We start from the raw sequence: 144,179 nt of genomic DNA on the forward strand, positions 1-144,179 counted from the left end.
TTGTAAAGGGCTGGACGGCGTCCAGATTTCTGGACGGCGTCCAGATTTCTCTACGGCGTCCAGATGTGCTGAAGTTCACTGTCCTGTTTTTTCTTAATCTCCCTTCATTTGGACGGAGTCCCAATCATTTTGAATGACGTCCAACATATCTGAAGCTTTGTTTTACCATTTTAGAGCACTAATTTGACCATAACTTGTATCGGGATCAACTATGATGATATCACAACTTATCTAGTGGTCATAATTCATCAAAACTCTTCACAAATCACTTTCCGATACAAATTTACATATCTTTGTCTATTACTTGTAGAAACGCCTTCATTATCCTTGATTTTAGAGTATTTTTCACAATATTGCGAGAGAGATATATATAATGTAATTGAGCAATATCAAAACACCCCACACTTAAACCTTGCTTGTCCTCAAGCAATTCTTTCTTACAGAGTAGAACAATATCAAACATACTTACACAATTTAGAAAACATTACACAAATCACTTGAAGCACACGAAACACAAACATTTATATGAAACGCAACTCACGCTATATGAAACACACGCTTTAAGTAAATCACACCTTTATTGTTATCACACTCACGCTATGTACACAATGAGAACACAGGCACACATTTTTGAGAGATTAGAGCCAAGTATCCGAAAAATTTGGTCCTAGGGAAATCAGGACCTCAATGAAAACGTTTTATGGTTTTGAAAATATCATGCTAGTTTTAACACTAGGCACGTTTTCCGATTTAGTCGGATTTTCTAAATTTTGAAAAATGAGTGCGGGTTTCCCACTATTGGTCAAGCCAATCCCTCCCACAGTACCTAACATTGCTAGATGTTGGTAAGAAAATAATGCATTTAGGAGGATCCACATTACGTCCGGATATCATTGATAATTATGAGGTAATCATCTAATCCATTAAATCAATCATATAGATTGAGAGTCATCAGGCTTAAAAGCTGATTAATCTTTACGGAGATTATCCATTCCGGGGATCTGATAAATCACTAACATTTTGTGTATACATGGTGCCCCCCCCCCCCCCCCCGATTTTACTAGCAAATCTCCCTCATTGAGACAAACCTTGACTACCAGTTTCCCTGCTTGACGTTGAGGCCCGGTAGATTTTCAGTCGATGTTAGTAATGACTTTTCAAGATTTTTCGTCACCCTACAACTGGTCTGGACTACATCTTCTGAATTAAATCAGCAAGTGTGTCATTCGGAAGACTTTACTTCCTTGAGGATGGAATGGATACATCCTATGGGTAATAATAAAGTGGTCGGACACAACATTGTTCTTGTTAAGAGAAACAATGAGGATCGTCCTGTTTTAGTTTTCGATCTGGTGCGAGGTCCGGTTTCCGACCACGCTATGCAATCACCGCTCTCTTACGGTTTACACTCGTTTTAGTACAAGTGACCTACAAGTTAGCTTTACTAAACTAGTAGGATTTTCATCCAAATAATTGAATGATAGTACAACTTCAAAGACTATTAATAATTTAAAACATAACTCAACATTTCTTTTCTAGTTTTTAGAACACAATGTATGTAATATGGTTTTTGGACAATTTTTGTTTCTAAGGCTACCTGAAAATATTAAAATTTAAATCATAAACGCCTTAATTTTTTTGTAAAACGAATTCCCGATAAATTTCTATCTCCCACCCCACACTTGAGATCATGCAAGGGCCTCATTGCATGAAATCAGAAAAAAGATTAAAGTTAGAGGGCAAAGTGATAGGGTGATTGTAGAAATTTTCAAATTTTTAACCTGTCAATCGTGGAACATGTAGACGGATGCCGCTGAACTTACTGCCAGCATAAGAGCATCATCCATTCCGCGATTATCATCATACACACATCATAATATCAAATGTTGCTGAAATTAATGCCAGTCTTTGAAGTTCAACCACGCTGCACAAAATAACAAACCACACAAATAATAATAAAAATAATGGTGTTTTTACAACCAAAACCATTATCAAACCACACAATTAGTTTAAAAATACAAACCAATATTGTTTTAATACACACCATAACAAATAAATTGTTTAAAATGTTTCCACAAAATGATCATAGGCTCGCAGGCCTTTAGTTATCGTAAGGCCAAAAGTAATTTCCTGAGCCATCTCTGCTTGGGCGTCCCTGTGGGTATTCCTATTCAAATCGGTTCCTGGCATCCTGCATCGCAGCGTTAGTATCATAAATTAGGTAATGAGGTGGTGGGTTTTGAGGATCAGTGTAGTATGTGGGTGTCAGACGTGTTGTCCCATAGTACTGATCGGGGTTGGAATAAAATAACTCCGTGTTATGGTTATTCCAGTCAATACCATAACTGTTCCATCCCTGATCGTGTACTTGAGCAATCTGGCGTTGCTCCATTCTTTGCTGACTATCCCACATACGGTCGTTATGTGTCCTCTGCTCATTCGGACTCAACCTCATATTATTGACACTATTAACCAAATTATCCCAACTAGATTGGGATGGATTCCAAGGACCTTGATCATGAACATTTGTCTGGGCTTCCATTTCCGTTTCTTCTTCCTCTTGTTGTTCTTGTTGAACGATTTCTCCACTACCACTCGCGCCACCTGCCACAAAAGGTACCAAACGCCTATTTCCGTCGTACATCAAAATCTCAGCGTTAACATAAGAAACCTTTTTCAAGGCTTTCATTGCATGGTTACATTCAATCAAGCGATTAAGATCAATATTAAAGTGACGAGCAATCCGCGTAATGTAGTGGCCCCCTAGAAGCGGTTTGTCTCCTCGCGCATCCGTGGCGATGTTAAGCAAAAAGTTCCCAATTAACCCCGGTATATCCGTTTGACAACCCCATTTTATTTGATCCATTATCCATAGATCCAGAGATTTTACCTTTTCATGTCCTTCGACTCTCGCATTAAAAGTACATGCGATAAGTCGATGGAGAAGCTTATCTTCCGGGGTTGCTATTTCGGTATACCTGTGCCTGCTAGATTTAAACGGGCTGGATGCATTCGGACCTCTAATCCTTCTCCAAAAAGATTGTTCATTGAAACCCACTCTTCCATGATACTCTGAGCTTACCAAATATGTCCTTAATTGTGCGTCAGTAAGCTCGTTAAAAATACCCAAAACTCTACATAACCCAAAACTACTCAAACTTATTTCCTCACCCCCTATTCGGAATCTAAAGAAAGCATCCGATAGTGGATCGCGAACATTATTGAATCAGAAAGTTGAGTAGAATTCTTTACATAGCACGGGAAACACTTGATCGTGTAGACTGAAAATGTGTTCCCATGCATAGGTTACTATGTTATTATATGGTAGAGCTAACAAACGAGTGACATGGGTATGCATACCCACCTCAATCAAAGGAGCCCAGTCGAAATACCATGTAGCATTAATTGGTCTACGGGTAATTCGAGCAAATGTTTCCCCGTAATCATCATTGTCTCGAAGATGTTCTAACCATACTATTGGATTATTTTGATCCTCTTCTTCTTCGCCAGATGATGATGATGAATGTCGTTGTTGAACCGGTGGTGGTGGTGGAACATTTCTTGAGGTCCTGCCTCTCTTTGGTTGTCCTCCTCGGCTAGATTGTCCCTGTAAAACATAATAACACCAAACCAAAAGAACATAGAAATTGTTGTGTTAATGTTAGTTAAAAACATAACCGAGTTGCAAGGGGAATTAGTCATTCCATTTAAAGTTCATAAGTATTGTGATTCATATAAGCAAAAGCGTATGTTCAGAATAATTGATCACAGTCAACCAAAGTCAACATAAACTAGCAAATACACTCTCACAAAAATGTGGATCACAAAATTCATAATTAGGCATCAACTTAGGACTCAAGCATGTTGCGTTCATAGGTCATGAAATTTAAACTTGCATTCTAATGATATTCATTACAATCATAGCACAAGTATCACAATTTAGTTTAAAATGACCATAATCTTCACATAACGCAACTACATTATAGCATTCCATACCATCAATCCACTTCAATAGGCTTAAACAGGTGAGAAACTAGCATACATCTTTCAAAAGAACATTACAATTCAAAGCATGCTAGAAATTCACTAAAATTCAATTTATGACCCGGCCAAATTAACATCTATATCATCAACAACAATTAAACACTTCACAAGCTTCATAAACAACACAAACAAACTCAATATCTTAAATTAATTACCCTAATTTCGGATTTAATCACTACAAACCCTAGAATCATGAACATACCCATTAAACATATAATTATTGCAAAATCAAGACATAATGGGTAATTAAACAACTAAGGCATGTTAATCTAAACAAGAATCATGCAAATCAAACACCCCACACTTATCTTTCACCAAATTATACATATAAACATACAAATTAAGTAATTAAGAAAGAAAAGTATGAAAAGGGAGTAGCAATACCCTAGAAAACATGATTCAAGCTTGGATTTGAAGGAAGAATTCACGAATTTGAAGGAAGAAATTAGGGTTTTTAGGGTGTTGGTACGTTTGTGGGATAAGGAATAAAAGAGAAGTGTGTTTTGTGGTTGAAAATTGGGTTAGAATAGGTATAAAACGTGTTTTTTTCTGGGTCAGGCGTCTGGACGGCGTCCAAAATTCTGGATGGCGTCCAAAATTCTGGACGGCGTCTAGTAAAGAAAATCTGGACGGCGTCCAGAAATCTGGACGGCGTCCAGTAAAGAAGCGTGGGACGGCGTCCAGTGATTTTGGACGGCGTCCAATTACACTAAAATGTACTGACCTCTTTTTGAGAAAACCCTTTGAAATTGGACGGCGTCCAAGGAATTTTGGACGGCGTCCCACTGGTCTGGTGGCTCAAAAACTCATAAAAATTCCCATTTTCAACACACATCATTTTGTACATTAAAAATAATCAAATCAATCATAAAACACTCAATTCACACTATTTACACGCGTGAACTTTCTTTAACGAGTCGTTCACCCAACTCGTCCCCGTTTTGATTTAGGCTTTGTTCTCGAAGTTGAGGCTAACCTCGTCTTAGATTTCCAGGGGACCATCGACATAGTGTTTGACCCGGTGGCCATTCACTTTAAAAATATCGTCCTTCTAGTTCACCACTTCAATTGTAAAATAAGGGTACACCCTTCTAACAACAAATGGTCCCGACCATCGGGACTTAAGCTTTCCTGGTAATAACTTGAAACGGGCATTGTAAACAAGGATACGATCTCCTTCCATGAATTCCTTTGGATTTTTCAATCTCTTGTCGTGCCATTGTTTGGTTTTTTCTTTATAAATTAGAGAGTTGTCATAGGCTTCAAGCCTCAACTAGTCTAATTCATTTAACTGGGTCAAACGTAACCGACCCGCCTCTTGGTAATCCAAATTACATGCCCTTAGCGCCCAATGCGCTTTGTGTTCAATCTCCAAAGGGAGATGGCATGCTTTTCCGTATACCATACGGAAAAGAGTGGTTCCAATAGGTGTTTTGTAGGCCGTGCGAAAGGCCCACAATGCATCGTTTAACATAACTGCCCACTCTTTTGGATTCGCACCAACGGTCTTTTCAAGTATGCGTTTTAACGACCGATTGGTATTCTCCACTTGCCCACTTGTTTGGGGATGATAGGATGTTGAAATTTTATGGATCACTCCATATCTTTTTAACACCTTTTCTAATTGCTTATTGCAAAAGTGGGTGCTCTGGTCACTGATAAGGGCTTTTGGTGTGCCAAACCTTGAGAAAAGTTCCATCAAAAAGGTTACTACAACTCGGCCATCATTTGTTGGTAGAGGTTTTGCCTCCGCCCATTTGGAAACATAGTCTATGGCAACAAGTATGTAGAGGTAAGAATGAGACTTTGGAAAGGGCCCCATAAAGTCAATTCCTCAAACATCGAACACCTCGCATACTTGGATGCTTTGTTGAGGCATTTCATCCCGTTTAGTGATTTACCGGCCCGTTGGCACTCGTCACAAGCCTTACAAACAGTGTAGGCATCTTTGAATATTGTAGGCCAATAGAAACCGGCCTCGTAAACTTTCCTCCCGTGATTTGGGGACCAAAGTGCCCACCTGTTAGACCAAGGTGACAATCAAGCAGAATTTCAGTGCATTCCTTCCCTGAAATACACCTGCGAATAACTCCATCCGCACATCACCTACATAGATAAGGGTCTTCCCAAAAATAGTATTTTAAGTCACTAAAGAATTTCTTTCTTTTCTGATGTGACCAACCGGTTTCTAGGTACCCCCCAACAATGTAATTGGCAAAGTCAACATACCACGGGTCTTCCACCTTCTCTACTCGCATGAGGTATTCACCGGGAAAATCATCTTTAATACTCGATTCATGGAGTACTTCAAGATTGGGATTTTCAAGCCTAGAAAGATGGTCAGCCGCGAGATTTTCGGCACCTTTCTTGTCCTTAATCTCGATATCAAGTTCTTGCAAAAGCAAGACCCATCTTAGCAATCGAGGTTTTGCATCCGGCTTAGAGAAAAGGTATTTCAATGCCGAATGATCAGTGAAGACAATTGTCTTCGATAGGACAAGATATGATCGGAATTTGTCAAAAGAAAAGACGATAGCAAGGAGCTCTTTTTCCGTGGTTGTGTAGTTCAATGGAGCTCCTTGTAAAGTTTTACTTTCATAATAAATGGGTTGAAAATGTTTCTCAACCCGTTGTCCCAAAACTGAACCAACTGCAAAATCCGATGCATCGCACATTAGCTCGAATGGTAGTGACCAATTTGGAGCTATGATTATTGGTGCGTTGATAAGTTTTTGTTTTAAAACATTGAATGCCTTAGTGCATTCACTTGTGAAAACAAAGGGTGCATCTTTTTCGAGAAGTTTATTCAATGGCGTTGCAATTTTTGAAAAATCTTTAATAAATCGCCGGTAAAACCCGGCATGCCCAAGAAAACTTCTCAAACCCTTCACATTTGAAGGAGGTGGAAGGTTGGCAATGATGTCGACCTTTGCTGGATCCACCCGAATACCAACACTTGAAATTTTGTGCCCCAAGACAATGCCTTCTTTAACCATAAAGTGGCATTTCTCCCAATTTAGCACTAAGTTTGATTTCTCACACCTAATTAGCATTTTCTCCAAATTTAGAAGGCTTGAATCGAACGTGTCACCGAAGACTGAAAAGTCATCCATGAACACTTCCATGCATTCTTCAATCATATCGTGGAAAATGGCCATCATGCACCTTTGGAATGTTGCGGGAGCATTACATAGACCAAAGGGCATTCGGCGGTATGAAAAGGTGCCATAGGGACACGTGAAGGTAGTCTTTTCTTGATCCTTGGGGGAGATGGGAATTTGAAAGTACCCCGAAAAACCATCTAGCAAACAATAAAAGCTATTTCCTGCTAGTCTCTCTAACATTTGATCAATGAATGGTAGCGGAAAATGGTCTTTTCTCGTGGCATCGTTTAGCTTACGATAATCTATACAAACTCGCCACCCCGTGACAGTTCGTGTTATGATAAGCTCGTCTTTATCATTGGTGATAACAGTTATACCACCCTTTTTAGGAACACAATGGACCGGGCTTATCCACGGACTGTCTGAGATTGGGTAGATTAGACCTGCATCTAGAAATTTAATGATTTCCTTCTTGACAACATCTTGCATATGAGGATTTAGTCTCCTTTGACGTTGCACCACTGGTTTGGAATTTTCTTCCATCAAGATCTTGTGCGTGCAATAAGAAGGACTAATTCCTTTTATATCATGGATTTTCCATGCAATGAGGAAATAATTACCGAAAGCTTCGAATCTTCCTGAAGGAAAGCGTACTCAAGATGATCAGGGAGTGGCTTAAGCTCCAAAATTGGAGGTTCCTCAATTGAGGGTTTACTCCAGTACTCGCTATCTTTGTTCAGTTGTTCTATCTCCTCCTCAGTTTGTTCATACCCATTTGCCATCAAAGTGGACATCACATCCATTTCTTCAACGGAAAATTCTTCATCTCCACTCGCCAAATCGTATACACCTGTTTCATCCGATTCAGGAAATTCCTGCAAGAACTCATAATGCGAATCTATGCTTTGCATAAAATAACAAGTATCATCTGAAGATTCAGGATATTTTAATGACTTGTCAATTGCAAAAGTCGCACTAGCTTCACCAATTCTAAGGGTCAACTGCAGGTCATAAACATCAATGATACATCTAGCAGTATTCAAAAATGGTCGACCCAAAATAATTGGTATTCTTTCATCAACTTCCATGTCAAAAACCACAAAGTCTGCCGGAAAAATCAGATTTCCAGTCTTAACTAACAAATTCTCTATTATTCCTCGAGGGAATTTTATAGAGCGATCAGCTAGTTGAATAGCCATTCGTGTGGTCTTGAGTTCCCCAGGGGCTAATTTAAGGTAAATCGAATAGGGCATTAAATTGATACTAGCCCCCAAATCGGCCAATGCCCTCATACAGTCGAGGTCACCCATTAGACATGGAATAGTAAAACAACCTAGATCCCGAAGCTTTTCAGAAAGTGTGTTGGACACCAGCGCTGAACATCTAGCATTTAAAGTGACTGATGAAACGCTTTCCATCTTCTTGCGGTTAGTAAGTAAGTCTTTTAAGAACTTAGCATACTTGGGCATACCTGAAATCACATCAATAAAAGGCATATTTATGTTAATTTGTTTAAACATATCTAGAAATTTTAACCTTTCGGATTCGAGCCTTTCTTGTTGTTGCTTTCTTGGGTATGGGAGCGGTGGTTGATATGGCTTCACTACGGGTTTCTCCCGTTCTTACTTCTCAACCACTTGTTCTGGATCCTTAACCGGTTCGTCATTTTTGTTCAACGGAACACTGAAATCAGAATCTTCGGGCATTTTTGGAGCTTCGTATGCTAGACCACTCCGTGTGGTGATAACATTGGCGTGTTCATTTCGGGGGTTCTTATTAGTATCGCCTGGTAAACTCCTTGGTTTTCTTTCACTAAGTAAACTAGCTAAACCACTCATTTGCTTCTCCAGATTCTGAATTGCAGCTTGTTAGTTTTTAAATTGGTGTTCGTTCTTCTCGTTTGTTTGGCTTATATTGGTGACAAGCTGGGTCTGAGATGCAATTAACTTCTCCAACAAACTCTCCATATTTGACTTTTTCTCTTCTTGTTGGGGTTTCTGATAAAAACCCGGATTTTGTTGTTGGAACCCACTACTTGACCTTTGTTGGTAATTGGAATTTTGACCTTGAGGGTTGTAGGGGTTGTTGAAGTTTCGATTAAATTGGGCTCTTCCTTGAAATTGATTATTATTTCTTTGGCTTATGAAAGCCACTTCTTCTTTTTGAGCCATTGTTAAACCGGCATCACAATCTTTTCCTAAATGGAGACCACCACAGTATTCACAACCTACCTTCATACTATGAATTTCCTTGGTGATTTTGTCCATGTTTCGAGCAACACGGTCTATTTTCACACTTAGGGAACTAAGGTTATCATAAGCACCGGCGCTTTGGACTTGAGCATTACGAGTAATTGGTCATTCTTGATGCCACTCATGAGAATAATCGTCTTGCTTCTCAATTATCTCATAAGCCTCTTGCTCGGTTTTGTCCATGAGTGAACCTCCGGCCGCTTGATCAATGGAAATTCGGGTTGCAACATCACAACCCTTGTAAAAAAATTGAACTTGTTGGAAGGTATCCAGACCATGGTTTGGATAACCTCTTAGCATTTTGGAAAACTGATTCCATGCTACATATAAGGTTTCCATCGGTTCTACATAATTAAACGCATCGATTCTACATAATTAAAATCAAAGACTATTAATAATTTAAAATAATTAAGAAACTACTTAATCACAAATTAATTAACAATTCTATTTTGACACAAAACTGTCCCTGGCAGCGGCGCAAAAAACTTGATGTGCGAAATGTGGTATATGAATTGTTGTATGAAATAGTATAGAAAAATACCGATTAAAGATTGTTACACACTAACGGGCAGTCTACCCGATCGTGTAGTAGTATAAATAATGGTTTAGTTTCGTGTATCGTTCCAAGGACAGTTGTATTAGTCAAACTAGAATTAGAAACTATATTATGATTAACTAAGTAAATGAAACTTAAAGGTACAAGATATTATGTTTTTGTGGCTATTTAACGATTTAGCCAAATCAAAGAAGATCAAAAGTAAAAACAATATTTTTGGTCTTTTAAGTTTATATAATGAAAACAAGTGCAAAGAAAACAAATAAGATAGTTTGATTTAGATCAAAGAGACGAAATGTTCATCTAGATATTTTACCCTCGGTATTGGATGTAAGTTATATTGTTAAGACCCGATTGAATGATTATGTGTGTAAGTTACCTAATAGATTTACCAAGAGTTCTCTTTAGTAAACAAGCAAACTCGATTACAAGATCAAGGATTCCCTTTTCTCTATAGTTCTCGTGTTTGTAACCAAATAACTATGATATATATGCTAATCACCCAAATCGACTTGCCACGAGTTCTCTTTAGCAAGTACTCAAACTAGAATTACTAAGTGGAGGGTTCCCTATCACCTAGACCTTTTCGTTTGTGACTAATTGATTAGCTAGATCAAAGACTTGAATACCAATTGTCTTTTGCGTTCGTTCTACACAATTCATCCCTATATCGTCTAATCGTTTTGATCTAATTTTCCCCCTTGGTCCGGTTTAGTAAACAATCAATCTAAGACAAGTTGATTGTAAATCAATATGATACATCAACAAGAGTTCTCTTTATCAACAACATATCAATTAACTAGATACAAATGATTTAACATCAATAAGCATGGTTCTTTAATTCAAGCTTTAATCTATCACACATAATACATTCAATCAATAAGTTTACATCCAATACTTTGGTTATTAATCTAGACAAACATTATAGAGTTTATCCAACAATCATGATAACACGCAAAATAACAATCAAATGATAAGTAGAATTCATTGTTTGAGAACAAGAAAATAACCTATTAGGAGAATGAATCTTGGATGGAGAAGGATTGGTTTCTTGATTCTTGGATGTTAGACCACTTGAAAGAGCTTGGAGTTCTCCAAAAATGCTCATAAAATCGTCTTCTAACACCTCTGGTTCATATCTGATCGTATCTCTCTATACTGCTCTCTCAATCATTTGGTTTTAAAGTGGTTAAAGTGGCCCAAAAGTCAAAAGTAGGCTGAAACCTACTTTTGGACGGCGTCCAAGGAACTGGACGGCGTCCAGTAAAGAAGGACTGGACGGCGTCCAGAATTCTGGACGGCGTTCAGTTGTAAAGGGCTGGACGATGTCCAGATGTGCTGAAGTTCACTGTCCTGTTTTTTCGTAATCTCCCTTCATTTGGAAGGAGTCCCAATCATTTTGGACGACCTCCAACATATCTGAAGCCTTGTTTTACCATTTTAGAGCGCTAATTTGACCATAACTTGTATCGGGATCAACTATGATGATATCACAACTTATCGAATGATCATAATTCATCAAAATTCTTCACAAATCACTTTCCGATACAAATTTGCATATCTTTGTCTATTACTTGTAGAAACGCCTTCATTATCCTTGATTCTAGAGTATTTCACACGATATTGCGAGAGATATATATAATGTAAATGAGCAATATCAGTCATGGATGACATATTACACAAATAATTGCAGATTTCTATTGGTATATAATAATAGTAAATACTTCTAGAAGCTGTGTATAATACGGGTAAAAATACCGTATAAATGCGAGTAGAATTCTTGAGAAAATTGAACGAAAATACGAGTATAGCTATCCTTTATATTTATTGGTATATTATAAAGTGTATTTAATACTTGTAAGGATGTATTTACACTCGTTATACTTTATATGTAAATACATTTTAACATAAGTTAATTACGTCGTTTAAATAGTAACATATATATTGTTCAAAAACTCTTTAAATTAGTAGTATGAAAATATATATATAATACTTTGTTAATATACTTAATGAGATATTTAATTATCATATTTTCAAGTTATATATATATATATATATATATATATATATATATATATATATATATATATATATATATATATATATATATATATATATATATATAATTAATACAAGTTATGACGTTCGTGAATCGTAAGAATAAAAGGGTGATCAACTGCTTATGTAAAATTCTTTCCGGAGGTTCAAGACTTATTAAAATTCATTGCTTATTAAGTCGAAATTATTAAATCATGTAAATAGTATAATCAAGTAGTCGGAAAAATCCGGGTCATCACAACTACTATCTAATATTTTGCAGAGTAGAATAGGTGATGGTAAATCAATCCTTTTTGGAAGGATAATTGGTTGTGTAATGGTTGTCTTAAGTCCCGTTTCAATCAGCTTTTTCATCTTGAATTTGACGAGAATTGTACTTTGCCGATTGCTTTTCTAATAGTTCTTGGCGATGGGAATGGAAGCGAGATATTAATGGCTCCATGAACTTGGGTATTTTAAACTCTATGATATCCGTAATTGGTAATATCCAATTTGAAGAGCGTGTGGATTCTTGGTATTGGAAGACATCGGTTGATGGTTGTTTTAAGGTTAGTTCTACTCGTCGTCATACTGATAACACTTGGTTACCCCGTTTCGATCCCCACACAATGTGGTTGAAGTGGATCCCTTGAAAAGTGAATATTTTTATTTGGTTAGTGGCTCATAAATGTCTCTTTACAAGGCTTATTTTCTTATCTCTCGGGATAGAAAATTAACATATTAATTGTTTATGTTGCAATTGTCGATTGGAGTCTCTAGATCACTTGTTGTATGCGTGTACCGTGGCTAGAGATCTGTGGCGTAAAGTGCGTGTGTGGATTGATTTGCAGCTCCCGGAGGTCGGTTCCTGGCTCGAATGGTCCATATGGTTTGATTCATAGCAAGCGCGGTCGAAGACGAAGGATACTTTGTATGTTATCACGACTACAATGTTATGGTTTATTTGGAGACATCGAAATGCGATTCTACATAATTTGAAGACGTTAAGGATGAACATTTTATTTTGTTCTATTTGTAATACATCGTTTAATTAGGTTCGTAATTGAGGTAAGTTAGATTTGAGTTAGAATGAGTGGCTCGCAAATCCTTTTTAATTTTTTGCATTTCGGTTAGTCTTGTAGGCTTTGTATCTTTTTAGGTTTTAGCCTTCCCAGTTACTTACTAGGGCGTTTTTATGAATAAATTCGATGTTTAAAAAAAATTACAATAATATATAATAATAACTAAAAAGAAAAAACTTATGTGTTGAATTGTATATTTTGAAAATTTATGTGTAGATTTGTAAATGTTGAAAACTTTAAAACTTTAAGAATATTTAAATTATGTTAATTTATAAATGTTGAAAACTTATGTGTTATTTTTAAAATGTTGAAAACTTCACTATATCAATTTTATCTTTTAGAATGAAGTTTAATAATTTAATTTAATAAATAACATCATTTTTGAGAGCTTAAATTTTTTTTTTTTTTGAAAGGCCAAAAAAAATTTATTAATTAAAAAGAGAACAGAGGGTAGCATGTGAGAACCATGCTAAGAACAGAAACTTACAAGCAGACCTACAGCAGGAAACTAAACAAAACAGGAACTAAATACAAATATTCTTCCTACGAAAACGTATTTAGCCGTGATCATCGAATACACTCGGATTTAAGACCTACAGAGGGTAGCATGTGAGAGCTTAAATTTATTTATTAAGTATACTTCGTCAATATTTTTTGGTTGAAATTATCAAAAGGGAATAAGTGAATACCATGACTCGTTAGTTAGGGCATGATATAGTACGAAATTTCTATTAAAACTTTCAACAAATTCACCAACTTTGTACACTGTAACTTGTATTTTATAAACAATTAATATACAATTATATTAGATTTATCAAAAAGTTTGAAGAGTTTATTATCGACTATAATTAGATAATACTTCCTCTATTCCATATTAATAGTCCAGTATTTATTTTGAGATGTTTGAAATTTATAGTTCACTTTTATAAATAGAAAAGGATAAGAAACTTGGGTTCGATTATATCCTTAATATATGTGGATAAGATTAATGCGAAAGAAAAAGTAAGGGTAAAACTGGAAAACAAACTAAAAATACAATACTTTTTTGATACTTCTTTAAATTGTGTGTTTTTATATGTGTACTATTAATATGAGACGGAGAGAGTAATATTCACTATTGTTCAGTATTCTTTTATATTGTACAAAATTAATATTTTATTTAATAAATCGATAAAAATAATTATGTAAGAACTGTAATTAAATTATAAATATAATATATATCTTTAACTAGTTTTATGAGCCCGTGCGTTGCACGACACTTGTATAAATTAGTATACGATTACGTTAGTATTGATACTCATAAAATGTATAATACAATTATAATAAAAAAACCATTTATCACCGATAACATTTGTATCGAAAGTATTAGTATCAAAAGCATTGTATACAATAACGTTAGTATTGCAAACACTTTATATATGTATGATAACATGAGTATGAAGTATTGAAAACATTAGTATTGAATATAATTACAATACAACAATCAATTGTTCTCATTTAATGTCGCAAAGTTTCTTGAACATATATTGATACGTTTATGAGTCTGTCCGTTAAAATACGTATCACAAATGTCAAAAAGTTGATATACTTTATATTTATATTATTAACCTTATAATATTAACTTTTATAAATATAAAAGTTAATATTGTTTCAAGAAATATTATTTTATTGAAACAATATTAATTTTATATTTATATTATTTTATTTATTTATTTAATTTAAATTATTACTTTATTTTATATTTTTGTTACCGTCGAACGTTTTATATTTATATTATTTTATTTATTTAATTTGATATTTAAAGTGATTGTATTTTATTTAGAATATGAATATTTTTCTTATTTGAGAAAATCAATTAAATAGATGAAAAAAACGATAGAATGACATGTGGCAAGAATAAATGAGGAGTTGATACGTCAGCATAATGGCACGCTTTTATATAATGTATAGATAGATAGATATAGATAGATATAGTATTAACATATAATATATAATATAATATAATTATAATATATAATATAATATAATTATAATAGTGTATTTAAAATGATTTATATGGTGGGACATAGTCCATGGCAATGGGTATGTTCAGGTCAATTGTGTACTCTTCAATCATCTCCAATAGGCAACAAGACAAAACTCACCAACTCCCATATTTATCCCATTCCTCAACAGTCCATACTCGTATTTATTTAAATATGAGACTGTTTAATGTTTAATACTGTACTTCATTGTATATGTTTGCAATTTTTTGTGTTTACATTCTTTTTATATTATAAGTAGTTAAATGAATTTTTACCTTTTTTCAAAATTATGCTCTAGCATATTTTCACACACAGGGAAAAAAACATTTTCGTGCAATAATAATTGGGTTTTAAAAAAAAAAAAGTTTAGTCACTTTAACTCTCTAGTATGACACCGTAAATAACGCAGTTTCAAGAGCAGTGACATGGGAATAGTGGTTAAAGGCTAATCGCCAGCCGATTAAGACAGAGTCGATCGAGGCAAATGCGAAAAACCCTACACGCAGTATAAGTAAAAATCCTATATGACCATGGGACGTCGTAGTAGAAAATTGTAGCAATCGATGTGAGCCGTATCAGGCATTAACAAAGGTGCATTTTGTGGACAAAGAGATTAAGTAAAGGAAATTTGAGGGTTTAGAGCTCTTGACTCAAGCCAAGTGTAATCTCAATAATTTGTAGTTTAATAAGTTCTTCCATATGACATCATTTGTTCAAGCATAATTTCACACTTAGGGCAAAAATACGCTTAAGTGCAATAATAAAGAGTTTTTTTAGAGGTTAGGGGCTTTAACTCTACCGTGTGATAACGTGAATAATCAAGATCCAAGAAAAGCGACATCGGAAGGGTGGTTTTAGGGTAATCGCCGGTCGAATGAGACGAGTTGATCAGAGCGTTGGCGAAAAACCCTACACGGAGTGTAGGTAAACACCCTTGATGACAATGAGAGGTCGTAGTAGAAAATTAAAGCAATTGATGTGAGCCGTATGAGGCATTAACAAAGGTGTCTTTTCTGTAGGGATAAATCCCTATATTTATAGGGGAAAACTAGAGTTAAAGAAAATTTAGGGTTAATAGTTCACGGGTCAAGCCAAGTAAAAGCCTAATCAAGTGTATCAGAATACATATTATTAGAAGTTGAATATTACCTCAAAATTTACAGCAAACTTACATTGCATGGTCAAAACACAGCCTATTGACCTAAGCAGAAAGCTAATGTGTTGTATGCTAAACAGAAATAACAAATATAGCCAAACATGAGTTATAAGCGACAATCAAGGGAGTTTATTCGAGAAATCTAGCAGACCTGATGCTGAGAGGCATCACAATCTGTACTGACGATATTATGATATTGCTGGACCCGGGTTTGTAAGCCACACTTAACAATCAGTATTCTTCCTCTTAGACATTCTCGAATTCTACTCGAAACTTTTTATTTGAATGTCCTTTAAAGCAATTGGTCCATACCAATCTTGAATATTTTTTTATTGCGGTTCCTCCAAATCATGTAACTACATATTGGTGATTTTAGTGTCATCGGTCATTTTGTGATAATGTGATTTACTTGAGACAAATGATTTCATGAAATTGTGCCAATCTTCATGAAAATATGTAACCTTGTCATGAAACAGTGTAACCATTCATGGCTACCTTTTAGCAAAAGGTGTGACAATTCATGGACACCTTTTCACCAAAAGATGTAACCTTTCAATCTCTATATGTTCTTGACTAAATTTTAATTGCCTATAGTGGAGTTGTACATTTGTCTTATCTCAATAAATATTTCGTGCAACCATAAGACAATATGTTTATACAGGGTCGAAATATTTTATTAGAAAAGTGTTTACACGATTTAAGGGTTTATCCGGTTTCCCCATACCCTATATCTAACACTACATGTCCATAACAGCCCTTTACAGATTGTAATACCTTGATATGAGAAAGGTGCGTTAGTAATCTTCCCAATTTGATTATCTAAACTTTGAGATGGAGAAAAACTCAGCCTCCACCAATTGTGTACTCGTGACTACACATCCAAACTACACCTGAACGGCTGGACGATATAATAGTATGTTTGGTCGATTTCAAATCATCATCATAAAAGGTATCTAACCGAGTGCAAATTAATGCTCCTTTTATCAAGTTCAATAAGAATAAATAACCTTATTTTTCATTGAACTCAAATGGATATCATTACTTTATTCAATGGTACTAAACGAATTTTCACTTTAAAAATGTGAACTAACATGTTTGCCATTTTAACTTTGCCTATATAATTTTTTTCGAAAGGCAATAATAGTTATATTAATAAAACTAGCAAGATGCTAGGAGATACAAATTAAGGATACATATCACACGACACACGACGACACACGACTTCAAACTCGAATCGACTAACACAAAATAATCTAAACACGAGTAGAACAATAAATCTAAACACGATCTAAGCACGAGTAGGCCAATAACCTAGGAAACCACCTTGATAACCGCAACATATTACACAACCACTTAAGGGCAAGCACCCGAATGAAAACATGAAAACCGACTACAACCCACGAAAATCTAATCCACACATCGAACCCACGAAAATCTAATTCATACAACCCACGACTACAACCCGAAAGCCACACCCGAAACTTTGCCTATATAATAAAAACATTTTTAAAGTAAGAGTTAACTGGACAATTGATCATAGAAAAAGTAATTGTATTTCTCCTAAAATTATGTGTCACTTCCATCGTAAACACTTAAATTATAACGAATGGAGCATTTCACAACTTTCAATATAGGAAATTTACATGACATTCTATATTATCGTTATCACCAATAAATTGTCGTAAAATAAGATATAATATGCACCTAACGGAACCTATTAATCAAGGGAAAATATCTAAAACCTTTCAATAAGATGATCATGTTTGAGACCATTACCATGAAGCCATGAATAAACCAATGACTAAATTATCCGGGCAAGTTATGTTCAATGAGGATTTTAGGATAGAAAAAAGTTATTAAAATGATTCCAGACACAGCTTTATGATTCGGAAACTGTCTTGTTACAATTGATCTTCAGATAGTGATGGAATAGACATTACAATGTATAATACGATCGGGATACTAACTTTGTTATACTCCGTCCGTTGTCAATTTAAAACTCATAGATTTTCTTTTTATAATTTCCCAAATTAATAGTCCACCTATACAAATAAATAAAAATAATAAAGTAAAAATTTATTTATGCCCTTACTTTATGCATATGTATGTAAAAACTTGTAAAATAAATAAAAATATAATGTGATTATAACATTTTTTATTCAGTATGTTTTTTATTTGTGAATTATTATTATTATTATTTTTTTAGAACAGCGGAAATTTTATTAGATAACCCCTAGCTTGCTAGGGGAATACAAAAGATTACGTGCAAGAAGCGGAAATTTTTATTTGTGAATTATTAATTTGAGACTAATGAAATACAAAAGATTACGTGCTAGAGGCGAGTTCCACATATTGAATTCAGAATCGGTATGATATATAAAATTACAAGAAAAATGATCATTTGTGACGATCATTTACTGACGACTTTTTTTTAGTCACTAATAGCTATTTAGTCACTATTAGAAAAGTCATCACTAACTTTTGGTTATTATACAATATTAGCTACCAAACAAATGGTCACTATAATGACCAATTTTAGTAATTTGGTCTCTAATAATATTTGATGATGCATCTATAGTGATGAGAATTAATCAACCTATTTTTTTTTAAAGACAAGTTGTTAGCATCGAATACTCTCATTTGTCACGCACGCACACGCTTTCGGGCGGAAACCCGAACCGCATTACATGAATCAAACCTTAAACCATCCCGAGGGGCAGGCGGGTCAGACATGAGTTCTGAATACGGTTCGATAAAACCTTTCCGGGGACTTTTTGAAAATATATCTCACGAATATTTTTTAATCACTAACTCAATTTGGTGATCAATTTAGTGTTATTTGTGATTGTGAGTAATAGCCCACATCACTAAAGTTCATTTTTCTTCTAGTGTAATGTCAATCTTTTTTCGTGACAAACTCCATCACAAATAATAAACGTGTCAATTGAGAAGTTCCCACGGAACAAGTGACAGGGAGTTTGATTACATTGCTTGCAAAATATTTTTAGTATTTGACAACACATGTTAAACAATGATTATCTATGTTTTGTTTAAGACATTTTGCGAACATAAAAAGGTGTTTTAATTGTACAATTTCAAACATTATAAATCATCCGTGTAATTTGTAAATTTTTTTTTTTTTTTCTATAATGAAAAAAAACTTTAAAACCAAACAGAGCATTTGGAGGTAACTAAGAGTTGGCCCCTAATGAGTTTATTAAAAAAATGTTGGGTATATGACTATATGAGTAAGTATATATATGACATAAAACACAAACAGTGTCTGCGTTAATTAATCTTCAAAATTCGAGTAACAACACAAGAAATGATGTCATTTTCGATAGATCCCTTTTATCTTAATGGAAAACTTTTCTTACACGTACTTGACTTTAGCACGAGTAACCGAAAGATGCCAACTTCCAACCCCAACGGCCCAAACTGAGCTATCCTTACTTACCACAACATTTATTTTTATTTTTATTTTTTGCAAATTGGAAATTAAGGTCAATCAACGAGTGAAGGGGTTGGAGAGGCTAAGAATTAATGAGGTGGTGTCGTACCCGATCAAGACACACGAAATAACTCAATTTGTTGATTCATGACAACCTTTAGAAAAATAACAATTCAATCTTTATGCTCCTGACTCTAAGAAAAAAATTGTTTCAAGACGGACCAATTCTTTATTCACGAAGTCTAGGCCAGACAAAAGTTGTAATAGCCAAAACGAGCCCCGTGTTGATAATAGAATCCTCAACTTCACGTATAGATGACTAGCATAACGTAATCAACGAGTGAAGGGGTTGGAGAGGCTAAGAATTAATGAGGTGGTGTCGTACCCGATCAAGACACACGAAATAACTCAATTTGTTGATTCATGACAACCTTTAGAAAAATAACAATTCAATCTTTATGCTCCTGACTCTAAGAAAAAAATTGTTTCAAGACGGACCAATTCTTTATTCACGAAGTCTAGGCCAGACAAAAGTTGTAATAGCCAAAACGAGCCCCGTGTTGATAATAGAATCCTCAACTTCACGTATAGATGACTAGTATGAACATTGTAACAAACGTTAGTTAAAAGGACTGTTGTTGTGTATTTGATATAAAGTGAGAGATGATCCGTGTAACATCAACAAAAGAACTACAGGTATAATTTCGCGTAAACCACATGGACCAACAGTTATACTCTTGAAAGTATTATTGATTTACCACTTTATCACTTAACAACAAATCACACTTTACCACATCGTACAAACTTTTCCACAATACTCAGTCACAACATTACGATAACAACACCATTTTTCACAACATTATCCATGTCAACATAATTTTCCCTACAGATCGATCATCACAACATTACTCAAATCATAAGAAATAGTCTAAGGTTGATAAAACTTAATAATTTAGCACTGAATGATTCATAATCAAATGTTCTGAATGAAAGAGACTCTGAATGACAATAACTTATTTGGTAATCATTTTGAATGAACAGTATAAAATAGATCATTTCATAAATTACGTTATGCTTTTGTAAAAACAAAAAAAATAATATAGTTATTTAATAAGGGTTCTTGATATAATTAAAAGATGAATAAATAATAATAATTTTTTTTAACAGTGATATTGGAGTCACTGATGGGGACCACCAAAAGAGTTCCCATCACCCGATCATATTGGTTCCACGTGTTAAGGATGCTCGACTGAAAAACTGTCATATGACAGACTCTGCGTGTAGTCACCCCTTGGGAAGCACCCCCTGAAAAACTGCCATAGGAATAGACTCAGACAACGATACATCAAAAGGACTCTATAACCAACTGCAAAATAAATTGTTAAAAAATCCCCGTGTGAGACTCGAACTGATACCTCACGGACACCCAGAAGGGCGTTAACTACTCAATTAAATAGATAAAGTTAAAAAAAAAAATAGTTGTTTAATAAGTGTTATAAATATATTATAAAGAGGTTATTTCATAAAATTTAGATGTTTAATGGTTATAAAGTATTTCATTTTTGAATGGTTCAAAACTGAATTCCAAATCATTCAACATTATTTATCATTCAGATTTCAGAAACAAATGCAATGAATATTAAATGGTTCAACATAACATTATGTGGTAAATAATACTCCCTATTCAACTAAGAGGTTAGCTTTTTAGTTGGGTACTTGGGTTGATAATTTTTGTTTTTTTTTTTTTTTTTTTTACGGAGAAATATATATATATATATATATATATATATATATATATATATATATATATATATATATATATATATATATATATATATATATCGTAAAGATCCGGTGGTACCTACGAATAATAATAATTGAAAGGTCACGATGTAATCGTCCTACAAATTGGAAGATAACATTGAAAGAGAACGAGCACAATGAAAGTGTAAAAGACATTACAATTGATTATCCTCCAAACCTAAATCTAAAATATATAAAACCGGGCACGTATCTAACGCTGCAAATGCCTTAAACTCGAAAGCCGCTCAACTACCAAGAACACCGGTGTAACATCCCGCGTTTTTCCGTTAAATTTAATTTTAACACCGTCTTTTTTTTTTTAAAACATAATCTTTCGTATTTAAATTAATAGTTTCCGTGAGTAACGTTCATTATATCCCCGCTATTTAATTTTGACATCACCCGTTTACTCGAGCGTTTTAAAATATTCGTTTGGTTAATTACCGCACCCGCTTTGAAACTTGAGGGACCAATCTCGTCACTTGGCCAAATTGGGGCAACTAGTCACCACCTCCCCACCTCCCTCACCATTCAATCACCTCCATCTCTCTCTCTTTCTCTCTAGCAAGAACACACACACAAACACCCAATTCAAACATTCATCATCTAAATTCGGATCGGGAAGCAAACTTCAAAACAAATTACATATTCGTGATCCTCTCTTCATCCTCTACAATTTGATACCAACTTCATCTCGTTTGGGTAACATTTCTAAAACTCTTGATTTCTCTAAATTCGTGTTTTTGATTTGAAATGGTGTTAGTTAGTGTCTATGGCTCGTGTCTAGCATGAATATATGATTTACTTGCTCGATTTGTTGTTTTGAGTAACTAGTTTGAGTTTTTGAAATGGGTTTGCTTAATCCTTGATTTTGAATGAGTTAATGTTGTTAGATTGTTAAAGTTCATGTTTTAATTGTGTTACTAGTATCACTAGCTTCGTTTTGATGTGTAGGTTGATTAAGAAAACTTCAAAAACCCGATTAATGATTTTGTGATGTTTGACTAGGGTTTGATAGTTCTTAACATGAACTTTTGATGCTTGAATGCCATGAAATGTTAATTGTTAGTGTTTAGTTGTAATGTATGTTTCATTACCTTCAAAACGGCATATCGTATGTGTAAATTGGATTCCCGGATCATAAAATACGTTTTACGAACTTGAAACTTTGAAAATAAACCTTTCTTGATCAATTAACGAGTTTTCGATTATTGTAATTGATGTTTTTGCTTGTGAAAGGTAGTTAGTTGTATTCCTCGTCAAAATACCTTTTCGACGATATATGATAGGCATTATAAGTGTTTGCGGGTCAAGAGTTGGGTTGGAAAATGTTTTGGTTCGTGACTTGGACCATTTTTCTGCAAACAGCATTTTTCCCAGGTATGCGCGCCGCGCATACCACCGCGCGCCGCGCGAATCCAAAATCCCAGATGAATGGCCCTTTAAGTCAAGTTCTGACCTGGTTTTACACTTGGGTGCGCGCCGCGCAACCCATTGCGCGCCGCGCAAAACCCCCAGGCCAGGCTATTGTGTTTTTAAATGTTCTCAAAATGTTTCTCGCTTAACCGTAACCCCGATTAACATGAAAATCGGCTATTGTGTTCATATATGATTTCTCATCAGGGGAAAATTGTCGGATACCCGACCCGACCCCGTTGACTTTGACTTTGACCAAGTTTGACTTTTAGTCAAACTTAACCAAACTTTTATGCAAATGTTCTAACATGCTTTTATACGTGATTCTTGCATGAAACTTGACAACATGATTCACATGCTATACAAATCGAGTCGTAACGAGCCATAGGACTAATTGAACACATTTCACCCGACCTTGTGTCGTAACCGGTTAATTGATACAACTTACTTGTTTAGGTCAAGGCTAAGCAACTTTCATGCATACGTTACTTTGTGAAGTACTTTTATACTCGTGCACTCGAGGTGAGATCATAGTCCCACCTTTTCAACAACTTTTATACTTTTAAATCGTGGGCTGAGAAATATATACTTTGTTACATCTTATACTGCTTACTTTTATGTTTTGAACACAAGTTCGATGAAACAAACATTCTACAGCGAGTTTAGAACAAAAATCCTCAATTCAATTATCATTAGTTACACTTGCCGGGTGTAAGCGAGAACTTATGTTGTATGGATCCATATGGGTTTGACAAACCCTCATTCAAACGGTTCGCTACCGTTTACGAATGGAATATATTTTCGTGAAACAGTGTATGTTCTAACACTAAGTGATGGGGTTCTATGGAAGGAAATGTTAAGCATTGATAATTGGGTGCTCGCGAAACAACTTTTGGAATGCAACTTTTGGATGATCAATTTACGGGAATACTAAATCTTGTGGTTCAAAATATAACTTTTATTAATACACCTATGATTTCACCAACGTTTTTCGTTGACAGTTTTCTATATGTTTCTCAGGTTCATACTTGGCTATTTGATACATGCTACAGCGTACTTTCATACTTGCTTGGGGTCGAGCATACATACACTCTGATTTCTTGCTTGGAGTCAAGCATACATACATACTTACGCTATTTATAGCAAACTGTGATTTTCAATTAATTATGTCGCAAGTTATTTCATTTATACATTACTATTTTTGTAAATCTTAAACTTGTTGTCGATCCTTTTGGTAAACTGAACTTTGCAAGTCTTGTACTTTTCAAATGAATGCGACGTAATTTTGGTCAAACGAGTCTCATATAGGGACTACGACCACGTAACGGGACCTAAGTTAGCGGCGCCGTCAATGACGGTTTTGTCGGGTCGCTACAGATGGTATCAGAGCGTTGGTTGTAGGGAACTAGGATGCATTAGTGTGTCTAACAGAGTCGTTAGGACGCATTAGTGAGTCTAGACTACAACCGGATAGTTAGCCATTGCATTCTGACATACATTTGCTATAGATAGCACTTACTTGACTACTTGTGCATTATACTTGAATCATTCTTAGGCAAACTTCTTAATGGTACCACGTTTTCATCATACGAACTCGTATTCTGCAACTTCCTGGTAACACGCGTAAATTCAAGATTCATACACGTATGGATGATGATGACTTCATTAGTCACACTTGTTCGGGAACTCTGTCTCCCGGATTGTTATTTGCCACCGTTTCAACTTACTATCGGTTTCCCACTGGTGTTTCTTACTATCTACTTTTTGGTGTTACTACCACCACCGCTCTAGATGAGTATCGTCATCACTATTTATCACTACGGTTGCGTACTACTCGTTATCATGACTCGTTACTCTTTTCATACCTAAATACATTTTTTTATGACTCGAACCGCATTGACGTGAACAATCATTTATACACTTCCCTCGGGGAACGCTTCCTTAGAGTTGCAGAAATTCTTTCGATTTAATACGAGTCACGTTTGAGACGTCGTTACATTTTGTTCATTTTAGGTCTTCACGATGACACGAACTTGAATCTATGGAGTGATGTGGGAATGGAGGTATGAGTTAGCGTAATATAACGACACTCGATCAACGTGGTTATATTACGGTAAGACATACCAAAGTTCTAGTGATACGTGATGGTGGTTAGACTCGATCAACCTAAACACCACCATGTGCCATGTACATGACTTCATCCTTTCATGTTTGGACATCTGAAAACTCCGAAAGTACTGACAACAACCATACCGGGGACACACCTTCGAATATTGTCGAACCATATTTATGCTTCCGAATGAATGACGAATTCTTTCAACTTCAAACATACGTTATACATGAATACTATCTCGTCCTCGCACAGTCTTATTGATTAACTACAATTTACTCGTTATGCTTACATCGGGGCGAAAACTTCTCTTGCATCACCCTCAAAATTCCGGTTCGGGAAATCTTTTATTTTAAATTCTCAATGGAGAGAGACTCTTCACGTTATACTAGTTTTCGCCTCGAGGGTGAATAGTCCTGACGAACGTTTTTGGAAACCGATAAATCTTCCGCGACGCGAATTTCTTGAGAAACTTGTTCTAACTAACGTTTTCGAGTCCTAACGGACTTGTTCAAATATACCTTACGGAATGTACTCCATTTCGGACCGAGATCCTCGTTTCATTTCTAGACTTCGGAGTGCCTTACAAAAAGCCTCGGGACCACGTTTAGACATGAGTACCGCGTACCATCCACAACCGACGGACCGAACAAACATACGATTTAAACCTTGGAAACCATAATACAAGTTTGTATTACCAACTTCAAATTTACTTGAGAGAAGTGTTTTCCTTTAGCCAAATCCTCGTACTACAATGATTTTCATTCGAGTTTTAACGTCACACCTTTTGAAACCACATGTGACCGGAAACGTCATTCTCCTTTTTGTCGAACCAAGTAAACGATGATCAATTCACCGGGGCCGAGTTTATTCATGAACAACCGAGAAAATTTATACATATTCAAGCAAGACCCAACGCGACTCGTAATCACCAAGAGCTACGCCGATGTTAGACGTAAACCTTTCTAATTCCATGGGGAACCGCGTAATATTAAAAGTCGCACCTTGAGGAGGTGTAGTCCGTTTCGGGAAACATAGAAAACAAAATCCGTGATATTTTAATCCTTTTGAAATCTTGGGGCGTTTTGGACCCGTTGCTAGCCGTTTAGATTTTCCGACCCATTTTGAGTCTCCGTTTATCCTACATTCGATGTATCAACTTAAAGACGTGTTTTGAGAAACAAGAACTTGTTATTCCTTTTCGATGGGCTCACTATCGACGATAACACTCCACTTCCTAGGAGAACCGGTTGAAATTATGAATCGTGAAACCAAACTTCAATCCAACGTAAAAATCCCGACCGTCGAAGTTCGTTGAAATGCCCAAGGACGTACCTTCACTTATCCGTAGAATTTACAACGCAAGATCTCGAGGAAGATTCAACGACTACTACTTCCAACTAAATTTCGGGACGAAATTTCTTTTGAGGCGTGGATAATGTAACATCCCGCGTTTTTCCGTTAAATTTAATTTTAACACCGTCTTTTTTTTTAAAACATAATCTTTCGTATTTAAATTAATAGTTTCCGTGAGTAACGTTCATTATATCCCCGCTATTTAATTTTGACATCACCCGTTTACTCGAGCATTTTAAAATATTCGTTTGGTTAATTACCGCACCCGCTTTGAAACTTGAGGGACCAATCTCGTCACTTGGCCAAATTGGGGCAACTAGTCACCACCTCCCCACCTCCCTCACCATTCAATCACCTCCATCTCTCTCTCTTTCTCTCTAGCAAGAACACACACACAAACACCCAATTCAAACATTCATCATCTAAATTCGGATCGGGAAGCAAACTTCAAAACAAATTACATATTCGTGATCCTCTCTTCATCCTCTACAATTTGATACCAACTTCATCTCGTTTGGGTAACATTTCTAAAACTCTTGATTTCTCTAAATTCGTGTTTTTGATTTGAAATGGTGTTAGTTAGTGTCTATGGCTCGTGTCTAGCATGAATATATGATTTACTTGCTCGATTTGTTGTTTTGAGTAACTAGTTTGAGTTTTTGAAATGGGTTTGCTTAATCCTTGATTTTGGATGAGTTAATGTTGTTAGATTGTTAAAGTTCATGTTTTAATTGTGTTACTAGTATCACTAGCTTCGTTTTGATGTGTAGGTTGATTAAGAAAACTTCAAAAACCCGATTAATGATTTTGTGATGTTTGACTAGGGTTTGATAGTTCTTGACATGAACTTTTGATGCTTGAATGCCATGAAATGTTAATTGTTAGTGTTTAGTTGTAATGTATGTTTCATTACCTTCAAAACGGCATATCGTATGTGTAAATTGGATTCCCGGATCATAAAATACGTTTTACGAACTTGAAACTTTGAAAATAAACCTTTCTTGATCAATTGACGAGTTTTCGATTATTGTAATTGATGTTTTTGCTTGTGAAAGGTAGTTAGTTGTATTCCTCGTCAAAATACCTTTTCGACGATATATGATAGGCATTATAAGTGTTTGCGGGTCAAGAGTTGGGTTGGAAAATGTTTTGGTTCGTGACTTGGACCATTTTTCTGCAAACAGCATTTTTCCCAGGTATGCGCGCCGCGCATACCACCGCGCGCCGCGCGAATCCAAAATCCCAGATGAATGGCCCTTTAAGTCAAGTTCTGACCTGGTTTTACACTTGGGTGCGCGCCGCGCAACCCATTGCGCGCCGCGCAAAACCCCCAGGCCAGGCTATTGTGTTTTTAAATGTTCTCAAAATGTTTCTCGCTTAACCGTAACCCCGATTAACATGAAAATCGGCTATTGTGTTCATATATGATTTCTCATCAGGGGAAAATTGTCGGATACCCGACCCGACCCCGTTGACTTTGACTTTGACCAAGTTTGACTTTTAGTCAAACTTAACCAAACTTTTATGCAAATGTTCTAACATGCTTTTATACGTGATTCTTGCATGAAACTTGACAACATGATTCACATGCTATACAAATCGAGTCGTAACGAGCCATAGGACTAATTGAACACATTTCACCCGACCTTGTGTCGTAACCGGTTAATTGATACAACTTACTTGTTTAGGTCAAGGCTAAGCAACTTTCATGCATACGTTACTTTGTGAAGTACTTTTATACTCGTGCACTCGAGGTGAGATCATAGTCCCACCTTTTCAACAACTTTTATACTTTTAAATCGTGGGCTGAGAAACATATACTTTGTTACATCTTATACTGCTTACTTTTATGTTTTGAACACAAGTTCGATGAAACAAACATTCTACAGCGAGTTTAGAACAAAAATCCTCAATTCAATTATCATTAGTTACACTTGCCGGGTGTAAGCGAGAACTTATGTTGTATGGATCCATATGGGTTTGACAAACCCTCATTCAAACGGTTCGCTACCGTTTACGAATGGAATATATTTTCGTGAAACAGTGTATGTTCTAACACTAAGTGATGGGGTTCTATGGAAGGAAATGTTAAGCATTGATAATTGGGTGCTCGCGAAACAACTTTTGGAATGCAACTTTTGGATGATCAATTTACGGGAATACTAAATCTTGTGGTTCAAAATATAACTTTTATTAATACACCTATGATTTCACCAACGTTTTTCGTTGACAGTTTTCTATATGTTTCTCAGGTTCATACTTGGCTATTTGATACATGCTTCCGCGTACTTTCATACTTGCTTGGGGTCGAGCATACATACATACACTCTGATTTCTTGCTTGGAGTCAAGCATACATACATACTTACGCTATTTATAGCAAACTGTGATTTTCAATTAATTATGTCGCAAGTTATTTCATTTATACATTACTATTTTTGTAAATCTTAAACTTGTTGTCGATCCTTTTGGTAAACTGAACTTTGCAAGTCTTGTACTTTTCAAAAGAATGCGACGTAATTTTGGTCAAACGAGTCTCATATAGGGACTACGACCACGTAACGGGACCTAAGTTAGCGGCGCCGTCAATGACGGTTTTGTCGGGTCGCTACAACCGGGCACTCCAGTAGTACCTAACCCGAGGCCTGCAAATCAAAGTAACCTCTCGTACCCGAAAACCACGTGACAACTTCTAAACTAGAGAACCACAAGACCGTCGAGTAAGATCAAATCCCCGTTCGAGCGGAAAAAACGAACCCCGAGAGAAACACCTCAACAAACATCAATTTTCCGAGGTCAACTAAGTCAACACACGCCGGCAACGATCAAATACCTTTTTAGTTGGGGTGGGCTGAATGACTTTAAATGGATATAATTCTTATATATCGAGACATGATTTGAGTAGGAGGGCCAAGGCCCACTATGTATAACCCCTCTGCCACTGCCTGGAGCCCTAGACAACCTATATGACGGATCATATAGAATGATGCAATTTACGAGTTATCAAAAAGTGTAATAAGATCAAAAACGGGATTTGAAGAATTCTGCATCTGCAATTGAAAAAAATTATAAACGAATCATTGTCTGCTTTTTTTAATATGAAAACTACATACAAAGTAACAAAAATTAAATTTCGTTCAATAATTTGTTTAGTCAACAATTTGATAAAGAAAAAAAAAAAAAAAACATCAAACTCTCCATTTCCATTAATTCTTGCCGACCTCTGCTCTCCCTTTCCTCTCCTACCAACGTGGCAGGAAATATATAACTCACAAATACGTGTCGTTTCCCGGTTTATTGTCCCATCTACTTATTTTTTTATATGTAATATGTAAAACACCTAAAAATTTAGTGATTTGATGGATTTATATTGTCAAACTTTTACTGTAGAAATTGTTTAATCTCTGGTCCGACCCATTATCCATTCCTGATTCCATCTAAAATTGTTAGACCGGACCCATAAAAAATAGTACTCTCTCCTCATATTTATTTGCCACTATTTTTTTAAATTATTTCAAATTAATTGTTTAATTCTATAATTAAATAAAATTAATTATGGAAAGTATTTATAGTTATTATTTTATGCATGTAAAACAAAAAAAATTAATAAAAAAATACTCGATAAATGATAAAACAGATTAACAAAAAATATACTCGGTAAAAAGAAAACGTACTTAAGGAATAGAAAAAAGGCGAGAACAGTAAAAGCCTATACTTAGTTGATACTATTTTATACGAGTATTCTATATAAAATGTATAATGTGTATTTTTGTAAGTGGAAAATAAGTATGGGATGGTGGAAGTCACTATGAAATATAGATTATTGAATTACACGTGGTTATCTATCTATTTCCACGTATTCACTTAATTTCAGACTCCCTCGTAGGTTTCCATTCGCGCGCGCACACTATTTCCCTGGTTGTCATCTTCCTGCAACTTTCAATCTATCTAAAAAATCCAAAATATAAAATATAAATGACCAAATCATCATCGAACTCAGTTTTTTTCCTCATCATCATTTTGCAGCTGTTATGGAGCTATGCAAATGGACGTTTCACATCCATAATCAGTTTTGGTGACTCACTATCAGATACCGGTAACCTTAAACAATTGGCCTCTTTCTACAACCAGTCCCTCCCCTTTTTCATGCCACCTTATGGACAAACCTTTTTTCATCGTCCAACTGGTCGTTGCTCCAATGGTCGCCTCGTCATCGATTTCGTTGGTAATTCGTACCTTTTTTTCGTCCGTTCAATATATATGTACGCATAGACAGAGCTTGAACATGTTTATTTGGAGCCGAGAACACGTGCTCTACTACTCTCTCCGTCCCATATCTATTGTCCTCTATCTTATTTTGAAATATTTCAAATTAATTGTCCACTTTTATAAATTGATAAGAATAATGTGATAAATTCTTTATGCCCATATTTTATATATATAACAAAAAGATAGATAAAAAGTAAGAGATAAAACTGAAAGTTAACGGAAAAGTACATGTATCATGTAATTTTTCTTAAACTGTGTTGTTTTTTCTTAGGACAATAAATTTGTAATAGAGAGAGTGTTGGCCGGTGGTAAATACCACATGTTTTGTGTGGCTTCATATTGAAAACAAAGAAGTCAAAGTTACTATTTTTATTGAGGCCACCTACCATTTAGTTTGACCACATTTTTGTTATGGTTAATTCCATACGTATGGTGCAGAATAAATGGGTATGTTGCATGCATGTGATATTTCAACTATAAAAGGATTGCAAGGAACTTCATTCAAATCATCCAAACTTCACAAATATACTTGAAAGAGTTATAGGAGCTCTTGTAAGAGTATTAAAAAGAAAGAGTTTATTACTCTTGTTCTTGTGAGAAACATTATAGAGTGAGGGAAGTGTTATAATCTAGTGAGTGGTCCAAATACTTTGTTAGTATTTTTCAGAGCCTAGATTGAGTGATACATTGTAACCTCGGATTGCCATATTTGCTAGTAAAATCCTTCTCCGCTTCCGCCCGTGGACTAGGCCTCACGCCGAACCACGTAAATCCTTGTGTCTTTATTTATTGCTTAATTATTCTATTAATTTCTTGGTTCTTGAAAGTGCGCAAATCACAACAAACTGGTATCAGAGCTTAGCCGTGATTAAATATTCAAGATGACGATAATCAGGTCCGATGTAGAGAAATTTAATGGCCAGAACGATTTTGGTCTTTGGCGAATGAAGATGCGGGCTCTACTGAGCCAACAAGGTTATTTGTTAGCTTTGAAAGGGAGAGAACATCTACCCGAAAAGTTGACAGATGAAGAGAAGGATGAACTACTGGAGAAGGCACACGGCATGATTATTCTAAATCTTGCCGATTGTGTGCTTAGAGAAGTTGCGGCAGAAATCACATCGGCTGGACTTTGGAAACAGCTAGAATCTCTATATATAACTAAGAGTCTCACAAACCGGTTGTACATGAAACAACGGTTGTATACTCTTCGGATGAAAGAAGGTTCACTAAATGATCACATCGATGAGTTCAATAAAATAATTTTGGACTTGAATAATATTGGTGTGAAAATTGATGATGAAGATCAATCGTTAATTTTCTTATGTTCCTTGCCAAAATCTTATGAGCATTTGGTTACAACTCTATTATATAGTAGAAAAACTATTTCCATGGAGGATGTCAAATCTACCTTGAACTCTAGCGAGTTAAGGAAGAAATCCTCGGCGGATTATCTGGAAGAAAGTGCAGAAGGTTTGGTGGCGAGAGGAAGACATAACGATAGAGCATCAAGTAGTAACAACAAAGGTCGTTCTAGATCAAAAACTAGATCTAGAAAGATCAAGTGTTACAATTGTCACAAGGAAGGTCACATGCGTAGAGACTGTCCAGACTTGAAAGGAAAAAGAGAGACTTGGAATGCAACAGGAGCCGATAAAGTTGCCGCGGTTGCAGAAAATGATTCTGATGGTGCAAATGTTCTTAGTGTTACCGATGGCCGCTCAAGTAATGAGTGGATTCTTGACTCAGGTTGTTCTTATCATATGTGTCCTATTAGGGACTGGTTAACTACCTATCAACAAATAGATGGTGGTAAAGTCCTTATGGGAAATGATGTAGCTTGTAAGGTTGTTGGCATAGGAACGATCCAAATCAAGATGTATGATGGCACATTGAGGACGTTGACAGATGTCAGGCATGTTCCAGAATTGAAGAAGAATCTTATTTCCTTAGGTACGCTGGACTCCATCGGTTGCGAGTATCGAGCTCGAGGTGGAGTATTAAAAGTTTCAAGAGGTGCACTTGTTGTGATGAAAGGTGAAAGGTTTAATGGCCTTTACCTGTTAAAGGGTAGTACTGTTACTGGTGCGGCTGAAGTTTCTTCATCAGCTAAAGATGTAGATACCACCAAGTTATGGCACATGCGCCTTGGGCACATGAGCGAGAGAGGAATGATGGAGCTTAGTAAACGAGGTTTGTTGTGCGGGCAGAATATCGGAAGATTGGAATTCTGCGAACACTGTGTATTCGGAAAACAAAGCTGAATAAAGTTTGGCACAGCCGTTCATAGGACGAAAGGTACTTTGGATTATATCCATTCAGACCTTTGGGGTCCATCTCCGGTTCCTTCAAAAGGTGGTGCTAGATACATGTTAACCTTTATTGATGACTATTCAAGAAGAGTGTGGGTTTATATCCTTAAACGTAAGGATGAAGTCTTTGTCAATTTCAAGCAATGGAAGATGATGATAGAGAAGCAGACTGGAAAGTTCATCAAGCGCTTGAGAACTGACAATGGACTGGAATTCTACAAAGGCGAATTCAATGAGTTTTACAAGAACGAAGGCATTGTGAGACACCACACAGTGCGGTTTACACCACAACAGAATGGCGTTGCAGAATGGATGAATAGAACGCTCCTTGAGCGAGCGAGGTGTATGCTCTCAAATGCAAAATTACCGAATGTATTTTGGGCTGAAGCTGTCAATACAGCTTGTTATTTGGTAAATCGGTCTCCATCAACGGCAATTGATTGTCAAACTCCTTTGGAGAAATGGTCAGGTTTCCCTGCAAGTTACAGTGATTTGAAGATATTTGGTTGTCCTGCTTATGCTCATGTGAAAGATGGTAAACTTGAGCCGAGGGCCAAAAGATGCATATTTCTAGGGTATGCAGATGGGGTGAAGGGTTATAGATTGTGGTGCCCTGATGGTAAATCATCCCGATTTCTTATCAGCAGGGATGTGACATTTGATGAGTCTGCTATGTTGAAAAAGACAGAGGAGGAACAAGTAGTTGCTGGAAAAGATCGTGAAGTTGAAGAGCAGGTGGAGCAAGAAATAGAAGTTCCACAAGGAGTAGTACAAGATACTCCTGTCGAGCCCGTTGTAGAAGACGTACATGAATCTGGTGTTGATCAAATGACACCAGAAGATCAGTCAGATGAGCAACATGATCTACAGAATTATAATCTAGCAAGAGATAGAGAACGACGAGCAATAAAACCACCACAACGGTTCGGGCATGCAGATTTGGTAGCTTATGCCCTGAGTATGGTGTAACATCCTCAAGTGGGCCTAGATGTAAGATTACTAGATTGCCCTTAAGTTGGTGTTGCGTTATTATATGCTTTTATTTTTATTTAATGTTTATTATTAATTAATGATGAGGTTAGGACCAGTTTGTGACAAGGGTCACAGAACAGGTGTGTTTATTTAATTTGGACTTCGTTTGGTTTGCCAAATGATGTACGAAAGATATCAGATAACTGATAAATACCCGTGTGTCACTCAGTGTGGGAATTAAACCCAATTAAGTGACTAAGTGCTGGCTTCCCTTCTCATTTTCTAGAAAACTCCCAAACCCTCCCGTACCTTCATCTCTTTCACATACCAAACCCTAATTTCTAATCTTTGTTCTTGAGCTCAAATCATTTACATTTTCGTGTTCCTTATGATCTACTGATTCTATCAAGGTAAGAATCACAAGTTTTCATGATTTAATCTTCAAGAAAATTGGGTTTTTGTGATAGTTTTTACAAAGTGGGTAATTTGGGTCAAAAGAGTTGAATTTGATGTTGTTTGAGTCCAAATCTTGTGGGTTTATGTTTCTTGATGTATAGTGTCTTAGATTTGGTCAGTTTTGAGGTAAAAATCGAGCTCTAGAGCAAGAATTGGATGAATTTGGGTGAAACCCGTCACTTTGGCTTCAGCTTCTGCAGATGAACATGGTCGGCCGAGTGTCTCGAGACACTCGACCGACTGACTCGACCATCGACCGAGTGAGTGAGACCCACGGCCGAGTGTGTCTGTGAAAGACCATCGACCGAGTGACTTGTCAATCGGCCGAGTGTGTGTAGACAATCGGCCGACTGTCTCTGACAGTCGACCGAGTGTCTTGGGCAGTGGAAATTTTACCAAGTGTTGATTTCTAGCCGTTATGCTGCCCGTTTGTATTTTGAGATTTTGATGAAAATTTCAAAAGTGCATAAAGTGTTAAACAGAAAAAATTTAGCGGACAGATTTTCTGACAAAATTTCTATATTTGTGTTATTTGGTGTTTATGGACATAAACTAACTCGTGTATATGTATTTCTCAGGAGAAAAGGAGAAAGAGAAGGTTCAGTGATTAGATAGCTGAACACCTTCTCGTTTGCTGGTAATCGGTGAGTGGGACTAACTGTGGAATTTAGTATAGAGTAGCATGTTATATTATGACTGCCATGCTAGTTAGTTGTACTTATTGATACAGTTAGTTAGTTTATTGTGATGACTGCATGTTAGTTGATGATTGTCTGCTGGAGCCCAGTGCGTCCCTATTGTGTGGTAGCCTCGGTAGGAGAGATCAACCTGCGGGTTGGGTTCCTCTGTGGTAGCCTAGACAGCCGTGGTGTATATATATGTGAATGACGCGTCCGTCGCGTGTGGATTATGTATATACATACGGTGGTGGAGGAACTTCTGGTAAGCCCCAGCCCGATCAACTGGTGGTTAATGGTTTGGCCGAGCCACCAGAGTCTCTGTAGACGGCACTTGGGTGATGTTTGTGTGTTAGCTCTTTGTGACATGATTAGTATAACTGTTCTGTATACTATTACCTGTGGTTAGTCGTACTCACTTAGCTTCGTGCTAATTCCCCTCCATCTCCTCCCTGCAGGTTATTAGCTTTTGTAGAGATGATGCTTTTGGGGAGAAGACAGGGCATGCTGATGTTATGTTTGACAGGAGCCAACTCTGATGTGTCTTTTCCTATAAAACTAAACTTTTGTTGAAACGTCACGTGACACCATATGTATTAGTTAAATGCTAGCTGTCAACTGTTTTGGTTATGTAATTATGATATGTTTATATTATTATAATGGTTTAATTAACGTTAATGCTTCCGCCACGTATTTATAAATAAATAAAAAAATCAGCGGTGTCACAAGTTGGTATCAGAGCTGAGTTTGGCAGCATGTGCATTGTGATCTGAATGTCATGTTCCCAAACTTAGTAAAGTCATGTCAAACATAACATGCCGGGGATGGGTTAAGTGAGTACTAGGACAGGTTGTGTGTTAGTTGGTAGTACTAACCGAGTTTATACTAAGCTTTGGTGTGAGTGTTGTGGTAGTGCAGTAATGGCAGATAATGAAGCTAACGCTACTGGCCCTACCGCCCCCGGAACTGGTACATTCAGAGCCCCTGACGAAGATGGGCACGTTTCATCAGAGGAAGAAACCTCCCAAGAAGTTATAAACCTACAGAGTCGATTATTAGAAGCTCAGGAGAAAATAAAGGAACTAGAACAAGAACGGGCGCAATGGAACCCTAATACCACTGCATTAAACACAACTTTTCCTCCAAACTATTATAACCAAGCTGGTGGTAGTTCCCAATCCCAGTTTCCACAAAACACTTACCAAAATCTCCAAATGCCATTCCCGTTTAACCAGGCATTTCCAAACCAAATGATGTACCCATTCCAAGTTCCTGAAACAAGAAAGAAGTGTACTTATAAACAGTTTATTGATTGCAAACCTCCAGAATATCATGGTCACACAAACCCTACCGTGACACTTAATTGGCTAAGAGAAGTAGAAAGAGCATTAGAAGCGTGTTTCTGTGAACCTGAATCTATGGTACTGTTTGCAAGTAGACTTCTCAAGGGTGAAGCGATGGAATGGTGGGATTCTATTACAGCATACTTGCCTAGGGAACAGATCAGTCAGATTACCTGGGAACAATTTGCTGCTAAAGTTCGTGAGCAGTATTGTTCTGAGTATGAAATGGAAAGGTTGAAAACTGAGTTTTTGAATATGAGGATGACAGAAAGTATGACGATTGATGAAGTTTTCAGAGACTTCACATCTAAGTTAAGGTTTGTTCAGCAATGGGTACCAACTGAGAAGGATAAGATTCAGCATTTCATGCGGGCAATTAAACCAGAATATAGAACAGTTGCGAGATTTACAACAACCTTGGCACAGGCTCATGAAATGGCTAAGGTTACGGAAGGTGATGTAATGGCAGCAAGAAGAGAAAGTTCACAAAGTGGATCTATTGGGGGAAAATCAGAAAGTCAATCAGGTGGTCAGTCTGTTCAACAATCAAGTAAACAATCTGGTTTTCGTGGTAAAAAGTCAGGTGGGTTTAAACAGAAAAGTAAATCTGGTATGAGTGGATCGGGTTCTACTCAGTCTGGTTGGTGCAATGTTTGTAAGTCAACCCATACAGGCCCGTGTTCTCCAATGACTAGAAGGTGTTTGAAATGCGGAGTGTTAGGTCATGAATCAACAGCTTGTTCCTTTAAGTCAAATGTTTGTTGGAGTTGCCATCAAGAGGGGCATAGATCAGCAAATGGTCCAACTGCGTAAAGATCCGGTTCTGGGGCAGGGTCAGGGGCGAGGTCGGCTACTTCTGGGGGATCTTCTGCTTCTACTGCCGGGCAGAAGAGAAAGAATCCTCCAACAGCAGAGGCGAGGGCGTTTCAGATGACGGTAGACGCTGCAACCGCTACCGATGACGTCATTACCGGTATGTTCTTGGTTAACTCCTTGCCAGCTCATGTGTTGTTTGATTCAGGAGGGAATCGTTCTTTTATGTCCTTAGGCTTCTGTGATAAGTTGAAGTTGCCTGTTAGGAAGTTAGATGAAACTTTGGGAATAGAAGTAGCTGATGGTAAGAGGGTTCCATGCACATCATCTGTGTCTGGACTTACCATCGAGATTGACGGCCATTCTTTTCCTTTAACCTGTTTGTTGATGCCTATACCTAGCTTTGATGTAGTCATAGGCATGAATTGGTTAAGAGCTAATAGGGCTAATATTAAGTGTGATAAGAAGATGCTTTCTTTCCGTTTGGCCGACGGATCCCGAGTGATAGCTAGGGGAGAGCGCAGTGGATTTAACTTCCCTATGGTTTCCCTAATGAAAGCTCAGAAGGCGATATCGAAAGGGTGTGATACGTTTTTAGCTTATGTGATTGATGTTAAGAAAGAAAAGAAACAGGTGACCGATATTCCCGTTGTGTCAGAATTTCCCGAAGTGTTTCCAGATGATCTACCCGGGTTACCTCCAGTACGTGAAGTAGAGTATAAAATCGATTTGGTTCCAGGTGCTACGCCAGTTGCAAAAGCTCCTTACAGATTAGCTCCGTCAGAAATCCGAGAAATGATGTCTCAGATTCAGGAACTGTTAGATAAGGGGTTTATCCGACCAAGTTCTTCACCATGGGGTGCTCCTGTTCTGTTTGTGAAAAAGAAAGATGGGTCGCTTCGTATGTGTATAGATTACCGCGATTTGAATAAGAGAACGATAAAGAATAAGTATCCGACACCGAGAATAGATGATTTATTTGATCAGTTACAGGGTGCTTCCTACTTTTCAAAGATTGATCTATGTTCAGGGTATCATCAGGTACGTGTTGCAGAGAACGATATACCGAAAACAGCGTTCAGAACTAGATATGGTCATTATGAGTTTTTAGTTATGCCATTCGGGTTAACAAACGCGCCAGCAGTGTTTATGGATTTAATGAACAGGGTGTGTCGTCAGTATCTTGACAAATTTGTGATTGTCTTCATAGATGATATCTTGATATATTCGAAAATCGAGAAAGATCATGCTACGCATCTGAGGTTAGTATTAGAGCTTTTGAAACAGGAACAATTGTACGCTAAGTTCTCCAAGTGTGAATTTTGGTTACGAGAAGTACAGTTTCTGGGTCATGTGATTTGTGAGCAGGGTATCAAAGTAGATCAGTCAAAAATAGAAGCTGTAATGAATTGGAACTCGCCGAAAACGCCAACAGAAATTAAGAGTTTTCTGGGTTTAGCAGGTTATTACCGCAGATTTATCAAAGACTTTTCTAAAATAGCAGGTCCGTTGACTAAGTTAACCAGAAAAGATGTAGCCTTTCGATGGACTGATGAACAAGAAAAGGCTTTTCAGACTCTCAAACAGTTGTTATGTCAAGCGCCAGTTTTAGCTTTACCAGAAGGAACAGAAGATTTTGTAGTCTATTGCGATGCGTCACGTGCAGGTCTGGGATGTGTTTTGATGCAAAGAAATAAAGTTATAGCGTATGCTTCACGACAGTTAAAGAATCATGAACGAAACTACCCTACTCATGATTTAGAGTTAACTGCAGCTGTGTTTGCTTTGAAGCTTTGGAGACACTATTTGTATGGTACACATTGTGAAATTTATACAGATCATCACAGCCTTCAATATCTCTTTTCGCAGAAGGAAGTCAATATGCGTCAACTACGAGGTTTAGAATTGATTAAAGACTATGATTGTGAGATTAAATACCATCCGGGTAAAGCAAATGTGGTTGCAGATGCTCTGAGTCGCAAGAAAACAGTCGAAAATGTCAGATTTATGAGAATTGAGCTAGTTTTAGACTTGATTGATCGTTTGAAAACCGTTCAGTTAGTAGCATTAAATGATGAAAACCTAAAGACTGAGCTAATGAAGAAAAGAAAATTTGACCTATGCAATGATTCTAGAGGATTAAAGACCTATAAAGACCGAATTTGGGTGCCTATGCTTGGAGATTTGAGGGATTTAATCCTTACTGAAGCGCATAAATCTCGATTGACCGTTCATCCAGGTAGTACAAAGATGTATAGAGACTTGAAAACGTTGTATTGGTGGGCGACAATGAAGACAGATGTTGCAAGTTTCGTCGAAAAATGTCATATTTGTGCACAAGTTAAAGCAGAACATCAGAAACCGTATGGGTCTTTACGACAGTTAGAAATTCCTCAGTGGAAATGGGATCACATAACGATGGATTTTGTAACCAAGTTACCCCGAACCCAGAAAGGACATGACATGATCTGGGTGATAGTGGATCGTCTGACAAAGAGTGCTCACTTTTTAGCTACTCGTGAAACAGCTTTATTGAGTGATTTAGCAGAATTGTACTTGAAAGAGATTGTTAGCCGACATGGTGTGCCGTTGTCTATAGTTTCCGATAGAGATACTAGGTTTGTATCGAACTTCTGGAACAGTTTGCAGCAGAATCTGGGTACGCGTGTGAATCTTAGTACAGCTTATCATCCTCAGACAGATGGTCAGAGTGAGCGAACAATTCAGACATTAGAAGACATGGTGAGAGCGTGTGTCTTAGAATATGGTGGTTCTTGGGATTCGCATCTTCCTTTGATAGAGTTTGCTTACAACAATTCATATCACTCGAGTATCGGTATGCCGCCGTATGAAATGTTGTATGGTCGAAAGTGCAGAACTCCTACATGTTGGTTAGAAGCAGGTGAGAAATAATTTGCAGGTCCCGAAATTGTTCAGATAACCGCAAAAAAAGTTGAAATTGCACGTGAGAAGTTAAAAGCAGCTAGAGATAGACAAAAGATGTATGCTGATCCGCGCAGGCGTCCGGTAACATTTGATGTAGGTGATCGTGTTTACTTGAAGGTTTCTCCATGGAAAGGGGTTATCAGATTTGGTAAACGTGGTAAGTTAGCGCCGAGATTTATTGGACCATTTCCAATCAAAGAGATTTTAAATGATCAGACCGTTGTTTTGGATCTTCCTTCAGAGTTAGCAGGGATTCATAACACCTTCAATGTGTGCTATTTAAGAAAATGCAAGGTAGAGGATGAAAGTTTGATTCTTCCGCTGAAGGATTTGAAAGTGGATTTAAGTAAAAAGTTAGTAGAAGAACCGATTAAGATAGTGGACAAGAAAGTCACCAAGTTAAGAAGGAAGCTGATTCCAATGGTGTTAGTAGAGTGGCGACACAGTTTAGGTTCCAACCTAACGTGGGAAACCGAGGAGTTAATGAGGACGCGCTATCCCCAGTTGTTTGACCTTGATCAGATTCCGAGGACGGAATCTTCTTAAGGGGGTAGATTTGTAACATCCTCAAGTGGGCCTAGATGTAAGATTACTAGATTGCCCTTAAGTTGGTGTTGCGTTATTATATGCTTTTATTTTTATTTAATGTTTATTATTAATTAATGATGAGGTTAGGACCAGTTTGTGACAAGGGTCACAGAACAGGTGTGTTTATTTAATTTGGACTTCGTTTGGTTTGCCAAATGATGTACGAAAGATATCAGATAACTGATAAATACCCGCGTGTCACTCAGTGTGGGAATTAAACCCAATTAAGTGACTAAGTGCTGGCTTCCCTTCTCATTTTCTAGAAAACTCCCAAACCCTCCCGTACCTTCATCTCTTTCACATACCAAACCCTAATTTCTAATCTTTGTTCTTGAGCTCAAATCATTTACATTTTCGTGTTCCTTATGATCTACTGATTCTATCAAGGTAAGAATCACAAGTTTTCATGATTTAATCTTCAAGAAAATTGGGTTTTTGTGATAGTTTTTACAAAGTGGGTAATTTGGGTCAAAAGAGTTGAATTTGATGTTGTTTGAGTCCAAATCTTGTGGGTTTATGTTTCTTGATGTATAGTGTCTTAGATTTGGTCAGTTTTGAGGTAAAAATCGAGCTCTAGAGCAAGAATTGGATGAATTTGGGTGAAACCCGTCACTTTGGCTTCAGCTTCTGCAGATGAACATGGTCGGCCGAGTGTCTCGAGACACTCGACCGACTGACTCGACCATCGACCGAGTGAGTGAGACCCACGGCCGAGTGTGTCTGTGAAAGACCATCGACCGAGTGACTTGTCAATCGGCCGAGTGTGTGTAGACAATCGGCCGAAGACTGTCTCTGACAGTCGACCGAGTGTCTTGGGCAGTGGAAATTTTACCAAGTGTTGATTTCTAGCCGTTATGCTGCCCGTTTGTATTTTGAGATTTTGATGAAAATTTCAAAAGTGCATAAAGTGTTAAACAGAAAAATTTTAGCGGACAGATTTTCTGACAAAATTTCTATATTTGTGTTATTTGGTGTTTATGGACATAAACTAACTCATGTATATGTATTTCTCAAGAGAAAAGGAGAAAGAGAAGGTTCAGTGATTAGATAGCTGAACACCTTCTCGTTTGCTGGTAATCGGTGAGTGGGACTAACTGTGGAATTTAGTATAGAGTAGCATGTTATATTATGACTGCCATGCTAGTTAGTTGTACTTATTGATACAGTTAGTTAGTTTATTGTGATGACTGCATGTTAGTTGATGCTTGTCTGCTGGAGCCCAGTGTGTCCCTATTGTGTGGTAGCCTCGGTAGGAGAGATCAACCTGCGGGTTGGGTTCCTCTGTGGTAGCCTAGACAGCCGTGGTGTATATATATGTGAATGACGCGTCCGTCGCGTGTGGATTATGTATATACATACGGTGGTGGAGGAACTTCTGGTAAGCCCCAGCCCGATCAACTGGTGGTTAATGGTTTGGCCGAGCCGCCAGAGTCTCTGTAGACGGCACTTGGGTGATGTTTGTGTGTTAGCTCTTTGTGACATGATTAGTATAACTGTTCTGTATACTATTGCCTGTGGTTAGTCGTACTCACTTAGCTTCGTGCTAATTCCCCTCCATCTCCTCCCTGCAGGTTATTAGCTTTTGTAGAGATGATGCTTTTGGGGAGAAGACGGGGCATGCTGATGTTATGTTTGACAGGAGCCAACTCTGATGTGTCTTTTCCTATAAAACTAAACTTTTGTTGAAACGTCACGTGACACCATATGTATTAGTTAAATGCTAGCTGTCAACTGTTTTGGTTATGTAATTATGATATGTTTATATTATTATAATGGTTTAATTAACGTTAATGCTTCCGCCACGTATTTATAAAAAAAAAAAAAATCAGCGGTGTCACAAGTTGGTATCAGAGCTGAGTTTGGCAGCATGTGCATTGTGATCTGAATGTCATGTTCCCAAACTTAGTAAAGTCATGTCAAACATAACATGCCGGGGATGGGTTAAGTGAGTACTAGGACAGGTTGTGTGTTAGTTGGTAGTACTAACCGAGTTTATACTAAGCTTTGGTGTGAGTGTTGTGGTAGTGCAGTAATGGCAGATAATGAAGCTAACGCTACTGGCCCTACCGCCCCTGGAACTGGTACATTCAGAGCCCCTGACGAAGATGGGCACGTTTCATCAGAGGAAGAAACCTCCCAAGAAGTTATAAACCTACAGAGTCGATTATTAGAAGCTCAGGAGAAAATAAAGGAACTAGAACAAGAACGGGCGCAATGGAACCCTAATACCACTGCATTAAACACAACTTTTCCTCCAAACTATTATAACAAAGCTGGTGGTAGTTCCCAATCCCAGTTTTCACAAAACACTTACCAAAATCTCCAAATGCCATTCCCGTTTAACCAGGAATTTCCAAACCAAATGATGTACCCATTCCAAGTTCCTGAAACAAGAAAGAAGTGTACTTATAAACAGTTTATTGATTGCAAACCTCCAGAATATCATGGTCACACAAACCCTACCGTGACACTTAATTGGCTAAGAGAAGTAGAAAGAGCATTAGAAGCGTGTTTCTGTGAACCTGAATCTATGGTACTGTTTGCAAGTAGACTTCTCAAGGGTGAAGCGATGGAATGGTGGGATTCTATTACAGCATACTTGCCTAGGGAACAGATCAGTCAGATTACCTGGGAACAATTTGCTGCTAAAGTTCGTGAGCAGTATTGTTCTGAGTATGAAATGGAAAGGTTGAAAACTGAGTTTTTGAATATGAGGATGACAGAAAGTATGACGATTGATGAAGTTTTCAGAGACTTCACATCTAAGTTAAGGTTTGTTCAGCAATGGGTACCAACTGAGAAGGATAAGATTCAGCATTTCATGCGGGCAATTAAACCAGAATATAGAACAGTTGCGAGATTTTCAACAACCTTGGCACAGGCTCATGAAATGGCTAAGGTTACGGAAGGTGATGTAATGGCAGCAAGAAGAGAAAGTTCACAAAGTGGATCTATTGGGGGAAAATCAGAAAGTCAATCAGGTGGTCAGTCTGTTCAACAATCAAGTAAACAATCTGGTTTTCGTGGTAAAAAGTCAGGTGGGTTTAAACAGAAAAGTAAATCTGGTATGAGTGGATCGGGTTCTACTCAGTCTGGTTGGTGCAATGTTTGTAAGTCAACCCATACAGGCCCGTGTTCTCCAATGACTAGAAGGTGTTTGAAATGCGGAGTGTTAGGTCATGAATCAACAGCTTGTTCCTTTAAGTCAAATGTTTGTTGGAGTTGCCATCAAGAGGGGCATAGATCAGCAAATTGTCCAACTGCGTCAAGATCCGGTTCTGGGGCAGGGTCAGGGGCGAGGTCGGCTACTTCTGGGGGATCTTCTGCTTCTGCTGCCGGGCAGAAGAGAAAGAATCCTCCAACAGCAGAGGCGAGGGCGTTTCAGATGACGGTAGACGCTGCAACCGCTACCGATGACGTCATTACCGGTATGTTCTTGGTTAACTCCTTGCCAGCTCGTGTGTTGTTTGATTCATGAGGGAATCGTTCTTTTATGTCCTTAGGCTTCTGTGATAAGTTGAATTTGCCTGTTAGGAAGTTAGATGAACCTTTGGGAATAGAAGTAGCTGATGGTAAGAGGGTTCCATGCACATCATCTGTGTCTGGACTTACCATCGAGATTGACGGCCATTCTTTTCCTTTAACCTGTTTGTTAATGCCTATACCTAGCTTTGATGTAGTCATAGGCATGAATTGGTTAAGAGCTAATAGGGCTAATATTATGTGTGATAAGAAGATGCTTTCTTTCCGTTTGGCCGACGGATCCCGAGTGATAGCTAGGGGAGAGCGCAGTGGATTTAACTTCCCTATGGTTTCCCTAATGAAAGCTCAGAAGGCGATATCGAAAGGGTGTGATACGTTTTTAGCTTATGTGATTGATGTTAAGAAAGAAAAGAAACAGGTGACCGATATTCCCGTTGTGTCAGAATTTCCCGAAGTGTTTCCAGATGATCTACCCGGGTTACCTCCAGTACGTGAAGTAGAGTATAAAATCGATTTGGTTCCAGGTGCTACGCCAGTTGCAAAAGCTCCTTACAGATTAGCTCCGTCAGAAATTCGAGAAATGATGTCTCAGATTCAGGAACTGTTAGATAAGGGGTTTATCCGACCAAGTTCTTCACCATGGGGTGCTCCTGTTCTGTTTGTGAAAAAGAAAGATGGGTCGCTTCGTATGTGTATAGATTACCACGATTTGAATAAGAGAACGATAAAGAATAAGTATCCGACACCGAGAATAGATGATTTATTTGATCAGTTACAGGGTGCTTCCTACTTTTCAAAGATTGATCTACGTTCAGGGTATCATCAGGTACGTGTTGCAGAGAACGATATACCGAAAACAACGTTCAGAACTAGATATGGTCATTATGAGTTTTTAGTTATGCCATTCGGGTTAACAAACGCGCCAGCAGTGTTTATGGATTTAATGAACAGGGTGTGTCGTCAGTATCTTGATAAATTTGTGATTGTCTTCATAGATGATATCTTGATATATTCGAAAACCGAGAAAGATCATGCTACGCATCTGAGGTTAGTATTAGAGCTTTTGAAACAGGAACAATTGTACGCTAAGTTCTCCAAGTGTGAATTTTGGTTACGAGAAGTACAGTTTCTGGGTCATGTGATTTGTGAGCAGGGTATCAAAGTAGATCAGTCAAAAATAGAAGCTGTAATGAATTGGAACTCGCCGAAAACGCCAACAGAAATTAAGAGTTTTCTGGGTTTAGCAGGTTATTACCGCAGATTTATCAAAGACTTTTCTAAAATAGCAGGTCCGTTGACTAAGTTAACCAGAAAAGATGTAGCCTTTCGATGGACTGATGAACAAGAAAAGGCTTTTCAGACTCTCAAACAGTTGTTATGTCAAGCGCCAGTTTTAGCTTTACCAGAAGGAACAGAAGATTTTGTAGTCTATTGCGATGCGTCACGTGCAGGTCTGGGATGTGTTTTGATGCAAAGAAATAAAGTTATAGCGTATGCTTCACGACAGTTAAAGAATCATGAACGAAACTACCCTACTCATGATTTAGAGTTAACTGCAGCTGTGTTTGCTTTGAAGCTTTGGAGACACTATTTGTATGGTACACATTGTGAAATTTATACAGATCATCACAGCCTTCAATATCTCTTTTCGCAGAAGGAAGTCAATATGCGTCAACTACGAGGTTTAGAATTGATTAAAGACTATGATTGTGAGATTAAATACCATCCGGGTAAAGCAAATGTGGTTGCAGATGCTCTGAGTCGCAAGAAAACAGTCGAAAATGTCAGATTTATGAGAATTGAGCTAGTTTCAGACTTGATTGATCGTTTGAAAACCGTTCAGTTAGTAGCATTAAATGATGAAAACCTAAAGACTGAGCTAATGAAGAAAAGAAAATTTGACCTATGCAATGATTCTAGAGGAATAAAGACCTATAAAGACCGAATTTGGGTGCCTATGCTTGGAGATTTGAGGGATTTAATCCTTACTGAAGCGCATAAATCTCGATTGACCGTTCATCCAGGTAGTACAAAGATGTATAGAGACTTGAAAACGTTGTATTGGTGGGCGACAATGAAGACAGATGTTGCAAGTTTCGTCGAAAAATGTCATATTTGTGCACAAGTTAAAGCAGAACATCAGAAACCGTATGGGTCTTTACGACAGTTAGAAATTCCTCAGTGGAAATGGGATCACATAACGATGGATTTTGTAACCAAGTTACCCCGAACCCAGAAAGGACATGACATGATCTGGGTGATAGTGGATCGTCTGACAAAGAGTGCTCACTTTTTAGCTACTCGTGAAACAGCTTTATTGAGTGATTTAGCAGAATTGTACTTGAAAGAGATTGTTAGCCGACATGGTGTGCCGTTGTCTATAGTTTCCGACAGAGATACTAGGTTTGTATCGAACTTCTGGAACAGTTTGCAGCAGAATCTGGGTACGCGTGTGAATCTTAGTACAGCTTATCATCCTCAGACAGATGGTCAGAGTGAGCGAACAATTCAGACATTAGAAGACATGGTGAGAGCGTGTGTCTTAGAATATGGTGGTTCTTGGGATTCGCATCTTCCTTTGATAGAGTTTGCTTACAACAATTCATATCACTCGAGTATCGGTATGCCGCCGTATGAAATGTTGTATGGTCAAAAGTGCAGAACTCCTACATGTTGGTTAGAAGCAGGTGAGAAATAATTTGCAGGTCCCGAAATTGTTCAGATAACCGCAGAAAAAGTTGAAATTGCACGTGAGAAGTTAAAAGCAGCTAGAGATAGACAAAAGATGTATGCTGATCCGCGCAGGCGTCCGGTAACATTTGATGTAGGTGATCGTGTTTACTTGAAGGTTTCGCCATGGAAAGGGGTTATCAGATTTGGTAAACGTGGTAAGTTAGCGCCGAGATTTATTGGACCATTTCCAATCAAAGAGATTTTAAATGATCAGACCGTTGTTTTGGATCTTCCTTCAGAGTTAGCAGGGATTCATAACACCTTCAATGTGTGCTATTTGAGAAAATGCAAGGTAGAGGATGAAAGTTTGATTCTTCCGCTGAAGGATTTGAAAGTGGATTTAAGTAAAAAGTTAGTAGAAGAACCGATTAAGATAGTGGACAAGAAAGTCACCAAGTTAAGAAGGAAGCTGATTCCAATGGTGTTAGTAGAGTGGCGACACAGTTTAGGTTCCAACCTAACGTGGGAAACCGAGGAGTTAATGAGGACGCGCTATCCCCAGTTGTTTGACCTTGATCAGATTCCGAGGACGGAATCTTCTTAAGGGGGGTAGATTTGTAACATCCTCAAGTGGGCCTAGATGTAAGATTACTAGATTGCCCTTAAGTTGGTGTTGCGTTATTATATGCTTTTATTTTTATTTAATGTTTATTATTAATTAATGATGAGGTTAGGACCAGTTTGTGACAAGGGTCACAGAACAGGTGTGTTTATTTAATTTGGACTTCGTTTGGTTTGCCAAATGATGTACGAAAGATATCAGATAACTGATAAATACCCGCGTGTCACTCAGTGTGGGAATTAAACCCAATTAAGTGACTAAGTGCTGGCTTCCCTTCTCATTTTCTAGAAAACTCCCAAACCCTCCCGTACCTTCATCTCTTTCACATACCAAACCCTAATTTCTAATCTTTGTTCTTGAGCTCAAATCATTTACATTTTCGTGTTCCTTATGATCTACTGATTCTATCAAGGTAAGAATCACAAGTTTTCATGATTTAATCTTCAAGAAAATTGGGTTTTTGTGATAGTTTTTACAAAGTGGGTAATTTGGGTCAAAAGAGTTGAATTTGATGTTGTTTGAGTCCAAATCTTGTGGGTTTATGTTTCTTGATGTATAGTGTCTTAGATTTGGTCAGTTTTGAGGTAAAAATCGAGCTCTAGAGCAAGAATTGGATGAATTTGGGTGAAACCCGTCACTTTGGCTTCAGCTTCTGCAGATGAACATGGTCGGCCGAGTGTCTCGAGACACTCGACCGACTGACTCGAACATCGACCGAGTGAGTGAGACCCACGGCCGAGTGTGTCTGTGAAAGACCATCGACCGAGTGACTTGTCAATCGGCCGAGTGTGTGTAGACAATCGGCCGACTGTCTCTGACAGTCGACCGAGTGTCTTGGGCAGTGGAAATTTTACCAAGTGTTGATTTCTAGCCGTTATGCTGCCCGTTTGTATTTTGAGATTTTGATGAAAATTTCAAAAGTGCATAAAGTGTTAAACAGAAAAATTTTAGCGGACAGATTTTCTGACAAAATTTCTATATTTGTGTTATTTGGTGTTTATGGACATAAACTAACTCGTGTATATGTATTTCTCAGGAGAAAAGGAGAAAGAGAAGGTTCAGTGATTAGATAGCTGAACACCTTCTCGTTTGCTGGTAATCGGTGAGTGGGACTAACTGTGGAATTTAGTATAGAGTAGCATGTTATATTATGACTGCCATGCTAGTTAGTTGTACTTATTGATACAGTTAGTTAGTTTATTGTGATGACTGCATGTTAGTTGATGCTTATCTGCTGGAGCCCAGTGCGTCCCTATTGTGTGGTAGCCTCGGTAGGAGAGATCAACCTGCGGGTTGGGTTCCTCTGTGGTAGCCTAGACAGCCGTGGTGTATATATATGTGAATGACGCGTCTGTCGCGTGTGGATTATGTATATACATACGGTGGTGGAGGAACTTCTGGTAAGCCCCAGCCCGATCAACTGGTGGTTAATGGTTTGGCCGAGCCGCCAGAGTCTCTGTAGACGGCACTTGGGTGATGTTTGTGTGTTAGCTCTTTGTGACATGATTAGTATAACTGTTCTGTATACTATTGCCTGTGGTTAGTCGTACTCACTTAGCTTCGTGCTAATTCCCCTCCATCTCCTCCCTGCAGGTTATTAGCTTTTGTAGAGATGATGCTTTTGGGGAGAAGACGGGGCATGCTGATGTTATGTTTGACAGGAGCCAACTCTGATGTGTCTTTTCCTATAAAACTAAACTTTTGTTGAAACGTCACGTGACACCATATGTATTAGTTAAATGCTAGCTGTCAACTGTTTTGGTTATGTAATTATGATATGTTTATATTATTATAATGGTTTAATTAACGTTAATGCTTCCGCCACGTATTTATAAAAAAAAAAAAAAAAATCAGCGGTGTCACATATGGCAGAAGATATAGAGGTCCAAGAACCTGCTACATATCGTGAAGCTATTAGTGGTTCGAAATCTGCAAAGTGGTCTGTAGCTATGAATGAAGAGATGGAGTCTCTTTATAAGAATCATACGTGGGAGCTGGTGAAACCGCCAAAAAGTTAGAAGATTGTTGGATGCAAATGGATCTTCAAAAAGAAGGACGGAATTCCGGGTGTAGAAGATGAAAGGTTCAAAGCACGCCTTGTAGCAAAAGGCTTTACTCGGAGAGAGGGAATTGACTTTAATGAAGTTTTCTCACCGGTCGTAAAGCATACATCTATTCGCGTGTTACTTGCCATGGTTGCTTTACTTGATATGGAGCTGCAGCAACTAGATGTCAAGACGGCATTCTTACATGGTGAGTTGGAGGAACGGATCTTTATGCACCAGCCAGAGGGATTTGTGGTCAAAGGAAAGGAAGATTATGCTTGTTTGCTGAAAAAGTCATTATATGGCTTGAAGCAATCACCTCGACAATGGTATAAGCGGTTTGACGTATTCATGACTAGTAAATGTTACTCGTGGAGTGATTATGATAGTTGTGTATATCACAAGAAGCTTCATGATGGCTCGTACATTTATTTGCTATTATATGTGGATGATATGTTGATTGCTTCGAAAAACATGTCAGAGATCGATCAGTTAAAATCTCAACTCAAAAGTGAGTTTGAGATGAAAGATTTGGGTGCAGCTAAGAAGATATTGGGAATGGAGATTATAAGAGATAGACGTGAAGGAAAATTGTATTTGTCACAAAAGAAATATATTGAGAAGGTTCTTCAGCGTTTTGGTATGGATAACTCCAAACCAGTTAGTACTCCACTTGCTGCACATTTCAAACTTTCATCGGCGTTGTCACCGAAAACTGAGGAGGAGGTGGAGCATATGTCACATGTTCCATATGCTAGTGCTGTGGGTAGCATCATGTATGCTATGGTATGTACTAGACTGGATATTGCACAGGCTGTAAGCGTGGTGAGTAGATATATGGATTGTCCAGGGAAAGCTCATTGGAAAGCGGTGCAATGGATTCTTCGGTACCTCAGAGGGACAACTGATATTAGCTTAGTATTTGATAATGGTGGTAATACTAATGTTACCGGATACGTTGATTCAGACTATGCTGGTGATTTGGATAGGAGAAGGTCTCAGACGGGGTATGTTTTTACTCTCGAAAGATGTGCTATTAGTTGGAAAGCAACATTACAATCGACGGTTGCTTTGTCGACAACTGAAGCGGAATACATGGCTCTGACTGAGGCTGTGAAAGAAGCAAAGTGGCTGAGGGGTTTGGTTGGTGATCTGGGTTTGCAACAGGATGAAACTGTAGTGCATTGTGATAGCCAAAGTGCCATACATTTGTCTAAAAATCAAATGTATCATGAAAGAACCAAACACATTGATGTACGGTATCACTTTATTCGTGAAGTTATATCTGAAGGAGTTATAATGGTCAAGAAGATTGGCACGGCAGATAATCCAGCGGATATGTTGACTAAGCCACTTACTACAAACAAGTTCGAACATTGTTTGGACTTGGTTGGCCTTCGAAGAAAGTGATGAGCCCAGGAGGGCTGGCGGGTAGCGGAGACTGTGAACGGATAGCATAAGAATAGAATGTTCGCCAAGGTGGAGATTTGTTGGCCGGTGGTAAATACCACATGTTTTGTGTGGCTTCACATTGAAAACAAAGAAGTCAAAGTTACTATTTTTATTGAGGCCACCTACCATTTAGTTTGACCACATTTTTGTTATGGTTAATTTCATACGTATGGTGCAGAATAAATGGGTAGGTTGCATGCATGTGATATTTCAACTATAAAAGGATTGCCAGGAACTTCATTCAAATCATCCCAACTTCACAAATATACTTGAAAGAGTTATAGGAGCTCTTGTAAGAGTATTAAAAAGAAAGAGTTTATTACTCTTGTTCTTGTGAGAAACATTATAGAGTGAGGGAAGTGTTATAATCTAGTGAGTGGTCCAAATACTTTGTTAGTATTTTTCGGAGCCTAGATTGAGTGATACATTGTAACCTCGGATTGCCATATTTGCTAGTAAAATCCTTCTCCGCTTCCGCCCGTGGACTAGGCCTCACACCGAACCACGTAAATCTTTGTGTCTTTATTTATTGCTTAATTGTTCTATTAATTTCTTGGTTCTTGAAAGTGCGCAAATCACAACAGAGAGTATATAATTACGAAATTGTGTTTTGATAAGTTTTTGTTGGGTAGTTTGAACATGTACACGTACATCCTACTACTCATTCCCTCTCATTCGAAGTGTTTAAAAGTGTTCACAACTTACTCTTAAATTCTTTTTTTCAATTTTGATTTTAAATATTTTTATATGTGTTACATAATAGTTGATAGAAAGTTATGAAAAAGCATTTAAAACTCAATACATTCCTATAAATTTTTATTTTCATTGAATATTATATAACAATAACAAAAAAAATTAAAGTTAAATTAAAAAAGAAAGCTTGTCAAAAGTAGAAGTGGACACTTGTGAATGGAGGGAGTATAATTTTAGCGACATCTCATTTTTAATTGTACACATAATCTATATTGCTTTTATAAACTTTCAATAATTATTAAATTCATTTTTATTTGTTTTTGTTATATCTCACTAATATGGAATTAATTTAAGTGTTCAAACGTTCGTAATTGAAAGGGTACAAATTTCAGAATTATTGGGGGTCGTCCCCTCTCTGCCCCTGTAAAGGAAAACTTTGTGCATGTATGTCCATATTTTTTAATGAGAAATGAAACTTATGTGTATAAAGTTTTGTGAAGCTGAGAGCCTTAAGTTGCCACTGGTACCACCATATGTTGGTGGAAACACCATGGACATGGGAAAAGGAGTGAATTATGCTGTGGCCGGAGCAACTGCGTTGGATCCTTCGTTTCTTGAAGCAAGAGGTGTTTATAACAAAATGACGAATGCATCTTTGAGAGTTCAAATGGGGTGGTTTAAAGAATCATTGGTTTCTTTTTGTGCCACTACTTCAGGTACTAATTGTAAAAAAATTAAGTCAAATGTTATCATTTAAAGTAAGTATCCTATTACTATGTTGGATACTTGGATAATGAAAACCCGTAAGAATAACATATTATTAATCGATTATCATGGATTATAATAGTGAAACTCTAATTTTAAAGGGAAATTGATCAAAATCCCCTAAATTCTAAGGTGTTTAGCGATATGCCCTTAAAATTTTGTGATTGTCAATATGCCCTCTGGTCACGCAGCACGCACGGTGTGTGTTGGTCAATGCGTGGTGCCTTGGTCGTTGACTCGTTTTATCGACTACCACGCAAAGTGCACCGTGAACAGTCCATGTTGGTTCGTGCCTAGTGCGTGTTGCACCAAATAAGATCAAATTTTCAATATAGATTTTTAGACAATTTCCAGATTTTTAAGATGACGTTTTATCTACTTAAATATAGTGACCTATGATAAGTTAATTTCACTACTCCAACAAACTTCATTTGGACATTTTCCTTTGTTTTTCATTTCCAAAAAAAAAAAAAAAAAAATCGTAGCCCTTTTTAAAAATTTGTTAACTTCTTTGTTTTAGAGTGATAATGTCTCAAAATGATTTATATTTGTTACGGAGGTACACTTGACTATGTTAACAATGTGCCAATATATCTGTCAAACGTTAATTGAGTGTGTTAGAATACATTTAAATCCTTCCGTTTATCCCGAAAAACCAATGAAAGGATAAACACGTAATACACTTGTTATGCTAAGTCCTTAATAAGTGAAACTGAGAAAGAAAAAGGAATGGACATGAGTCACATGCTCACATAATGTGAAAATTATCTCAATATACTGAAGTTAGATCAATTAGGCCTGCAATTTTTTTCATTTTATAAAAGTGTATGTATTTAACACGATTTTTCAGGAATATATACATATTATCTGGCGCTTAACTTCTCACAGCTTTGTGGTTAGATCGGGGTTACATCGATACCGCTATAGAGTATAGAATGCCCCTTTAGTTGGCGTCTGTTGGTGCATAATCCCGAGTTCTATCATGTAATAAGTTCTATTCGTATTGTGTTTACTATTTCAGTCGTGTAAGGATGTCGTCATTAATACATTGTGTTTGAATTGATTAAACAATGACGTAAAATGGTTCGAGCTGTTTGGTTGGCAGCTCAGACCATCGATCGATGGTAGAGACCATCGGTCGAGGGACTATCACCATCGGCCGTAGGTCAGAGACCACCGGCCGATGGTCACTGTAACTATATATAAATACGGGTGTTGGGTTTCATTGTTAGGTTACACACCCTACACCCTCTAGCCATCGTTATTCGCTGTTACTATTGTCCCAGACCAAACCCCAACCGAATACAAACATCTAGGCGTCGATTATATCAACATATAGTTGGTTAGACTGATCCCAAAGTTAAACTCGTATTCGATTCATTCTAGTTTATTGTTTTCCGACCTTATTCTAGGTTTAGCATTTGATCTAAGGTCCAAGATCGTCTACAAAGTGGTATCAGAGCGTAGGCTTGCTGATCTAAACGTTTTTGAGTCGAATTATGTGTTTTCAATTTTAGGGTTTTTGGTCAAAACGGGTTTGTGATTAAAAGTTGATATTTTTACGTTTAAATCTCGTGTTTTTGTGTTTCTTTGTGTCTCTGGGTGTATTATCTAGGTTTCTACCGGTTTGGTTTAAGTCTAGAACGTCAAAAATCGATCAAAATTGAAGTTTTAGCTAAAACCCTAGTTTTTCCTACCCAGTATTCGTAAGAACTACCCTCGGCCGATCATCTTTGACCATCGACCGTTCGTCCCGACCCTCGATCGTTCGTCAGACACAATCGACCGATCGTCTCATATTGAACCGGGGGACAATTTGTCATATCATAGAACCGTTTGTCTTGACCATCGACCGTTCGTCTCTTGACCATCGACCGATCATCCACTACCATCGACCGATAGTATATTCCATCGACCGAAGGTCTCAATTCTAAGATTCAATTCCAAAGATTACACCATCGGCCGTTAGTCGTAGACCTCCTACCGATTGTCATAGACCTCCGACCGATTGTCTTGTCTGTCGGCCGATCCTCTTTTGAGACAGAATCTTTTAACTACATTTAATTTAATACTCAGTCAGTTAAAATGTCTGACACAAACGAACAAGTGATGAATGAATACAGTGCGTTAGTAATTGCACCTGGACTACAAAAACTATTACTTAATGAAAGTGAATCTGGTTCATCAAATAAAGTACCTAGACTTGACAATCTTAAAAACTTCTTGGACTGGAAAGTTAGGTTTGTTATTTACTTAAACGGTGTCGATTCTAGACTTTGGGAATGTATTGAGAATCCGTATGTATGGCCATGCGGAGCAGATGGTGAACCCAAAGAAACTTCACAGTTTAGTCCTACAGAGCGTGAAGAGTACAATCTTGAGTGTAGATGTTATGCTCAGCTAACCCAAGCTTTGTCAAAGGAGATTTTTCAGCAATTTAAGAACAGAAACAAAACCTCGTATACTATCTGGTTGGCTCTTCAATCTGCAACAGAGGGTACAGCTACTTATCGTGCGACTAAGGGTAAGGTTTTGAAGGATGAGTGGAGGGTGTTTGCAGCTCTTCCATCAGAATCTCTAGGACAAACTTTGGAGAGATATCGGTTATTGGTTGCAGAGATGGCAGATTATGGGATTGAGGTGCCCGATGAAAAGGCAGTCAGGGTGTTGAAAGATGGTCTTCCAGAAAAGTGGGATCATGAGATAGAAAAGATTCAGAACAGGTACAGTTCATCAGGTCGTACGTTAACACTGATAGCTTTTACTTCGAAGTTGATGGAGAAGGACATTCAGGATGAAGCAAAGAGAAAGAGACTTGGTTCTGTAGCTGCTGCGGCATCCACCATTGGGACATCTTCTGGTACTCATACTCCACTACAGACAGCATACTTAACAGCCAATGCTTCACAAATGTCTGCACCATCATCTCATTCCGGCTACTTTAATGCTAAATTACAAGCTCAGAATTCTACAATTAAGATGATTGAGGCTTCTCCGATTCAACAGACTCAGACTCCTGTGTTTCAAACTGAGAATATCAATAAGAGATCTATCGAATCTATTCAGGAAGATATGGCTTTGGCAGCTATCGTTGTTAACTCATACAACGATATGATTAGTGGACAAGTGCTTAATAGTCATCTTGAAAATGAAGACTATGATCAGATTGATGAGGACGAGCTTGAGAGGATGGATATACTCTACTGTATGGGTAGCATTGTGAGACGTGCTAGAAAATACTTGAAGAGAACAGGACAAAGGTCGTTGAGTTTAAATCGCGATTCAAAGTTTGGTTTTGATATGTCAAAGGTTAGGTGCTACAATTGTGATGAGTATGGTCACTTTAAGAAAACTTGCACGAGACCACCCAAGCCCGGTTTTCATGATCCTTTTCACAATACAACCATCTCAGTTACTCCACAACATGTAATTGTAGAGAAAGAATCTTCGGGTTCTATTCAATCTAAGGCTTTGACTACAACATATGCTGATGAAGTATGTGACTGGTCCATCTCGGTAGATACACAGTAAGCTAACGTTGTGTTTGTAGGTAAAAGCGAAGCAGAAATTGAAGAGGAAAGAATTGTTCTAAAAATGCAGGTTGTACAGGGAAGGATAATCTGAATTGCACATGCTATGTGTGCAAATGTGATGCAAGGTTGAAGAGAGCAGAAGAGCTTATGAAATTCTGCTTCAGGAAGAGGATTAAAGATAAGTTGTATGATAAGTTTCGCAAAGCTAAGGACTTATCAGAACTTGAGTTTACTACTGATTCGTCTGATGAAGAAGAAGGGATGAGTTGTCATGTTGGTACTTGGTTCAGGAAAGAGCTGGAACATTTGCTCAACTGTGATCTTAAGAGTGGTGATGCGAAGATTGTTACGGTTCAGAGTCCAGTTTGTTCAGATCAAGGTGAGGGTAAAGGAGGTTATGAGGCTGATTACTCGGATAGTACGAGCTCAGAGTCCGAATCAGAATCAGATGCAGATTCTCTGGTTGGAAGAAATGACTATGCATTCATGGCTAACACGTCCGGTGTAACGACCCGGAAATTTCCGACCAAATTTAAACCTTAAACTCTATATGTTTCCGACACGATAAGCAAAAACCTTAATATTGAGTCTAGAAAGTTTGAAATTTGTATTCGGATAATTAGTTACCCTTTGGCTATGTCTGACGATTCACGAACAATTGTATATGTACATATATATAATCTCTATATATAAATATTATTATATTGTAATATATTCAATGGGTGGATATTAAATATCTAATAAATATTATTATTTAAAACATTATGTAATTATTAATTATTACATAAATAACAATATAAAATGTATGTTATAATATAAAGGTAATAACAAATAATATTATTACTACTTCTACTATTACTATTAATATTAATATCAATACAAATAGTATCATTAATAATATTATGTTTATATTATTAGTATTACTAAAATCAATAAATTAATATAAATTATGACATTATTATTAACATCATTATTAACAATATTGTTAATAATTATCATTTTAATTGTTACTAATATTATTATTATTATTTTTATTGAAAGTATTATTATTTATTAATATATTTGTATTTAGTAATTATTTACATTCTTCATATACAAATTATGCTAAATAAAAATAGATTCTTTAATCATTATTATTATTGTATAAATATTATTATTAGGATTATTACTATTATTGTATTATTAATATTAGCATATTAATATATTTAATAAATTTATTAATTATTATTATATTTAATATGTTTATTAATTGTTATTATTGAATTATATATAAGGAAACCAGATTATATGCGTATCAATTATCTATATACGAATTATTTATTTTGTTTTCATCTATATCTGGTATCTGATATATTATCTATTGTCTGCTATCGATTTTTTCCTTCCTCTGATGTAACTCGTTGTCAACTAGTGGAACACAATTCCATATCCGTGACTTTACAGTGTTTTACTACAGATATCGGATCAATTAATATATAATACATTACAATGGTTAAAAAAAAAATTGAAGGCTCTGTTAACAGACCAACTGTCTGTACGCCTCACTTTATGCTCCAAACTCGAAATCGAAACCAACGGTCGTTTTTATCTCAATTAACAAAATTAATTTACTTAGAAACCGATTGTGGTGATGGCTAAAATTGTCTGTTCGACTGTAAATTGGGAAGAAGATGAAGGATTAGAATAACGGGATATATAACTTAGGACAGGGATTCAAAACAGAAAAGGCAAGTAGAGCAGACGGTTAGGGTGTTATGTGAGGAACGAGATGTCTCGGGTTCGAGCCAGGAGTGAGCCGATTTTTCTTTCTTTTTGGGATTCAATACAATTGAGGTAGTTTTACTAATCTTATTATTATTATTATTATTATTATTATTATTATTATTATTATTATTATTATTATTATTATTAATGTCATTAACAATATTATCACAAATATGATTATTATTATTAACATACAACTTTTTATTTTTTTAGTAATATTGTTTTTATTATTAATATTAAAAGTATTTTCATTTTTTTTATTAACATTAGTAATATAATTATTAGAGTTATAATGATCTTTATCATAATTTGTATTATTTTTTATATATCAAATTATTGATTTACACTATACATATAAACATACATATATTATTATAACAATAGATATAAATACTAAAAATACAAAATCAATATATATATATATATAATACACATATAAACTGGTTTGATTATTATTACATATTAATTATATGTTTTAATATATATAACGAATATAGGTTCGTGAATCCGAGGCCAACCTTATAATTGATCAATGGTGTTATATGTATTTTTACTACAAAATACAGTATGGTGAGTATATAGTTCCCTTTTAAACTTTAAATATTTTGGGCTGAGAATACATGCGCTGTTTTTATAAATGATTTACGTTATGGACACAAGTGATTAAAAATGATATTCTGCGGATTGATGTGCTAGGTAATTTAGTTATATGTTATAATAGCATGTAAGCGCGAATCCTAAAGATAGATCTATCGGGTTTAACACCCCCATCCAGTAGGCTGCACTAGACATAGGAACTAGTGGGCGAATGTTTAGTACTTCGAGGATTATTTATACACTTGCGAGTGTACATATCCATCTTTGCGAAGATGACTTATTATATTATTGTTAAGGTTGGTTACTGAGGCCTCAACATAAGCAGAATGATTTTATACACTTGCGAGTGTATTATATTTTTATATATGAAATCTTGTGATCCATAGTTATAACGCTGCTAGCATCAAACCTATATATCTCACCAACTTTATGTTGACTTTTTAAAGCATGTTTATTCTCAGGTATGAATTAAGTCTTCCGCTGTGCATATGCTCATTTTAAGGACATTATTTGGAGTCGATCATCGCAATGGAACCAGATGTTGAAGATTTCGTCCAGATGGATAAGGATGGGTTTTTACATTTGGTATCAGAGTGGTGGTCTTAGCGAACCAGGCCTTGCATTAGTGTGTCTGACTAGTAGTTGTTAGGATACATTAGTGAGTCTGGACTTTGACCGTGTCGGCCTGTCAAAAGTTTTGCTTATCATTTCTAGTCGGAAATCATCTGCTTATCATCCTTAGAAAATTTCCTGCTTATCATTCTTTAGTCTAGACACGTCTTACTGCATTTAGTGCATCGATAGTGTATAGACAAAAATTCATATCTTAGCGCATCCTAGATTTGCCTGACATATGCCGTAAATTCCTTTGAAGTCTATGAAATCTTTGGTAATATATATAGATATTCTATATAGTTAGAATATCATACGACATCCGAAAATCATTTCACATCGAGGAACCTTTCCATCCACTAAATTATCCTTTTGGCGATAAACCTGAAATACTTACCGACGAACCTGTTCGAGAAACCATTTCTTTTCCCCTTTTTACGGATATCTCATCATAATTACATACCATCTCATATTCCGAATTTTATACATCCGCTTGCTTCAATCGCCAATCATTCCGGTGTACAAGAATAAGTTAACGAACTTCGCGCTCGTGTGACGGCTATGGAAAATATGGTGCGACGGTTACAAACACCAGCAGCAGCCACAACCGCGTCGTAAACCTCAACGTCATAAACTATACCTTGAGTATAGTCACCGTTCTACGTATCGTTCTATCTACTAAATTTTCGTTCGACATATCGTTCTATATCGATTACCTTCGCTTTACGTTTTACCTCATATATCTTCGTTCGACATGGCAATCATGTAATCTCTAATATTTTAGAGAACATGTAATCCGGTGCTAACGATAAATCAAATGAGCTTAATATCTTAATTGACTCATTAAATCCATGATTACATCCGATGAAAATATATATGCAAGTATATTTTCATAAAGAATGTAATTAAAAATTCTCTCGTACAAACTGTTAATGATGAAAATATTTTAACGGGTGGGTAGTACCCGAGGAATATTTAGAATTCACATTAATAAGTCACACTGTACATTCTTTGAATTTGATTCAACGATTATCTATTATCCTACTCATAATCACCGATATTCGTATCAGCTCACCTCAGAATAACCATTTTCATTCAAATTTCATATTTGGATTTTTACCTATCAGAATCCAACAAGTGGCATAACGAAGAAAACATTGGATATAATAAAATTTGTTAGAAACAAACGGATTAACTAACTGAAAATCTATTAAGGATTCCACGCTAACTGTTCCGGCTAACTGTTCCCAGCTAACTGATTAACATTTAATTTATCGCAATTTACATTCTCGCAATTTTATTTATCGTCATTTAATTTCTGTTATTTACTTTTATGCATTTTTAAGTCGGGATACATGTACGCAATACGTCAGATTAATTCTGAGACAACACGGTGCATGGGTCATGGTATATATTTATTTAATTTACGCATTTTAAATAACGGGACACGTATACAAGGTTTCGACTTATCATATCGACCCATCTATATATATATTTCGGAACAACCGTAGACACTCTATATGTGAAGGTGGGAGTTGGCTATACAGGGTTGGAGTTGATTCCAAAATATATATATATTGTTTGAGTTGTGATCGACACTGAGACCGGTACACGGGTCACGATACGTATTAGTTAATTCAAATATTATATATTTAATTTATATATGAATTTATCGGACTATTGGACTGCTAACTTTGGACAATTAAAATGAATTAAAATGTTAATTATAACATATGAAACTAAACAATTCTTCAAGTTTGCCACTTGATTTTATCTTAAACCTCATTCGTATTTTGACAATTACAATACGCGTTCAATTCTTTCGTGATTCTTGAAAACACCTAGATCGAGAAGTTGAAACCGCCGCACTTCGTTTACGAAAGAAAGATTTATGCATACAGTTATACATCTGAAGAACTCTCGAAACCAAATTCATGATTTAACACATACCATGTTGAATCCTTTGCCATTTATTAGCAAAAATAACCCTACAATTCCTTTTCAAGAAGCTAATTTTGTCACAGCTCTACTTCGACTTCTCCGTAAGACTACTCCTACTATAACCTCGATATTTATATCTTGTCCTTTCGCCATCATTACTGGAAAACCTTTCATATTCCGCGACATTTAACAACAGATGTACCCGTAACTCGTTATCTCTTTGGCGAAATCCGCAATCAGTATTTTGAAAATCTTGTAGAAATTCTCCCAGTTATGCCGAAAATGTCTATCCCTAAGAATTACATATTTCGAAGGTGAAGTTTCTGAAAAACACTCTGGACTATGAAGTAGTTCTTGAAATGCTGATGAAGCAGCAAAGACCGTAAACGACCATAATAGTCAAAAGTTTACGATGAAGTACAGTATGTTGGAAAAGTCCAGAAAAAGATAAAGGGTTGAAACTGGAAAACGGATTGAGCAAAGTATGAGGGAGACCGTGGATAATTCATGAAAACTAAACCCGACTTCAAAGGATTCAAATGATTCAGTGCCTGCTGAAATCGTTAGTAAGAACCCTACTCCTTATTCTAAATCTTTCCAGATGTTATTCTTCATCATCATCTTATCTTAGATATTATAAGATATCTTCATATCTTCCGTTATACATATTCTTCATATTTTTGGAGATATTTTCACAACTATCCTTATCTGAAATCATTTATCACTCTGTAACATCTACGTTACAACATAAAAGAAACTGTGTCAGTTTCTAAATTTTGAAACCTCCAAGTTTAAAATATGAATGTTTTGAAGTAGTGTTGGGAACTGATGCATGAATTAGTATAATATAATGAAACTTGATCAACTTCATTATATTACATTAAGCCATGTTAAGTTTCTAATGGAATGTGATGATTCACAGTACCGTCATCATGTGCCATGTTACACGGCTCTTACATTCTATTTAATCCCCAAACGTATTAGGAACATATCGTCTTGATAGTTCGATCTTTTCCAGGATATTCTGGTAATTGGACAAATCAAAATCGGGCCATTACCATTTCTTTCTAAAAGAGCATTAGCTATGTTCATACCTACGAATTTCGGATCATTACTCGCTTGACTTGAGGACGGAAAGAATGAAAGATATGAAAATTAGAAGTATACCAAGAATCAGAATGAGATGGAGCATATTGGCGAATGTTTTAAAGTAAAAATTAAGGAAAAAGAGTAGAAGATGTAGGATATGGAAATAAGGAAAATGAAGGGGATAGATTTATAGTGAAATATCTGACAGAGAAATCGAAACAGATTGCCGTAGTAAATCAAAGAAGGTTCTGATCGCCGAAGAACCAAATCTTATTACATAAGATTTTCTTTAAATCCCTTAAATTTTGGAAATCAATCCAAATCACATCATCGGTTAAAACAATTACATATTCACTCATTTCATTCTTTCGTGATAGCTTCACTCGTGCGCTTTACATGATCGAATCGTTTTATCCATATCTTCCAATAATGATAAAACTCTATTATTACCTCACATTTGTCATGAAAACATTCCTATTGTTATTTATGACAACCTCTACCAAATTTCGGGGACGAAATTTCTTTAACGGGTGGGTACTGTAACGACCCGGAAATTTCCGACCAAATTTAAACCTTAAACTCTATATGTTTCCGACACGATAAGCAAAAACCTTAATATTGAGTCTAGAAAGTTTGAAATTTGTATTCGGATAATTAGTTACCCTTTGGCTATGTCTGACGATTCACGAACAATTGTATATGTACATATATATAATCTCTATATATAAATATTATTATATTGTAATATATTCAATGGGTGGATATTAAATATCTAATAAATATTATTATTTAAAACATTATGTAATTATTAATTATTACATAAATAACAATATAAAATGTATGTTATAATATAAAGGTAATAACAAATAATATTATTACTACTTCTACTATTACTATTAATATTAATATCAATACAAATAGTATCATTAATAATATTATGTTTATATTATTAGTATTACTAAAATCAATAAATTAATATAAATTATGACATTATTATTAACATCATTATTAACAATATTGTTAATAATTATCATTTTAATTGTTACTAATATTATTATTATTATTTTTATTGAAAGTATTATTATTTATTAATATATTTGTATTTAGTAATTATTTACATTCTTCATATACAAATTATGCTAAATAAAAATAGATTCTTTAATCATTATTATTATTGTATAAATATTATTATTAGGATTATTACTATTATTGTATTATTAATATTAGCATATTAATATATTTAATAAATTTATTAATTATTATTATATTTAATATGTTTATTAATTGTTATTATTGAATTATATATAAGGAAACCAGATTATATGCGTATCAATTATCTATATACGAATTATTTATTTTGTTTTCATCTATATCTGGTATCTGATATATTATCTATTGTCTGCTATCAATTTTTTCCTTCCTCTGATGTAACTCGTTGTCAACTAGTGGAACACAATTCCATATCCGTGACTTTACAGTGTTTTACTACAGATATCGGATCAATTAATATATAATACATTACAATGGTTAAAAAAAAAATTGAAGGCTCTGTTAACAGACCAACTCTCTGTACGCCTCACTTTATGCTCCAAACTCGAAATCGAAACCATTTTAATATTCTATAAATGCAGTCTTGTTAGGATTATTTCCCTAAAACTAACTGCAAAATCCTAGCTTCTAATCTTTCTTATCGAGTAAGAATTTTTGAATCAAAGTTCATAATTTAAAAAGTTAAAACATGTGTTCTTGAGGAAATTCGGATTCTATATGATGTTTCAGAATCAATTGAGGAGTCACAGAGTTTTTAATAGTCATTTACATCTTCTTTCATGTTATAACCATTATCTAAAACAGCCTAGATTATCGAAACCATAATTGAGTTCGTAGCAGACAAAAACGGGTCTATTACAGATCTTTAAATCATCTTTCTGTGCTAACAAATTAAATGATTTATAACCGGTCATTTTTATCTCAATTAACAAAATTAATTTACTTAGAAACCGATTGTGGTGATGGCTAAAATTGTCTGTTCGACTGTAAATTGGGAAGAAGATGAAGGATTAGAATAACGGGATATATAACTTAGGACAGGGATTCAAAACAGAAAAGGCAAGTAGAGCAGACGGTTAGGGTGTTATGTGAGGAACGAGAGGTCTCGGGTTCGAGCCAGGAGTGAGCCGATTTTTCTTTCTTTTTGGGATTCAATACAATTGAGGTAGTTTTACTAATCTTATTATTATTATTATTATTATTATTATTATTATTATTATTATTATTATTATTATTATTATTATTATTATTATTATTATTATTATTATTATTATTATTATTATTATTATTATTATTAATGTCATTAACAATATTATCACAAATATGATTATTATTATTAACATACAACTTTTCATTTTTTTAGTAATATTGTTTTTATTATTAATATTAAAAGTATTTTTATTTTTTTTATTAACATTAGTAATATAATTATTAGAGTTATAATGATCTTTATCATAATTTGTATTATTTTTTATATATCAAATTATTGATTTACACTATACATATAAACATACATATATTATTATAACAATAGATATAAATACTAAAAATACAAAATCAATATATATATATATAATACACACATAAACTGGTTTGATTATTATTACATATTAATTATATGTTTTAATATATATAACGAATATAGGTTCGTGAATCCGAGGCCAACCTTATAATTGATCAATGGTGTTATATGTATTTTTACTACAAAATACAGTATGGTGAGTATATAGTTCCCTTTTAAACTTTAAATATTTTGGGCTGAGAATACATGCGCTGTTTTTATAAATGATTTACGTTATGGACACAAGTGATTAAAAATGATATTCTGCGGATTGATGTGCTAGGTAATTTAGTTATATGTTATAATAGCATGTAAGCGCGAATCCTAAAGATAGATCTATCGGGTTTAACACCCCCATCCAGTAGGCTGCACTAGACATAGGAACTAGTGGGCGGATGTTTAGTACTTCGAGGATTATTTATACACTTGCGAGTGTACATATCCATCTTTGCGAAGATGACTTATTATATTATTGTTAAGGTTGGTTACTGAGGCCTCAACATAAGCAGAATGATTTTATACACTTGCGAGTGTATTATATTTTTATATATGAAATCTTGTGGTCCATAGTTATAACGCTGCTAGCATCAAACCTATATATCTCACCAACTTTATGTTGACTTTTTAAAGCATGTTTATTCTCAGGTATGAATTAAGTCTTCCGCTGTGCATATGCTCATTTTAAGGACATTATTTGGAGTCGATCATCGCAATGGAACCAGATGTTGAAGATTTCGTCCAGATGGATAAGGACGGGTTTTTACATCCGGTAATGATAAGGTATGTAATGACTCAGTTTCTAATTGTTCTAAATGCATTGGTTATGAACAGGAAATTGAGAGGCTTGAATGTATTATCACTAAGCTTAATGAGATATCTGTTACATGTGAGACCTGCCCTAAGCTTAGAATTGACCTTAAGAACCTAAGTTTAGAGAATCAGACTAATAAAAAGAACTATGATGATGCGCTTTTCTACCTTAACAAACAGAAAGACTATGTTGATGTAATTAAATCTTTAGAAAATCAGGTAGGTCACTTAAAATCAACTGTTATAGATGATGGAAAAGTGATTTTCTATGTATTTGGGACAGATAGAGACTCTTAAGGCAGAAAAGGATTCCTTTAAGTTGAAATATGAGTCTGAGAAAGCTAGGATTGACAATTGGCAGAGGATGTCTTATGTGAAACAGACTCTTAATCATCCTAACCAGCAGGGTTTAGGTTATGACCAGGTTACCCCACCACTTATGGGTGAGTATATTAACAAACCAGTTGAGAAAAGTAAGGGTCCGGTTGTAGAACCAGGATATGGTAAGCCTAAGGAAACACCTGTTAAGAGTTCTAGTAAGGTGGTTGAGTCAAAGAAACCTATAGATGTTGTCTATGAAACAGAGTCAGATACTGATATCGACACTAAGAAAGACAGCAAACCTTTTAAGCTTGTCACTAAACCGGTTACCGTTCTGAAAAATCCTGCTAATGCTAGTAGGGTGACTGAAAGTCAAAAGGCTCAGTCTAAGAGCACTGTGACTCCCAAACAAAATAAGAAGAAGAACACTCAGGGAGTGTCACCTAAGTTTGTCAGTAAGGGAGTGTGATGTGCGTAGAGGTGTATACAAAATAGTTATATATTTTTACAAGGAAAATACTATTAAATACGATACAATTTTACACAAGATATTTATTTATTTATAGAATGGATATACCTAAACCTTGCTACAACACTTATAGGCAGTGTACCTAATCGTACAGTAGTATAGTTTTTAGTAAGTCCGGTTCGTCCACAGGGAACTCGTCAAGTTTAACGCTATATTTTTAACTTATAATTGTAAAAATACAAAAATATAAGTAGTATTATTATTATAAAAAGGGGGTTTTTACCGTTTAATGACCGGTTTGTCGATTTTAAAACTTTAGTCGCAGTTAAAACCTAATGTAAAATATTAAAAATAAATATAACTTAATTTAAAGCGTAAAATAAATAACGATAATGAAATTGCAATAAATATAAGTGCGATAAAATAAAATTGCGATAATTAAAAAGTACGATAATTAAAATGACAATAAATTAAAGTGCGATAATTAAAAGTGCAATTAAATATGAAATAAAGGAAATTAAATATGAAATAAAGGAATTATGCTTATTTAAACTTCCGTAATCATGATGTTTGACGTGTTGATTTTAGTTTATTACCATGGGTTAATTGTTCTTTGTCCTGGATTATTTAATATGTCCATACGGATTTGTCCATAATAGTCCATCAGTCATAATCATAAAATGCGGAAGTCTTCGTCAAATTATTCTTATTCCCGAAGTCAAATATTCCAACTAATTGGGGATTCGAATTGTAACAAGGTCTTAATACTTTGTTTAATGAATACACCAGGTTATCGACTGCGTGTAGTCCAAGGTTTTACTACTTTGTTAACAATTACACCAATTACCCTTGAATGTAATCCACCCCTGTTTCAACAAGTCTATTAACTATTAATCCAGTTCCGTGTCCGGTAAAATGAACAATTATTGGTATTTATAGATATCCCGTCCACCGTACCCAGTCAAGCGTTTGTGGTTATATATAAATACGTCAAATTATAAGTCTATATATTAAATTAACGAGGTATCATTTAGTTAATATAAAGCCCATTAATAGCCCATAATCTAATTTCCACAAGTGTCGTTCTTTTGTCCAAACCCCAATTATGGTACAAAGCCCAATTACCCAATTTTAATATTTAGCCCAACATCACGATTACTTCGGCTTAAATAAGCATAATAATAACTTAGCTACGAGACATTAATTTAAAAAGGTTGAACATAACTTACAATGATTAAAAATAGCGTAGCGTTACACGGACAGAATTTCGTCTTACACCCTTACAACATTCGCTAACATACCCTTATTATTAGAATTTAAAATTAAAATTAATATATATATATATATATATATATATATATATATATATATATATATATATATATATATATATATATATATATATATATATATATATACACGTTGAGTGAGAGATAGAGAAAAAGATATATTGAAAAAGTGTAAAAAATTCGTCCGAAAACGCTGAAATTTATAGATGTGGCCAGGTACCTACTGCCATGCGATCGCATGGATTTAACACTGCTTGGCCATGCGATCGCATGGCCTACTTTTCCAGCTCACATTTCTTTGTTTGTTTATTTGCCGACGGTTTAATAAATAAATATAATATATAAATAATTTTAAGAATTATTTAAATCTTATATTATATTTATGTGCATAGTTGACTTGTAATTTTTAGTCCATTGCGTCGAGAGTTGAGAGTTGACTCTGGTCCCAGTTCCGGATTTTCGAACGTCCTTTCGTACAATTTAATATCTTGTATTTTGCGTTGTGTGTCTTGTACTCTTGTAATTTCGAGACATTTCTCACCAATAATTTGAACCACTTTGATTGTACTTTGTACTTTTGAGCTTTTTGGTCGTTTGCGTCTTCAATTCGTCGAATCTGTCTTTTGTCTTCACCTTTTATTATTTAAACGAATATCACTTGTGAATAGAACAATTGCAACTAAAAGCTTGTCTTTCTTGAGGGGTAATGCTATGAAATATATGTTCATTTTTAGCATTATCAGAGTGTCAGACGGAACAGGTCATAAGGTAGAACAACCATCAAAAGGTGAGAGTTCCAATTCTGGTAATGTGTCCAAGTATGTTCCGCCTGGTCGTCTACAGACTGTTAAGCAACAAGTATCGTCACCCCTACGACTAGACAACATACTGAACCACCTAGGAGACAGTTTTCACCAATTAGACGCAAATTGTTTCATTCTAATGATTTCGATAATGTTAACTGCTTCAATTGTGGGATGTTGGGACACAGAGCTATAAATTGTAGACCCATTCGACAGACACCCCGAAGGAAGGTTGATATTAGTCTAAATCGTTACTTTAATAGGAGATCACCTTCACCAGTGTTTAAATCTTCTTCTGTGAAAACAAATGAAACAAAGGTTTTTCAAACTAATGATTACTATAGAAAACCATTACCGCATAACACAGTTTGGAAACCTAAATTAGAAGTTAAGAGTGTTCAAAATCCTGAAGGTCCTTCTGGATCTAAAGGACAATGGGTGGAGTTGCCAGTTGTTGGCATTGATGGGAAACCCACTGCCATTAGGGCATGGGTAGCCCTTTCTAACCAATCCTCTTACTTTAATGTGCAGGTCGCCTACAATCCACGCTGCAGCACTTGGATTGTTGATAGTGGGGCATCCAGGCACATGACAGGGAACTTGTCTTTGCTTTCTAATGTGAAAACAGTGGATGGAGGACCAGTTTCTTTTGCAGGTAGTGAAGGAGGATTTATTACTACTCAGGGTGTTATTGCTAATGAGAACGTTAGCTTTGATAAAGTTAATTATGTGGAGCAGATGTCAAACAATCTGCTTTCAGTTTCACAAGTTGCTGACAAAAAGTATATTGTGGCTTTTGATGATAAGTTTTGTTATATTTTGAGAAAAGAGTTTGTAATTCCGGAAGACATGATTCTGATGACGGCTCCAAGGTGCAAGGATCTCTATATCCTTGATATGCGTAAGGCTCATGTTAAAGCAGCTACAGGCCATCAAGCCTTTGTTTCTAAAGCTACTGAACATGAGTCGATTATATGGCACAAGCATATAGGTCATCTAAGGAAGATGAATAACCTAGTCCACAATGAATTAGTTGAAGGTGTGAATGTTAAGAGTTTTCATATTCCTAAAGGTTGTCTTCCGTGTAAGTAAGGAAAATAGACTAAAAAGTCACATACTGCCAAGAAGCATCACTCAGTTAATATTCCTTTGGAATTGTTGCACATGGATCTCTTTGGTCCAGTTAACTGTAAAACTCTCACTGGAGAGTCTTATTGCTTGGTAGTTACAGATGAATATTCCCGTTTCTCGTGGGTTGTGATGTTGAAACACAAGTCAGACACTTTTGAGCATATTAAAGTTTTGATTCTAAAGCTCAAAAGTTTGTATAAGTTGAAGGTTAGAAAGATTCATACTGATAATGGTACGGAGTTTAAGAACAATCAGATACTGCTGTTTTGCAATGAGAGAGGGATACAACAACAGTTCAGTCCTGCTTATACACCACAGTCAAATGGTGTTGCTGAAAGGAAGAATAGAACTCTAATTGAAACTGCAAGAACAATGCTAGCTGATTCATGTCTTCCAATTGTTTTCTGGGGTAAAGCAGTGAGTACAGCATGCTACGTGATGAACAGAGTTCTAGTGGTAAAGAGACATGGTAAAACGTGTTATGAACTGTTACACAAGAGAAAGCCTAATATTAAGCATTTTGAACCTTTTGGTGCTCCTTGTACTATTCTGGTACGAGACGCTGGAGGGAAATTTAATTCAAAGGTTGTCTCTGGTATCTTCTTGGGATATGGGAATCCGAACAAACGGGTGTATAATACTGAGTCAAAGTGTGTGGAAGAACGGTATGAGGTCGATATTCAGCGCAATGCACCGCCTCGTGTGAGTAAAGGGTTCGCATGGCAGTTTGAATATGATAAGTTATTTGATTCCTTCAATCTTCCACCAGATGCTACAGATAAAGAAATTCTGACTCAGATATTGTTTGACTCTCAAAACTCTTTTGAGAATGTTATTACTATTCCAGCGCAAGTTCAGAATACGGTTTCTAGCTTGCAACCAAGCCCACAAAGTGTTAGAGGTAATTTTGATTCAAATGAGGACGGAGTAGTATATACAGATGAAGATAGTGAGCTTGAAGATGACGAGGAAGTTTGTCGAACGCAACTGACAGAGGAACATCTTAATCCTCTATATAATCAACCACCAACTGTAACAGTGACTGAACCGCCAACTGAAGCAGGAGGTGTACGTAGATCCAATCGTGTTATTCTGCCACCTAAACGTCTTGATGATTATTATATAGATTCAAGAGGTATTCCTCACATTAGTATTCCTCAAGCGAAGTCTAATGAAGCTTCTACATCTGGAGTTCCAACTACATCAGAGATTCCCGTGATAAGTGTAAGTTCAACAGTAGCAGAAGATGTTCAGACATAGAGTGCGAATGTGGTAACAGCTTTTTATTCATCGTTGAATAAGACAGGAAGAATATTTGTGCATGCTCACTCATGTTATGTGTGTCAAATTGAACCTAAAGATGCTTATGAGGCATTGAAGTATGACGAGTGGGTTAGTACAATGCAAGAGGAGCTGTTACAATTTAAACATTTAAAGGTTTGGAAGCTAGTCAATCCACCACATGATTGTGTGCCCTATGGTCTCCGATGGGTTTTGAAAAATAAGAAGGATGAACAGGGTATTGTTATAAGAAACAAAGCTAGATTGGTGGTGAAGGGATGTAACGTCCTCCCAATAGGGTCTGGAAGGAACGTCACTAATATCAAAACATACCAACATATTATAATAAACGAGAACAATACTAAATGATGAATTTAACTTTAATGAGTACGAAAGATGAGCTAGTTTAATGAGAATTGAGCTAGTTTCAGACTTGATTGATCGTTTGAAAACCGTTCAGTTAGTAGCATTAAATGATGAAAACCTAAAGACTGAGCTAATGAAGAAAAGAAAATTTGACCTATGCAATGATTCTAGAGGATTAAAGACCTATAAAGACCGAATTTGGGTGCCTATGCTTGGAGATTTGAGGGATTTAATCCTTACTGAAGCGCATAAATCTCGATTGACCGTTCATCCAGGTAGTACAAAGATGTATAGAGACTTGAAAACGTTGTATTGGTGGGCGACAATGAAGACAGATGTTGCAAGTTTCGTCGAAAAATGTCATATTTGTGCACAAGTTAAAGCAGAACATCAGAAACCGTATGGGTCTTTACGACAGTTAGAAATTCCTCAGTGGAAATGGGATCACATAACGATGGATTTTGTAACCAAGTTACCCCGAACCCAGAAAGGACATGACATGATCTGGGTGATAGTGGATCGTCTGACAAAGAGTGCTCACTTTTTAGCTACTCGTGAAACAGCTTCGTTGAGTGATTTAGCAGAATTGTACTTGAAAGAGATTGTTAGCCGACATGGTGTGCCGTTGTCTATAGTTTCCGACAGAGATACTAGGTTTGTATCGAACTTCTGGAACAGTTTGCAGCAGAATCTGGGTACGCGTGTGAATCTTAGTACAGCTTATCATCCTCAGACAGATGGTCAGAGTGAGCGAACAATTCAGACATTAGAAGACATGGTGAGAGTGTGTGTCTTAGAATATGGTGGTTCTTGGGATTTGCATCTTCCTTTGATAGAGTTTGCTTACAACAATTCATATCACTCGAGTATCGGTATGCTGCCGTATGAAATGTTGTATGGTCGAAAGTGCAGAACTCCTACATGTTGGTTAGAAGCAGGTGAGAAACAATTTGCAGGTCCCGAAATTGTTCAGATAACCGCAGAAAAAGTTGAAATTGCACGTGAGAAGTTAAAAGCAGCTAGAGATAGACAAAAGATGTATGCTGATCCGCGCAGGCGTCCGGTAACATTTGATGTAGGTGATCGTGTTTACTTGAAGGTTTCGCCATGGAAAGGGGTTATCAGATTTGGTAAACGTGGTAAGTTAGCGCCGAGATTTATTGGACCATTTCCAATCAAAGAGATTTTAAATGATCAGACCGTTGTTTTGGATCTTCCTTCAGAGTTAGCAGGGATTCATAACACCTTCAATGTGTGCTATTTGAGAAAATGCAAGGTAGAGGATGAAAGTTTGATTCTTCCGCTGAAGGATTTGAAAGTGGATTTAAGTAAAAAGTTAGTAGAAGAACCGATTAAGATAGTGGACAAGAAAGTCACCAAGTTAAGAAGGAAGCTGATTCCAATGGTGTTAGTAGAGTGGCGACACAGTTTAGGTTCCAACCTAACGTGGGAAACCGAGGAGTTAATGAGGACGCGCTATCCCCAGTTGTTTGACCTTGATCAGATTCCGAGGACGGAATCTTCTTAAGGGGGGTAGATTTGTAACATCCTCAAGTGGGCCTAGATGTAAGATTACTAGATTGCCCTTAAGTTGGTGTTGCGTTATTATATGCTTTTATTTTTATTTAATGTTTATTATTAATTAATGATGAGGTTAGGACCAGTTTGTGACAAGGGTCACAGAACAGGTGTGTTTATTTAATTTGGACTTCGTTTGGTTTGCCAAATGATGTACGAAAGATATCAGATAACTGATAAATACCCGTGTGTCACTCAGTGTGGGAATTAAACCCAATTAAGTGACTAAGTGCTGGCTTCCCTTCTCATTTTCTAGAAAAATCCCAAACCCTCCCGTACCTTCATCTCTTTCACATACCAAACCCTAATTTCTAATCTTTGTTCTTGAGCTCAAATCATTTACATTTTCGTGTTCCTTATGATCTACTGATTCTATCAAGGTAAGAATCACAAGTTTTCATGATTTAATCTTCAAGAAAATTGGGTTTTTGTGATAGTTTTTACAAAGTGGGTAATTTGGGTCAAAAGAGTTGAATTTGATGTTGTTTGAGTCCAAATCTTGTGGGTTTATGTTTCTTGATGTATAGTGTCTTAGATTTGGTCAGTTTTGAGGTAAAAATCGAGCTCTAGAGCAAGAATTGGATGAATTTGGGTGAAACCCGTCACTTTGGCTTCAGCTTCTGCAGATGAACATGGTCGGCCGAGTGTCTCGAGACACTCGACCGACTGACTCGACCATCGACCGAGTGAGTGAGACCCACGGCCGAGTGTGTCTGTGAAAGACCATCGACCGAGTGACTTGTCAATCGGCCGAGTGTGTGTAGACAATCGGCCGACTGTCTCTGACAGTCGACCGAGTGTCTTGGGCAGTGGAAATTTTACCAAGTGTTGATTTCTAGCCGTTATGCTGCCCGTTTGTATTTTGAGATTTTGATGAAAATTTCAAAAGTGCATAAAGTGTTAAACAGAAAAATTTTAGCGGACAGATTTTCTGACAAAATTTCTATATTTGTGTTATTTGGTGTTTATGGACATAAACTAACTCGTGTATATGTATTTCTCAGGAGAAAAGGAGAAAGAGAAGGTTCAGTGATTAGATAGCTGAACACCTTCTCGTTTGCTGGTAATCGGTGAGTGGGACTAACTGTGGAATTTAGTATAGAGTAGCATGTTATATTATGACTGCCATGCTAGTTAGTTGTACTTATTGATACAGTTAGTTAGTTTATTGTGATGACTGCATGTTAGTTGATGCTTGTCTGCTGGAGCCCAGTGCGTCCCTATTGTGTGGTAGCCTCGGTAGGAGAGATCAACCTGCGGGTTGGGTTCCTCTGTGGTAGCCTAGACAGCCGTGGTGTATATATATGTGAATGACGCGTCCGTCGCGTGTGGATTATGTATATACATACGGTGGTGGAGGAACTTCTGGTAAGCCCCAGCCCGATCAACTGGTGGTTAATGGTTTGGCCGAGCCGCCAGAGTCTCTGTAGACGGCACTTGGGTGATGTTTGTGTGTTAGCTCTTTGTGACATGATTAGTATAACTGTTCTGTATACTATTGCCTGTGGTTAGTCGTACTCACTTAGCTTCGTGCTAATTCCCCTCCATCTCCTCCCTGCAGGTTATTAGCTTTTGTAGAGATGATGCTTTTGGGGAGAAGACGGGGCATGCTGATGTTATGTTTGACAGGAGCCAACTCTGATGTGTCTTTTCCTATAAAACTAAACTTTTGTTGAAACGTCACGTGACACCATATGTATTAGTTAAATGCTAGCTGTCAACTATTTTGGTTATGTAATTATGATATGTTTATATTATTATAATGGTTTAATTAACGTTAATGCTTCCGCCACGTATTTATAAAAAAAAAAAAAAAAAAAATCAGCGGTGTCACATATGGCAGAAGATATAGAGGTCCAAGAACCTGCTACATATCGTGAAGCTATTAGTGGCCCAAAATCTGCAAAGTGGTCTGTAGCTATGAATGAAGAGATGGAGTCTCTTTATAAGAATCATACGTGGGAGCTGGTGAAACCGCCAAAAAGTTAGAAGATTGTTGGATGCAAATGGATCTTCAAAAAGAAGGACGGAATTCCGGGTGTAGAAGATGAAAGGTTCAAAGCACGCCTTGTAGCAAAAGGCTTTACTCAGAGAGAGGGAATTGACTTTAATGAAGTTTTCTCACCGGTCATAAACCATACATATATTCGCGTGTTACTTGCCATGGTTGCTTTACTTGATATGGAGCTGCAGCAACTAGATGTCAAGACGGCATTCTTACATGGTGAGTTGGAGGAACGGATCTTTATGCACCAGCCAGAGGGATTTGTGGTCAAAGGAAAGGAAGATTATGCTTGTTTGCTGAAAAAGTCATTATATGGCTTGAAGCAATCACCTCGACAATGGTATAAGCGGTTTGACGTATTCATGACTAGTAAATGTTACTCGCGGAGTGATTATGATAGTTGTGTATATCACAAGAAGCTTCATGATGGCTCGTACATTTATTTGCTATTATATGTGGATGATATGTTGATTGCTTCGAAAAACATGTCAGAGATCGATCAGTTAAAATCTCAACTCAAAAGTGAGTTTGAGATGAAAGATTTGGGTGCAGCTAAGAAGATATTGGGAATGGAGATTATAAGAGATAGACGTGAAGGAAAATTGTATTTGTCACAAAAGAAATATATTGAGAAGGTTCTTCAGCGTTTTGGTATGGATAACTCCAAACCAGTTAGTACTCCACTTGCTGCACATTTCAAACTTTCATCGGCGTTGTCACCGAAAACTGAGGAGGAGGTGGAGCATATGTCACATGTTCCATATGCTAGTGCTGTGGGTAGCATCATGTATGCTATGGTATGTACTAGACTGCATATTGCACAGGCTGTAAGCGTGGTGAGTAGATATATGGATTGTCCAGGGAAAGCTCATTGGAAAGTGGTGCAATGGATTCTTCGGTACCTCAGAGGGACAACTGATATTGGCTTAGTATTTGATAATGGTGGTAATACTAATGTTACCGGATACGTTGATTCAGACTATGCTGGTGATTTGGATAGGAGAAGGTCTCAGACGGGGTATGTTTTTACTCTCGAAAGATGTGCTATTAGTTGGAAAGCAACATTACAATCGACGGTTGCTTTGTCGACAACTGAAGCAGAATACATGGCTCTGACTGAGGCTGTGAAAGAAGCAAAGTGGCTGAGGGGTTTGGTTGGTGATCTGGGTTTGCAACAGGATGAAACTGTAGTGCATTGTGATAGCCAAAGTGCCATACATTTGTCTAAAAATCAAATGTATCATGAAAGAACCAAACACATTGATGTACGGTATCACTTTATTCGTGAAGTTATATCTGAAGGAGTTATAATGGTCAAGAAGATTGGCACGGCAGATAATCCAGCGGATATGTTGACTAAGCCACTTACTACAAACAAGTTCGAACATTGTTTGGACTTGGTTGGCCTTCGAAGAAAGTGATGAGCCCAGGAGGGCTGGCGGGTAGCGGAGACTGTGAACGGATAGCATAAGAATAGAATGTTCGCCAAGGTGGAGATTTGTTGGCCGGTGGTAAAAACCACATGTTTTGTGTGGCTTCACATTGAAAACAAAGAAGTCAAAGTTACTATTTTTATTGAGGCCACCTACCATTTAGTTTGACCACATTTTTGTTATGGTTAATTTCATACGTATGGTGCAGAATAAATGGGTAGGTTGCATGCATGTGATATTTCAACTATAAAAGGATTGCCAGGAACTTCATTCAAATCATCCCAACTTCACAAATATACTTGAAAGAGTTATAGGAGCTCTTGTAAGAGTATTAAAAAGAAAGAGTTTATTACTCTTGTTCTTGTGAGAAACATTATAGAGTGAGGGAAGTGTTATAATCTAGTGAGTGGTCCAAATACTTTGTTAGTATTTTTCGGAGCCTAGATTGAGTGATACATTGTAACCTCGGATTGCCATATTTGCTAGTAAAATCCTTCTCCGCTTCCGCCCGTGGACTAGGCCTCACACCGAACCACGTAAATCTTTGTGTCTTTATTTATTGCTTAATTGTTCTATTAATTTCTTGGTTCTTGAAAGTGCGTAAATCACAACAGAGAGTATATAATTACGAAATTGTGTTTTGATAAGTTTTTGTTGGGTAGTTTGAACATGTACACGTACATCCTACTACTCATTCCCTCTCATTCGAAGTGTTTAAAAGTGTTCACAACTTACTCTTAAATTCTTTTTTTCAATTTTGATTTTAAATATTTTTATATGTGTTACATAATAGTTGATAGAAAGTTATGAAAAAGCATTTAAAACTCAATACATTCCTATAAATTTTTATTTTCATTGAATATTATATAACAATAACAAAAAAAATTAAAGTTAAATTAAAAAAGAAAGCTTGTCAAAAGTAGAAGTGGACACTTGTGAATGGAGGGAGTATAATTTTAGCGACATCTCATTTTTAATTGTACACATAATCTATATTGCTTTTATAAACTTTCAATAATTATTAAATTCATTTTTATTTGTTTTTGTTATATCTCACTAATATGGAATTAATTTAAGTGTTCAAACGTTCGTAATTGAAAGGGTACAAATTTCAGAATTATTGGGGGTCGTCCCCTCTCTGCCCCTGTAAAGGAAAACTTTGTGCATGTATGTCCATATTTTTTAATGAGAAATGAAACTTATGTGTATAAAGTTTTGTGAAGCTGAGAGCCTTAAGTTGCCACTGGTACCACCATATGTTGGTGGAAACACCATGGACATGGGAAAAGGAGTGAATTATGCTGTGGCCGGAGCAACTGCGTTGGATCCTTCGTTTCTTGAAGCAAGAGGTGTTTATAACAAAATGACGAATGCATCTTTGAGAGTTCAAATGGGGTGGTTTAAAGAATCATTGGTTTCTTTTTGTGCCACTACTTCAGGTACTAATTGTAAAAAAATTAAGTCAAATGTTATCATTTAAAGTAAGTATCCTATTACTATGTTGGATACTTGGATAATGAAAACCCGTAAGAATAACATATTATTAATCGATTATCATGGATTATAATAGTGAAACTCTAATTTTAAAGGGAAATTGATCAAAATCCCCTAAATTCTAAGGTGTTTAGCGATATGCCCTTAAAATTTTGTGATTGTCAATATGCCCTCTGGTCACGCAGCACGCACGGTGTGTGTTGGTCAATGCGTGGTGCCTTGGTCGTTGACTCGTTTTATCGACTACCACGCAAAGTGCACCGTGAACAGTCCATGTTGGTTCGTGCCTAGTGCGTGTTGCACCAAATAAGATCAAATTTTCAATATAGATTTTTAGACAATTTCCAGATTTTTAAGATGACGTTTTATCTACTTAAATATAGTGACCTATGATAAGTTAATTTCACTACTCCAACAAACTTCATTTGGACATTTTCCTTTGTTTTTCATTTCCAAAAAATAAAAAAAATAAAAAAAATCGTAGCCCTTTTTAAAAATTTGTAAACTTCTTTGTTTTAGAGTGATAATGTCTCAAAATGATTTATATTTGTTACGGAGGTACACTTGACTATGTTAACAATGTGCCAATATATCTGTCAAACGTTAATTGAGTGTGTTAGAATACATTTAAATCCTTCCGTTTATCCCGAAAAACCAATGAAAGGATAAACACGTAATAAACTTGTTATGCTAAGTCCTTAATAAGTGAAACTGAGAAAGAAAAAGGAATGGACATGAGTCACATGCTCACATAATGTGAAAATTATCTCAATATACTGAAGTTAGATCAATTAGGCCTGCAATTTTTTTCATTTTATAAAAGTGTATGTATTTAACACGATTTTTCAGGAATATATACATATTATCTGGCGCTTAACTTCTCACAGCTTTGTGGTTAGATCGGGGTTACATCGATACCGCTATAGAGTATAGAATGCCCCTTTAGTTGGCGTCTGTTGGTGCATAATCCCGAGTTCTATCATGTAATAAGTTCTATTCGTATTGTGTTTACTATTTCAGTCGTGTAAGGATGTCGTCATTAATACATTGTGTTTGAATTGATTAAACAATGACGTAAAATGGTTCGAGCTGTTTGGTTGGCAGCTCAGACCATCGACCGATGGTCGAGACCATCGGTCGAGGGACTATCACCATCGGCCGTAGGTCAGAGACCACCGGCAGATGGTCATTGTAACTATATATAAATACGGGTGTTGGGTTTCATTGTTAGGTTACACACCCTACACCCTCTAGCCGTCGTTATTCGCTGTTACTATTGTCCCAGACCAAACCCCAACCGAATACAAACATCTAGGCGTCGATTATATCAACATATAGTTGGTTAGACTGATCCCAAAGTGAAACTCGTATTCGATTCATTCTAGTTTATTGTTTTCCGACCTTATTCTAGGTTTAGCATTTGATCTAAGGTCCAAGATCGTCTACAAAGTGGTATCAGAGCGTAGGCTTGCTGATCTAAACGTTTTTGAGTCGAATTATGTGTTTTCAATTTTAGGGTTTTTGGTCAAAACGGGTTTGTGATTAAAAGTTGATATTTTTACGTTTAAATCTCGTGTTTTTGTGTTTCTTTGTGTCTCTGGGTGTATTATCTAGGTTTCTACCGGTTTGGTTTAAGTCTAGAACGTCAAAAATCGATCAAAATTGAAGTTTTAGCTAAAACCCTAGTTTTTCCTACCCAGTATTCGTAAGAACTACCCTCGACCGATCATCTTTGACCATCGACCGTTCGTCCCGACCCTCGATCGTTCGTCAGACACAATCGACCGATCGTCTCATATTGAACCGGGGGACAATTTGTCATATCATAGAACTGTTTGTCTTGACCATCGACCGTTCGTCTCTTGACCATCGACCGATCGTCCACTACCATCGACCGATAGTATATTCCATCGACCGAAGGTCTCAATTCTAAGATTCAATTCCAAAGATTACACCATCGGCCGTTAGTCGTAGACCTCCTACCGATTGTCATAGACCTTCGACCGATTGTCTTGTCCGTCGGCCGATCCTCTTTTGAGACAGAATCTTTTAACTACATTTAATTTAATACTCAATCAGTTAAAATGTCTGACACAAACGAACAAGTGATGAATGAATACAGTGCGTTAGTAATTGCACCTGGACTACAAAAACTATTACTTAATGAAAGTGAATCTGGTTCATCAAATAAAGTACCTAGACTTGACAATCTTAAAAACTTCTTGGACTGGAAAGTTAGGTTTGTTATTTACTTAAACGGTGTCGATTCTAGACTTTGGGAATGTATTGAGAATCCGTATATATGGCCATGCGGAGCAGATGGTGAACCCAAAGAAACTTCACAGTTTAGTCCTATAGAGCGTGAAGAGTACAATCTTGAGTGTAGATGTTATGCTCAGCTAACCCAAGCTTTGTCAAAGGAGATTTTTCAGCAATTTAAGAACAGAAACAAAACCTCGTATACTATCTGGTTGGCTCTTCAATCTGCAACAGAGGGTACAGCTACTTATCGTGCGACTAAGGGTAAGGTTTTGAAGGATGAGTGGAGGGTGTTTGCAGCTCTTCCATCAGAATCTCTAGGACAAACTTTGGAGAGATATCGGTTATTGGTTGCAGAGATGGCAGATTATGGGATTGAGGTACCCGATGAAAAGGCAGTCAGGGTGTTGAAAGATGGTCTTCCAGAAAAGTGGGATCATGAGATAGAAAAGATTCAGAACAGGTACAGTTCATCAGGTCGTACGTTAACACTGATAGCTTTTACTTCGAAGTTGATGGAGAAGGACATTCAGGATGAAGCAAAGAGAAAGAGACTTGGTTCTGTAGCTGCTGTGGCATCCACCATTGGGACATCTTCTGGTACTCATACTCCACTACAGACAGCATACTTAACAGCCAATGCTTCACAAATGTCTGCACCATCATCTCATTCCGGCTACTTTAATGCTAAATTACAAGCTCAGAATTCTACAATTAAGATGATTGAGGCTTCTCCGATTCAACAGACTCAGACTCCTGTGTTTCAAACTGAGAATATCAATAAGAGATCTATCGAATCTATTCAGGAAGATATGGCTTTGGCAGCTATCGTTGTTAACTCATACAACGATATGATTAGTGGACAAGTGCTTAATAGTCATCTTGAAAACGAAGACTATGATCAGATTGATGAGAACGAGCTTGAGAGGATGGATATACTCTACTGTATGGGTAGCATTGTGAGACGTGCTAGAAAATACTTGAAGAGAATAGGACAAAGGTCGTTGAGTTTAAATCGCGATTCAAAGTTTGGTTTTGATATGTCAAAGGTTAGGTGCTACAATTGTGATGAGTATGGTCACTTTAAGAAAACTTGCACGAGACCACCCAAGCCCGGTTTTCATGATCCTTTTCACAATACAACCATCTCAGTTTTGTAGAGAAAGAATCTTCGGGTTCTGTTCAATCTAAGGCTTTGACTACAACATATGCTGATGAAGTATGTGACTGGTCCATCTCGGTAGATACACAGTAAGCTAACGTTGTGTTTGTAGGTAAAAGCGAAGCAGAAATTGAAGAGGAAAGAATTGTTCTAAAAATGCAGGTTGTACAGGGAAGGATAATCCGAATTGCACATGCTATGTGTGCAAATGTGATGCAAGGTTGATGAGAGCAGAAGAGCTTATGAAATTCTGCTTCAGGAAGAGGATTAAAGATAAGTTGTATGATAAGTTTCGCAAAGCTAAGGACTTATCAGAACTTGAGTTTACTACTGATTCGTCTGATGAAGAAGAAGGGATGAGTTGTCATGTTGGTACTTGGTTCAGGAAAGAGCTGGAACATTTGCTCAACTGTGATCTTAAGAGTGGTGATGCGAAGATTGTTACGGTTCAGAGTCCAGTTTGTTCAGATCAAGGTGAGGGTAAAGGAGGTTATGAGGCTGATTACTCGGATAGTACGAGCTCAGAGTCCGAATCAGAATCAGATGCAGATTCTCTGGTTGGAAGAAATGACTATGCATTCATGGCTAACACGTCCGGTAATGATAAGGTATGTAATGACTCAGTTTCTAATTGTTCTAAATGCATTGGTTATGAACAGGAAATTGAGAGGCTTGAATGTATTATCACTAAGCTTAATGAGATATCTGTTACATGTGAGACCTGCCCTAAGCTTAGAATTGACCTTAAGAACCTAAGTTTAGAGAATCAGACTAATAAAAAGAACTATGATGATGCGCTTTTCTACCTTAACAAACAGAAAGACTATGTTGATGTAATTAAATCTTTAGAAAATCAGGTAGGTCACTTAAAATGAACTGTTATAGATGATGGAAAAGTGATTTTCTATGTATTTGGGACAGATAGAGACTCTTAAGGCAGAAAAGGATTCCTTTAAGTTGAAATATGAGTCTGAGAAAGCTAGGATTGACAATTGGCAGAGGATGTCTTATGTGAAACAGACTCTTAATCATCCTAACCAGCAGGGTTTAGGTTATGACTAGGTTACCCCACCACTTATGGGTGAGTATATTAACAAACCAGTTGAGAAAAGTAAGGGTCCGGTTGTAGAACCAGGATATGGTAAGGCTAAGGAAACACCTGTTAAGAGTTCTAGTAAGGTGGTTGAGTCAAAGAAACCTATAGATGTTGTCTATGAAACAGAGTCAGATACTGATATCGACACTAAGAAAGACAGCAAACCTTTTAAGCTTGTCACTAAACCGGTTACCGTTCTGAAAAACCCTGCTAATGCTAGTAGGGTGATTGAAAGTCAAAAGGCTCAGTCTAAGAGCACTGTGACTCCCAAACAAAATAAGAAGAAGAACACTCAGGGAGTGTCACCTAAGTTTGTTAGTAAGGGAGTGTGATGTGCGTAGAGGTGTATACAAAATAGTTATATTTTTACAAGGAAAATACTATTAAATACGATACAATTTTACACAAGATATTTATTTATTTATAGAATGGATATACCTAAACCTTGCTACAACACTTATAGGCAGTGTACCTAATCGTACAGTAGTATAGTTTTTAGTAAGTCCGGTTCGTCCACAGGGAACTCGTCAAGTTTAACGCTATATTTTTAACTTATAATTGTAAAAATACAAAAATATAAGTAGTATTATTATTATAAAAAGGGGGTTTTTACCGTTTAATGACCGGTTTGTCGATTTTAAAACTTTAGTCGCAGTTAAAACCTAATGTAAAATATTAAAAATAAATATAACTTAATTTAAAGCGTAAAATAAATAACGATAATGAAATTGCAATAAATATAAGTGCGATAAAATAAAATTGCGATAATTAAAAAGTACGATAATTAAAATGACAATAAATTAAAGTGCGATAATTAAAAGTGCAATTAAATATGAAATAAAGGAAATTAAATATGAAATAAAGGAATTATGCTTATTTAAACTTCCGTAATCATGATGTTTGACGTGTTGATTTTAGTTTATTACCATGGGTTAATTGTTCTTTGTCCTGGATTATTTAATATGTCCATACGGATTTGTCCATAATAGTCCATCAGTCATAATCATAAAATGCGGAAGTCTTCGTCAAATTATTCTTATTCCCGAAGTCAAATATTCCAACTAATTGGGGATTCGAATTGTAACAAGGTCTTAATACTTTGTTTAATGAATACACCAGGTTATCGACTGCGTGTAGTCCAAGGTTTTACTACTTTGTTAACAATTACACCAATTACCCTTGAATGTAATCCACCCCTGTTTCAACAAGTCTATTAACTATTAATCCAGTTCCGTGTCCGGTAAAATGAACAATTATTGGTATTTATAGATATCCCGTCCACCGTACCCAGTCAAGCGTTTGTGGTTATATATAAATACGTCAAATTATAAGTCTATATATTAAATTAACGAGGTATCATTTAGTTAATATAAAGCCCATTAATAGCCCATAATCTAATTTCCACAAGTGTCGTTCTTTTGTCCAAACCCCAATTATGGTACAAAGCCCAATTACCCAATTTTAATATTTAGCCCAACATCACGATTACTTCGGCTTAAATAAGCATAATAATAACTTAGCTACGAGACATTAATTTAAAAAGGTTGAACATAACTTACAATGATTAAAAATAGCGTAGCGTTACACGGACAGAATTTCGTCTTACACCCTTACAACATTCGCTAACATACCCTTATTATTAGAATTTAAAATTAAAATTAATATATATATATATATATATATATATATATATATATATATATACACGTTGAGTGAGAGATAGAGAAAAAGATATATTGAAAAAGTGTAAAAAATTCGTCCGAAAACGCTGAAATTTATAGATGTGGCCAGGTACCTACTGCCATGCGATCGCATGGATTTAACACTGCTTGGCCATGCGATCGCATGGCCTACTTTTCCAGCTCACATTTCTTTGTTTGTTTATTTGCCGACGGTTTAATAAATAAATATAATATATAAATAATTTTAAGAATTATTTAAATCTTATATTATATTTATGTGCATAGTTGACTTGTAATTTTTAGTCCATTGCGTCGAGCGTTGAGAGTTGACTCTGGTCCCAGTTCCGGATTTTCGAACGTCCTTTCGTACAATTTAATATCTTGTATTTTGCGTTGTGTGTCTTGTACTCTTGTAATTTCGAGACATTTCTCATCAATAATTTGAACCACTTTGATTGTACTTTGTACTTTTGAGCTTTTTGGTCGTTTGCGTCTTCAATTCGTAGAATCTGTCTTTTGTCTTCACCTTTTATTATTTAAACGAATATCACTTGTGAATAGAACAATTGCAACTAAAAGCTTGTCTTTCTTGAGGGGTAATGCTATGAAATATATGTTCGTTTTTAGCATTATCAGAGTGTCAGACGGAACAGGTCATAAGGTAGAACAACCATCAAAAGGTGAGAGTTCCAATTCTGGTAATGTGTCCAAGTATGTTCCGCCTGGTCGTCTACAGACTGTTAAGCAACAAGTATCGTCACCCCTACGACTAGACAACATACTGAACCACCTAGGAGACAGTTTTCACCAATTAGACGCAAATTGTTTCATTCTAATGATTTCGATAATGTTAACTGCTTCAATTGTGGGATGTTGGGACACAGAGCTGTAAATTGTAGACCCATTCGACAGACACCCCGAAGGAAGGTTGATATTAGTCTAAATCGTTACTTTAATAGGAGATCACCTTCACCAGTGTTTAAATCTTCTTCTGTGAAAACAAATGAAACAAAGGTTTTTCAAACTAATGATTACTATAGAAAACCATTACCGCATAACACAGTTTGGAAACCTAAATTAGAAGTTAAGAGTGTTCAAAATCCTGAAGGTCCTTCTGGATCTAAAGGACAATGGGTGGAGTTGCCAGTTGTTGGCATTGATGGGAAACCCACTGCCATTAGGGCATGGGTAGCCCTTTCTAACCAATCCTCTTACTTTAATGTGCAGGTCGCCTACAATCCACGCTGCAGCACTTGGATTGTTGATAGTGGGGCGTCCAGGCACATGACAGGGAACTTGTCTTTGCTTTCTAATGTGAAAATAGTGGATGGAGGACCAGTTTCTTTTGCAGGTAGTGAAGGAGGATTTATTACTACTCAGGGTGTTATTGCTAATGAGAACGTTAGCTTTGATAAAGTTAATTATGTGGAGCAGATGTCAAACAATCTGCTTTCAGTTTCACAAGTTGCTGACAAAAAGTATATTGTGGCTTTTGATGATAAGTTTTGTTATATTTTGAGAAAAGAGTTTGTAATTCCGGAAGACATGATTCTGATGACGGCTCCAAGGTGCAAGGATCTCTATATCCTTGATATGCGTAAGGCTCATGTTAAAGCAGCTACAGGCCATCAAGACTTTGTTTCTAAAGCTACTGAACATGAGTCGATTATATGGCACAAGCATATGGGTCATCTAAGGAAGATGAATAACCTAGTCCACAATGAATTAGTTGAAGGTGTGAATGTTAAGAGTTTTCATATTCCTAAAGGTTGTCTTCCGTGTAAGTAAGGAAAATAGACTAAAAAGTCACATACTGCCAAGAAGCATCACTCAGTTAATATTCCTTTGGAATTGTTGCACATGGATCTCTTTGGTCCAGTTAACTGTAAAACTCTCACTGGAGAGTCTTATTGCTTGGTAGTTACAGATGAATATTCCCGTTTCTCGTGGGTTGTGATGTTGAAACACAAGTCAGACACTTTTGAGCATATTAAAGTTTTGATTCTAAAGCTCAAAAGTTTGTATAAGTTGAAGGTTAGAAAGATTCATACTGATAATGGTACGGAGTTTAAGAACAATCAGATGCTGCTGTTTTGTAATGAGAGAGGGATACAACAACAGTTCAGTCCTGCTTATACACCACAGTCAAATGGTGTTGCTGAAAGGAAGAATAGAACTCTAATTGAAACTGCAAGAACAATGCTAGCTGATTCATGTCTTCCAATTGTTTTCTGGGGTAAAGCAGTGAGTACAGCATGCTACGTGATGAACAGAGTTCTAGTGGTAAAGAGACATGGTAAAACGTGTTATGAACTGTTACACAAGAGAAAGCCTAATATTAAGCATTTTGAACCTTTTGGTGCTCCTTGTACTATTCTGGTACGAGACGCTGGAGGGAAATTTAATTCAAAGGTTGTCTCTGGTATCTTCTTGGGATATGGGAATCCGAACAAACGGGTGTATAATACTGAGTCAAAGTGTGTGGAAGAACGGTATGAGGTCGATATTCAGCGCAATGCACCGCCTCGTGTGAGTAAAGGGTTCGCATGGCAGTTTGAATATGATAAGTTATTTGATTCCTTCAATCTTCCACCAGATGCTACAGATAAAGAAATTCTGACTCAGATATTGTTTGACTCTCAAAACTCTTTTGAGAATGTTATTACTATTCCAGCGCAAGTTCAGAATACGGTTTCTAGCTTGCAACCAAGCCCACAAAGTGTTAGAGGTAATTTTGATTCAAATGAGGACGGAGTAGTATATACAGATGAAGATAGTGAGCTTGAAGATGACGAGGAAGTTTGTCGAACGCAACTGACAGAGGAACATCTTAATCCTCTATATAATCAACCACCAACTGTAACAGTGACTGAACCGCCAACTGAAGCAGGAGGTGTACGTAGATCCAATCATGTTATTCTGCCACCTAAACGTCTTGATGATTATTATATAGATTCAAGAGGTATTCCTCACATTAGTATTCCTCAAGCGAAGTCTAATGAAGCTTCTACATCTGGAGTTCCAACTACATCAGAGATTCCCGTGATAAGTGTAAGTTCAACAGTAGCAGAAGATGTTCAGACAGAGAGTGTGAATGTGGTAACAGCTTTTTATTCATTGTTGAATAAGACAGGAAGAATATTTGTGCATGCTCACTCATGTTATGTGTGTCAAATTGAACCTAAAGATGCTTATGAGGCATTGAAGTATGACGAGTGGGTTAGTACAACGCAAGAGGAGCTGTTACAATTTAAACATTTAAAGGTTTGGAAGCTAGTCAATCCACCACATGATTGTGTGCCCTATGGTCTCCGATGGGTTTTAAAAAATAAGAAGGATGAACAGGGTATTGTTATAAGAAACAAAGCTAGATTGGTGGTGAAGGGATGTAACGTCCTCCCAATAGGGTCTGGAAGGAACGTCACTAATATCAAAACATACCAACATATTATAATAAACGAGAACAATACTAAATGATGAATTTAACTTTAATGAGTACGCAGCGGAAAATGAAATATCGTTACAATGACAGGAATAACAATATCGTAAATGTTCACATGCAAAAGTAATAAATGCGATATCTCTTGATCCTATGTCCAAGTAGCATCACATAAGCAGTAAGTATAAGAGCTTGAATCAAACAGTATCTGAGACAAAACATGCTAAAGTGTCAACCAAAAAGGTTGAGTGAAGTTCATAGGTTTAACAAAAAGTTTGTCGTTGTTTTAGACCATAAGATTTAGTTTGTAAAGTTGATCTCCCGCAGGATCAAAAGTTATGCCAATGCGTGATATTTAGACTAAACGTTCAAGTTTGCCCCATGACAAGTTGTGTCTGTCCTTGTCGGTTTAATTTCATTATTAAGTAATACAATGACTTGGTCAAATGTATCGGGGACGTTACTCCCGATAGGCCTACCCCCAATAATTAAGCATGCCGCAGCAATTAAAAATATCACTGTAGGGACTTAGTCGGACATAGCCGGGTATAGCATAGTTTAATAGTTTGGTACTTGTGTCTAAAGTGTAAAAAGTAAAAACAGCATGTGTCTCACCCCAAGTAAGAGTAAGTAGGTTTGCTAGCAATTAAAGAGGGGCTATGAATTCACCTTAGTAAGTAGAGAGAGAGTTATTCCTCGGAATAAAGAGTTGAACGAGTGAGCAGGAAAGTCAACCTATTGACATTTAAGAGTAGTTAAGTATTTTGCCCATGTTTAAGTTTAAGTATGTGTTTGTTTTACTAAGTTTCTATTCCTAGTAAGTTACTATTTTTATAAAGTTTCCATTTTTAGAAAGTTTCTTATTTTACTAAGTTTCTATGACTAGAGAGTTTCTACTTTATCAGTGTTTTCCATTTTAGGATACTTGCCGTATTAGATAAGCTTCCAATCACCCCTTTCCCTTCGAATGGCTAATTTAGATCTAGGGGCTTGAGCCATAGGACCCTTTAAATCGGAAATCCAAACCCTCTGCCTAGAATCTCATAGAAACCATTCGTCAAGAAAGTTCGAAGATCTATACATCTCTAATACATATCCCAAAATGTTTTTTATGTTACAATATAAGTAGTAGGTTATAGGTGCTAGTAATAGTAATAGTGTATACATGTTATTTATTTTATTTTTAATTGCATATAATTTATAACATTATTTACATGTTTCGATAAAAATAATAACCGAAGTAAAAAGTAAAAAGTAAAAAGTAAAAAGTAAAAAGTAAAAAAAAAAATAAAAAGTAAGAAAAGAATACTTACTAGTAGTAATTCTTCAAAGAGAGAATGAGAGAAATTTTGGTGTGAGTTTGAATGAGAAATGAGGGGTATTTATACTTGAAAAAATTAGGTAAAAAGAATAAAATAATTAAAAGAAAAATAAATATTTAATTCTTAATGGGATTTTAAAATTTAAAAAGTATTAAATATTAGGTCATGGGATAATGCACAAAATAAAATAATAAAAGTAGTTTTTCCATTACAATTTTTAATTAAAAAGTAATTTATTTATTTATTTTTTTTCATTTATTTTAAGGATTTTTTTTATAAATAAACAAATTGATTTAATGCTTTTCCAAGAATATTTGTCAATAATATTTTTTTTATTTTTTTTATTTTTTTTTAATTAATAAATACAAATTTTGCATAAAATAATAAATATTTCGGTATTTTGTATTTTTAATAATAATTATGATTTTAATTATTAAACTATAGTTTTAGTAAGTTTGTAAATATTATTACATTTATATATAATTAGATTTATTATATAGTTAAATATATAATACATTAACTAAATAATAAAAGTGATACAAAGTTTATATACTTAGTTAAATTATGTCAAATTATATAAATTAATAATATATTATTTATTTAAGCGTACATTGTTGACTAAAAATTACTATTCAGTCAATATTTAATTGTATATATAACAACCCTTAATACATATAGTCAGACATATAACCCTAGGGTTAATTCAGTAAATTTAGAAGTCGAAAAGTGAGGGTTGTTACAGTACCTCCCCGTTAATAAAAACTTCGTCCCGAAGTTTTAGGTAGACTTCTCGGATGCATCAGCGGTTGAGAAGAGATGGGGATATTTCTGTTTCATTTGGTCTTCACGTTCCCAGGTATGTTCGGGGCCTTGCGTGTTTTTCAAAGGATAGAATATTGTTTTGTTTCAAGCGTTTAAGTCATACAAACCATAATCTCTATAGGTTCTTCTACGAAGTGCATTTTATCATTAATGCAGAGATCATTCAAAATGATGATGTTATGCAAGTCATTTCAGTAAATTGGATACATGAAATGTGTTATGAATAATATTGAGCTCATTTAAAACCTTGAGCGTTTATGCTGCAATATTAGGCAGACAAAACAGATAGGAGTTCATGAAAATCATAGTCATAAAATTTGATAGAGATCGTCATTCTTTATAACAAGAATGATGAACTAGAGTTTTATCGACATTAAATAATATGGATAAAGTAATTCGATTATAGAAAGAGTATAAACGAAGCTATCGTAAAAGAGTAAATGAGAAAATTAAATGTTTGCCTTAACTTTTGACGTAGTTACGATTGATTTCCGGATTTCAAGGAATTAAAGAAATCTTCGAAATCTTTATAAGATTTGATTTTTCGGTAATTACAGAAATTAGGATTTTCTTTAATTAAAGGCGGTGAATTGCCTTGATTGCTGTGTCTAGAATTTTTGCTATAAATTAGCTTCTTCCGTTTCATTATCTTCACCACTTATATACTTTCTTTCTCAATTCATACTTCCAAAAGTTTTGTTAATATGCTCAATCCAGTTCTTGTCTTTGACATTATATTGGTTATCGCCACAATCATCCTTCTTTTTCAACTCCCACCAGAGGAGTCTGTTTACTTCTACTATTCTCTAGAATTTATTGTGTTTTTAGTTCTCCCGTATCTTTATATTGCTATACGCATTGATATACACGGTTTGTAATTTCAGTGTTGTTATCGGGATTTATATTTTCCCTTATATGTCGAAGCTTCATGCTTTTGTAAAGAAAGTAACGGTCCAGAATTCGTAGGTATGAAGTTTCGAATGATCATGATATTCAAAGCACAGGGAAAGGTAATAGCACGATTTGATTTGTCATATTACCAGAATATCCGGAAAAGACCGAATTATCAAGAAAAATATTTTTTTTGATATGTTTAGAGTTTAAATAGATAAGAGTCGTGTAACATGGCAAATGATGATTATAAAGTCTATGAATCATCATCTTCCATTAAAAATTTAGCATGACTTACTGTAATATAATCACGTTGGCCTGACGTCATTATATTATACTAACTCATACTTCAATTCCCAACACTACTTCAAATCATTCATAATTTAAACTTGAACTTTACAGAATATAGAAACTAAAACAGTTTCCTTTATGATGTGATAAAGATATCGCAAAGAGATAATTAATTGCTGACAAGAATCGTTATAAAAATATCTTCAGAAATATAGAGGATATTTATAACGAAAGATACAGTGATATCTCAGAATTTCTAAGTTCCAATGAGGAGGAAAATTCTTTTGTTTCCTCTGCATTTAATGCTACCATATCTGAATCATTGGTTATCAATCCGAGATGGTTTCAAGAAATTTTATTTTTTTTAGATGATTAAACGCTGATTGTAATCGTCAACGGATCTAATGGTTAACGAATAGGCGTTGTTGATGATAATTTTGGTGGTTTGATGTGATAATTCATCATAGAATACGAATGAATATAATTCATGAATGTAGTGATCTTTAGGAAGATAACACCTGCTAAAGCTTTACTTGAATTCTGGTATGTTAATTTCAGAATGTGTAATTAAATTTGTATGAAAATGATTGTGTATCACAGTGAAGGCAGTGAGTATAATTAATGATTTATGAATCGAAATTGAAGAATGTACAGTGTATTTATGTGAGATGTAAATATTTCTCGGGTATTACCTACCCGTTAAAATATTTTCACAATTAACAGTTTTTACAATCTTTATGAAGATATACGTTCATATATATATTCTTCAGATATAATCATGGATTTAATGAGTTAATATATATTAAACTATTTTGATTTGCGGTTTGGAACGAGAGTAAATAATCTCCAAAATCTTAGAGATTTCATAATTGTTGCGAAATATTTCGCTAATGAAGTTATGAATCAATACATTCATCGTTATACTTGATTTATTATGAAATGGAGTTTATTGTGCTGAAGCAGTGATTAACAATTGTTAAGTCATTAGCGAAGGGTGTACATCATAGCATATTAGTGATATGAATTAACCAAGTAGTACATACTAGTTGAGATTCTCACGTAATTGCTTAGTACGACAAGATTTATTATTGTTCCAAATCATATATATATATATATATAAGGTATACATATATAATTCTTCACGAAGAATGAGTCAGTACATCTTGACTCTTTATTGCTAATATTCCTTGGTATCTATGGGGCGTATCATGTTGATGTTTGAGGTACTGAGTGTGTTGTTGAGGCGGGGGATGCGAATGTTGTTGTTGATGAAGCTGATGCTGTTAGTGGTGATGTTGATGGTACTGGTGGTGATGCTGGTTATGCTGCTGGTGCTGCTGCTGGTGTTCGTAGGTTTCGCACCAGATTTTCCAGAGCCACTACTCGAGCGCGAAGCTCGTTGACTTCTTCTATTATTCCGGGATGATTGGTGGTTGGAACAAGAGGGTGAATAAGATCTAGAATCTTCGATATTATATATTCGTGACGGGATACCCTGGAAAGAAGAGAGAAAATGGTGTTTCGGACTGGTTCGCCGGTAAGCGCTTCAGGTTCTTCGCCAAGAGGTGAATTAGGTTGGTGGAAGGGATCACCTTCTTCTTGTCTCCATTGATTGAGTCGGCTACGAACCCATCCCCAATTCATCCAGAATAGATGATGGCTGATTGGTTCGTTTGTTCCAGTTACGCTGCTGTGGGAGCTTGAAGAGTTTGAGAAATTCATATTATATGTTTGTAATAGGGTTTGATATGAAATGGGTATTGAATACCGAATGATATATTCGTCTCCTTGAATACGTATTTATAGCAAAAAGATTTCCATAATTTACGGAGGAAATTTAGGATAAGTGGTAGACAAAGTTTATAGACATGATAATATATGATAAGATATGATGTGTCATCCATTTATGTAATAATGGTGGTATGACGTGTTGAGATTTGTAACCAGATATTGATTAAAGAATTTCAATTCGTATACTGTGATAACACAATAATATTTTCCGGTTCGCAAACTGATGCATAAAGGCATAAGATACGTGAGTGTTTGAAGTAGTAGCAGGAGCTTGTGGACGAACCGTTATCTTCAATAACATATATAAGTTTGATAAACTTGATAGGTCATAAGTTTGAAAAAAAAATTAAGTGGAATAAAGATGAATATGATATAAACGAAACACTTTATTTTATTAAGAACAAGGCTTTAAACAAGCCTTCTTATTACATGATTCGGGGATAGAAATAGTTTAAGGCCTAGCCTTTGCATAGATAGAAAATAACTAGGAAATATTAAGATTGAAGTAGTCTTCATATTTCTTCTTCTCGTCCTCAACCTCCTTCATAAACTTCTCAAACTTGTCGTTCTTCTCCTTTTGTTCCTCATAAAGATACTCGATGTTATCATAAAGATTGGAAACATCATTGTTGATTACATGGTACTTGTGGTCCCTCATAGAAAGTTGATTATTCACGCGGTTTTCCTCCATCTTCAATCTAAGGTCAACATCTTCTCTTAGGTAGGAGAGAGATTGCTTCCCCCATCGGGTATTTCTATCACCTTCATACTTCACCAACTTTATCTCTTTCTTTAGTTCAGTATTTTCCTCCATGAGCTTCTTGATCGCTAGGTCTTTTTCCTTCATTTGAAAATCGATCCTTGCAATATGGCGAATTAGGTCATCGGTAGTTTTTCGCAGATTCATGAGCTCGTACTTGGCATCAACTTCATCGTAGAAAGGAGATCGGGATTTTTTCTTTGACGGCCCAGTTTCTTCAAGACATTTACTCTTGTCTTTATTCCTCGGGGTTGGATAGTATTCAGGAGACCCATGTAACTTTAGAGTAGTATTTGGGCTATAATTTGGTGAGGGAGGACCACCAAAGCCATAAGGTGGACTTTGGACTGGTCTTTCTGTGGAAGACCTTTCAGTATCTTTTTCGGTTGGCTTGAAAAGATTCATTTTGGTCGTTTGATGATAATTAGACATCCTAACATTAGGAAGGATATTTTGATTAGAATCTTTAAGTCAAGTTTATTAAAGCATAATCGTTAAGATTATGGGGCAATCCTAACTGCTTTAATTCTAAGGCAGGAAAGGTTATAGTTTCCTAGATTGCTAAGGCACCCTAGCTAACAAGTAAGGCACACATAAAAATGCAATCCTGGTTCTCTATAACAGCCTGGTTATGCTCTGATACCAATCTGTAACGTCCTCCCAATAGGGTCTGGAAGGAATGTCACTAATATCAAAACATACCAACATATTATAATAAACGAGAACAATACTAAATGATGAATTTAACTTTAATGAGTACGCAGCGGAAAATGAAATATCGTTACAATGACAGGAATAACAATATCGTAAATGTTCACATGCAGAAGTAATAAATGCGATATCTCTTGATCCTATGTCCAAGTAGCATCACATAAGCAGTAAGTATAAGAGCTTGAATCAAACAGTATCTGAGACAAAACATGCTAAAGTGTCAACCAAAAAGGTTGAGTGAAGTTCATAGGTTTAACAAAAAGTTTGTCGTTGTTTTAGACCATAAGATTTAGTTTGTAAAGTTGATCTCCCGCAGGATCAAAAGTTATGCCAATGCGTGATATTTAGACTAAACGTTCAAGTTTGCCCCATGACAAGTTGTGTCTGTCCTTTTCGGTTTAATTTCATTATTAAGTAATACAATGACTTGGTCAAATGTATCGGGGACGTTACTCCCGATAGGCCTACCCCCAATAATTAAGCATGCTGCAGCAATTAAAAATATCACTGTAGGGACTTAGTCGGACATAGCTGGGTATAGCATAGTTTAATAGTTTGGTACTTGTGTCTAAAGTGTAAAAAGTAAAAACAGCATGTGTCTCACCCCAAGTAAGAGTAAGTAGGTTTGCTAGCAATTAAAGAGGGGCTATGAATTCACCTTAGTAAGTAGAGAGAGAGTTATTCCTCGGAATAAAGAGTTGAACGAGTGAGCAGGAAAGTCAACCTATTGACATTTAAGAGTAGTTAAGTGTTTTGCCCATGTTTAAGTTTAAGTATGTGTTTGTTTTACTAAGTTTCTATTCCTAGTAAGTTACTATTTTTATAAAGTTTCCATTTTTAGAAAGTTTCTTATTTTACTAAGTTTCTATGACTAGAGAGTTTCTACTTTTATCAGTGTTTTCCATTTTAGGATACTTGCCGTATTAGATAAGCTTCCAATCACCCCTTTCCCTTCGAATGGCTAATTTAGATCTAGGGGCTTGAGCCATAGGACCCTTTAAATCGGAAATCCAAACCCTCTGCCTAGAATCTCATAGAAACCATTCGTCAAGAAAGTTCGAAGATCTATACATCTCTAATACATATCCCAAAATGTTTTTTATGTTACAATATAAGTAGTAGGTTATAGGTGCTAGTAATAGTAATAGTGTATACATGTTATTTATTTTATTTTTAATTGCATATAATTTATAACATTATTTACATGTTTCGGTAAAAATAATAACCGAAGTAAAAAGTAAAAAGTAAAAAGTAAAAAGAATAAAAAGTAAGAAAAGAATACTTACTAGTAGTAATTCTTCAAAGAGAGAATGAGAGAAATTTTGGTGTGGGTTTGAATGAGAAATGAGGGGTATTTATACTTGAAAAAATTAGGTAAAAAGAATAAAATAATTAAAAGAAAAAGAAATATTTAATTCTTAATGGGATTTTAAAATTTAAAAAGTATTAAATATTAGGTCATGGGATAATGCACAAAATAAAATAATAAAAGTAGTTTTTCCATTACAATTTTTAATTAAAAAGTAATTTATTTATTTATTTATTTTTTTCATTTATTTTAAGGATTTTTTTTATAAATAAACAAATTAATTTAATGCTTTTCCAAGAATATTTGTCAATAATATTTTTTTTTATTTTTTTTTTAATTAATAAATACAAATTTTGCATAAAAATAATAAATAATTTGGTATTTTGTATTTTTAATAATAATTATGATTTTAATTTTTAAACTATAGTTTTAGTAAGTTTGTAAATATTATTACATTTATATATAATTAGATTTATTATATAGTTAAATATATAATACATTAACTAAATAATAAAAGTGATACAAAGTTTATATACTTAGTTAAATTATGTCAAATTATATAAATTAATAATATATTATTTATTTAAGCGTACATTGTTGACTAAAAATTACTATTCGGTCAATATTTAATTGTATATAACAACCCTTAATACATATAGTCAGACATATAACCTTAGGGTTAATTCAGTAAATTTAGAAGTCGAAAAGTGAGGGTTGTTACAAGGGATATCAACAGATCCCTGAAATTGACTATGATTAGGTATTTGCTCCGGTAGCGAGACTGGAGGCTATTAGGATTTTCTTGGCCTTTGCATCCTTCATGGGATTTAAAGTTTTTCAGATGGATGTTAAAAGCGCATTTTTGTACGGAGAGATCAATGAAAGAGTGTTTGTTGAACAACCACCCGGTTTCGAAGACCCGCATTTCCCAGAAAAGGTTTATCGACTTGAAAAGGCACTTTATGGTCTTCAACAAGCTCCGAGAGCATGGTATGCAACGTTGTCCAACTATATACTTGAAAACGGTTTTAGGAGAGGTGTCATTGATCAAACACTTTTCATCAAGAAGAAGGGACAACATCTTATGTTAGTGTAGGTTTATGTTGATGATATTATCTTCGGGTCGACAGATCAGGGAATGGTTGATGAGTTTGAGAAGGTCATGCAGCAGAAGTTCAAAATGAGTTCAATGGGAACGATAAAGTTTTTCTTGCGTCTGCAGGTAGCTCAGACGGATAAAGGCATCTTTTTGCATCAAACCAAGTATGTAGCTGATATTCTGAAGAGGTTTCAAATGGAAGCAGAAAGACCAGCTAAGACTCCGTTGTCTGTGAATCATGGGATATCACCTGATTGTGAGGGTGCTTCAGTGGACCAAACGTTATACAGGGCAATCATAGGCTCTCTAATGTATCTTACAGCTTCTCGACCAGATATCATGTTTGCGGTTTGTCTGTGTGCCCGTTATCAGGCGAATCCTAATGTTCATCATATGTTAGTGGTTAAGAAGATTCTGAGGTATTTGAAAGATACACCGAGCTTAGGGTTATGGTATCCGTGTGAGGATGGTTTTGATCTCACAGCGTATAGTGATTCTGACTATGGATGTTGTAAGAAAGATTTTAAGTCAACATCAGGGGGTTGTCAATTTCTGGGAAGCAAACTAGTTACCTGACAGTGTAAGAAGCAGATAGCAGTGGCTCAGTCCACTTGTGAAGCAGAATACATTGCCGCGGCTAGCTGTACATCTCAGGTCATCTGGATTCAACAACAACTACGTGACTACGGTTTGCAAATTTCTAACACTCCTATTTATGTTGATAATACTGCTGACAAAGCTGTCACTAAAAATCCCGTAAATCATTCTAAAACGAAACATATAGGGATTAAATACCATTTCATTAGAGATTGCTATGAGAAAAAGTTGATAGATGTAGTGCAGATAGACACTACAGCCCAAAGGGCCGATCTATTCACAAAAGCTTTTGATAAACCACGCTTTGATTTTCTGTTAAAGGAAATATGTATTAAATTGCTTACTGACGTGGTTCCTGAAACTGAGGTTCCTAACACAGAGGAACCTAACCAAGAGACTGAGTTGTGAAGAACTTGAAACTTCTTGTATAATATGTGTAGCTTTGCATGGTAGTTTGTAGGTCATTTTCATGTTCTCGTGTCATTTGCTTGATAGGTTAGTATTTGATGATATTTCTACATGTTTGCTTATGTTTTTAGATAGCTTTATGCTTTTGTACAGAGAAAATCAAAAAGTCATAAAAATCGGAAAAACCAGAAAAACAAATAAAAATTGAAAAATGGAAAATCTATAAAAATTGAAAAACCTGAAAATGAGTTGCTTCTTATGTTTGTGGGGAAGTGATTGCAATACTGAACTGACATGTAAGTTGTGAAAAACAAGTAATACAGGATGACTGATAATGTGTTAGTGGACTTTATTGGCCTAATTCTAGATAGAGATGATCAAACTAACAAATCGTAAATATCATGATGAAGAAATCATGGAAAGATTTACAGCGGTTGAGGGTAGTCACCTACTTATCACTGAATATGTACTGAGAAATGATTGTTCAGAAACTCAACAGACGGTTAAGGTCTCCCCTACTACGATTTATACTCGGTAGCAAAGAATAATTTTGTGAGTCCCCAAGGTGAGCATACTTTGTCTAGGATGCATACTTGTTTCTATTTACCTTTATTACTTTGACCGAAATTCAACAACATACATATCGGGTACCCAAAGGGAAGTGTTTTCTCTTAAAGGGTTGAGAAGTGCAGTCTTGTATCGCAGACACAGAATGATTTGTATCTTGCAACGTCATCGAGTTCAAAATTTCAACATCAGAAGATTGGTTTTCCGTGCAATTACTACTAAAGTCAAGGACAGTGATGCATCATCATCATGTATAATTGTATTTATTTATTTATTTATTTATTTTGTTTGTTTTATTTATGGAGAAAAAGGCAACATCAGAAAATCCAAAAAAAAAAATGTTTTGTTTATGTTTATTTATTTGAGATTGTAAATAACATGATGCGCCACCTAACTGCAAGAGAATCCTGGATCAAGAATTGAACAACGCTTCAGCTATTCCTATGTTATTGACGTCTGAGACAACAGATATTCCAATCAGAGAATTATTTGAACGATTTAGTTATCTACATCCGAGGGGGAGAAATTAATCAAATCATCAGATATAGAGAACTTAAATCATTCAGTTCACATCTCATTTAGTGAACTTTACATCTTTTATCTGTGGTATGGAATTGTACCTATTGACCTGGATAGAGGGAATATCTTCTGGAAGGTATCTTAGCGTTCCATCACTCAAATATATATATCACTTCCATCCATCCAACATCATACATCATACTATTTCCGTTTAAGTATGGGGTTTATAGCGGCCGGTATGCGCCTTAACAAAGTATGCAATAAATTTGAGATTCACAAGGTTATCTGAAACGAAAAGTGTAAGTTTAAGGTAGAAGCTCATGGCTGATAGGGTTGCTAGAAACATCGTGAGATGTTTCTGTCCAATCAGATTGAAAGTACATTGATGTGATAAGAGGACAGCGTCAACATGTTGTGCTCAATTGTTCTACCTGAAACATCGTGCGATCTCAAATGAGGACTGACTTCGTGATCAAAATCTAACATTGAAAAATGTTAATGTAATTAATATAACGTGATCATTGAAATCTAGGGTGAAAGTTGGTAAACGTTTACTGATATATTTGAAAGTTGTTCTGTATATGCTTTATCAAGTAAGTTAATGACTGAACTGTGAACTAACATGTCAATATAGTTCAGTTCTGATCCCCAAATCAAAAATATTTAATCAATTTGATATGTCAACACACAAAAATATGTGTTATGCTCCTTGTAGTGTGATTCATGATAAGCAGTATTACCTATTCATGTGCTGATAACATCATATACTCTTCTTATGCTATTGTTTAATGAAATTGATGTTAGAAGTTGATTTATTGCAGATCTAAAAGGTTAAATGTTATTGAATATGTCTGTTGTAATATTGCTAATCATGACACACTGGATCGTTTGCAGTAATTTGCTTTGTGTATTTGCATGTGCATGCATATCTGAAAATGTTTGCATTCATAAGTTAGTTGCATGTGCATTTCTGTTTCATATTGTAAGCTTAAAAACTCAGTTCTCGAAAAGGTTTACTGTGAAGGGAATTCTATGTCTTTCGTAAAATTTGAAAACAAGTTGTTTAGAGTTTAATGGTACAAAGCATGTTTGTGTTTATACTGTGGAGATCAGTCCCGGGAGAGTGAATGTGCAAAAGAATGTAAAGTTTGAAGTATGAAAAGTGTTAAGTTTTTAAATTTTTCTAAGCCAAGACCACCGGCCGACAGTACTTACCCTCGGCCGAAGGACTATGACACTCGTCCGAGTGTCTGGACCATCGGGACGAAGGACTAGACCATCGGCCAATGGTCACTGACAGAGTATAAAAGGACCCTGAGTCGATCGGGTTAGTCACTTTGTGCAAATTGGTGAGATTTTACTTTTGATTTTCGAGTGTGTGCGATAGGAGTTTTCGTCCGATAGTTTTGTGCATCTTTCTCTTGTGATTCCAGTGCCACTAACGAGGTAACCTAACTCGTTTTCATTTGTCTTAAATCGTTAATTTTATGTTCAATGTGTAAAACTTTAATCGAGTGACTTTTGGCCGTTAACTGTTAAAATTGATGATGTATTAGTGTTAATCGGCCTCTTTAGATACTGTTGTGACCAGGAATCGAGCCAAAAACATCAGAATGATCGATTTGATAAATTGGGAAAAACAGATCTGATAAACTACCCTCGGCAGAAGGTCTTTGACCCTCGACCGATGGTGTCTTACACTCGGCCGTAGGACTCTACACTCGGCCGTAGGTCCCCAAGTTAATCAGATGGTAAAATTTTTGGTGGTATTTAGACCAACTGCTGTAGGTCTAGACCATCGGACCAATGGTCTAGTTCATCGACCGATGGTCACTTAATTGGACCGATGGTGCAGTTTTATGTTGAATTTGAATGACTTCTTAGGTTTCTGGTAATTTCTGTTATGCCTATCTAATACTAGTGCTTGTAGTTTGTATTAGAATGTCAGGTTGTTCCTTTGTTGGGCAATGGATGTTTAACATCGACCGTAGGAGAATTCTAGCTAGTGGACGACCAATCTTAGTGGAACAAAAGGTCATTGCGACTCGACAGACCCATAGCCTTTGGGAACAAATTAGATGTCAAGCTTTCTTAGACATTGGGGATTACTTTTGTCCTGATTTGTTGTGGGAATTTTATGTCAATGTTGCCTTAGAAGATAGCAAGAAGAAATTTTTCCACTCAGGCTTATTTGACCAACAGTATAAGTGGACCATGGAGGAATTCTCAAACCTGTTAAATGTTCCTTACACTGGGGTTAAAATATTGTATCCTAGCAAAGATCTACGAAAGATTCCCAACAGATTCAAACTGTCTGACATAATTGCAAGATTATGCAAGCCAGGGAAAGTAGTTAATGCTGGTAGGGTTGAGATTAGTGATGACGAGGTGTCATAACAACATGAGATACACTTGAGAATAATCAAAAGTAATGTGACTTTTAGGAGAGAAGGCGATAATCTGTTGTCTGGTACTGAAGCTCTGCTTTTGTATTGCCTACTAGAGGGTATTCAAGTGAATATAGGCCACTTTCTCATTCATGTGATGAAAGATTTTCTTGAGATGGAAGAACTATTTCCGTATGCAGCCTTATTGCATAATGTGTTTGAGAAACTTGGTGTGGTTCAATATGAGGAAAAGCTAGTGCCAGAGAATCCCATTGTAGGATAGGTGATTCTGTTTTCACGTGTCTGTGTTTGATTATGTTCTTATGTATCTCCAGCTTGGTATGTAATTTGATGATGCTAGTCTGTTAGCATTGATACACTATTCTATGTCTGTAATAATCATACTTCGGACATGTAATTATGATCTTGATCTTATAGACTGAATGATGTAATATATTCTGTTATGACCACACTTTGTTATCTAATAAGTCATGAATACTCTGTGCTGATTTGAATTGTGTTTGCAGTTATTTTCATAATATCAGGTGTTCAAGTTGATCCAGAAAACGTTGCACACGAATCCGATACTGAGTCATCAGGGGGTCCGTTTTCTATTGATCTTTCAGGGTTAAAAGCTAACAGTGGTTCCAATCTCACTGCGTGTCTAAATGAGAAAGGTCCTAATGTTGGTAAATACAAGGGCGTAATCGAGTTTCTGAAACGTTCAAGAGTATTTGCAGCTATCTCTATGCCCTGTACAGCATATTACTCACATCAGAGAGAGTTTTGGGAACATGCAAGGGTTGAGACCGTAGATTACAGGAATGTTATTGTAAGTACTGTTTGTGGTCAGGAGATTAAGATATCTGAAGATACGATTCGAAACACTTTCTTGTTCGAGGATGATGAGAACATGCCGAAGAAGTTGTCAAAGACAAAGATTACTGGATGTGTGTTAAGATGCAAATATACTGGTGATATCACGAGAGCAACGATTAAAAGAAGTGGATTCACTCCATCGTATAGATATTTGTCGTTTGTTGTGCTGAGGTGTTTAAGTCCATTACAAGGAGGGTTTGATGAACTGAGCGAGATCTATCAAGGAATGTTTACTGCGTTGGTTTTGAAGGCTGATTTCAATTTCTTGAGGGTTATCTTTGATCTACTGGTGGAGAATGTGACGAGCAAGTTATATTTGATTTATCCGAGGTTCTTACAAATTATGATCAACCGTCAAACTGTTGATTTTCCAAGATTGAGGAAAGATGTCATTGATTTGAAACATATGACAGATCTTACTTTCAATCGACTGAATCAGATGAAAAGTGCTAATGATGGCAAGCTTGTGTGTCATCTTGCGAAAGAAACTTATCAGTGTCCTCCAGGAAAGAAGTGGAGAAATGAAAATAGCTTATCTGATCGAGAGCCTGATTTTGTGGTAGCGAATAGTGATGAAGAAGTGGAACAACCAGTGAATACTCAAGCTGCTGGTGGGTCAGGTGTTGGTGGATTAGTTGATGAGACTGGTGATGTTAATCCTAATGTTGGCGTTGAGGAAGCTTCAAGGGGATCAAAAAGGAGAATGGTTGAAGATGAGAGTTCTCAGGTCTCAACAAAACTGAAGTTGAAAAGGAGGTTCAATTTGGTTTATAATGATGCTGGTGGATCATCAGCTGGAACTCAACCGGTGACACCGAAACTGCAGACTCAAGGACAACAAACTTCACAACAGCAACGTCCATTAACACAACAGTCACCACCTGTGGTTCAACAAGTCTCCCAAGAGACTGTTTCTACTCCTACTCCGGGAGCTCCGACTCATGCTGGAACAGAAGGAGGTGTTAGTTCCTCGACTCTCCGCAATTTGAATGATTTATATGTTCAAGCTATGGCTGATAACTTAAGAATGAGGAAGGAAATGGATGAGAAGATTGAGCAGCTGAAGGAGGAGAATCATGTTAAGTCTGAGGATGTTACACGGCTATCGTTGCAAGTTGACCTGTTGCAAAGAAAAGTTGGTGATCAATCGTTGTTATTAACTGATGCGAAAAGAGAAGCTTCTCAAGCTAAGGAGTTGGCTGCATCAGCTCTTGCTAAGATGACTGCGTGGGAAGAGAAGTTTGATCTGGTTGAGATGTCTGAAGATGAGACTGATAACCGAATGGTGGAGGCTCCTGGTTCCTCCAAAGCTACAGCACTGTCAGTAATTCCTCTTAAAATTGATTATAGTTTTAGTGATTTCTTTTCTAAACAGGATGAGCTCAAGCATTCTGTTGTTTATGATGAACTAGAAGAGGGAGAAATCCCTCACAACCTCTCTAGAGAAGAGCTGGACGAACTGGTGCGTCTAGAGCAAGAGGAAGCTAAAGCTGCCGACGCACAGTCCGACGATTCTCCATCTGAGGATGATTCTTTTGGCCCTGAGGTTACAGAGGGTTTTAGCGATAGAGATGTAGATGATTTAGTTGAGGATGTTACTCATGAAGATTTTTCTACATATCAAAATGATAAGAATGAAGATCTTCCTGGTTTTGATGAATTGTTTAAGACTGATGATGAGATTTTGAAAGAAGATGTAAAGAGAAAGAAAGAATTGAAGTTTTACCTGAAGGTTTCTTGCCTGTTAAATATAATGATAAATCAGTTGAGAAGTTGGAAGCTGATTGGAGAGATATCTTGAGGATTAGAAAGTATTGTGAGAAACCGAAGCTTGAGCCGAAGTATTTGAAGATGATTAATCTGAGAAAGAGTGCGAAAGGAAGAATTCTTGTCTGGGCTTACATTGAAGAATTCAACATGTTTGCGGTTAAGCGAGAGTTTGGCGTTGATTATTTCAAACATGGTCACGAATTCAAGTCACTGCCGTACTTTGAGCTAATGCAGATTGCCAGGTTAAGGATGTTTTATTGTGGAATGAACGATCGATCTTCGTTACTGGTGAAGAAGATTCGAATTGCTTTTAATTCAAAGAATTTGGAAGGTTTTAGGCCACAGTTAATCCTAGAACTGGTGAATCTCGAAGGATTGTAAAGTACAAGTGGGCAAAGACTATGAAGAAGGTACCATTGAGGAAATTGCCGCAAAATTGAAGTCAGAGGTTCAGATGGTGGTTTTATGATGATCGTTCAGAAGAAGTTGTGATCGTGCTTGATAAGGTGAATGAGAATGATATTGAATGCATTCGTGTGTTGGATCCGATTTGGTTAAGAAACTGTACCGAGGCTGATATTTTCACGTTGTATTATAACCGTATGCTCTATCGACGAGAGAACAAGGTGCAGGCTGAACATTATGTGAAAGTAGCTAAGCTGTGCTACTTGAACAACATGGTAATCGATCCGTACGAATGAATTGGATGACGACTGAAGACTTTTGATATAGAACTAGGTCTTAGGGGGAGTTTGTTGGTGCATAATCCCGAGTTCTATCATGTAATAAGTTCTATTCGTATTGTGTTTACTATTTCAGTCGTGTAAGGATGTCATCATTAATACATTGTGTTTGAATTGATTAAGCAATGACGTAAAATGGTTCAAGCTGTTTGGTTGGCAACTCAGACCATCGACCGATGGTAGAGACCATCGGTCGAGGGACTATCACCATCGGCCGTAGGTCAGAGACCACCGGCCGATGGTCACTGTAACTATATATAAATACGGGTGTTGGGTTTCATTGTTAGGTTACACACCCTACACCCTCTAGCCGTCGTTATTCGCTGTTACTATTGTCCCTGACCAAACCTCAACCGAATACAATCATCTAGGCGTCGATTATATCAACATATAGTTGGTTAGATTGATCCCAAAGTGAAACTCGTATTCGATTCATCCTAGTTTATTGTTTTCCGCCCTTATTCTAGGTTTAGCGTTTGATCTAAGGTCCAAGATCGTCTACAGCGTCCTACATCGTTTTGATGCATTATTGTAAAACTTACATGAAACAACCACAAAATCATGACAAAACTTCGCAATATGCACTTTAATTCTTGAAGAAGCACAGATTGCCACGAAATGAAAATATTCTCGAGTCATTTTATGTTTCACATATGAATTTTCATAGATGTAATCATAATTGCAGATTGTAAATCTTTACTTAGCGAGTCTTTAATACTCATGGGGGAGATAGGAGGAAATGATTACAATCACGCATTCGTGACCGGAAAATCAGTAAAAGAAATTAAATCATATGTACCTAATGTTATCAATGCTATTGCCTTAACAATCAATGTAAGCACCTATATTTGCTATTCTTACTTGAATTATTATTGGATTTTGTTAAAAATCCTTTTTGGATTTTGTTACCGTTAACACGCCTTAAACAGTTGTACATAGACGTAACCGCCACGACTGAGTTAATAAGTAACCGCCATCTACAGCTGTTTAAAACGTGTTAGCGACAGCTCTAAAGGTTGACGTTAGCAAAAACTATTTTTATTTCATTTTTTAAAAAATGATAACTCAAATTGTAGTATGAAAGTGCAGGAACTAATTGATCTTGGGGCAAAGACAATTGTAATTCCAGGAAATCTTCCAATCGGGTGCTCTGCTGCATATCTAACAATGTACTACGATTCAAAGAACGAAGAATGTGATAATAAAACAGGTTGTATCATTCGCTTAAACAAGTTCGCTCAGTATCATAACATGATGCTGATAAACAGATTAAATCATCTTCAAAAGCTACATCCTAAAGTGAACATCATTTACGCAGACTACTACAATGCTGCCATGCAATTTTATACATATCCAGAAACATACGGTACTTAGTAGTTAGTACTCTGCACTTACTATGTCATTTTTGCAAAAAAGTAAAACTTCAAGTGTACGAGCTTTTGATATTGGATGACATAATCACATAATGTTCATAGTACTCGCACAGTTAAACAAAATAGATCCCAATTTCCTTCCTAGGTGTAATTTGTGAATTTTGATTGCGTAACAGGATTTAAATATGGAGCTTTGAAGGCGTGTTGCGGAGGTGAAGGACCATTTAACTGTAATCCTTCAGCAGCATGTGCATACACATCATCTACTGTGTGTGCTGTGTGTGCTGATCCGAATAGTTATGCTAATTGGGACGGTATGCATTTAACGGAAGCAGCATACAAGTTGATTTACAAGGGCGTGTTTCAAGGAGCGTATAGTAAACCATGCTTTAATTTGCTGTGCGCTAGTCCGTTGTTACAAGAATGGGATCTCAAAGCGATAGAGAGTCGAAAGTTGCAAATTGTTTAAGCAACTATTTTTTTTTTTTTTTTTTTTTTTTTTTGTTCTTTTTTCCACGCTAATATGCTTATGTTAAAATATACAAGTATGATAAAGACCAGTAATTAATTTATTTTGAAAAACATTTTAGACAAATAGATAGCTAGCAGAATTGGGGTGTGGCAACTTTAATTGGTTAAGCTTGTTGTTTCAAGACAGTGTGAGCGATCGGTTGACAAGTTGTTTAAGGTGATTGTTTCTATTGTTCGGTTCAAACTTATGTCTATTAATTATGGGAGAGTTTTCGATCGGTGTTGACTATGAAGATGATATGGAAGTTCTAATGATGTTCGCATTAAGTTGTTAATCTTCTTGTTTCGGTTTAGGCCGTGGTTCATGATGATTGCTTTGTTTAAATTTTGGGTCTAGTTTGTGTGGTTGTTAGCTATAATGCTATTGTCAAACTCTTTGTACTTTGTTTGGTTCAATATATTTTTATTGGGTTTCGACCCTTTAATATGAACAAAGCCAGTTGAGCTACCAGCAAAATCTAAGAAACTCCGCGTTCTCCAAGTGAGTATGGAATAATAATTACAAAGCGCTTAATAATAGGTTATAAAATATATATATATATATACAAAAATTGTTAAAATCAGTGAACATTTGGTTTGGTTTTAGTATACAAGTATGACAAGTATGATAATAAATAAAGACATGAAACGTTAAAATTGAACATTGATTTTAGTTTTAGTATACAGTATATTATACATATATAATCGAAAATAGACAAAAACTATGGGTGCGTTTGTTTGACTCGAAATGATTCAATGCTGAATACTGAACCATTCAGCATTCAGTGCGTTTGTTTCTGACCTCTGAATGACATGTGGTGCTGAATGGTTCAGAATTCAGTGCTGAACCATTCAGAGATGAAACACTCTTTTAACCATTAAGAGCCTAAATTTTCTGTAATTTTCTCTTCAAATCCTATCTTGAACACTTAACTAACAAGTATATTAAATATTTTATTCATATTACACTTTGATAAGGTAATTTTACTCGGTTTATATGGTTCATTCTAAATAATTATCAAACAATTTATTTTCATTCAGAACAAACTCTATTCAGAGGCTTTGAATCATTCAGATTCTGAACAATTCAGCGCTAAATCATTCAGTTTTATCAAACACACCCTATGTCGAATAACGTGACAAGAAGCATGATCGTGCTCTTTTAATAACTCAATAAGCATGATCCATCCCTTCACATGAAACAACCCGTCTATGTCTTCTTATTTTAATTATTATAAAACTATTAATTATAATTACAATACTAATTATTGCCATCAAACATCAAATATAATAAAATCATAACTATTTCTATCAAAATTGTATAAACAGGAGTACAGGACAATTATTTCCTCTTCCATTTTTTTGGTTCCATTCAAATCGTGCCTAACGGTGGATTACCGTGGACCTACATTTTAAGAACTCCGTATCATCTAACGATTAGCTACAACTCTACAAGAAAAAAACTATTATACTTCATCGGATCTTTCATACATATTCTACGTATTGTCTAGTTATTAGCTTCACAAAGAGTTACGAAGTATAAATTACTACAAACTTATATTATTATCGTAATACAGAGTAATAATAATAATAATGTAAAAATAATAAATAATAAAAAAATGGAATGGAATAACTTCACCAACCACAATCAACCGAATGATTGGCTATATATTTGTCCACATCCCTTGTCCAAATTAGACCTTACAACCTATACATTGTGTCTAATAAATTTCGTTACAAATTAACCACCACCATAATGGACGTTAAAATATCAGAAGCCACCACAATCTACCCTTCTCAGCCACCTTTCTCCGATGACCACATCCTCCCTCTCTCCCACCTCGATACCGATCGCAACATGAACGTCCCATTTCGTTACGTACGAGCCTACGCTCATGCCACCAACAACCAAGCCGATCCATTTGACGTCATCACCAAAGCTCTCTCCACTACTCTTATCAAATACTACCCATTCACCGGATCTCTCCACCGTTCCAGCATCGGCCGGTTCGAGCTCCATTGCACGGTTGGTAACGGAGTTACTGTCATTCCAGCCACCGTTGACTTCCCGTTAAGTTCAGTCAACTATCTTGATGATGCAGACGAGAAATTTATTGAATTGTTGGTTCCAAACCCGGAAAAAAAAACCTTGTTGACTAATTTGTTGATCTTACAAGTGACCCGGTTTAGTTGTGGTGGTTATACACTCGGGGCGTCGGTGCACCATGTGTTGTGTGATGGGCTTGGGGCGACTCTGTTTTTCAATGCTATGGCTAAGATTGCTAGAGGGGTGAGCGAGGTAAAAGTTGAACCGGTTTGGGACCGGTTGAAGTTGTTAGGACCTAGAGAACCGGCCAGGACTGAGTTTCCAGTTGATGAGTTTTTGAGTTTGGATAAGGATTTTGTGCCGTATTCGGAAATGAATGATGAAGTGGTTAGAGAGTTTTTTCATGTCAAAGATGAGTGGTTGGACCGGGTCAAGAAACTTTTACAAGAAAAGTCCGGTTCCAGTTTTACTACTTTTGAAGCTTTGGGTGCTATTCTATGGCAAGCCAGGTAAATAAACAAAAACACTTCACTAAAATACAAAAGGGAATTTTATACATTTTCTTACTTTCCATTTTACTTTGTATTTATTTATTAATTTTGTCGAAAAACAAACGATAACATAAATCCCGGGAACTTTCTAAAGAAAGAAAGCATCTATAAAAAAGATACAATAAACGCCGAGCGGCCGAGACCTCAGCGAGCCTCGCAACTAGAAAGCGACTAACCTAAAACAAAATGAGCATGAAAGCACCGTTTTACTTTGTAAACATAACCTTTAACTGTTCATTGAAGGGATTGGTGTATTTTAAGTAACTTATTTGATATTGAACAGGGTGAAAGCTTCTGAAGCACCAAGAGATGAAGAGGTGAAATTTGCATACGCACTCAACATAAGGAGGCTAGTTAAGCCCCCACTACCGGCCGGTTACTGGGGCAACGGTTGTGTGCCAATGTATGCAAAGATTACAGCTGGAGATTTGATCGATAGACCCATTTGGGAAACAGCTGCACTGATTAAAAATAGTAAGAGAAATGCGACTACCGAGTATGTTCACTCGTTCATTGATTTCCAAGAGCTGAATTACTCAAAAGGGATAAACGCGGGTAAAAGGGTTAGTGCATTTACTGACTGGAGGCATTTGGGTCATTCGACGGTTGACTTTGGTTGGGGTGGTCCAGTCACTGTTATACCTCTGTCAAGGAACCTTCTTGGGAGCTGTGAACCATGTTTCTTCTTGCCGTACTCGGAGGCTAGCCAGGGGAAGAAAGATGGATTTAAAGTATTGTTGTATCTTCGTAAAAATTCAGTTGTTGGTTTTCGAAAGGAGATGGAGAAGTTTAGTAACATAGAGTACGTGTAAGACAGTAAGACTGCCCTGTTTAATCTGATCTGTTTTGTTTTGTTTGAGTAGGACCGTTTAAGGAAATAAGTGACTAACATTAGAGAAAAAGTTCACAACTAATGCATCCATAACATGTTATACATTTATATGCTGCCGTATCCAAATTTTATACTAAAGTTATAAAAGTTCTCGCAACTTATGCTTATAACGCAAGAGTATAGACATCACAAATCTTCTACCAAAAGCAAGCAGACACTATGGCTGCATGATCACAAGAATTTATAAAGAACGAAGATGATACACTTAATACAATCATACTTAAACATTAATCAGCATTGCAGAGTGGATGGGTTACGAAAGCACCTTATATGACATGTTTTGTTCCAGCTAAAACCCATTCACATTTAATGCTACTTGGAGATCAGCATTGCAGAAAACTTCTGAACCATGCGAATGTAACAATTATATCAAGGATTTAAACAATTATAAATTGATAATCGCCTGTGTTCTAGACAATCAAATGGACTGCATATGAACTTGAAAAGGGATATAAAGAATATATTTATTAGATATCAGCTTCGCTGTATGAATAATATAGTGTTTTAATCATATTTAATAAATTAGTTAATATTGACCCATTACCCGACCTAGCAATACCCAATAGAAAGGATGCATAAAAAAAGTAGAGCTAAGTAAGGATATTTTGTCTTGATAGATTGGATGGTTAAGCATCAGCAGACTACTATTGTTGACAATAGCTCGAACTAGTACATCCTTTGCCTCCTCGTGTTTCTTTTTTAACATGTTGCAGATCTGTATTAAGAAATATGTATACCATTAATTTATGTTCATATCCAAGTGTTTCAAATAGCTATTAACAGGATATAAATTCTTCGGAATGAACTACTTAAAGAATAATGCATACTTACATCTTCAAGTTCTTTTGAACATGCCTCAGCCTTTTCAAAATTGCTGTCATTTTCTATTTCGGAAGATATGTCCATTTCGGATAAAGAAGCGCCAAGCCTAGGGGACTTCTTATTTACCACACTTGCATGTTTACGGACCTACAATAGAGAAACCAATAAGCGAAACTAATCCAACATCTTGAAAGTACACATTTTCTAGCAGAAACCTGTTCCTCAACAGCTTTTTCCGATGATGCTGTGACGTTGTTGCTGTGTTTCAATAAACAATAAATATTAGGACAAGATTTTAGTAACCCTAAGATAAAGTGTGCAAAAAGGTACTAGAACGAAAGGACCTGTAGGGTGATGAAGCTAGACGTTTCAGTGGAGTGGATCTTGGTATTTCAGATGACTCCTGCATCGTTAGTCAAGATAAGATAATTTTGTGATTATATGTTACATGGGTTCCAAATTCCTTCATCTAAGCATACATACATGACTGATAAAACTAATAACTGATACCAAATTATAAAATGAATAATATAAGAATAAGAATAAGAATAATGATAACAATATGACAACTGGCAATAATTGGGTAAAACTACACCTAGAAAGACGTTCAATATGTCTAAGCGGTTCAAACCATTTGACCCATTCCCTTTTAAGTGACTTCTTTAACTTTACCAGTTTGACCCTTTACAGGTAAACCATGACCCAAAATACATCATTCAGAAGTCTATAGATCAAAACAGAAACCTAGAGGAGAAAGGTATAAAAAGGAGAAAAATAACCTCAAATGATTTACGCTTCAGAGTAGGAGTGCATGGTGTTTGCTTATTCATGTCAACAGAAAAATTACTCTTGGACAGGTTTACTTGCAATTCCATACCTTGATCTTTGTTTCTCGTGGATGGCAAACCCTTTGGTAACATAGAATTGAGTGTCTTTAACTTTGGTTCTGTAGCTCTACATTAACAGAGGACTGTTATATAAAAAAATAGTGGTGTACAAACAAAGAGAAGAGTCAAATCTAACATCCTACCTAGAAACTTTAAGAGTAGAAACTTCAGATATCCTCATATCAGCTTGAGTAGGGGATGTCCTATTCTTTCCCATGACAATTTTACTCATGTTATGAGTGGATGCCGTGCTTTTGACATGTACCCCAGGGTTTAGGGTATTCTGTAAGAGATTTTTGTCTGATTGTTCAATCAAACTAGATGGATGGACATCAGGCCTGACAATAATAGAACAAAAAAGATAATGCGTATTTTTACAAGATTTGCCTCGATGTTTTAATTAAAAAAATTCACATTCTTTGACAGAACATAAGATATGTCTCGTCCTTGAACCAAGTTAATAATGAATGTTGACAACTTAAAGAACATTCATTTAATGCAAGGTACGACAATGTGAAGACTTTAGATTATTTAAAGTAGCACAATGATACATTGTAGACAGCAAACCTGAGTGCAACAATACGATCTGTGTTTTGGTCACCACTCGACACACATCCTTTCTTTTTTTGGTCAATATCCTTTGCTACTGTCGTCGGCATTGGTTCATTTCTGAGTTCTGTATTATCAGCCCTATAATAATCAACAATATTAATATTATAAATAACTTAAAAATCTGTTTTACTTAAGACAAATGTAATTATACAAAGATCTTCAGTTAAAATACCAAAGTCTCACCGAGTATTGCGCATTTGACCTGTCTCTGTGCGTTCAGTTTGAACCGGTATGTCTCTGCTTAGCATTTTTGGTAGTGACCTTGATTCTACACATCTACAAACAAACTCCTCGTAAAAGCCTTAAAAGGTCTCTTTATCTTCATAACATTTATTCAAGTAACTTGCACTAAATAAATGGCTCACCTTTTTTCAAGGGGAGGGTTATTCAATAACGTGTTCATTCTTTTACTGCCAACGGAGATGACTTTTGTTGAATCGATTGATGCTGACTGCAATTTATGATCACTTCCAGTTTCAAGAGGAGGATTGCTCAATAAGGAAATCATCCTTTTGTTACCAACGGAGATGAGTTTCGAAGATTTTGATGGCTGCTGAGCTTCAGAATCACTTTCAGTTTGCTTCTTGAGATATTTTGACCGGACAGGGATATTCCCTCTTTCTTTCTCTGGGACCACTTCATCAATTGTACTTCCACTGCATAAGATCAGCAACATAGTTAAGTATAAGTCAATGGCTTGCAAGTTTGTATATCAGATTAAAAACATTTGAGAAGATTCCCAAAATTACGGATAATATTTTAAAAATTGTGCAATTAGAATCTGCACATATTCCAGTTCAAGTGACAGATTTATCATCAGACATAAGTGTTAACTACCATCTAACTGCCAATTGTCACTTACAAGTGATAATCAAAGGTAAGTCCTAAGTCAAATATTACTCGAATCAGCTAAGATTGAGCACAAAATACAAAGTCGCACCTGTCCCCTGGGTCCATATGAGGTTTGGAAATAGAATCTGCATTCCTCTTATCATTAATTTCCACAGGAACCAGAATGTTTCTCCCAGATATTATGGAACTTTCAACATGTGAATCAGCCTTGTTTGCATCATCAGTATCAATATGGCCAACAATTACATTATCATCCCTTGCCTCACGCATTATAACCTGTTGACTTTGTGAATTCATATCTACTGAAACATTTTCCAACGATAAGCTGGAAGTAGGAGCCGATTCAGCCAAAGGCCTCATATTGTCAGTTTGCTCATCCCCTGTGCACAAGCTCGCCATTCTGAACCTAGTTCTAGATTCTTCTTCTTTCCCCTTTGAAACCGTACCTTCACTTGTAGCATTATCAATTAAAAACTTATCCTGCGAATCCTGCACGACTTGCTGAACATGAGGTTCTGTAGAAGATTTCATCTCTGATGAGTGAGATTCTTGTATAGGTTCCTGAAGGTTACATGGCATTATTTTTTCAGATGAAGTGGCTTTCTGTACACCATGTTCTTTAGCATTTTCAGGTTTAAGAGGACGTCTTTGATCTCCTACAGATTGCAAGTGGGCATCCTCATTTCTGGGATCTGGATTTTTAATGTTTTCCATTTGAGTATCAACCTTTGAAATGGAAATACACTTTATTGCTGAATGCTTCAAAGATGTATCATCATTCTCAGATGCATCAACCAGTTTAGACTCGGATGTTTTGATGTTTTCCAAATGAGTATTAACCTCTGAAATGGAAACACCCCGTACTGATGAACACTTAAATGATAAATCATCATCCTCAGGTGCATCATGTTTAGCCAAAAGGTCACCAGAATCTCCATTTGAAACGCCTTCCTTATCTTTAGATTTGTTAGAGTTTTCATCATTCTTTGTCTTTTTTGGCCCAAAGTCTAAGCCTGCGAACCTATAAAAATATAAACCAGGTGACTTAGAAGGAAAAAGGTTGACATATTATAAGCAGATACACGAATACTTCAATAGAAAATAATAACGAACTCATCGAAATCAAACGAGAATGCAAAACTATCTCTTTTCGCTTGATTCTCTCCACCCGAAGATGCGTTTTTAGATCTTTCCTTTGATGTTCCAGATTTCTTTGAAGGGGACGTTATATCAAGAGAGGGCATGTCCATCTTGAAAGACGATAATTTGTCAAAATCAGCATCGATAGAGAAATCCATATCCCTGGAAGGAACAGTTCATTAGATATAATTACATAGAATTCAAATTCAAAATTGATTCAACTACAGGAGGATATAGAATCCAATCTATTATCTCTTAAATCAATAGTAAATATGCCTTTTTAAGAATTAAAGTCTGTGTTAAGAATCGTATAGCCCAAACACAATGTCCTGCAATATAAGCCCAAAAGTCCATCCTTTTCTAAAACCAATTGGTGATAGAGGGACTTCCCCTTAGACTTATATAGATACATTTGTTTTGTCCCATGACCGATGTGGGACTTTGGTTTGCACCCCCAACAGTCTGATGTCTCTCCAAAATAAAATTAAAAGCGACCATTCATGTAATATGCAAATCTGAGGTTTTACGCGCTTACATTTTGTCAAATTTAAAAGCCTTCGTCTTGCCACTTGTGGATGGTCCAAAGTCAAAATCCATTACATCGTCTCCCATGGACATCGACTTCCATGAGCCAAGAAAGTCTTTGTCGATGTCTAAATCTCCTGTTGGACCAAGCATATTACAGAGTTCATCATTTACGCCAACAAGTTAATGACAGTTACAGACATAAACTAAGCAATCAACGTGTAGATAAACTTACACATTTGTTATGTTTGCTATTTTCAACATAAAATAACTAAATAAATAACTAAATTCTCTCAATAGTATTAACTAATTAAAGACTTTATTTAGATGTTACCTAGCAGTGAATCTTTTTCTTTTGATTTGACAGGAGCTTCTGTTTTTAGTGATTCTGCCATCTGTATAGCAGATCGACAAAGTGTTCGTTAGTTCAACATAAAGCACTCAACAACATATATCCGTAAAAATCTTTATATCTCTTTTTCACAATACAGAAAAAATACATTAACATACTTAATGTTAAAGTAGTTCACAAACAATTCACCATAAGAGCTTAAGATAACCAAATACACCATAACAGATCTAAAAACTACTCTGTATTTAACTACACTGATAGAGTAACTGATTCAAACGCCTATGGTCACAATTGATCAATCATGAAGTATAACACAATATAAACATGTATAATTGTTATAAATGAGCTAAAATTTAATATTCAAAAATAGATACGAGTAAAAGAAAAGCTTCTTAAGCAAGCCCTAGATCATTGTATAATTTTGAATTTACATCATTCAGTGTAATTAACAGAAATGTAGAACCAAAATCTCTTCACAACATATAAAAAAATAGACAGCTTATTTTATGTCAAATTCACTCGCAGATAACTCAAGTTAACAGCTTATGAGTACCGTAAACAACATTATTTAGAAATTATGAAACGAAATTAGCAGAATAACCTATAGAAGCACCTAGGGTTTCAATTGATCAAGCACCAAGTATAATGCCATATAAACATATCTAATCGTCACAAATGAGCTAACAGTTTGCATTCAAACATAGATCATAACAAATCTTCTTAAACGAGCCCTAGATCTTTAGTATAGTTAACAATTACATGATTCGGTGATATTAACATACAAGTGGAACACTATCAATCGGACTATAGTAGCGATAGATATAACAATTCACCATATATAAATTGCGATTGATGTATTAAAGTTGATCGAGAGAGAACCTGGAGTATTCGTGTATCTGTTATTCTATTGTGTGATTTGGCGGTAGAATGGTTGGTTGATCTGCACGGTTTATATAGGTGTGAGAAAAATATCTGATGGTTGAAGATTGGGAGATCATATTTCCAAGTTTAAATTTACTTCTTTTACTAAAATTATCTAAACTACCCTTAACGAATGTCTTACACAAAATTTGTAAAACTTTTTATAATAATTTATTAAGGGGTATTCTAGGAAATAAACATCAAAATATAGTGAAAGAAGTAAATTTGATGTTGGCAATATCATCTCCCACTTGAAGATTAGTCACAAAGGAATAAATGAAATTTGTTGTTTTAGGGTGACTTTGGATGAAACTAGCTGGAGATGGAGCTTATAGTTGGAGATGGAGCTTATAGTTGGAGCTGGAGCTGGAGCTGGAGCTTATTTTTAAAGTTGATAGCTGGAGCTTATTATTTTTTATAAGTGTTTGGTAAACAAGCTGGAGTTTATTTTCCAGTTCATAAGCTCTACTTTTTTTCATAAGCTACTAGAAGTAGTTTATTTTTCTAGAGCTTATGATTTTCATAAGCTCCACTTTTTATGTCTACCAAACAAAGTTTATTACTTGAAGCTTATTAAAATCATAAGCTGAAGCTCCCATAAGCTCTCATAAGCTCTTACGCCAAACACACCCTTAGTTTTTAAGTTCGTGATCAAGTTTAGTAGTCTTGATTTTCTGGTTATGCTTCTTTATTATTTTAAACATATTAAAGACCTTTCTAAAAAATTATAGTTATTTAAATGTACAATATTTTCAAGCATGTTAAAAATATTTCTTTTCTTTTTTCTGAAAAACTAAATTTTTTATTAAAATAGATAAATAATACAACAGAATGCCTCATGGGCTCACGAATTGAACAAGCTAATCTATACATGACTATACCAAATTTTTTAGTACTACAACTCTACAAGTATAGTAGCATCTATACGTGGATGTTAAAATAAGAGCATAAGCTTTTAAAAGTTATCTTTTATATCGGTGATTTTTGTGTTATCCAACATTCATTTTAGTGTCATCCAACCAAGAGTTATACCTTTTGGTATAACAGTTTTTCCCGCTCAAATGAAAGGTTACAACCTTTCAAATAACAACTGCCAATATATCTGTTTTTCAGAAACGTTTTGACATTCTTCATTCATTCTAACATACATAGAAACACACATAGATTCTCTTACACATGATTTTGATTTCTTGCCTGGAAACAAAATTATTCTTGTCATATTCTAACAGGGGCGTACCTATATGGTATCCAGTGGTGGCACGGGACACCACTGAAATACACGATGTAGTGGAAATTTTTTTGAATTTTTAACTAGTGACACCACTGGATAGTGTACATTTTTTTGGGTGACACCATTGAAATAAGACATCTTTTTTTTTTTTGGCAAAATAACAATAACATTAATAACGGATCCGAAGATCAACAAGTACAACCGATATAATGAAATCCAAAACGAGTCTTACCAAACTAAACCACCTAAACTAACGATCTCACCAACAGGGTGAAAACTCGTTAATACTAGGAAATAAAAGCAAGCAAAGACTATAACATATGGACTCAAAAATACCGACAGCACTAAGACACGACCAACCAAACTAACAAGCGATGCCACAGGCATCTTGCCTCAGTGGTAGCAGGTTTACCTGCTTGTGAGAGAGACCCGGGTTCGAGTCTCGATTGCGGCGGGGGTTTTCCCCCGAATTCCTGACCTGGCTCCGCATGGAAGGGTCAAGGGTCGTGGTTTCCTCCGAGTGCGTGCGTGTGTGACTAACCTCTAACCTGCCGTTCAAAAAAAAAAAAAAAAAAAACAAACAAACGATGGTGACCAGAAGAACGCTGATCACCACCGCAACAGACCAACCAAAACAAAAAACATACGAATAAAACCGCCATCCTTCACCGCAGCCTGCCGGAAAAGTTACCGGATAAAAAATCTGATGACTACCAAAAGAGATCCACGACCACACCCAAGGCAAGAGAACGTCACCAAGAGGTCTGATCAGAAAAGATCAAACAGATAACCTACAGTAACCACGACTAAAAAAGGTCGACCGAAAAAAGTCAAAAATTACTACCCACCTCGCACCCACAAGCCCGGAGTCAGGAAACAAAAACACCGGCAGCAAACTACCCTTGAGCCAGAGTACCAACGTCACTCGTCGCCTGGCCAAAAAAGCTGAATGTAGCCGGAAAACCAAAACTCTGATGATGAAAAACAAAGCCGGCGAAGGATCAACTCAACCAGATCCACTAACAACCCAAACCCACGACGAGAAAAACCAAATAAACACAGGCGGACGAGAAAACGTCGACCTACCGGTGCTCGGGAGTGAAAATCCGGCGAGATTCAGGCAAGAAAAGTAGAACCGAAGAGAAAACACGTGAAGCAATGGCCGAACAAAAACAAAGCAGGCGACCATCATGGCTCCCCGCCAACCTTCAGAACCTGCCACGAGAACGGCAGCAAGAAAAAGAAAAGTCAACCGGAAAAACACTCCGATCGCCGGAAAAAAGAAGAAGATAAAGGCCGGACCACCGGCGAGGTGCCGGTGGCCGGAGAGGAGATAGATACCAAAGATCTACAAAATAAAGCTAGTTTGAAAAGATATAGATAAAGAAGATGAAGGTAGATCTGAAATTGAAAATGTTTGGGAAAAAAACAGAAGAAAGGTGGGGTGAGTACGGAGAGAGAAAAGGTTACTTTTGTGTGTTTTTAAATTTGGTTTGACTTTGAAATAAGACATCTAGTAGAAATTTTTTAAGGGTTTTAACCGGTGACACCAATGACTATCAATACTAGATTCGCCACTGTATTCTAATTAGGATTTCGTGTTAACCCGAGGCTTGTGAGAGGCGAAATACTTAATTAGGAAAGTGTTTCATGATTCAGGAACTAATCCAATTATCTGTTTTCATACCCGTTTCTTACATTTTATGATTAAAATTCCAACAATAAGATTATAAGTGGATGTTAAAATAAGAGCATATAAGCTTTTAAAAGTTAAGAGTATCTTTTATGATGCCAATGGGGCTTTGCCTTATTGGTAACCATGCTTGCATGGTTTTCGAGGAGACCCGGGTTCGAGTCTCACCAGGGGGTTTTCTCCACCTGCCCGTTTGGATGGTGGCGGTTTCCTCCTGGAACGTGTGATGCGATGCGATCTAACCACTAACCGTGCGATGAAAAACTAACATGCCGTTCAAAAAAAAAAAAAGTATCTTTTATGATTAAAATCCAAACAATAAGATCATTGTGTGATTGATACTTCAATTACTCGGTTAGTCTGTCGTGCCCCTCACACACAACATTGCGAAGCGCACAAGAATTCAAGTTCTAGACTGAATTTATAAAGGTCAAGTATATTCAGGAGTATTCTACTAAAAACATAATACCAAATTTTAATATCATATATTCATATCACATCTCTTTGTCCCACAAAAAGTCATTAAATGTCAACTAAGCATATCATTCTCTCATTTGCCTGTTCGTAACAGCCAAAATTACAGATGACACAGCCATGATGGAGCTGTTGGTTTTATTTTTAATAGAAAAATTGATATGGTTACTTTGTGAAGGATGTTATACCACATCGGTGGGAGGATGTTATACCACATCGGTGGGAGGAAGAAGTTGGAGATGAATGACTTGGTTATAAAAGGAGGTCATGGGCATCATTTCAACTTGCACCAATCAATACAAGTATTTGATTATTTCTTTCTTTCTTACCCTTGTTTGAGAGTTGTATTAGTTAAATACTTTGGAGAGTGTAGTTGGCTTAAGAGAGTTGTCTATGTCATTGTAACAATTTGTGATATAGTGTATTTCTCTCTTTGGAGGCCCGTGGTTTTTCTCCTGTTTTGGAGTTTCCACGTTAAATTCTTGTGTTGTAGATTGTTCTTATTTCTTTACTGTTTTTCATTGGGCTGGGTGGTGGGAATTAGTGAGGCCGTAATTTCCCAACAACTGGTATCAGAGCGTCAGGTTTGACGGGGGTCTCGATTATAGGAGTCGGAGTATGATCTGTGGTTGCCACGGGAGCGGATCGTCCACATCAGAAACGAGTTCTATTGATCGTATAGGGTATCTGGTTAGACAATATTTTTTCTGATTCGGAGTAAGTGGTGTCTAGAATTTGTAGTGGACCGGGTGTTGGATTTTCCAATTTAACGGATCCTGTGCGCCACTCCACTACATCTGTCGGCTAGTCGAAACGTGAGCAAAATCAGAGAAAGTGTTGTTTATAGGATACGGATACGATGTCGAAGTTCAGTCCGATGAGGTTTGATGTAGAGAAATTTGATGGGAGGATCAATTTTGGCTTATGGCAGGTTCAAGTCAAGGATGTGTTGATTCAGTCCGGTTTACACAAGGCTTTGAAGGGTAAACCCACCCTTGTTTCCGGCAGTGATTCTAGCAAGAAGTTCGATGAAGAAGAATGGGATGATATGGATTTGAGGGCGGCAAGTGCGATTCATTTGTGTCTTGCAAAGAATGTACTTGCAAATGTGCACGGGTTATCAACGGCTAGGGAACTTTGGGATAAGTTGGAGCAGTTGTACCAGGGCAAGGGCATCTCAAATCGGTTGTGTCTTAAGGAACAATTTCATACTTTGCGTATGGATGTGAGTTCTAAGATTTCAGATCATCTGAGTATTCTTAATGGTATTGTTTCGGAACTGGAGGCTATTGGAGTTAAATTGGAAGATGAAGATAAAGCTTTGAGGCTGATATTATCTTTGTCATCGTCCTATGAGCACATGAAACCTATTTTGATGTATGGAAAAAAAAACTCTGAAGTTTGAAGACGTTACTAGCAAGATCCTATCTAAGGAGAAAAGACTGGAAGGTAACGGGGTCTCGTCATCAGAAAGTACGGTACTGTTGTGTTCGGATAGGCGGAAGAGAAACTCCGGAAAGAATCTGGTATGCTGGAGGTGCGGGAAAACTGGGCATGTAAGGGTTAATTGTCCAGGTGGAGCTAATTCGGCAAATGGCTCCAAAGGCGCTAATGATGTCTCCGTTGTTACGGAGAGTGACGAATTCCTCTGAAGTCACATCATTCTCATGGTGTGTCCGCGCCACCATGGAAAGGGATGTTCGTTAGCGGTTCCACAATTGCACATGGGCACTGGTTTGGCATTGGTGCATGTTGTGTGGTGGAAACTAATGTTTAAGCTGATGAAACTTCCGGGAAAGCCAAACGGGGAAGTTGCACCGTAAATGTTCAGCTGGTTATTCAACATGTGCCGAGGTGAAACTCTTAGAATGGGATCTTCTAAGTGGTTATTGTGACAACCCGGAAATTTCCAACTAAATTTAAACTTTATCTTTATATTATTCCAACACGATAAGCAAAGTTTGTTAAGTTAAATCTCAAGAATTTTAAATTGTGTTCATGCATTCATTATAACCTCGACCAAATTCCAACGATTCACGAACCGTTATATATAAATAAATATGTATATATATTATAACTTGAGAATATTAATAAAGTATTAAACGTATAATACTTTACATGAACGTATTTGTTTCAATATGTTTATCGATGGAATTAGAAGATAATATCAAATGATTAATTTATCAGATACATTGTGATATGATTACAGGTCTATGTTATGAGGTCCACTGTGATTTAAGAAATCTATTCTTTTTTACAACATTCAGAAAATGGTAAAGTGATTTATAAGTAAGAACGTGAAGTGTAACTAACTTAGATGTTGGATATCGACAAGTAAGTAACTCGACATTTTTCATTAAGATGATTTCATACGTTTATTTAACCTTTGAACTTTATCCCATGCTTCACCAACAGACTGTAATTTAAAAACTTAAAACCTATTATGAATATATATGATTCTACTTTTCTAAAACGTTTTATAATATAATGATTTCCATTATTTTAACCTTTAAACAAAATGATTCTTAAAAATATATTTGGCTTTGGAAAACAAAATTATTATATTTATTTGATTTAGTTTCAAACGTACAAAAACGTTTTCAGTTTAAAAAGAACTTTATTATTAAAACGTATATAACTTTTATAAATATCTAGAACCACTTTTGACAACTCATTACTTAACCAGTATGATAAAGATAACGATATTTATATTTTATTTTATTAAATATATATAACGATTTAAATTAATATTATATATATTTATACGCGTATTATACGTACATAGTTTTATACTTTTACTATACTTAAACTTTACCTTTACTTTATTTTTTACTTTACTTTGACTTTAATAATTCACTTTAATAATTCATACTTTAATAATTCACTTTAATAATTCATACTTTAATAATTCACTTTAATAATTCATACTTTAATAATTCACTTTAATAATTCATACTTTAATAATTCACTTTAATAATTCAAAAATCTATTATAAATAGAATTCAATAGGTTTCATTATTTCATAGAAACTTGAAAATATTTTTCTCTAAACTCTCTCAATCGATTTACATATATATATTTACTCCGTATTATTTCAAGATATTATTAGTATACATAAAATATTACGTCGGAGTGCGGTCCGGGTGATTTCGAAATTGTTTTTCGAGTGGGATTGGATTAAGGAAATTATGGGTTATAGCTACGGAGGTAATTGGGTATGGTTCATGGGTATGCTCATGAGGTCAATATAGTGTTTATCATCTCCGTTGCATCTACGTACCTTTCCTGCAATATTGAATCTCAATATTGATACGTGAGTACTCATAATTTAACTTTTACATACTAATAGTGTATCCCTGACTAATGCTCGAGTATATAGGATTATGCATGTTTGTACTTTTGATATTGCCTTTAGTTAGATTATGTTGAATCCTGAATTAGTTATATATGCGACTGAGATAAGGTATAAGATATGCATGTCGTTGGAAAGCTAGCGAAAAATTAAGAACTTTTTATTTAGATATCGAATGATTTCAATGAACGGATTTGAAGTTATAGTCCATCGAATTTTTGTATTATTATTAAAAATGATTATTATTATCGTCATTATTATCGTCGTTCTAGTTTTATCTTATTATTATTATTATTATCTTTATCAATAAAAGGATTTATCATTAAAAATTGTTTTTTTTATTATTATTACTATCGTTATTATCATTAAAGTTATATTTAGTATTATTATTATTATTATTATTATTATTATTATTATCTAATTATTATTATTATTATCTAATTATTATTATTATTATTATTATTATTATTATTATTATTATTATCATTATTATTATTATCATTATTAATATATATATCATTATTTAAAAATGGTTATTGTTATTATTATTATTATTATTATTATTATTATATTATCATTATTGTTAATAATGTCATAGTAATTATCATTATTAGTATTATTGTAATTAAAACTAATATTAATAACACCTAATTATTTTGATTACTATTATTATCATTATTATGAGCACGATATAAAAGACGATTAAAAGCTATTAAACGAAACGATTAGGAAATAATGAGTAAGAGTATCATGATGAAATTAAAATATTATAAGATATTGATTTAGATAAAATTATCGTTCTTATTATTTTTATCATTACTATTATTATTAAAAGTATCGTTAGTATCAAAACTATCATTTTAACAAGAATTATCATTTTAACAAAAATTATCATTTTAATAGAAATATCATTGTTACTATAAAATATCATTTTTATTATCATTTTAAATAGAATTATTATTTTAAAGATAATATTAAAAATTATCGTAAATATTAAAGTTATCATAATTAGAATTATCGTTTTATCATAATATCACCTTATTAATTATAAATATTGATATTTTTATAATAATAATTATTATTACAAAATAATACAACTTTTACTTACTAACATTATAGATATTATTTTATCAAATAAATATGTAATACAAACATATTTTACTACGTGTAATAAATTACTTTAATAATACCTATCATATTATCTTTATGATATTAAATGAACCCTATAAATTTTATTACTTAATATATATAAAAGTATATTTTATTATATAAATTTTAATATAAAATTTTATTTATTAATAAATGAATTATATTATTTACTCTAATAAATCTTTTAAAAATATTTAAAAATATAAAACGACGATATTTAAAATATTTTATAATCATGTATAAATTTTGGAAATCATTTTGAGTCAAATTGACTTTTGTTGACTTTTGCATATTAGTCTCGAGCATTAGGATTGTGGTACACTATGACCTGACCTAATTGTTAGACAAATATTGACCAACATATAATTATATATAATTAATTTAGGTTCGTGAATCTGAGGCCAACCTTGCACTAGTTCAATGACGTTATATGTATTTTCACTACGAAATACAGTATGGTGAGTTTCATTTGCCTTTTTACCCTTTATATTTTTGGGCTGAGAATACATGCGCAATTTTTATAAATGTTTTACGAAATAGACACATGTAATCGAAACTACATTATATGGTTGAATTATCGAAATCGAATATGCCCCTTTTTATTAAGTCTGGTAATCTAAGAATTAGGGAACAGACACCCTAATTGACGAGAATCCTAAAGATAGATCTATTGGGCCCAACAAGCCCCATCCAAAGTACCGGATGCTTTAGTACTTCGAAATTTATATCATGTCCGAAGGAGGATCCCGGAATGATGGGGATATTCTTATATGCATATTGTGAATGTCGGTTACCAGGTGTTCAATCCATATGAATGATTTTTGTCTCTATGCATGGGACGTATATTTATGAGAACTGGAAATGAAATTCTTGTGGTCTATTAAAATGATGAAAATGAATGATTATGATAAACTAATGAACTCACCAACCTTTTGGTTGACACTTTAAAGCATGTTTATTCTCAGGTATTAAAGAAATCTTCCGCTGTGCATTTGCTCATTTTAAAGATATTAATTGGAGTCTTTCATGGCATATTTCGAAGAACGTTGCATTCAAGTCATTGAGTTCATTAAAGATTATTATTATTAAGTCAATTTATAGTTGAATAGTGGATATTATGAAATGGTATACATGCCTGTCAATTTTCGATGTAAAGAAAGTTTGTCTTTTAAAAACAAATGCAATGTTTGTAAAATGTATCATATAGAGGTCAAATACCTCGCGATGTAATCAACTATTGTGAATCGTTTATAATGTATATGAACGGGTCCTTTCAGTTGGTATCAGAGCGGTGGTCTTAGCGAACCAGGTCTGCATTAGTGTGTCTAACTGATAAGTCGTTAGGATGCATTAGTGAGTCTGGACTTCGACCGTGTCTGCATGTCAAAAGTTTTGCTTATCATTTCTAGTCGGAAATCATCTACTTATCATCCATAGGAAATTACCTGCTTATCATTATTAGTCTAGACACGTCTTGCTACATTAATTGCATGAGTAGTGTATAGACAAAATTCATATCTTAGCGTATCTGCTAAATCATATCTTATCGTATCTGTTACTTTAAACTTTGCCTGACATATCCCGCAAATTCCTCTATAATCTATGAAATCTTTTGATCTCTATATATAGATATCCTAGGTAAATAGAATACCACCCGATAGCCGAAAAATCATTTTATATCGAAAAATCCTTTATCCAATCGTACGAAATGGAATTTGTCATCAGTTCAAGTCACTCGGATTCCGAAATAGAATCTCACTTAAGCTCCGAAAGCAGTGTGACCGGAATGGATCAACCAATCAGTCATCACCTATTCTGGATGAATTGGGGATGGGTTCGTAGCCTCATCAATCATTGGAAACAAGAAGAAGGCGATCCTTTCCATCCACCACATTGCCCTCTTGGAGAAGAACCTGAAGCACTTACCGGCAAACCTGTTCGAGACACCATTTTCTCTCTCATTTCCAGGGTATCTCGTCACGATTATATACTACATCAAATTCTAGATTTTATTTATCCGCTCGTTCCGACCGACAATCATCCTGGAATAATAGAAGAAGTCAACGAACTTCGCGCTCGGGTAGTGGCTTTGGAGAATATGGTTCAGAGATTACAAACACCAGCAGCAGCATCAGCAACATAACCAGTACCACCATCATCAACGCCAACAGTACCATTACCACCTCCAACCATAACCGCGTTGTAAACCTCAACTTCACAATCTGTCCCACGAGTATCAACGTCATACGTACCATAGATACCAAGGAGTACCAACAACAATAACTGACGAAGTATTAATTCATAACTTCATTGGAGAAACATTCCGCGGCGATTATATAATCTCTAAAGTCTTAGAGATTATCTAATCTAGCCCTAACCATAAATCAGTTAAGCGAACCAAAATGATAGAAGGAAGAGTAGAAACCCTGACAAAAATGGCGTGTGATTAACAAGTTAAACTTGTTTTACCAATAGCATCAACAGTACCGTCAGCGTCACCAGCATCGTCAGTACAGTCAACATCAGAATCAACAACACCTATAACATCACAAACTCCGTCAGTTCAAGAATCACTGTTTACATCATTACGAATCAATAACGTGTATATTGTATCAACAAGTTATGAAGAATTAACTCATTCCCTCTGAAAAAATTATATATATTTTATATATATATATATATATATATATATATATATATATATATATATATATATATATATATATATATATATATATATATATATATATATATATATATATTGAAATAAAAAAATAAATCTTTCCGTGTTAAAGCTATTGTGTGTGAATCTTAACTACTCGGTTAATTCATATTACAAATATGCAATAATGTACGTCCCTCACCCGCGACTTAACCATCGTTAACTACAATCTCTGTCTCAATTCAACAAATTTCAATTCCTAATAAATCAAGTATATATTTGATTTTACACTTCATCATTGATGTAACCGAAACTTTTCAGATAACATCATTCGTACTTTGCGAAGTTCACAAGAATTTAACAAAAACCAGCATCACATCTCAACAAATAACGAAGTATTGATTCATAATTTCAATATTATTGAAGAAATACTTATGTAACCTCTAAAGCCTTAAAGGAATTATTCAATTCTAGTTCCAACCGTAAATCGAATGAGTTTAATTTAGTATTAACTCATTAAAATCTATGTTACATCTGAGAAGAATATATACATATATATTTTCATAAAGACTGTAATAAAATTCTTATGTACAAAATATTAATTGTGAAAATTTTTTTAACGGGTAGGTAATACCCGAGAGATATATATAAATTCACAATTAATATGTTACATTCTTCGAATCAGATTAAGCAAATTATCAATTATACTTCCTACTTTCACAATAATATACATTCTTTCATAGAAATCAACACAACCATACTCATTCAAACCCAATTACATATTCTGATTTTAAAATCTCAGAATTCAATTTGAGATATAACCGGTACCATCACTTTTAGATTCCTACATCTTTCAAAGCTATACTTTGACTTCAAAAGTGTGTTAGAACATCAAATGTATACAAACGATTACAATCTGTGTTCAAACCCTTCGAAAATCTCTGAAGACACTTCAAATAATGAGCAATCGAGATGATGATCCAACCACATATTACCCACAGTTATGTACTTAAAAAGCTCTTGAAACCAAAGTCATAATTCAACACATATCTGTGTCAGATCTTTTGGCATTTATTAGCAAAAATAACCTTGCAATTCCTTTGCAAAGTAGCAAATTATATCACAGCTCCAGCAAGACAACTTCGATTTTTTCATTCGGAGTAGCCTTATCATAATTTTGATATATGTGATTACCCTTTTGTTACCGGAGAACCTTTCATATTCCACCACATTAGCAATAAACTTACCAGCAACTTCACTGATCTTGGGCATTCCGAAGAATCATTATATTTATCGAAACCTCATCATTTACTCATCTACCTCTTGTAACGAGAATTGCCATATGAATCATTGGGAATTAGAAATCAGTATTTTGAAATCTCACAGCATGTTGACGCCAACAGTTATACATAACGTCTATTTCCAAGGCTTACATACTTCGAATGTGAAGTTTCTGAAAAACACTCTGAACCGCGAACTAGTTCTCGAAATGCTGATGAAGTAACAAAAACTGTAAACGACCTTAGCAGTAAAAAGTTTGATGATAAAGATTAGTGTTTTAGCAAAGCTCAGAAATAGAGAAGTTTTGAAACTGGAAAACGGATTGAGCAAAGTATGAAGGAGGCTGTGGACAAATCACAAAGACTGAACTTGCCTTCAAAGAATCCAAATGATTCAGTGTCTGTTGAAGTCATTAACGAATACCTTGCTCCTGACACTAAACCCTTACAGACAACATACTTCATCATCCTCTGATATTAGAAATTCTAAGATATCATCGTATCTTTCATTATAAATATCCTCCATATTTCTGAAGATATTTCCATAACTATTCTTATCTGGAATCATTTATCTCTTTGCGCTATCTGTATTACATCAAAAAGGAAACTGTTTAGTTCCTATACTCTGTAAACCTTTGAGTTTAAAATATGAATATTTTTGAAGTAGTGTTGGAAACTGAAGCATGAGTTAGTATAATATAATGACACTTGATCAACGTGATTATATTACAGTAATTCATGCTGAGTTTCTAAATGGAACGTGATGATTCACAGATCATAACATCATCATTTGCCATGTTATACGACTCTTGTATTCTATTTAACCTCTAAAATATCAAGAAAATATTTCTTGATGATTCGGCTTTTTCTGAGGTATTCTGGTAATTTGACAAGTCAAGATCGTGCCATTACAATTTTCTTCCTAGAACATTAACAATGTTCATTCCAAAATTCACATCTGCAAATTCTGGACCATTACAAGCGGTGCTTAATCGCAAGAAGAAGAAACGAAAGGACAAAACTCTGAAATAGAAATTGGGGTATAAATTGCAGCAAATAAAAGAGAGCATTAACTGTGGATGACAATGATTATAGAAGATAGAAACAGAGACTTTGAAATATAAGGGAAGATATAAAGCCCAACGACAAACCAAAAGTTATAAACCATATATATCGATGCATATAGCAATATAAAGACACGGGAGAACTAGAAACACTATAAACCCAAGAGTATAGTAGAAGTAAATAGATTCTTCCGGCGGTAGATGAAAAAGAAGAATGACCGATATGAAAGTTAGAAGTATATCGAGAATCAGAACTGGATGGAGCATATTGATGAATACTTTAAAATATGAGTTGAGGGGGAAAGAATAGAATGTGATGAAACATGACTAGAAACTTAGAAATCAACAGATTTAACTCACACAATGACGGAATAAGTGAATCAAACCCTCTAGTGAATAGGTTAAGCTTTTTGGGATTAATTTAGTCATACCACAACTAAATCAATTGTGATTAGATCAACACTTAGAGCTATTATTCACCACCTGGGTGATTTGGGTTGAGAGAGAATCAGAGGAGCTCACCAGATCTGAGTGTGTGTAACAAATGAGAGGCTTAACCTAAAATGAAGAACATAAGACTTTATATACCCCTGCTATTGACTCACCCGCACGATTCATCCATCACACATATGAGTTGGCTTCATCAGCCGTACGGGTGATCACTCACTCGTGTCTTCTCATTTAGGTTGTAATTGTGACTTAGCTCAGCATCAACCGTGCGTATGAGCCTGTCAGCCGTACGAGTGAGGCTTCACTCGGACGTCTGACTAAGTCTAACATAGTCAAACATCCAAATCTCGTTCCTGCAGTTCCTGTAACCACATACAAACACGGATAGGATAATAACGAACGATCATGGTGGCCTGTAAACTGTTGTACCTGCAATGGACGTGGGTAGATGTCTAGGGACTTGCATAAAATGCATCAACAGAAGGTGTGAGTTGTAAGAAAACGAAGGAGGTGAATTTATAAGAAAATTTCCGACAGAATAATTAAAATGGACGATCGCATTTAAAGCGGATCCTAATTCCCTTTGTTACCGGAGAATCAAATCTTATTACAAAGATTTTCTTCAAATCCCTTGAAATCTGGAAATCAATCATATCTACGTCAAATGATAAGATGAATCTACACTTACTCATTTCACTCTTCTATGTTAGATTCATTCGTACTCTTCATATAAATGGATTGTTTATCCAAATTATTCGCTGATGATAAAATTCTAATTTTCAGCCTGTATGCATCATGAAAACATACTTATTATCATTCACGACCTTTTCACTCAAATTTCGAGACGAAATTTCTTTAACGGGTAGATACTGTGACAACCCGGAAATTTCCAACTAAATTTAAACTTTATCTTTATATTATTCCAACACGATAAGCAAAGTTTGTTAAGTTAAATCTCAAGAATTTTAAATTGTGTTCATGCATTCATTATAACCTCGACCAAATTCCAACGATTCACGAACCGTTATATATAAATAAATATGTATATATATTATAACTTGAGAATATTAATAAAGTATTAAACGTATAATACTTTACATGAACGTATTTGTTTCAATATGTTTATCGATGGAATTAGAAGATAATATCAAATGATTAATTTATCAGATACATTGTGATATGATTACAGGTCTATGTTATGAGGTCCACTGTGATTTAAGAAATCTATTCTTTTTTACAACATTCAGAAAATGGTAAAGTGATTTATAAGTAAGAACGTGAAGTGTAACTAACTTAGATGTTGGATATCGACAAGTAAGTAACTCGACATTTTTCATTAAGATGATTTCATACGTTTATTTAACCTTTGAACTTTATCCCATGCTTCACCAACAGACTGTAATTTAAAAACTTAAAACCTATTATGAATATATATGATTCTACTTTTCTAAAACGTTTTATAATATAATGATTTCCATTATTTTAACCTTTAAACAAAATGATTCTTAAAAATATATTTGGCTTTGGAAAACAAAATTATTATATTTATTTGATTTAGTTTCAAACGTACAAAAACGTTTTCAGTTTAAAAAGAACTTTATTATTAAAACGTATATAACTTTTATAAATATCTAGAACCACTTTTGACAACTCATTACTTAACCAGTATGATAAAGATAACGATATTTATATTTTATTTTATTAAATATATATAACGATTTAAATTAATATTATATATATTTATACGCGTATTATACGTACATAGTTTTATACTTTTACTATACTTAAACTTTACCTTTACTTTATTTTTTACTTTACTTTGACTTTAATAATTCACTTTAATAATTCATACTTTAATAATTCACTTTAATAATTCATACTTTAATAATTCACTTTAATAATTCATACTTTAATAATTCACTTTAATAATTCATACTTTAATAATTCACTTTAATAATTCAAAAATCTATTATAAATAGAATTCAATAGGTTTCATTATTTCATAGAAACTTGAAAATATTTTTCTCTAAACTCTCTCAATCGATTTACATATATATATTTACTCCGTATTATTTCAAGATATTATTAGTATACATAAAATATTACGTCGGAGTGCGGTCCGGGTGATTTCGAAATTGTTTTTCGAGTGGGATTGGATTAAGGAAATTATGGGTTATAGCTATGGAGGTAATTGGGTATGGTTCATGGGTATGCTCATGAGGTCAATATAGTGTTTATCATCTCCGTTGCATCTACGTACCTTTCCTGCAATATTGAATCTCAATATTGATACGTGAGTACTCATAATTTAACTTTTACATACTAATAGTGTATCCCTGACTAATGCTCGAGTATATAGGATTATGCATGTTTGTACTTTTGATATTGCCTTTAGTTAGATTATGTTGAATCCTGAATTAGTTATATATGCGACTGAGATAAGGTATAAGATATGCATGTCGTTGGAAAGCTAGCGAAAAATTAAGAACTTTTTATTTAGATATCGAATGATTTCAATGAACGGATTTGAAGTTATAGTCCATCGAATTTTTGTATTATTATTAAAAATGATTATTATTATCGTCATTATTATCGTCGTTCTAGTTTTATCTTATTATTATTATTATTATTATCTTTATCAATAAAAGGATTTATCATTAAAAATTGTTTTTTTTTATTATTATTACTATCGTTATTATCATTAAAGTTATAATTAGTATTATTATTATTATTATTATTATTATTATTATTATTATTATTATTATTATTACTATTATTATTATTATTATTATTATTATCTAATTATTATTATTATTATCTAATTATTATTATTATTATTATTATTATTATTTTTATTATTATTATTATTATCATTATTATTATTATCATTATTAATATATATATCATTATTTAAAAATGGTTATTGTTATTATTATTATTATTATTATTATTATTATTATTATTATTATATTATCATTATTGTTAATAATGTCATAGTAATTATCATTATTAGTATTATTGTAATTAAAACTAATATTAATAACACCTAATTATTTTGATTACTATTATTATCATTATTATGAGCACGATATAAAAGACGATTAAAAGCTATTAAACGAAACGATTAGGAAATAATGAGTAAGAGTATCATGATGAAATTAAAATATTATAAGATATTGATTTAGATAAAATTATCGTTCTTATTATTTTTATCATTACTATTATTATTAAAAGTATCGTTAGTATCAAAACTATCATTTTAACAAGAATTATCATTTTAACAAAAATTATCATTTTAATAGAAATATCATTGTTACTATAAAATATCATTTTTATTATCATTTTAAATAGAATTATTATTTTAAAGATAATATTAAAAATTATCGTAAATATTAAAGTTATCATAATTAGAATTATCGTTTTATCATAATATCACCTTAGTAATTATAAATATTGATATTTTTATAATAATAATTATTATTACAAAATAATACAACTTTTACTTACTAACATTATAGATATTATTTTATCAAATAAATATGTAATACAAACATATTTTACTACGTGTAATAAATTACTTTAATAATACCTATCATATTATCTTTATGATATTAAATGAACCCTATAAATTTTATTACTTAATATATATAAAAGTATATTTTATTATATAAATTTTAATATAAAATTTTATTTATTAATAAATCAATTATATTATTTACTCTAATAAATCTTTTAAAAATATTTAAAAATATAAAACGACGATATTTAAAATATTTTATAATCATGTATAAATTTTGGAAATCATTTTGAGTCAAATTGACTTTTGTTGACTTTTGCATATTAGTCTCGAGCATTAGGATTGTGGTACACTATGACCTGACCTAATTGTTAGACAAATATTGACCAACATATAATTGTATATAATTAATTTAGGTTCGTGAATCCGAGGCCAACCTTGCACTAGTTCAATGACGTTATATGTATTTTCACTACGAAATACAGTATGGTGAGTTTCATTTGCCTTTTTACCCTTTATATTTTTGGGCTGAGAATACATGCGCAATTTTTATAAATGTTTTACGAAATAGACACATGTAATCGAAACTACATTATATGGTTGAATTATCGAAATCGAATATGCCCCTTTTTATTAAGTCTGGTAATCTAAGAATTAGGGAACAGACACCCTAATTGACGAGAATCCTAAAGATAGATCTATTGGGCCCAACAAGCCCCATCCAAAGTACCGGATGCTTTAGTACTTCGAAATTTATATCATGTCCGAAGGAGGATCCCGGAATGATGGGGATATTCTTATATGCATATTGTGAATGTCGGTTACCAGGTGTTCAATCCATATGAATGATTTTTGTCTCTATGCATGGGACGTATATTTATGAGAACTGGAAATAAAATTCTTGTGGTCTATTAAAATGATGAAAATGAATGATTATGATAAACTAATGAACTCACCAACCTTTTGGTTGACACTTTAAAGCATGTTTATTCTCAGGTATTAAAGAAATCTTCCGCTGTGCATTTGCTCATTTTAAAGATATTAATTGGAGTCTTTCATGGCATATTTCGAAGAACGTTGCATTCAAGTCATTGAGTTCATTAAAGATTATTATTATTAAGTCAATTTATAGTTGAATAGTGGATATTATGAAATGATATACATGCCTGTCAATTTTCGATGTAAAGAAAGTTTGTCTTTTAAAAACAAATGCAATGTTTGTAAAATGTATCATATAGAGGTCAAATACCTCGCGATGTAATCAACTATTGTGAATCGTTTATAATGTATATGAACGGGTCCTTTCAGTTATACTCTTACGGTGGAGTATGATAATTCTGTCTAGAGTTATGATTGTCTGTTATGACAATGATTGTCGGTTTAGACAATGTTCGATGAGGATGCAAGTTTTGTCTCTTGGGAGATAATGTCAACGGCATGAAGATGAGATGAGGATGCAAGTTTTGTCTCTTGGGAGATAATGTCAACGGCATGAAGATGAGGATCTTGAAGTTGTCGTCGATGAAGCATCTGCGTCGGTTATCCTTAAGTATGGTTATCTTTTTCTATAAAAAATGTGGAGATTTGTTGGTTTTATTTTTAATAGAAAAATTGATATGGTTACTTTGTGAAGGATGTTATCCCACATCGGTGGGAGGAAGAAGTTAGAGGTAGATGACTTAGTTATAAAAGGAGGTCATGGGCATCATTCCAACTTGTACCAATCAATACACTTTAAGTATTTGATTATTTCTTTCTTTCTTACCCTTGTTTGAGAGTTGTATTAGTTAAATACTTTGGAGAGTGTAGTTGGCTTAAGAGAGTTGTCTATGTCATTGTAACAATTTGTGATATAGCGTATTTCTCTCTTTGGAGGCCCGTGATTTTTCTCCTGTTTTGGAGTTTCCACGTTAAATTCTTGTGTTGTGGATTGTTCTTATTTCTTTACTATTTTCATTGGGCGTTTGTTGGGAATTAATGAGACCGTAATTTCCCAACAGGAGCACCAGTAGCAAAACCTTTTCACTATTCGTAACACTATTCAAATGCATACAAACCAAAAGTTATAGAGGGACATCGTCCATAAATTGCATTTGCATACGTCAACTGCGTGTCCTTTTTTCAGCTCAAAAGAATATGTTCTCCATTTTTTTCAGCTCTGATGTGTCCTTTTTTTGGAATCAGATACATGAAACATAAGCTGCAAAAATGAAAATAGCAATAGTTGACTCGATAATGCAATTTTCATATGACATTTGGGGGAACAAAATTCATGGTTCTTTTTACCTTTGTGCCAATATAAAATGTTATAAGCAACCCAAAAAGAGTAGGTAGTCCTGAACAAGTATAAAAATAGTCAGTTTCCAATACGAAACTGTGCATGAGTTGTAAAAGGGGATGAGTAAGAAAAAGAAAACACCTTCAGCCTGAAGAAATACAGATTTTAGCCAACGTATGCCTGATGGTCCAATTACAAAGCCAACAAGGTTAGCCACCTGCCAAAGAGAAAGCTATAAATTGTTCCAGATTTGATAAATTTTGGAATTTTAGTACAAAAAAAACTACTTTCTAGATTCTTGACCGAAATGGACTTGTCTAATCTGACTATCATTTTCTTTTCCTGGTATATTCAACAAATACAAGAAAATATACAAACCATGAGACAAGTGATTGTAACAGCACCGGCAACTGCACTAAGCTCACGGAAAATGAACTCCTTGAAAACACTGTCAACCTGCATTAATAAAATAGAAATAAACAATAGTCAAACAATTAATTACTTTTAATTTGTTGGGGTATTCCAAACATTTAATAAACAGTCGATTAACTTTCATATCAAGGGTCACAATATTATTAGGAAGAATGTTTTACATTTCTTCTACAGTTAAATTTCAACACTACATGTTAATACAAAATTCATTCGATACCTGAAAAGAAGTCGCTGCTGATTTCACGATCATTTCAGGAATAAAGAAAATGCATGTTAACCATGCCCATGAAAGAAGCTTCCTGTATATAGAATTTAAATCAAGACGTAGTGGCGCAAAAGAGTAAATTAATAAATTGTTAAGAGAGTAAAAAGTACCATTCAAGATCATGCCATATGGCAACAAATGTGAAAACAACCCACACATTCAAAAGCTTCCTTCCAGATCCCCCAAGAGGAATGTACATGTACCTATACTCATTTTTTTTTTAAAAAAAATTACATAATTAATTTTTATAATAATAAAACCAAAAAAAAAATTATGCCAACTAAAGCATCCCAAATGTGTACCTTACGAGCCATTTGTTAAAGGAAGCATGCCAGTTCTTCCAAAAACTTTCCAAACTATAGCAGTTATTTATACAGTGTGGCATATTCTCAGGGGCTTCAATACCACTTACCTATAGTTCAATAATCAAAATTTTAAAGTATTTGTTGAAAACTAGATATGAAACATAGCCAAATCCTTCAAACACAAAACTAAAGGTGGCAATGTCAGCCCATTCACTTGCGAGTGGGTTGATTTGAGTTATGTTATATCTCTAACAGGTCGGACGGATAGAGTTAACTAATTTAACTCAAAAGATAACCACCGAAACAGTTTGAAAGTCACCTAAGTGTACATCCGCTGCATAGAACCTCCTTAATCCAAATTTTTATTACTGTAATAATATAACTTTATTATTCAGACACGTATATTATCCACAAAAGAAAATGAAGTTTCAGACAAGTATGACTGGTCAACTTGTAAGAAAAAAGTTGTTTGTTTTGATTCTTTACCGAGCCGCCCCTTATTCCATGTCTATACAAACCAATGTACGGTTGTGTGACAATAAATAGACCCAGAAGTAAAAAAAAAAAAAAAAAAAAAAAAAAAAAAAAATTATGCTTTTTTTAATGAATTTACCAATGCCCAAAACCGGAAGTAGCGCCAGATGAGGAAAAATTTGAGCCACATGAAGTTTAGGACCTGTTACAGTAAAATGGATTTTTTAAGTTACAAACTTTTCAACAAAGCCAAAAAGATAGAAACAACACACAGCATTTGAATGCTACATATGATGCATAATTTTAAGTGAGATTGTAAAATCAAGTACCATTAGCTCTCACCCCATATCCGACAATGAAGACCTCCATAGGTGATAGTTGCTTCCAAATTCCACTGAATGGCAAAACATAAAGAACCAATAAAAGATGATTATTTATACATGAAAATAGCTACATAGAATATAAAGATATTTCGCGTTATCTATAAATAAACTCACCTAATGGCAAAGGCATTGTAATAGAAGAAGTGTGTCATGATTTCCATAAGAAACAGACTAAGGATCCAACGAAATCCATACCAAGCCACTTGTTTAACTGTATAACTCTTCTGAGGTATATCTAGCTGAGAAAAAAGGAATCACATAAAAAGAAATATTTTTAAGAAATCTTACCCAAACTTTTATTGAAAATCATAAATGATACATGTAAATTAAATGTTCGTTAGAGTAATTAAGAAAGCAATAAGGTTCCTTCTATTTACACCATCTTTCTCCATTTTCTAGGTCCCATTTCATTTCTCCTTAAAATCAAGCAAATTGGGCCAATTGTTACATTTTCATTTGTTCACACACCATATACATGGGACCCACAAAATGGAAACCTCAAATACACAACAACAACAACAACAACAACAACAACAACAACAAAAAAACCCAATACCACATAAGTGGTGTATGGGGGAGGTGAGATGTAGACAATCCTTCCCCTATCCGAGAATAAAGACAAGTCATTTCTTCACCCAGAGTGAAACACTCTCAAAAGTAGAGAAAGTCATCCCTCTCTCTATTCGACGGATAAAGAGATTGCTTCCGAGAGGACCTCCGGCCTTTAAGTAGGAAAAAGTTTAAAAAGAAATAAAAATAATAAAATAAAAATAATTAGACGCCATGAAAATGGTAGAATCAAATTTCCATGGGTTTTAACTCCTGCCTGGAATTTAATTTAGGCTCTAAGAGTCAGTCAAGTCGCCAATAAATCGACGATTGTTGTCGACTCAATAGAGCCGTTTAAATGGAAACCTCAAATGACTGATACTATTTAAATATGCATGACGGTGTCGGTAACAGATCAAACCAAACTTTTAGGTTTGTCCCACTATATTGACAACTTCAAGCCAAATTACACAAATATAATGACCAAAAAAGAGTATAATATATGCCATAACACGTAAATTTGTAAGTTAATTAAGAACGGTAGAAAGCAACAAAACCTGGGAAGCAAATGCGTTGAAGCTTATAATGGGTCCAGCAATATAGAGAGGTGCATATAGCAAATAACATAGGTATAAAGTATATGAGAACTTGTCGATCCCCACACTCCTCTCCTGATAAAATATAAAAATAAAAATAAAATTTTAAATAAAGCAGAATTGATACAGAACCACTAATCCCGTTAAATAATATACTTACCTGTAATATTCTATAACATGCTTTTCCAGAAGAACACATGTTGCAGTGTCGAATGTGCTTCTGCCATTACCAGAAAAAAAAAAACAGATGCTAAAATTAATTTGAATAAATCGATAATCCATATTATGTGGAAAAAATTATCCGTAATTGCCCCGATAAGGCAACATTACTAAGGGGAGTCTGGTATAAAAGAAACATTTATCTTGAAAAAGGAACTAACATACCTCTTGATCAACATGAGCACTATTTTGTGACCAATGGTAGTCATATCCAAAGCTAATCATGCGCAAAACAACTGTAACGAAGAAGTAAGATAACATATATTTGCAAGCATTATATTATATACATGTTTGAAAGAGGCCTGAATAGGGTCATTTTAGATTTTAGATATATATTATTAAGGAGTATGACTATTAATCAATAACTAGATATAGCTTTATTATTGAGCCTACATTATGTAAAAAAAATGAGGTTAAACATGAAGCGGATGATACCAAAATTGAAGCAGATATGCCATCTGAAGGTACCCCTAACCTTATCCAAGTAAGCCCAATGGTCTCTGCGTTTTCAAGTAAAATTAACATGTGGTAAAACAAATGACATTAAATTTAAGTAATGAAACAAAACTAACCCAAAAACGGTGAACGAGTATCCCTCATAAACACGGTTACAAAGTAGAAAGGACAGGTTGAACGCCCATAGTAAAAACGGGAAGTATTTTGTTTGTCCAAATATCTGCATCAAAAAGGACAAATTAATTGGTAGCATAAACTTGTAATAGCAAATAATTCAAATGACATTATGAAAGTTTATCTATAAAATAAATTGATATCCATTTGATGTTATCCATCAAGAGGTAATGACAGCATAGAAGAACTATTTCAACTTACAAACTGAAAAATCATTAACAGTACAAAACAGCATAATTTGAAAGTAAATAACAGATAACAGATTTTAACTACTTTTACCTTTACCAAGAGAAAATTGGCTGATGCAATTGAGAGGACAAAAAAGACACTGCATTGGGTTGAGATATGTTAGACTAAACCATGAAAGCCCAATGTGCATATTAACTATCAACCTTCATAACACTCCCTATTTATAGATGATCTACAATTTATGTCACACAAATCACTTTCCTAACCACAAAAAAGTGAAAATATGATTGTAGGTAGAAGTTACTCTCACATTTAAGTAAAAAGGTTTAAACTTTGATAACTTTAAAAGCAATAAATTAGAGGACATACAACGCTCCATGTAGATATGACAAATATGCCAATGAAATCAAAAGCCAAATAATGGACAACCCTGCTGCCTTTAAATTAAAGAATCTCCTTAATGTGTTAGCAATCAATGTAAATATTCCAAAAACAAAGGTCAAAATTGGCAAATTGCCACGAAAATTTCTCCATTGTGCATCGGATACATCCTGCAAAAATTATAGAATCACATTAGTTTGGTACAAGATATATGCCATTGCAATTAACACGCCTGACGTGTAGCGGGTGATCCTTATTCTTACCATAGAAAAAATAAGATTTTGAAAACTCTTTCCTATTTTTCATGTGATTAAATGAATTACATAAAAGAAACGTTTCATTGAAGAAGGCACATCCAAACTTGTACCTATACAAATATGTTATGCAAAATCAAAAATCGTGTGTTAACTTTTTTATGTAGAACAAGATTGGTAGGAGAACCCCCAATACACCCTAAAAGTCATTCAAATCCCAACAACTTATAAAAGATTTTGAGCTAAGGATCTAAGATCATGTGATAAATATCATTCGATACACATACATACATACATACATACATTAGAGAATACATACATTAAGCAGGCTTGAGATCAATCCTGGCCGTAAACCATAAAGCTTGTTGTAATGATCTGTTATATCATTATATATCAAATCACAGAACAAAACGTATCATGGAACTGTTATTTTCAGAGCTAATGAAAGATAATACAAAAACAATACAATGGAGCATATACACATCCAATATATACAGATAAAGAGTGAGAGTGCAATGTGAGAGAAAGTACCATTTGATAGGCGAAGAGAAGAACGAATGACAATAATGTAGAACGTAATTGCGTAAACAAGTAAAAATGCAAGCTCTTTTTGCCTCCATGAGTAACTCATATCCTTCCTCAACCAAAAAAGTAACTATAGTCTGCAGATATCCAAATTTTCATTATCAATAATGCTAACAGCATCCTTAATAAAACAATTCAGAAAACCTTAATCGGGAAAAATTAAGCTGTGATAAGATCAGGTAAGTTTGGTACTGCAAATGCAATACATTTGAAATATATTTACATCTATAAGCTATATAACCTTTTAATTTTTCATTTACAGATAACATTATACGATGTATATATTAGATTCAAGAAATGAAGAACATATCAGCAAGAAATGTGATAACATATCACTAAAATGTAGACATAGATACAGCTTCTGAGTGCTAAACCAACCACTTACATACTATGAAATTATTACTGTTATAGTAATAAGTAGTATTAGATAACTGCACAAATTTAGGTTAGCAATTAGCCCCATGAAGTCAAAGTGAATTGCAGATTTAAAATTGGGGAACATTAATATATTGAAAGCTTGGGCATCAAACAAATTGTTTTAATCATCATTCTCCGAAGTCGGAGTAAAAAGAAGAATAAAATACTAAAATTGCACAAACTGTTACGGAGTAATAAAATTTACAGTAACAAACAAGCAAAAAGGTGTGAAGAAATTCAGAGAGAACAAATTGATGTACCTGGCAATTGGGTCGGGTCGGGTTGGGTTGCGTTTGGGTTAGGTTTGGGTCGGGTCAAAACAGGTGTGGGTTCAAACGGATCAGATTTAGACATGTCAAATGGATCTGGTCCAAAATGGGTTGGGTCGGGTCAGGTTGAGACCCATTTCCTATCAACAATAACCAACTTTTTTCAATCAAGCCAACTCTATACGATCATATAAACATACTAGCACAATATGAAAATGACATACATTTCCACTTGCAATCTAAATCAACTTCTGCTAAATCATGAAGAGAACATGTTCGATTGATTACAAAGCGATTTACCACAGCCAAGATGAATTCGTAATAGTATACCTATCCATGGCGATTCTAATAAAGACAGATGCTAATAATACGTAATATCCACAAAATATCAGTCCAAAAATTCAGTATACCTATCCTTGATAATTCTGATTTACTTATTTTAAGCATGTTACCATATATATCCTTGATACTTCGGGTTTTACAGAAGTACAATGATACTAAAATGAACTTTATCAAAAATGATTTATAAACAATACTTGTACCAATAAATGTATCGAATAGTATGTGTTACATATGAGTACAGTTGTTTCAGTTAGATACAACACCAAACTGTGTATCTAACCATATTTAAAAGAAACTTATAAGTCATTTTATCGTTGTGACTATTTAATATCTGCATATCCCCTATTAACAAATTTCATCTTACTAATTTTCATGGTTTGCTATAATCATAAATATCAATAACTAAGGAATGGAAATAATACAATGTATATGCTTAATGCATCATATAAGAACATGTGATTGATAATAAAGTTTAATTAAGTTGAATAACAGCAACAATTGACGGTACAGAACCCTTATTTCAAACATAATTAGGGCAAAATGAACTGATGAAGGAACCCTAAGTTAGTTTCAAAATAAATAAAAAAACCTCACCTGATGAGAAATTGAAAGAGGTGAGCTGATTTTGGTTAGAATATACAATCAAGAGAAAGTTTCAGTTCAGAGAGGTTCGTACGTATTTGATTCGTCGTCCTTTTCAGTTCAACTGCAAAAGAAACTTTCAATTTGCAATATATTAGACCTGCTTGAATAAACCCCGGATGTCTCAAATTCATCATGGTAGATGATATTTCCACCATCAATTTTAATCCTTCCACCACATTTTAAACCTCTTTCCCAAAATACCCTTGTAAATTACGGAGTACGGAGTAGGAGTGGATTAACTATTCAAAGTTCTTCAATTCTCATTATATGCAAGGAACGACCCTTTCTTTGGAGCTTGTTCATCCACATTGGAGGATTGATACATTATCTTTGAACCCGGATGAATTGTCTCAAAATGATGGTTGTGAAAGTTTTGTTAACTTGGTTAATGAGTTGGTTTCAAAGTATAGAGTATGGCCCGAATATAAGAAAGAATATGCTACTTTGATGCTTGGTAAACTTGTGAATGAACACGATATATTATTTGACCCGATGATTCAACGCTCGAAAGGAAGACCTCCAAAATCAAAAAGAAAAAAGGGGGTAACTTCTACCGCACGAGAGCCTTCAAAATTTGAGCTTGTTGAATCATCTCGGAGTCACAATCCAAGTTCTGTCGGTACATCTCAATGGAGTGGTGAAGTGGAGGATACAAGTTATATTAATTTTGAAAGCACCCTAATGGATTTAAATGGTTATCCAGAATTTTCGGAAGACTATATGTTGTTCGATTAGTGCAGGCTCCAATTTTTTTTTTTTTTTTTTGATACGGTGCTGTAGTTTTTGTTGTGGTTGGAACATTCACATCATTTTTTGATATAGTGCTGTAGTTGTGGTTGTAAACCAAATTTGGTACATTATGTTTTGAGACTTGCATCAGGTTATTCCACTGTGTATTTGATAATTAAATTGATTTATTATGCTTTCATGGAGTTGGCTTTTTTGCATATTAATTTGATAGTTGAATATTATCCTTGAATACACAGGATAGTGCTATTTAATGTTTAGTCTTGGGGCACTTTGATATTAGCAAATGTATATTATTATAGCTTACCGAGATATAGGATTTATCAGTTATTGCTTTAAATAAATAATTCGTTTAAATAAATAATTAGATAAGGGTAGTTTGGAAAATGGTTTGAAAATGTGGTGGAAGGAGTAAAATTGATGGGGGAAATATCAACTCCCATTATTAATGGGAGGTCTCACACATCACTTTTTACACCTAATTACTTTTATTACCCTTAATTATTAAGTATTTAAGTATACTTATAATATAATAACAATAATATATGTTCAACTTTTTAGAGGCATAATTGTAATTTTTGGAGACAAAAATGTAAATAGATAAAAAAAAAAAATTGTGTGTGACAATCAACTCCTTCAATTAATTTTTCATTCCATAAATAATAAATAAATAAAAATAAAATAAGAAAATTAAGTAATATATGTAAATGTAAATAAGAATTAAAACATAAAAAGAAAATAAAGGTAAAAATGAAAAGCAACAGAAAGTATAGTATTTTAATGATCTTTTCCTAAAATGTATATTTTTTGTCCGAGAATAATTAAATTATGACGGAGAGAGTAGAACACAACAGGAGGCCAAGAGCAGTGAAGAAGGTCTTGAAACAACAACAAACAGAAAGTAGAATTTTTTGTGGAACAGTTTCATTCGAATGTAGAGGCGAATACAGATTAGGTGTTGGATAAAGGGATAGGTTTGGATCGATCATAACTACTACTGATTGCGTGTTCAAGCTTGGATCAACAGTGTGACGCCCTGTACAAAACCATCGTGTACGATTCGTCAACAACAGGATCTTTACACGGTCAATTACTACATGCTGTTTGAAAACCAGTTTTGCATTCATAAAAAGATAGCATTTACAAAAGATAACGTGACACATAGGTCATTACAAAGCCATTATTCAAATAACATAAGTTGTGAATGCAAGATAAAAGTTTCATGATTGAGACATCTCTAAGTAATGCAGCGGAAATCTAACACAGCAGGTCCATAACAGCGAGTCTATAACACTAAGACAGCAAGTCTAACAGCGGAAGCAACATCGTCTAAGCACCTGAGAAATACACGCTTAAAAGTCAACATGAATGTTGGTGAGCTATAGTTTGTAATCAGTAAAGTAATGTAGACCACGAGTTATCATATTCAAAACAGTATGAAAAGTATATGCTTATCCGTGGGCACCCGGTAACTAACTTAACGTAATAATAATACCCCCTAAAAGTACACCTGGCGAGTGCGTATGTCCTCGAAGTATTAAACACCCGTTAAATGCTAGCGCGACTAGCCCGAGTGGGGATGTCAAACCCTATGGATCCATATCTAAAATTGGCGTTCACTGGTTCAAAAACCAATGACTAAACGTTACCGTGCTAAGGGGAAAGTTTATGCCGTTATATAACCCACACATATGTAAAGTTTAAGTACTCGTGTAAAGTAAGTAAAACATAAA

At 35.2% G+C, this 144,179-nt stretch overlaps 4 protein-coding genes across 4 annotated transcripts; 2 read left to right on the top strand and 2 right to left on the bottom strand.

The window, feature by feature from the left end:
- Positions 1–25,398: 25,398 nt before the first annotated feature.
- On the top strand, positions 25,399–105,972 carry LOC139864421 (GDSL esterase/lipase At1g28570-like). The gene is made up of 6 exons (XM_071852998.1): positions 25,399–25,426; positions 30,391–30,615; positions 52,235–52,450; positions 104,816–104,964; positions 105,220–105,496; positions 105,680–105,972. Exons 1-6 carry the CDS (start codon positions 25,399–25,401, stop codon positions 105,970–105,972), a joined length of 1,188 nt encoding a protein of 395 aa, XP_071709099.1.
- A 1,754-nt stretch (positions 105,973–107,726) lies between these two features.
- On the top strand, positions 107,727–109,602 carry LOC139861364 (tetrahydroanabasine acetyltransferase). The gene is made up of 2 exons (XM_071849740.1): positions 107,727–108,569; positions 108,895–109,602. The coding sequence occupies exons 1-2, from the start codon at positions 107,770–107,772 to the stop codon at positions 109,421–109,423; spliced, it is 1,329 nt and encodes a 442-aa protein (XP_071705841.1). The 5' UTR covers positions 107,727–107,769; the 3' UTR covers positions 109,424–109,602.
- Positions 109,603–109,629: 27 nt separating this feature from the next.
- LOC139861363 (uncharacterized protein At4g18490) lies at positions 109,630–115,647 on the bottom strand. The gene is made up of 16 exons (XM_071849739.1): positions 115,573–115,647; positions 114,676–114,736; positions 114,352–114,478; positions 113,790–113,978; positions 112,765–113,697; positions 112,190–112,480; positions 112,008–112,100; positions 111,780–111,902; positions 111,356–111,550; positions 111,105–111,279; positions 110,670–110,728; positions 110,541–110,583; positions 110,335–110,472; positions 110,106–110,218; positions 109,769–109,858; positions 109,630–109,666 (listed from the first exon to the last, which is right to left on the bottom strand). The coding sequence occupies exons 2-15, from the start codon at positions 114,734–114,736 to the stop codon at positions 109,816–109,818; spliced, it is 2,583 nt and encodes an 860-aa protein (XP_071705840.1). The 5' UTR covers positions 115,573–115,647; the 3' UTR covers positions 109,630–109,666; positions 109,769–109,815.
- An 18,707-nt stretch (positions 115,648–134,354) lies between these two features.
- Positions 134,355–141,693, bottom strand: LOC139861663 (membrane-bound O-acyltransferase gup1). Its single transcript, XM_071850122.1, has 20 exons — positions 141,649–141,693; positions 139,973–140,103; positions 139,761–139,816; positions 139,176–139,357; positions 138,897–138,945; positions 138,560–138,663; positions 138,423–138,487; positions 138,153–138,223; positions 137,929–137,988; positions 137,730–137,843; positions 136,738–136,862; positions 136,583–136,634; positions 136,380–136,442; positions 135,764–135,873; positions 135,572–135,664; positions 135,414–135,495; positions 135,143–135,220; positions 134,906–134,981; positions 134,773–134,822; positions 134,355–134,686 (listed from the first exon to the last, which is right to left on the bottom strand). Exons 2-20 carry the CDS (start codon positions 140,070–140,072, stop codon positions 134,639–134,641), a joined length of 1,578 nt encoding a protein of 525 aa, XP_071706223.1. The 5' UTR covers positions 140,073–140,103; positions 141,649–141,693; the 3' UTR covers positions 134,355–134,638.
- Between the last annotated feature and the right edge of the window lie 2,486 nt (positions 141,694–144,179).

The sequence above is a fragment of the Rutidosis leptorrhynchoides genome, chromosome 8 (genome assembly GCF_046630445.1).
Source record: "Rutidosis leptorrhynchoides isolate AG116_Rl617_1_P2 chromosome 8, CSIRO_AGI_Rlap_v1, whole genome shotgun sequence".
In the NCBI taxonomy this organism is placed as follows: domain Eukaryota; kingdom Viridiplantae; phylum Streptophyta; class Magnoliopsida; order Asterales; family Asteraceae; genus Rutidosis; species Rutidosis leptorrhynchoides.

Bases quoted from the DNA above. Each gene is read 5' to 3' on its own strand.
- LOC139864421 (XM_071852998.1), top strand. From the start codon at position 25,399: ATGGAGAGAGACTCTTCACGTTATACTA. The intron at 104,965-105,219 runs GTAAGCACCTAT...ATGAAAGTGCAG, and splicing joins CTATTGCCTTAACAATCAAT to GAACTAATTGATCTTGGGGC. The intron at 105,497-105,679 runs GTACTTAGTAGT...ATTGCGTAACAG, and splicing joins TACATATCCAGAAACATACG to GATTTAAATATGGAGCTTTG.
- LOC139861364 (XM_071849740.1), top strand. From the start codon at position 107,770: ATGGACGTTAAAATATCAGAAGCCACCACAATCTACCCTTCTCAGCCA. The intron at 108,570-108,894 runs GTAAATAAACAA...GATATTGAACAG, and splicing joins GCTATTCTATGGCAAGCCAG to GGTGAAAGCTTCTGAAGCAC.
- LOC139861363 (XM_071849739.1), bottom strand. From the start codon at position 114,736: ATGGCAGAATCACTAAAAACAGAAGCTCCTGTCAAATCAAAAGAAAAA. The intron at 112,101-112,189 runs GTGAGCCATTTA...GTTTGTTTGTAG, and splicing joins AACCCTCCCCTTGAAAAAAG to ATGTGTAGAATCAAGGTCAC. The intron at 111,903-112,007 runs GTGAGACTTTGG...TGATTATTATAG, and splicing joins GGTCAAATGCGCAATACTCG to GGCTGATAATACAGAACTCA.
- LOC139861663 (XM_071850122.1), bottom strand. From the start codon at position 140,072: ATGAGTTACTCATGGAGGCAAAAAGAGCTTGCATTTTTACTTGTTTAC. The intron at 138,664-138,896 runs GTAAAAGTAGTT...TTTTTGATGCAG, and splicing joins CCAATTTTCTCTTGGTAAAG to ATATTTGGACAAACAAAATA. The intron at 138,488-138,559 runs GTTAGTTTTGTT...TTGAAAACGCAG, and splicing joins TACTCGTTCACCGTTTTTGG to AGACCATTGGGCTTACTTGG.